The sequence below is a fragment of the Cuculus canorus genome, chromosome 3 (genome assembly GCF_017976375.1).
Source record: "Cuculus canorus isolate bCucCan1 chromosome 3, bCucCan1.pri, whole genome shotgun sequence".
NCBI lineage: Eukaryota > Metazoa > Chordata > Aves > Cuculiformes > Cuculidae > Cuculus > Cuculus canorus.
This window is the reverse complement of record NC_071403.1, coordinates 25,423,611-25,567,789: the sequence shown is the minus strand read 5'-3', so window position 1 is coordinate 25,567,789 and position 144,179 is coordinate 25,423,611. Positions and strand designations below refer to the sequence as shown.

Below are 144,179 nucleotides of genomic sequence, written 5' to 3'. Positions count from 1 at the left end.
AGGCCTGTCTACAGTCCAAGAGGTTTGCCATACTCATGCTTTGACTTTAATAGCTCCTATTTTCCCCAGAGCAATGTTCTTGATTGACTAAACAGTGCTATGACCAAGTACCACTGTCAATCTACATATAAATGAACCAGTAAATACAAACAGTACAGGACATAAAAGCAGTACGATCAGATTTTTGAGTTTCCATACTGAGTTCTGTCATCGGTACATAAGGAAACTCTTTGCATAAGAACATTTAAGGCATGCTATTGTCTTTCTATTTAACTACTTTAAGTAAGCAAATTGGTTTAAAAGATTAGTTTATAAATTTAAGGATAAGACTTATAGTTTAAATGGAAAACTTTAATTCCACCTAAATCCTTCTGTTCTAGTGAAATACTCCATTATGCTGGAGATTAACAGGAAAAATATAGGCCAAACAGAAAACACTCACTAGATCTTTGGTTTGAGATACATGCTAAGTTTGCCATAAAACATTTTTTGGCATATTACTCCCGATACATTCACTTCTTACAAATCTATGATGATGATAATGATAACTAACCACCAATCTTATTATAATATTTTACAACTAACTTCTATTTTCTTATTGCTTCTATGGTTTGTTCTCATCCTAGAAAAGTGCAAAAAAGTAAAAACTTACAAACAAAAAGCCCTGGTAAAGATCCAGTTAGTGTTGTGAGACTATAATACTACTCTGGTAGACAATGCAGGGAGACCAGTAGTTTTCCATGAAAACACAGCATACCTATGAATTTAAAAAATAAGCAATTCAACAGAAATCATACCCTCCATGCAAATTATCCAACTAATAAAACAAACCAGTGTTTGTTGTGGCTGCCTCATGAAATGACAGTCTTTCTATACATTTTTTTGTCTTAGTCTTATGATGCAGCAGAGTTTAAAGCAGCTTTTTTTACTCTCTAAAGAAATCTTGGAGCAGTGTGCCACTCTGCTGCATCCATCATATATTGCTAGGCTATGCTCCTTCTCTAATCCAAGTTAGCAGTGCAGTTCAAGAATTATTTGATCAAAGTTTTTCAAAAAATAGTACTTAACCAAGCAGTCTCCCTTCCCTTAATTTAGTTAATTATGATATTGTTTTGGAAATATTAGACAAAGGAGTTGATTTCCAAAAAGTATTTACTGGCAGGACGCGTGTCTTTCTCAGAGAAGACTCTCATCCATTTAAGTTAGTTCAGTCTTGAGGAACTAATACCACATTCAGAGTTTATACAGAATGCATCTGAGGCATTGAGAGAACTTCTCATAATTTTGCCAGTTTTTTCTTTGTATCATTTAGAATTTCATTGCAGGAAAGCATTTCTGATTAATTCTTGAAACTACATGACAACAAAAATATGAGGGGAATAACCCCTACCCCCTCACAGTTAGTCTACTTTACCATTGAAAATAACTTGAATCTCATAAAATTCATTATTTTTTCCCCAAAGCTATAGGCTTTTATTTTTCCAGCTCACATATCCATTTTTACAGAGACACTTAAGCCATACTCCAGATCATCACAGAACTAATTCTGTGCATAAATAGGCTTTGTATTTTAGATTTGGTGCCTAAGAGAATTTTTTCTCCCCTCTAATCACATCTGCTTTGTCTTGCAAACTAGGAAAAATATATATTCATAATGGAAACCACAGTCTATTGCTGCCTGAAAAAAAATGCAGCTTTTCTGCATAATCGAAGCTTATATAAAATAAATATCACTTCGGAAGCTTCATGAAAGATTTTCACATTTGCTTTATGTAAATAAGAACTGAGTTACAATCAACGTAAATATTAACTCACTTACAGAACATGATATAAGCATTATTTTTGTAAATAATTCAGAAACGATGTGATTTGAAAATCCTGATTTTAAATGTGTTCTTGCTACAAAAATAAAACAGTGCTTGACAAGAAATGACTTGTCCTTCTTTACTAAGGCAGTTACTAAGGCAGTTACAAGCTAGGCAGCAGTTACTGAAGTATCCCCCTCCCCAGATGTTCACTCCTTTCCCATCCCCAGTCTGTGTTTAGGGGGAAGCCAGGGGTCTGTTGCCTATCTGTAAGTTAGAAAACCCCACTTCATACAGATTACATAATCATTTGCTTTAGCAGTTTACAGAGAAGGATTCTCTTCCACCTGGGCTAGGCTGCTCTCTCTATCCATCTGCTGCCTTCTCAGCTGCCTCCACAGTTCTAGGTAACTGGTGGGAGTGGGAGAAGTGAGACTGCCCTTCCCAGAAATCTGGCAAGACTGACAAATTGTAATTTGAGAAAAATCAAAGTGAAACATAGGCAGCTACCACTCCAAAGAGTTCAGCTTAATACAATATTCAAGAGATACTGAAAGATGTTTTTGTAGACAGAAGAGATCCTCACAGCCAGTGTCAGAACTCCTTTAAAAGACAGGTGAGAAAAATTACACAGCAGCTGATGCCTCCCCGACTCCCCCAACAAAAAGAACAGAGTATAACTGTGAAAGGCTGCAGAACAAAATTTGAGCCAAATACTTTTTCAAAGAACTCATGAGATCCACAGATCCATACAGCTATCATACATAAATCTTCAGTGCAACCAGACGAGACATTCCTGCTCTTCTGATAATCCACATTTGGAGCGTGGCTGGAGAGCAGGCTGACGAGAACCCTTGGTGATGTCTTCAAGTAAAATGAAGCAGCTACTGCTTTGCTCTTCACACTGCACCTGCTGCTTCAGATCCGCTCACAGAGTGTCAGAATAACTGGCTTGCCTTTCTGGAAAGATGTATGTTCTTTACCTCCTCATAAAAGATGCAGTGAGGAAATCTGAGAACTGTGGAGTCCTCTAGGCTAATGCCACTTGAGAAGGCTTCACTCAGTTAATCATAAATAAGGTTGCTGATCTTCTCTTTACTAGTACACTTCACAGAATGGCACTGCGTTAATTATTATTCTGCCTAGAAACTCCTCTAGTGTGTGAAAAGTCCTCTAAGTTGTCCTTTAATTTTATACTTTAAACTGGGAAAGCCACTTATTTATCTATTACCACACTATCTAGAACAATAATGACTACCAAAAATCTATTTTAAATAATCAATTTTAACATTAATTCAAACTAGCCAGACAAACCCTGAGGATTTAAGTAAAAATTTTCATCTCATTGCACATATGTAGCTTTTAGTTATCTTCCTAAGCAGACAGCAAGCATTACAATCTGTTGATTTGTACAACTTCTCACTCCATTTGATTATTTTTTCTATGAGTACAGATAATGTGTCTTTCCAATTAGCAATATTTCATTTAGTTAAACTTATTGATATTCTTAATTCTGACTCTTACAAGCTATGTCAGACAATGGTGAATCAACATTAATTTCATTAAATCTGCAGTGGGCCAAACCAGATCCAGAAATCCACATACACAAATAATTCATTAACAAGACTGAAAATACTCAATATATAAAGATTTCAAAAGAGATTTTGCATTTTCAAGTAGTTATCTTCAATTAATTAGCTTCCTTCTCACAAGCCACTCCTTTTCAAAATGTGTATTTCAAGCGTTGAAAGTATTTTATAAGTCTTTATTGTAAAAGAAAATGCAAGTTTTAAAAACTATCAGAAGCACAATACATCCATTTCTCTGCAGAATGACTTCATAGCACATCCTGAAGGAGGCTGTAGCAGATGCAGCATAGGACCATTAAGATTTACCCGTGGCAATTTTCTGTCCTAGTTTAGATCTTTATTTGTAGGATCTTCTGGTTTTGCCTTTAAAGTACTCTGGCGTTAGTAAGTCAGAATAAATCATCTTTTCAAGCTGTATTTCACCTTCTCACAGAATACGAGTCTCTTCAGAAACAGGATTACTTGAGCTTGCTATGCATAGAAAATAAAGGACAGCATTACCTTCTATTTTTATCAGAGCACTGCCAAATTAATTTGTCAAAAGGGAAACACTTGGAAATAGCTAAAAAAAAAAAGTTTGATTGCAGATGTGATCTTCTGAGTATATTAAAACACTTCTGCCACTTCACTGGGAGACACTACTTTTTCTCCTTTTTTTAAGATCTTTGACAATTGAAAGTTTTTCTTATTCTATAGAACTTACTTCTTATTATTACTTTCTTACTTATTACTTATTATTACTTTTCCTTATTGTATAGTCCAGCTGTCAGAGACACCAATACTCAGCACAACCGCAGGTTTCTCACCTAATGGCGCACATCAATACAGCAACTTTCAAGGGAAAGTATTCACAGTACCAAAAAAAGAGAGAATCTTAGATTCAATGAAAAATACAATAGCAAGGGAATAAAAAACTGAAAACCTGGATTTGTTTGGAAAAATAGGAACTGGTCAAAACAACACAAGAAAGGATTCAGCAAAATAAACAAAGTAAAATGACAATAAGAAAAATAAAGCTCTTACACTCTTCTGATTAGTTACAAATTATTTTCTTGTGCTACTGGAAAGGTCATTGCTACCCTCAGGCTATCAGCTACACTCAATTAGAGTCATGAAGCTTATTGTCTGTCACTACCAAATTACCATCTGGCTACACAAATCATTAGGATCTGAAACCACAGAAACATAAAATGAAAGCACAAGGGTAAAGGATGTATGAGCAGAACCGTATCTTATTGTCTATATAACTTCTTTATGGCTTTATATCTTCTATGTATCTGAATATATCAGTATTCAGAACACTTTTTTCTGAAGAGGCATTTAAATAAAAAAAATGCCAGGTTTATGGTCATTCATATAACTTAAGGCATATTTTGCCTATGCTACCAATGAGCAAGAGGTTGCTGCATTCTTCTGATAAAACCATGTGCAATCATATAATTCAACGCAGCAGCATGCTACCCGCAAAGGGAAAATGTCTGCTGTTCTACTGGAAACCACATATTTGGAGTCTGATGACTTTCAACAACATATCTGTTTTCAGGATGTTTGTATACTGTTCAGCATTTTTCATTTGAAAAAAGACCAGGTTTATAAAGGTTATAATAACATATCACTGTGCACCATGAGCTTAACTTTACAGAACCACTTGCCATGGCGATCACTTAAGCCACCCACCTGGAAAAAGGAAAAGGCAATTCCTTAAAGCTGACCCACGTGTCATTGTTAGGGAATGGCTGGGAGAACAATATTACAAATTATTTTCTCATCTTCCTGAAACTTGGGCAACAAATATGCAAAGCACTCTCAAAATGAAGTATCTAAACCATACATTGAAACATAGTTATTATAAAGGGACAGGGTGAAGGCTCTCTGGCACTTTACTGCTGCTGGCACGAACCTAACTCTTCTGTTACTTTGGCAAAAGCATGCTTTCAAGATCTTTTCCTACAGAACTCAAGAAAAAGAAAGACAAGACAGGGTGACTTAAGTTGTTTGTAAATGAACTTTCATGTGGATTGTCATTGGATAAATGCTTTGAACCCAAGCATTTTTCTTCTGGGAAATTTGACATGTTTGTTGCAAAGTGTGAGGAGCTTCTTTTCATCACGTTAGAATGCTTTATAATGGACAGCAACAGGAAATTAACTAGAGATCATAACTATTTCTCCTGATAACTTTAGAAATCAACATTGAAACAGACACACAACAGTGAGGTGTATTCTGGAATGCTGTGAACTTCATCAGAGCCTCACTTGGTTAAGCCTTTGATTTTTAGAATAAAATCACGGAATCATTTAGGTTGGAAAATACCTTTAAGATCATCATGTCTAACCGTAAACCTAACACTGCCAAGTCCTCCACTAAACCACATCCCTAAGTGCCATAGCTACACGTCTTTTTAAATACCTCAAGGGATGTTGACACAGCCATTTCCCTGGGCAACCTGTTCCAATGCTTGACAACTCTTTTGGTGAAGTAGTATTTCCTAATATCCAGTTTAAACCTTCCCTGGCACAACTTGAGGCCATTTCCTCTTGTCCTATCACTTATTACTTGGGAGAAGACACCAACACCCACCTCACATAAATATCACATTTTCTGCTAAAAAACCACATAAAAATACTAAGAAAAGCATAAGTAACTGCTGGGTTGCAGACAGCATTGCATAACTGAGACAACCAGATGAACAGTGATATGTCTACACACTACACCACCGTGAGGTCTATTAACTAATGGTATTTCTAGTGATTGAGTATATTTTCAACAAAATATTGATAGCTTAAACATTTCTATACGACTCACAATAGTCCTTCAACTTTGTCCACGAAACTACATTCATGAAGTTTAAGAGAAAAAGACTGAGAGTACCAAAAAACATGCAGCTTCTAAAAGTGGCGTTCAGGAGCCACAGGGGGGCAGAACTTTACTTCAAGATAATCTGTACCTCCGGGACAGTGCCCAGACTCCTTCAAGGAGTCTTTCCCCTCAGCTCACAGCATAATTACAGTAGCTTGAAATACTTGCTCAGTGTTCAGTGGATGCTTTTCACACCATGTATCAGAAAAGATTTACAAATTCTTATACATAATAGATACCAACTGACAGTTCTCCAAACATCAAAGTATTCCAATAGGACAGTAACAGGCCTCTACGTTTCTATTTAAACAATTTATTCATGTCATGCAGTAACTGATCACAAAACTCTCCATAAATTTTACTTCTTATCATTACAGTAGCAAGAAATTTTTCATATACATTATCAGTCCAAAGGAAACTCTAGACACTCCCTCATAGTAAGTTTTACGTGTAGATGATTTCACCCATACTCATTCACAGAACAGAAGGAAAGTTCATCAGCATTAGCAATTTAACAGTGACCATGCTGATTCCACTGCCCACATAGCCAACTAACCTACAGCTGGTCTCTCGTGGCCTCCAAAAGAGCATGGCCACATCTAAAAAACTAATTAGGAGAAGTCACTAAACTCCTAAGCTATGCCTGGAAACGTTTTGGGAGAGCAATAGACAGCCTGAGTCAAGACTTTGCCAGAGATTGTTGTAATGGTCTATTCACAAGGTTGTTTGATTTTTAAGGTCTGGCCTGGAATGGGCCATGCAAAGTTACTAGTACAAACGAGGCTTTTGAATCCCCACACCAAACACAAGTGCAATGCAAGAACGTTCAAAGTTTCAGCAAACTCCTAATAAAGGAACCATTATAGGCAGTTTTATAAATGTGTTTTTCTCTATTCATTATGTTTTGGCTTTCATAAACATATGGAAACAGGGTGGGAAAGGTGGAAGAGACGTGGAACAGTTATTAATAATCTTTTTCTAAGAAGCAATAAAAATTTCAATTATGTCATCGGAGATCATTTATTAACGTATACGCTGCTGATGGAAAACATACTTTGTACATTGTTAAATTTACCAGCCAGGTCAAGGACAGAAATGAGCATTCAGAATCTTCCTCTATTACAGAGATTCCAGATTTTCTACTTCTTGTGGACAGAAAAAATAACCTGCCATTTAAATCAAACACTAAAGTACAGAATTCTGCTCTGGAAGAACAGCAGTTGCCTTCTAGCCTGTTGTAATGTAACTGGCTTAGCAACTATTTCTCCTCTCATGAATGTAAGGAAACAAAGATACTTGCAAATACCTTTCTGCAGAGAGGTCATTATAAAAGATTTCTGATAGCTTCAAGCAAACTGGGCAGGGAGTCATTCATCTTGATGATGATACAGATTTGGACAACGCCAAGAAGAAGATGAAGAGAGAGAAAGAAGACAGAAAAGGAAATAAAAGTCAATAAGGAGCAAGCTGGTGATGAAGACCAAGTGAGACAGCTGCAGTCAGTTGTTCGCTTTCCTCTTTTGCAAAAGGAGAGTGGAACAGTGTACAATACTAAAATCAGATAACTATCTGGGCTAAATAGAGGAGAAATTATGGATTTTTCTAAAGCTTGATCACAGGAAGAGAAGCTGTAGGCCAACTGGGAATCATTATTCTTGCTGGGTAAGAAGGCTGAATGCTCAGTTCAGGAGTAAAGATCAGGAAGGCACAAAGAAGACAAAGCCAAGGGCAGGGAAGATCCTGGACTAAAACCTGCATGTGATGTAAAAACATCAGATTTGGAAGAAAGCTTCCATCTAGATTTTAGAATAGAAAGCAGAATCACCAAGTTTTACATGTTTTTTGCGGAGAAGTATCTGCAGAACATTTGTCTTCACTTCCTGCTGACTGTGCTGGATTATAATGAATAATACCTGTCAGTTTAATCAGGCAGCAGAGCTCAGTGCTAATGGTTCCAATTATGCTGCCAATACAGCTCTTCCAGATTTTTTTCTTTAGTTTCCCCTTCAAAATGTGTTAAAAAGTTACATGCCCAAGGAGCTAAGAATGCTAGAAAAGACAAAAAAGGTAAGTGCTCCAATGCCCAAACTGAAGTTGCCTATGATCATCTTACTACAAGAAAAAGTACAGATAATTCTAACTCCAACACTACTCAATATGTAAATGTTTGACTTTTAAAAAAAAAAAAGTTAAGTGAAATTCTTCTCAAATTACGTCTGTATTAAAAATAAAGAAAAAGAGGGAAAACAATATTAGGACTAAATGCTCCCATTGAGCCCTTTTTCCATACTTAGATTATACCGAAACTTCTACAAGCCTGGTTAATGGCATTCCAGCATCAGCTCTTGCATTAGCGATGCCTGTATTGTTGAGCTGGAAGCTGCTTCAGGTATAAAAGGAATTTCCACATGTAGCTTTTCAAGTTGTTCACTTCTAATTGACTTACAAGTTTAAATAGGGGTGACAGGACCTGAAGTTAACAATCTTTGAAGTAGATCCATCTAATCTAGATCTTTTCCTCACAACGAACTCAGAGTGATTAAAACATTTCTATACTGAAAAGCCAGATTTGATTAAAACATTAAAAAATTCTAGTTTGAAAGAGAAAATCCAAACTAATTAGATGACTAGAATAAATAAGACTGTTTGTGGGCAAGAAGTAGAGGGGTAGAATGGAGGAGGCTGCCCATCTCCACGTTTTGTTACACACTAAAATCAAGAAAGCCGTAAGCAGTAAAGCCTGCACAGTCATCTTTGCTTTTGGGGAATATCCTCTTTCAAGCCACATAGAGCCCGACAGGTATCTACTCCCTGCTCCTTTCAGTGGTCTCTTACAGTCTCATTCTTTGCACTGAAAGTTCACAGCTCCTTCCTGCACTTCTCTTTCCCTGCCAGAGCCACAAGTGGGACAATGGACTTGGTTGGACTTGCCAAGGCCGATCTTGCAAAAAAAGGCTAACACTAAAGTCACTGTGAATTTACAAAAGGGAATTGGTTTAACTCTAACAACTTTATCTTGAGCCAGATGTATCAAGTGGTGGTCTAACACTCCAATCAGCTGAATCACACTTGGGGTGAGGCAGAGGCCTCACAACCTGACACTGCTTCGGTTAAGAACAGAAAAACCCCTAAAATACATAACAATGAACTGCTGAGTCCCACTTCTGACCAGACAGCAGGGCTTGCCAAAAGCCAGTCAACACATAATAATTGACTTAGTCCCACCTTGCCAAGAGGCACCAAAGAGCTTTCAAAAGTATAGCAGTGACACCCAAAAGCCCTTTCTTTGGGGGAGGACCACATCACCTGACGGTCAATGGGCCTGCACCTCTCTTTACCCTCCAAGGAGGGATGCCTTTTTGGCAAGAGTGGCGCACCTCTGGCTTTGTCAGATGTTACCTGGGAAAATAACTTCTCACTCGAGTTTCAATTGATATATATATAGTCATTGTTAACCAGTTGTAATTTTCTAGCACTAATGCAGCAAGTGAATTCATCATCAGCAATTCTGATCTTGCTTTACCTGTTGCTTTAAATCAACTACTTACTGTTTCAGCCCTGCAAAACTGTCTCAGCAATCCTTGGGAGGGGTCTGACAGACAGAGAAACTGAACTGTCAATAGACTCACTGGCAGCACATACTAATCCTATGGGTGACAGTACTCTCACAGGTACTCTCACTAACTCTGACTGGTAGCTAATTCATATTTCCACATAATCCATTAGTTCATAAACTGTTGACCAAATCTGGGACTAAGGTCAGATCCAGCCACACCTAGGCTTCTCCTCTCAGGAGGAGTTTAGAAAGCAAGGGGGTTCATCCTAAACCTTGTGACTCAACAGGAGGACCTCCCTCAGCCATGCATCAGAGCTTCATCTATTTACATGACACTACCTTCCAGGTGGAAGTTCTCCTTCCAGGATGATTATCTGCCCCAGAGAATGGTTCACCATGTCTACCACCTTCCATCTGCCTCATACAGTAATCATACACCATCTTTTGTGTGATGGGGAGTTATTTAATTGCCCTCCAACAATAAGTGGAAGAAAGGGTTTCCACACAGAATTTTTTCTCCTCCACCTTCTAGTAGACTATCCCAGATATTACTACTTAAATGTCATGACCCAAACTGGACTGTCCAGAAGCGACTCGGGGAGACTTTGGATCACCCAAATTTTGTGGATTTCCCTCAGGCTAAGTTAAGACGAAGAAACACCAAATGATCAGTTTAAAGAAATTTATTTACACAGGCAGAATCTTGAGAATAAAATAAGCCTTGGCTCATTAAACCTGTAGTAAGGGAAAAAAATAAAAAGAAAGGAAAGGAAAAGAGAAGAGAGGGAAAATTGTAAAGTGTCACCAACCTGGGGACTAGTGTTGTCTTCAGGATCCCAGAATGGCAGACATTTGCCATTGCCCTCTCCCCAGTGTAATTTATAGAGTGGGATTCTTCAGTGGAGAGGTTATTGGTGCACTTGTGCAGTGCCCCTTCTGGAAGGCTCTGGAAACAAGTCTGGGGTCTTTAGTGATTGTTCTGCCATTGCTGCCTCTACCAGTATGCAGCATGACCTCTCTCAGAAAGCAAGTGCAGTCATGCTGCTTGCAAGATAAAGAAGTTGGCACAGAAAGAGATAATGCCTCACCTCCACGTGACTCATCTCCTTCCTGCAGTTCAACACCCAGAAGCAACTGCTTTAAGGCATACCATTTCCATTGCACTACTACATTTTTGAAACATGATATATTTCAGAAAGACAGGACATACAGGACAGACAAACACTTCACTTAGTTTCTTTCTAGAAAGAGACAGTTGTGAGATTTTGTAGAGGATTCTTCCAGTACAAGTGATGTATACAGGAAAGTACTGGCACTGTCACAGTAAAGTCACATGTAAAAGTAAAGATGCTTCTGTATGTTGTAAGACTACGCTTGTCTTTAATAAGAAAGCTGTAAGGTCTTATCAGAGGGAAGACAAGACAGAAGAAGCATATATATGCTAATATTGCTTGCTGTGTAGCAGTTACTATCTCACAAAACTGTGATCTCTGGCATGCAAAATCTGAGCTTTATAACTTGCACCACTACATCTGCAGCGGTAATTTCTTTTGACCTCCTTTCTTTATGGCTCTCAGCCTACCTGAACTATATTATTCTTATTCAAAGCTTTCATTAAACCAGCCAAAAGTTTCATTCAGAAACACCGTAAGCACCATGGTTACAGATTAACAAAGCATTAAGCCTATGTCATTCTGGAAGGACACTGGTTTCCCTAGCTACAGTCCCTCATTTGCTGTCCCCAAGATGAACAGTTTCTTCCAGCCCTTCACCCTGTTTTACACTGCCTTCTGCAGATCTGATGTCTAGAAAAAACAGAATTTCCATCTACACTGTTTTATTACTATAGACTACTTTTTTTTCTTTCATTCACTGTGCCTGTACATGTTTACAGAGTCACTACTACCTCTAACCTTAAGTAGTAAACTAGAAAAGAACACAAATAAGCCTGATCTGGGATGGGGAAAGTAGTATGGAAAAAGTCAGAGCGATTTTTTGTACCCCATAACCAAAAACCTGCAGGAGCTTCATGGTATACACAGGGCAGCGTAAAGCTGTAACTCAACAAAGGAAACAAAACCAATTTAAGCAAGGCAGAAAACTCTTAACATACTAACAGAAGGAAAACTACTCTCTTAACTCAAGATGGGTTCAAGGGACAGATTTACTAGATGAACCAACTATGGCCTTCTCTCTGTCCCCTGTGAGTAAAACCTGCTATAGCGCCCGAGCTTCTGAAGCATTCAGATGGGTGGGAATGGTACAGTTCCCACCTCCTGACAGAGGAAGCTGTGGTTCACAGATCTGCTGGGAACACAAAAGAAAACATCAGGACACCTAATGCCTTGTGTCAGGAAAACAGCTAAAAGCCCAAGTTGATGATAGAGTTATTGCTTTCTTTTTCTCCAGGGATTCATTGCACAATACATTTAGACTTCATACCAGCATATTTTATTGAAATACAAGATTTCTTCTTTTCTCTTGTCCTCAACACATGTTCCATTTCTAACACAGATTTTATTCCATGTTCCAGACCAGCTACCTAGAAAATGTTCTGATTCTGACCACTGCCACTAATATCCAGTGTCTATCTAGCAAATAAAAACTCCTCTCAGTGAACAAAGGAACACCAGGTAGGGAGGGGAAGTGAATAGCCTAAAAAAAACCTAATTTTGAGGATGCACGTGATGCATTTTATAGTGAGTCATGTCTTTGACAACATGCTTTAAGAAACTCACTTTAAGATAATACCTTGTACTAAAGTAAATGATCACTCTAATTAAGCTCTATCAATTAGGTTTCTAGAGAGACATTTGAATCCTTGTTTGCAAACATCAAATTTAAATGTGCTCTACTCTTTCAGAGATGAGTCCAGAATTAATAATTAAAATCCTTTGGGTGCATACAGATTTCAAGACAAACTGGATGGAATTTTTGTAAACTTGTATAAATTCACAAGTCAGCTCTGACTAGCATTAGCTGTTGACACACTTAGCAACCAAAAGACAGACCAGTTATGATGACAGCTCTAGAAACTGCATCATCTTCTGTCACTTCTCAGCAATAACCTCACCTCAGTAATGGAAATTTGTAGAAGTACTCAGTGAGTGCAGAACTGAGGAACACTGAACAGTTACGTTTTCTGTCAGTTCTGGTTTATGCTGACCAAAGTACACTCAAATTTCCCATTTCCTTAATACTCATGCACCAGCCTGTACATGAAATTTGTTTTACAGCCCTGTATTCAAAACACCAATTCAACATTTTAATCTCAGCTCCCAGGACAGACCCAGATCCCCCTATCACCAGGACACCACCTTCATCACTAGATTATGGATACCTACTCTTACTCACCATCCTTCTGACTCGAAGTGTGCATTCTTATTGGGACAATAAACCACAACAGCAGGATGGAATCGAGAATAACTCCATCCATGTGTATCTAGTTCTGCACCTCTGGTCTGATAGCTATTTTACACTTTGTAGGAGATGAGAGGAACAGTTTTGAATGCCCGTCAGAGGAAGGACAACTGAATTCAGATTCATTATATAGTGACTGCTGCATCAACAGTTCTTAGATTATTTAAAAACAAACAAAACATAAAACAAGATAAGCTATATTTCAAAAGAAAGAACTGAAACACTTCTTTTGTGGAACAACTTGCTGCTTGAATTCATAAAGGCACTGTGATTATAGGCACCTATGGAAGACTGTAGAGCTACAGTTACGTGCTTACTTCCATAAGAACAAGGAATTTTAGCTATATACAACTCTGATTTTTTACTTTTTTTTTTAGCAGCTATATTTGCATCCTATTCCTCCCTTCAGACTTGTGGCTTGTTAAGAATCCTTGTTCCTAAGCACCTATTACTACCACAACATTAAACTGGAAAGCCCAGCAAGTCTGTAGAGTTTGTGAATATTGCTCCTAGAACCAAAACATAATGATTTGTGGAGACAGTCCTAAATGTCTAACTGAAGTTTGTGCATTGCAAGCAAATCACTAGAAGCCCACTACACATTTGGGAAAGCTAAGCAGTGCCAAGCATAGCTCCTCGTACAAATCTGAGGCTCAGCTTTTGCCAAGACAACATCTGTACACTCAACAAAATGAAGAAAATGTAATTTAAAAGGCTCTAGGAGCACTTGTTCTTCTATAAGTTAGTTAGCACATTGCTTCTTCTATAAGTTAGCAGGCACAAATGCACATACATGAAATCCCATCTGAACACAAGAAAACACTTTTTACTGTGATGATGTTTAGAGAGGCTGTGGAGTTTCCACTCTTGGACATAACACAAATCACCCCTGAACACAGTCCTGGACAATTTGCTCTAGCTGACCCTGCTTAAGTAGGGGCCTGGAATAAACAACCTCAAGAGGTCCCTTCCAACCTAGACAACTCTGTGATTTGGGCGAGTCTATGTGGTACAGCTGAGGAGATGATGAATATACTGTACGCGTGCAAGAATATATTAGCCCCATATGTCATATTTATTCCACATTCCAATCCTCTTGGAGAGATTTTATCTCTTAAAAAGAAACAGGAGTAAAAAAGGGAATTTCTATCATGTGCCTCCAACTCTCTCTTCAAGTATCCTGGTGCAGCACATTTATGAGTTACAGTCATTTATTACAACAGCCTAAAAATCCTTTGAAATCCTGGCTAGAATTAATACCAATCCAAAGCAAATATACTGTAACACTAAAAACCTGCTTTGGCATAAGCAAGCACTTTTTTTTTTTCTTTAAAGGACAGGAAAACTCAGTAGCAATTCTGGTGCAACTGCTGTTTACCTGAAGCTTGATCATTATTTCAGTTGATAAACAAATACAATACTTTGTAAGCAATACATGCATGAACTGTTGTTTGGTTGTTTTTTTCAAGTAAGATCAATTAAGTCGTAAATTCTATTGATAATATACAGACATTTTCTGACATTTCAGATGCTCCTACAGTAACTAAGACATCTCCCTTGGGAGACAAGAGATATGACATAGGACAGAGAAAACATCCAGTCTCTTCTGGGTCAGTATCTCAATTGGCACTAGACCTCCATGTTTAGGCAAGTAAATTAATGCTTGAGTAACTTCTGACAAAAAGCAAAATAATTTATGTAACTTAAGTTTCAGTGAGGATGTTTTCAAGAAGTTCTCCAACAGATGTTCATCACTCAAAGGAACTCCAAACCAATAAACCACCTTGCATAAATGCCCAACATTCACAAAGCTTTCCGCTTTCAAATACAAAGCTTTCAAGAGTCAAAAGTAAAGTGAACAAAAGACTATTTCAGAATCAAGCCACACTAAGAAGCCTTCTTTGAAGAGAGTTCTGCCAAGTACGATGTCTGGGAAGGCCCTAGCTGAAACTGAGTATTCTGAATTTTACAAAATCTGAATATCCATTAACTTCCACAAAATCTATCATATCCTGCCATTTATTTCAGGTCCAATCTTGCTATTTTCAAATTCATCAATAATTTGGTCATGGTCTCCAATAAGAATTAGATTAAATTCATAGCTTAACAGCCTACATTTCTGCGAATCTTTTTTATTGCAATGGTTGATAGCTTGCTACTAGAAATGCTGCTGCATATTTGAAAAATAAACAAAATGAACCCAGTGAAATATCAACACTAGATCACTCCTCCAGACACAGCTAGGCAAATTATGAAATGCCTAGCTATTGGCAAACAGTTCTCCAAGGGTACTTAAGTGTAAAGCATTCCCAGTATTGAAGAAAGAAGAAATTAAATCTTGAAATAATAAACCACTTATATTTTAATTATCTTCTTGCAATAAAAGGAATACTGTTCCTTACACAATGGGAGATACCTTATTAAACCTCCCCCTAATACCCAGGATTTCAGCATGGACCAGGCCTTTGGGTTTGGATGGGAAGAACTGGAAAAGGCAGTCAGCTAAGAAGGAAGCTTCAGCTGGGGAAGGTCAAGACAGTTGCAGTCCCTGCAGAAGATGCACTTCACTCAGCACCAAATCAATGGTGTTGAATGTAAAGCCAGCTTAGCCAGTGGTTCCCCCTTCCCTTCTAGATGGAATTCCTAGAGGCCACGGTGGACACCTCTATCAAAACTACAATGCCAGGCAGAGAAGGAATTAAAAAACAAGGGAAACCATGAGATGCAAACAGGACAACAGTGGCCTATTATTGTTATTATCATCTCTCAGAAAACAATGAAGATCTTACTGGGAATAATAACACCAAAACTACAAGTAGAGAGACTTGAAGAGATTTCTTCCCCCAAATCTTTTCTCTGTGTACACATTTAAGGACAAAACAGTTCTTTCATCCCTAAAAATTTAATCATAGTCCTCATAGAAGTCAAAGCTCTGACTAAACTTGGAAGACCCACAATCTTTTTAGCAGTTCAGAGCATACAGTTGGCAGATCAGCATTACACAGGTTGGTTTCATTTAGACAATGGTTGGGGGAGAGGGGTGTTTGGTAGTAGAAAAGAATTTACACCAAACAACTCATTTGACTAGATCTTCTGTTAATTTGCCTTAGCTGTGCACTTTATCCACAAGACCTCACATTAGCATTTTTAATTATTTAAAACACATTAAACATTTCTGGTATCAGCATGATCAGAGATTATCTTCTTAATAATCATTCTTGTCTGAGTGTAAGGCATTTGATTCCAGCTGCTATGAACTTTTAAACAAGCAAAAGCAACATTTACTGACATAAAAGGGACAATACACTTCATAAAGGAATGATGTCCAAATGAACTGCACATTCCCAACAAAACAATACTATTTTACATAGCTTTTTTTAATATGCTAGACACTTCATAAGCTTCAATAAAGTTAACATGTTTGGGAGGAGACTGAATTAGTGTATTTTACTGTATTATTCTGACTTCTACACTGTATCACACCACTTCAAGATTTTCTTTTACTTCAGTTTCTTTTTCATTAGTTTAGATTCCCAGCCTCTAGTCCACATGGAACGTACCTATTTTACCTCTACATTTCGTCCACAGCAAATAATAAAATTTAAAATATATCAGTGCTAACACATTTCTAGAAGAACCAATGGGACAGCATCACCATTAAAAGCCACCAATGTTCTAAATCAAAATTTGATGCAGACTGCTTTAGGAAGGAAAATGCTAGTTCAGTCTCTACCACTAGAGAAAAGTTTTTGTTGCAATCAAAGGCAAGCAGTGATTAGAAAATAAACACCTTTTCAAGTAAGCAAGAGCCAAAATAAAGTAGTTACAGTGGTTTCCTTCCCTGCCACAAAATGTAATCAAACTGCACCTGAAGCTTTCATTTCAAACAATGAATAAAGTTTCTAGGTTTGAAGATTACTGAGGAAAGCCTGAAAACGACTGAAACACCAGAGTTACAACTTCTAACAGAAAAAGTCTGAATTTATTTAATACCTGATGTCTGGGAACTGACTTTCAGTGTTTGAATGCTTGAGGCTGGCAATGCTAAAATTAAAAGCCACTGAACGATATAACAAATTGATGCTATTCATCAATATCTTGAGCTGGGAACAGAGACACACTGGCCCAAAAGGTGCTGACTGGCATAAAGACAGCCTGAATCACCCATCCATCCCTTCCAATGACTAAGCCCAAGGATACTCCAGATGGATCCAAGGACTAAGAGGATAATTAAATGGCGTTTGAATTTTCTCTTTACAAAATGGCACACACAAAACCCTGGTTTTGAATCAGAGGATTTGCAGGGGACAGAATGCTCCTCACCTTGCCAATGAACTGAGCAGCTGTATTGTACATGATCTAGTACTCTAAGCACAGGCTTACTGTTTCTTTTCCATCTTTGGACAGTAACGTACTGAAGGCAGCCAAGAAGTACAGGACTGCATCCAGATGACCTGAGTCACTATAACCAAACAAAGGGTTGACTTCTGGCTTTGGCCAGCTCCATTCATTTACCTGGCAACACTACAGTCATCCCTACCCAATCAAGAGACACTTGTTCTCTGAAAAATAAATAAATAAATAAAGCAAAAATAAGTTTGAAAGATCTCTCTCTACCTTGCAGCACTTAACTCTTATATTAGACAATGTTGCCACTCAGTGAACAGAGGGAAGCTGTTGCATCACCACTATAACTGCCCTTGCAGCTTGCTCTGGTGCAATTGCTACTTTTGAAAAACAAGTGCAAGGTTTTACCTCTGTATTTACACTGTTTCTAAGATAACCAACCAAAGGCTCTTCCCACCCACTTCCAGAAGAGAAACAGCACAAACTACAGACTAAGTAAAAGCTATTTGATCTTATGTATTTATGAAATTCCTTCAGTAAGCACTATTGGCAACATAAACCTCCTCAGAGATGACTCAAAATCAGATGCAGCAATACTGCTGGGACCCAAGTATTTCTCCAGTTTACCATTACATTAAGTGTGGTCTTTGAAGTCTATTTCTCAGAGAATAAAATTTCTGAATCTGGATTGGAATTTACTAATCTGCAGTTCCTAAAGGAACATCATCTCACCTGCATTCAACACAGACCAATGCAGAGGCATCCAAGTACTTTCTCAATATGTTAAACTCACAAAATACTGTATTAAAAATACTTCTCCTATAGGTTTTGCTACTTTGTTCAGAAGTAAGTGTACATTTCTACACAGTACAGTCAACTTATATTTCCTAATGATAAGTTTATATGGAAAGTTTCATCCTCCCTATAAAATAGATTAAAAGTTCTTTCCTACTTCCACAGCCACAAAAGCATCTGATCTATGGTTCCAATTTACCAGCCTACTTAGTTCCAGTGGAACCATACAACCAAGAGATTCTCTGTGAAGATCTTAAGATTGCTTAAGACAGGTTTCTGCTCCACATGGGTAATAAATAAGAAAAAGATGCAGTTTCGGGCATGATTTCTATTACCAGTTCATCAACTCCCTTTCTAACTCGAGTCTACCCTTACCTTTTAAGGCTAAAAACTTTCTGTGGGGCACAGATGTGGTTGCATGAAAATCACCCGTGTGAGTTATCAGCTGTTAAGATACTTGGACATCACTCAGTCACAAAAACGAAGCATCAGTATAAAGTAAACATGGAAAATTGTTATTAAACAACTCCTCCTTAAAAAAAATACCCTCACAAATCCATCCATCCATCCTTCAGCTGCACAACGGGAAATACTCTGCTTATCTGAGTGTTGCCAACCTATTACTTTGTACAGTAATGTTGGACTGAAAAACCTCAAGAACACAAAATAATAAGGGAAATAATTTCAATGTAGGAGGTAATAATCTAATTTAAGTACTAAAAGAAGAGTTTGCCTTGTATGACAAGTTTTGTTACAGGAAAAGATTCTTTACATTAGCTATAAATGCAACATTGTAAGTGACTGCAAGACTGTAACACTCAGAAACAGGTAGGAAACGTTCTTGGAAATACCTTGGCAAGATTCAAGACTTCTAGCAGTGCTGAATGCAGTATACTGTTGGAGAAGATTTGCACCCTTCTCTGAGGGCAGAGTTGGTTAATATCATTGCCTTTGGTTTCCTCACATCTTCAAAAGACTGAAAACATGAAAACGTGAAATGTTACTGAAGCTTGTCCCAATTTTGGAAACAATGATTTTCAGTATTTGAAAATTACTTGCTTCTTTTGTGCGCTATCTCTTCTGCTTTTGTAAACCAAGAATAACAGCTCATCTTTTATTTGTTTTCAGTTTCTCACAGAACCAGTTTGTTAGGATTGCTCTCTCCTACACAAAAGCTGGTCAGGAATTCCAAACACCCTTCTGTTTATTTATGGCGAGCAGCAGTAAAAACATTTGCTTACTCCAATGGAGTGAAAGACTCCAGTAAATCAAAATGCTAGTGTAACACATTTACCCGCTACTATATGAAAGAAAACTAAGCATTTACAGTCAACACATCTTTCTCTAGTCTGCATTTATGCATTACAGGGCAAACAACTGGTTGCTCTTCTTTCGAGATACAAGCTCAGCAGCAATGCTGGCTCCTGTACTTTCTTTACTTGTCTGACCAGGCTTAAGGGTGTACAAAGACTTCTGTGGAGGTTGATTTTAATTTTTAAAAGGATTTTTTTTTTTACTTTTTCCTTAAAGCTTTAAGAGGCACGCTGGTGATTCAGTCCACAGTATAGTTCCATAAACAGTGATGCCAGCAAAACACAAGAGCAATAAGCCACAGCAGACAGGCAGAGGGATCATGTGTACCTCAAGTCAGTATCGCCGCAGAACATCTTGTATCAAACCGTGACAGAAAGGAAAGGAGAGACTGAACCACAAATTCTACTCAGTTGTCATCAATCTACCCAGACAAGGTGCTTAAGGGATCGTAAATCCATTAGATTGAATGATGTGATAAAGTCTGATTTTACTTACACTGTTTGAACGTGTATATTGTACATCCAAACAGACGGAAAATAATCTTAACTGAGAACGGATAGAGGGGCTTTTTTTCTTATTCCTTTAAACAAGAGGTTCTAAATTTACAGCTCAAATTTTTTTCAACTTTTCCCCACTCTCTTTAATCTGAGACACAACTTCTCCTTATCTGGAGAAAAGTCTCTGTTTTCAAGGAAAAGCACTTAAAAAGATGCTCTGAAGTAAGTTTTAATCTTTGATTAGGATGAGAAATAGAATTAGAAAATAGACAGACAAGTATTTAGACTTCCATGCCCTCTTCAGCTCTAAGCAAAAGAGACACTTCTGCTGGTAAGCCCTGTTCTTTTTTCTTCCCTTCCACAGACTATATCAACTGGCTCAGGAAAAAAAAAAAAAAAAAAAAAAAAAACACAACAAAAAAACCAAACCAAACAACTAAACAACAAAAAACCCCAAACAAGAAACCAACAAAACCCCACTCTTCACTCCACCTTCATATCTTTAGATTGTCATGGCTATACTACTACTTCCCACACACACACACTTCTTTTAAGCATTCTGGTGTTGGTCTGGTTTGCTATGGACAACTTCACAATCACCAGTAATCTCTCTCTCACTACCTGGGCCGAAGACTAAATAAGCCAGAAACTAAAGATGCAGACTATGAAAAGTCATTCCTTGGGTTTCCAACAACAATTTTCAATATTCATAGAACTGAGTAACAGGATAAAATGTAGAAACAATGTGTAATTCACTGAAGCACTCTATGCCACTGAAGACGTTTCCTTTCCCTGCATGCTCCACGCTCTGCCACAAATGACTGCTCCAGTGTACAGGTAACACCTCTGTTGACATCATCCCGTTGGCATTATGGCACAAATGCATACCAGAATCCCATGGTAGTACCTACAACTAGTCAAGATACAAGTACATCTTCTGCTCCACCAGTTTTGCCATATGAGCAGAGGGAGGTGAAGAGCTGGATGTACTTTAGTCTTAAAACTGCCCCAAATTACAACTGACAAGGCTCAGCTATTAGAGAATTATTTCTCTTCACTTATCCACTTTATAGCACTAAAAATCAGTGCCAGTCTACAGTGCAAGAGCTACATCTAATTAGTAAAGACAATAAACTCAAATGGTCTGTCTAGCAGCTTTCTTTACTTTAAGGCAGTTTAGAGTTGCACTATGCCAGATTTGAAATACTGTGGAGATATGAACAGCTGCAAGAAGTTCTGTGCATGACTTGTTCTCATCTTCAATAAGCCTCTTCTGTCATGTGCATCCAAATATCTAAAGCACGGAATCTGACTTCAGAAAGCATCTTCCATGATTGACCTGATTAAAAGGTCTTAAAGAAAGTGAAAAATCATAAAAAAAAATAATCAAATGTCACGCTTCATACTGTGTATATGCTTGAGGGTCCAGTCATATCAGCACAAGTGAACTTCATGTATTAGAAGGCCAGAAACATCTAGCAACAGAAACATTTTGGAGCTGGACTTGCTTTCTGTCAAGCTGAATCCCTATTTCTGGTCTGCCTCCACTCAGAGTCATCCTCTCTAAGTAAGCAGGCAAAGCACATCCAGTCCTCTTACTTACATTTCAGCAACTCCTATGTTTTTGTGCTTCTGTGATTCTCTTTGCAGTATGGAGAACATACATGAAAATTAAAGGCACGAGATCTTATATTTGTATTGCATCATCCAATTTCCTATGCACCTTCCCAACAAGAAAATACAGCAGTTGCATTTGTATGCAAAAGTCACCACCGACTGCAAGAGATGCAAAGTGTATTTTAATGGCACCTCACCGAGGATGAGAAGCTCAGCACTGCAGGGGGATGGCTCACTCTCCCAAGTGCTCTGCAATTCTGATTCACTAAGACCCTGCCAAAAAGTAGTTCTGCTCCTTTCCTGTTTGTTTGCCTAGGTTTTATACTAAATGAGAAAAAGAAAAGGAAAATTAAAAAAAAAAAAAGGCAGTTCAGCTAAGAAATAACTCAAACCCACAAAACAGATGCTGTTATCCTCACTAAAGTTCCACGCTTCACTTCAGCCTTTAGCTCTCAAGATCTCCGTTTTGATCTCCACAGTTCACTGAAGTCTAAGTCCCAGTTCTGCTCTGTAAACATCACCTCAGTTCTCATTTTTGTTTGTTTTATGCAACTAAAATAAAGGTTATTTTGACTGAAATGGAATTTCCAAAACTACATATAACACAGAAAAGAGAAAAAAAACAGATGTGAAAGATGTATTCTCTCAAAGGGAGGACCTTTTGACGGTCTATTATTTCTTTGAAGACATATTTAAAATCTGTATTAGGTCAAGAAAGAATATTATTCAAAGCCACTCTCTACTTACAAATTTAGCTACTGGAAAAATGTTAATACCAATTTCAAAGAATTTAAATAATAAGCCTGGAAAATGTTTTTATCTGTTCTGTCTTGATAAGCCAGGTAGAGTCTCAGCTTAGCTTACAAAGGGCAATAGCCCTTTTACTTTATTCAACCTGAAGTGAAAGCTGATGGAAAATGTTTCAGACATAATAAGGCCATAAGCATACTCATGTCCACTTCAAAATTCGTTATTTATCTAAGCAATGTTGCTTTCAGTTAACCAATCTTTTTTTTAAAAAAAAAAAAAAAAAGAAAACAAACATACAGGACATAAATCAAGCTATATCCACGCTGCAGAAATGGATCTCAACCACTCTTAGATACAATGCCTTCAAAACAAAAGCCCACTGTTATCCAAACTAGCGATGCTGAGTACCTTTTTCAAGCATATTCTGGCCAAAGAGTGGAACAAAAGGCTATTCTGAAGGCACAAGAGCTTAGAAAACTCAGCAATATTAAAATGTAGACTAACAGGGAAAAAATACACATAGGCATTTTCAAAATACGTCCTAAGTAATCACAGCATTCAGAAAAAGCACAACAGTAAATTAGGCTGCAACATCTTGTCTGCTAAACTGTCAAAAACCTCTGCTATACATATCATTCCTGTCAGGAAAAATAAAGACAGATGGTCGCAGAAAATGACACTCTTCAGAACAACCACAACCTTTAAGTGTTGATGAATCAAAATATTTACAATATTTATCCCCCTACAAAGCTCATTCTCTACAATTAAAGTCCTTCTAAATTACTACAGCATATTGCTACAGAAATTTTGGCAGAACACACTCTCAATTTGCATAATTGTTCAGAGTAGTCACCTAACTTGGAGAAAAATCATACATTTTCAAGTATTATCGATGTTCTGAAGCCTCCAATGTATTTTACTCATAACTGTTTACATATTTTGTTGCTTTCTTATCACAGAAAATTCTCTGCTGATATCAAAGTCAATAGCTTCACATTGGCGCGACTGTGAATAGAACTGGTATGGCATTCGCTACTGGGACTTTTTTTGGTGATATCTTCCATTACTCAAGCTAACCATGAGGTATGTTTTGAAGTTAGCAGTGTATGTAAGTGTATAAAAATTTATCACTACTAGCCCAGTTCTCACACAGTATCTGCCCTTATGGAGTGCTCTGACAGTATGGAGCCCCAAAGGTATTTCAGTTCAGCTACCTTGTGTGTGCAAAACTTCTTCACAAGAATGGAAGCCAAACACTGCTGGTCCACAGAAAGTCTGGTAAGGTATTTTAGTGTCAAAACTTAGCTATGTCCAAATTTTACCATAGCTAAAAAGGCAACTAAAATCCCAATCTGATAAAATCTTGACAAACCATTTTCCCAATTCCGCTCTTGGTCAGGTAACTCAGCAGTCAGTAGCGCAAATTTCCTCCATGTGTGCTGGAAATCACAAAGACTGTGGCCTAGGACACAGGCTAGCACCTGCCCAGAACATGCTGCATTCTGGCCAACATTAGGTATTGCCCGCCTTACAAAGGTCAGGCAGAGTCAGGATGGTCAGTCCATGTGGGAACACCCAGAATCAGGAGTTTCAAAGTTCTCTTGGTCTTCCAGTTTAAATTGCCAAGCATCATCATCATTGCTTCATTTTCTTCTCCTGAAACTTCTTCCTAGTGTTGCTTCTTGTCCCTGGAATATCTTCACGGACTCAGCAGGAACATCCCTCAATAAATTCTGTTAAGCATGCTTCTTCTCAAATTCCAGAGTAACTGTTTAAAGCCCAAATTGAACTAGATGCAAATCCCATCCGCAAGCCAACACACACAAAAAAATTGTTAAAACCAAAAAATGTGAAGAGTATCCATTCCCTACCCTTCTTCAGAGATCAGAATTTGATAGTTAAACTTTAAAAATCCCTCTGAAATCAAGTTGGTAAAAGCGTGTAAAACAAAAGTATCCCAGCTACCCTTTCAAACACACAAGCGTATACAATGACAGAAGTAACATCAGGCCTGAACTGGTCTTGCAAGTTGTCAGAAGGCCACCAGAGTCAGAATACAAAGAAGTAAAGATTTAAAAACTGCTTTGTCAAGGATCCTACAAGTCATTGGCTAATAAATACAGTTCCTAGATAATTCAAGAAACAGGGGGGATACACCATCACAACAGTTTAGTAGTTTTTATGGGAAATAAAACAGATTGTTTAAAAATCAGGCTTCTAAAAATACAATAGGAAAAACCTACGTAATTTTCAGTCTTTTGTCACTCTCTCTTAAACATCTCCAAAGAAGTAAGACACAAAAATTGAAACATGAGATTTTTATTTTTCTTTCTTCTCCAAGCAGTTCTGGAGTAATTGAAGTCCTCAGAGCACAGAACACACTGACAAGTGCCACACAGAAGTCCTAGATGGATGAGAAATACAAAGGATAGTTTCTTACACTGAAAAGAATTAAAATGAGATAATTATGTGGTCACTGTACGTAAGCATAATTACAGTGCATGAAATTTAAGTTTGGCCAGTTTCTCCTCATAACACTGTCTACTGTTCTCACCCAAGTGTTTCGATTAATTTCATTTTTCACTTAATCCAATCCCCATTTCTAATCCAATTTATAATCATCATTTCCCCATAACAGCATGGCATTAAATTACTGTCATTCTTGGCCATTAAGTCAATCATATTCTAGTCAGCATAGCTTATCAAAAACACCACAGCAATGCCATAAATTTCATATTGAATACATTCCTTTTTGCTAAGTTGTAGAAGCTGATCATCAGCGTCAGAAGCTATGTTACATCAATTTCTGATTTTTCAGGCAGAAGCAACACATTCTGAATAAAAAAATGGAGATAACAAAAACCTTTTTTTTTTTTAAATCTCTGATCAAATCCAACTCACTTTACTCTGCAAGGACTCACTGAAGAAAAGGCTCACACAAGCCTAAATTTCCATTTGCAACCAATGTTTCAACCATACTACTCCTTACCATAAACTGCAAATTTATTGCTCGCCTTAATACAAAGCAAATGATCAGAGAGGAGAAAAAGGAAAAAACACCTGCCCTGATGTTACTAGAATTTCTTTGTGTGTTCAAATTCATATCCTGAGCCAAATTCACTTACACATTTAGCAATACACAGACCTTTAACAGGAGCTGCCATCTCAAAGAGCTGTTCATGTCCTTCTTATGGAGAAGACTGACTCAAATAAGATTACAGCTCAACTAGAAGATCCCAGGGAATCTTGATTCTACACTTTTTGTTCCGGGCCAACTTGAAGTTCAGTCACTTCCAATCTTGCTTTCAAAAAAAAGATCTCCATAAAATTAAAATCTGCATAGTCATCTGTACTTTTAGAATATCACTTGGTTTTCTAACAGTAAAGACAATGCTTAATTTCATATTCTGCATGGTTCATATAACATGCTAATCTATAAAGTCTTAAATAGACAACACTTCAATTTCCATACTAGAATTCCCTAAAAGAAATTGCTCTCACTTGGAATTGAATGCAAGAAATACCTGCAAATCTAACTGGGTCATTGTTTAAGAAACTCTGACGTGACTTCTACCCCCCTTTTAAATATCAAATATTGTTTTCCCCACATCTGCCAATTCAATAGCTGCCTAATTGGACATTCGTCTCCATGCATGATCATAGAGGAAGAAGCAGGGACTTTTGTTGCTCATACGCACAATAAATCACAATGATATTTTTTGTAAACACAGTAAGCGCCTAAAAAAACCCTTATGCTTAAGAGGCATTAACTGGTATAATTGCATTATTTTAGTGTCCTACTAAAGCAAGAGCTTATTATTCCCTAGCAGCTTCTCAGAGTACCCATACCCAGCTTAATATTTCATATGTAACTATAAAGTGCTCTATAGATACTGTCAAATTATTCACAATCTGAAAAGCAGACAAAAGATGAGAGGTTTTCTGAAATACTTTCAAAATTAAGTATAATTTTTTCCATAATCACTTGTAAACTTGAAGAGAGGAAAGAGATTGGTCTAAGTAGCTATATATTGACAGATTTTTAAGCATCTGTGGTAACTATATTATCCGTTCAGCACATCACTGCATTTCTCTAGACTCTGGTTAAGTAGTAAATTTGGGTTTAGAATAAGATAAGAACTCTTAACAATTGCTGAACACCCCTCAGAGGCCTCCCACTGCCAAATGCTTCATGCAAGCAGATCCCAGAATCAAGGGGAATCAGCAAGGCTACAATAATTCTTAACCCTATGTGCTACAGTTAACAGGAATGTGGCCTCTATGTCTACTCCTCATCTCTGTTATTAGCATTTACAAAAGTAGAACTGGCCCAAATTTGCTTCCAAAACATTTAAGATATCCTCCTATCCCTACAGAACTAGACAGGCTTATAGCAAGCTTAAAAAAAAAATAATATATTTCCGCTATTTCCCAAGATGAACATCTGTAGTTTATCTCACCATGCTGAGCTCTAAACTGTAGGTTCATTTCTTTTGCATTTCATTATAGCATATGGTTCCAAGTATACTGCTTTCCAATGTTTGTGCGTGAAACTTATGGATATCAACTATATTGGACTCTGACGGGGGCCATACAGACAAGACAGCTTTGCTCCGCAGGCAGAATTCCCCCTCTATGGATGCTGAGGCAGACTGGCAGCAACGAGTCATCTGCAACCTGCAGCATCGCAGGAACCCCTGATGTTTTTAGTAGAAGTGCTCCAGATCAACAAAATAGGAAATTTGGTACCGAGAATCAAACCTCTTCCCACCCTGAGCTATGTACTGAACCACCCAAGCAGGACCTTTTAAATCCCTTGAGCTGCAGACTTGCCGATTTTTTAGTCGAATTGCTCCAGATCAAAGAAACAGGAAATGTGGTGCTGAGAATCGCATCTTTCTCCACCCTGTGCTACGTATCGAACCACCTGAGCAGGACCTTTTAAATCCCTAGGGCTGCAGACCTGCCCATTTGGGGGTCTAATTGCTCCAGAGGAACGAAACAGTAAATTTAGTGCCGAGAATCTTCTCTTTCTCCACCCTGCGCCGCGTATCAAACCACCTGAGCAGGACCTTTAAAATCCCTACAGATATAGACTTGATGATTTTTTGGTCAAATTGCTCCAGATCAAGGAAACAGGAAATGCAGTGCTGAGAATCGACTCTTTCTCCACTCTGCGCTGTGCACCGAACCACCCGAGCAGGACCTTTTAAACGCCTGGGGCTGCGGATTTCATCTTTCCAGCAACCGAGGTGCCTCGCTCCTTCCCAGCTGGGAGCTCCGGCACATTTAAAGCCCCAGAGAGAAGCAAAAGCTTGCTTTTCGCCACTCCAACGAGTGGCTCCAAGTCTGGATGCGCGAAAAGAAGAGGGGGCACTAAGTAAGGAGCCCCTTCGCCCCCCGTGTCGAGGCGGCGGAGCCCCGTTCTGAGAAGCCGAGCACCTGTCTCCGTGGCAACGCGGCCACTCGCGGGGATGCGCTGCTCGGGGCGCCCCCGCCGCCCCGCTCCAGCCTCACCTCGCAGCAGGTGCCGCGGTCGCCTTTCCAGCCCGTTCGAACGGCGAAGCGGCAGCAGCTCCCGCGCCGCAGAGTGTCCGTCCCGGCTGCGCGGCTCCCGGTGCCGGAGCGTGAGGAGCCTCCGGCCCCGCCCCGTGCGCAGCGGCGGCACCTGCCGGGGGAGGAGCCGGGGGAGGAGCCAGGGCCGCGGCGGGGCGGGCACCCCCCGGCGGTGTCCCCACCGAGCCCTCGGGGGGCGCCTCCTGCCCGCCGGGGCCGCAGCCCTGCGGCAGGGGTGGAGGGAGAAGCCGGGAGGCACGGAGCCCGAGCCTTTAAGTAGCATAGAGGACCCCACAGCGGCTTGCTGCGTCCTCACAAGGGAGGGAGAAGGCGGTGGCGTCTTCTCCCTGTTGAACATTGATAGGGAATGGCAGGACTATGTGCCAGGGAAGGCTTAGGTGGGGTATTAGGAAAAGGTTCTTCCCTCAGAGGGAAACTCCTAAGCAGTTTGCTGCGTCCTCACAAGGGAGAGAGAAGGCGGTGGTCTCTCCTCTCTGGTGACCAGTCGTAGAATCATAGAATCACCAGGTTGGAAAAGACTTCTTGGATCATCAAGTCCAACCATTCCTATCTGCCACTAAACCATGTCCCTGAGCACCTCATCTACCTGTCTTTTAAATACCTCCAGGGATGGTGACTCCACCCCCTCCTGGGCAGCCTCTGCCAGTGCCGATGACCCTTTCTGTGAAAATTTTTTTTTCTCATATCCAGCCTGAACCTCCCCTGGTGGAATTTGAGGCCATTCTCCCTTGTCCTGTCCCCTGTCACCTGGGAGAAGAGGCCAGCTCCCTCCTCTCTACAACCTCCTATCAACCAATGATAGGGAATGGCAGGACAATGTGCCAGGGGAGGGTTAAGTTGGATATTAGGAAAAGGCTCTTCACTCAAAGGGTGGCGGAGCACTGGAACAGCTCCCCAGGGAAGTACAGCTCCAAACCTAACAATATTCAAGAAGCATTTGGACAACGGCCTCAAGACATACGGTGTAAATTTTGGGGTTGTCCTATGCAGGGATAGGAGTTGGACTCGATGATGTCTGTGGGTCCCTTCCAACTTGGGTCATGCTGTGAAGTTTGTAGGCAGAGCACCTGAGAGACAGGATCACAGACAGAGCACTCAGGAGGGCTGTCAGCCAGCTGGGAATGAAGATTTTTTAGGATGAGAAGTATGGCTGGAAAGGGAGAGGTCTCCAGAAAGACAGGCCCACAACAGGGTCAGCCTGAGTGCCGCATCTCAGATATTAGAGCATCAATGTTTTGTTGGCCTATTATGGATTTTGATGTGGCTCTTAAAAAACCTTTTTGCTAGGGTGAGGAGGGACACCCCTCTGTGATAAAACTGCAGCATCCAGGCACGTTGCAGGCGTTTATTTTTCCAGATCCAGTCTTTGCAGCACAGTACCCAACTCTGCAATAAGGCTTAGTAACAACACTTTCCTATCAGTCTCACCTCATGTAACTGTGAGGTGGTGGGAGATTTTCTTCCCTCACCCTCTAACTGATCCCATGATTGTGAAGAACGTTCAGGAGAACTAAAAAAGAAATCTAATCTAAAAAAGAAATCTAATGACTAGTGAGCAACTCATATAATTTAGCGAGACTGGATACTGCTTTAATATATAGGAGGAAGTACTGTTTTTAAGAATTGCTCTAGTTTTGAGCAGAGTCTGCATCTTGCTACTGGATTTTCTTAGGAGTCGGTTCTTGTTTTCTGATCTGTACAGTTAAGACAAAAACAGTAGATCACCCAAATCTCTGCCTCCATCTCAGCTATACCTCCATATTAAATTTTACACACGTGTCACGTCAGAGTTCAAGCCTTTTTTAGATGACAGTCCCTTAAAACAATTTTCAGAGTGTGGGCCTCAGAGAGTTAAGCCTGCTGATAGATGAGATGTTCTGCTTTAAGGCATCCATGAAAGCCATCTAGAAATACTACAATTCCTCATCTGCAGAGCAGAGAGTGCACAGGAGCGGATGCAGTATATGGTGCATTTTGTGAAGTAACGCAAGGCTTCTCTAAGTCAAGTTTCAAGCAGATTTGTACTGATGAAATGCAATACTTGGCAGAGGCCTATTTCTGCTTCAAAATGCAGGCAGAAGGACATGGCCACCACTTCCTATCAGGGCTGGTTAACTCATGTACAACACAAAACTGTTGTGGCCACATTACCTTTTATTCCAGGGCTATTTTGATCAGTATTAGCTTAAACTTTTCCAAACCTTGCTGCACTGCACACTGTAGACATGACAAGGTAAGCCATGAGCAGAATGTCACTATACTTAAACACTTCTGAGCCACTGTATCTAGGAACTTGGCTGGAACCAGAGTGTGGAGTTGTAGGAGACACAGCACTGGTGGCTGAGGTGAGCAGCATATGAGCACTGCACAGTTGGCTGGAGCTCAATGGTCCACAGAAGCATTACGGGACAGTCATTTCTTTGCCTCTTTACCTAGCAGAATGGCCCTGAGGCCCAGCATGGCTCCCTTGAACTTCCAGAGAAGTTGCTTTGAGAAGAACATGAAGGGCAAGAACGTCCAGGTGGTGATGTGGTGCAGGACTTTCCATACCCCAGGATGTAAAGCATGTGCCTATGCTTTTGTAGACTGTGATCAAGTGAGAGAAGTTAAGGTAAGGTTTGCGCTGGAGATATCACAGATAACTGTTATGGGACAACAGAAGTGTTGTCACATTTTCATTGGATGAAGTTATTATGGGTACAACTGTATACTGATAATTTATGGCCAAACTGATATTAGAAATACTTTCACAGTTTAAGGGAAGCCCCAATGAAGAACATACTTGAGAAGCAGATTTGCTACCCGCTATAATACCTTGTATCAAATACTAGAAAAGCTCAGCAATTGTTACTGATATATATTTTTGCCTGTTTGTTTTGTAAAAGCCTCTCTTCTGGATATCTATAGTGAAGAGCTTTTTGACCTGAATCCTATTCCCGATGTTGGAGAAAGACTGCAGATGTTTGATGATTCCATAAAGAAGAGAGGTGTAACTGTGAAAGGCTTGGAGGAAATGCCTGTACACAATAAAAATGAAGCTACCAAATCTTGGAAAGAGGTGCAGCAAAAAGGAACTACAGCAGCTACTTAGACGACTGCATATTCCAGTTGATCCTGCTCTGTTTTCATTTACTACCGTTATGAAAGAAACCAGAGCAGATGGACAAGAGCTTGTTAGAACTGGAAGGTAAACTTGGTTGATGTTGCAAGAAGTGAAAATGCTTCAGTTTGGGGCAGTTGATAAAAGAGTTTGTGAAGCTGGTAATACCAAGCAGTCTGTTCTGACGGGAGAAAAAGTTGTAACTAATCTTGCAGAAGGAGACACAGAGAACCTTAACTTAAAAGAATACTTCAAAATTCTCTTGGAGAATAACAAAGAACATCAATAATTGCCACAGTTTCTCTCATATCTATAAATCCTGAGGAAATATTGAGTACACTGGAGTATGCTCAGAGAGCAAAGAACATAATGAAGCTTGAAGTTAACCAGCAGCTGCCAAAACGAGCTATTATTAAGGAAGATGCTGAAGAGACTGAATATCTAAAAGGAGACCTTGATGCTGCATGAGAGTAAATGGAGTTTATATTTTCATTGAAAATTCATGAAGCCCTTAAAGGAAAGCTGACAGTTCGGAAACAACAAGCTGCAGAGCATATTGACATAATCAGTGCCATGGGGGAAGCGGTGAAAACAATCACTAAAACATTCGCAATTAGTAAAAGAGAACCTTAACGATGAAAACAGATCTGCAATCAAGGAGAGAGAACTCAAAAGAAGTACAGACAGATCTGCAAGAAACCAGGGTTCCTGTGGCTGAGAAAGACTATGTGATTTCATTCTTGGAAAACACCAAAGAATGGTGGATGAGAAGCTCAACATGAGCTGGCAATGTGTGCTTGCAGCCCACAAAGCCAAACATATCCTGGGCTGCATAAAAAAAAAAGTGTGACCAGCAGGTTGAGGGAGGCCATTCTCCCCCACTACTGCTCTCATGAGACCTCAGCTGGAGTACTTCAATTCTGGGGTCCGCAGCACAGGAAAGACATGGATATGTCACAGGAGGTCCACGAAGATGATCACAGAGTCAGAGCAGCTCCTATAAGAGGACAAGCTGAAAGAGTTGAATTTGTTTAGTCTAGAGAAGAGAAGTGCCCAGGGAGACCTTATAGCAGCCTTCAAGTACTTAAAGGGGAACTACAGAAAAGCTGTGGAAGGGCTCTTTATCAGGGAGGATAGTGATAGAATGGGAGGTAATAGGTTTAAGCTGAAAGAGGGGAGATTTAGATTAGATATTGGGAAGAAATTTTTTACTGTGAGGGTGGTGAGGCACTGGCACATGTTGCCCAGAGAAGTCGTGGATGCCCGATCCCTGGTAGTGTTCAAGGACAGATTGAATGAGGCTCTGAGCAACCTGACCTAGTGGAAGGTGTCCCTGCCCATGGCAGGGGGGTAGAACTAGATGATCTTCAGTGTCCCTTTCAACTTAATCCATTCTACTATCTAGAAACTTCATGCCACAGCAACCACTTGGTTACTGCTGTTAATACAAAAAGTGTATCTACAGAAAACTTGATCATAATAAGGCTGTTGATCAACACAGCGCTGTCAGCCAAATATATTTGTGAGAGAATGAATGTTCTGTTCAACAAAATACAAGATTCAGTTAATGAGAACAGTCTGAAGCAGCAACAGATGTTGACACCCTATGCATATTTTATAGGTGGCCTCCTATCTACCACTTGTTCAGCAGATAATAATTTGCATTAGTTGTGTCAGCATCTTTTGCCTGTTAAAAAAATTGGTGCTCGCTGAACTGTCATATGTCTGAAAAAACATTACAAAACAAGACTAAGCTATTTGCTAGTAAAGCTGAGCTGTTGAGGTTGAACGAGGAGCATGTATGTGGATTAGAAAGAGCATTAAATATCTTGACTCCAGTGGTGGAAATTGTCCTGGAACTAAATGGTCAGTTTCAGAATAACACTGGGAAATATTCTGGTGTGGTTGAAGAGATGGAGTGCCATAAAAAGAAATTAATATCTTCTTAAGAGATCTCTAAAAAATTACAGGAAGAAACAGATAGTGTTTTTTTTTCTCAGCTGCAGTATACTGTGAGAATTTAAGAAGTGGAAATGGAAAGACTTGTGTATATAAAGAACGCAAATTCATTAGTGTCCTCACTGCAAAGTCAGCTGGCTCTGTTGGCATGGGAGACACTGAAGAATTTAGCTGGTATACAGTCCAAAAAATGGAAGTTTGAAGACCACTGCTGGACAAGAAAATGTTTACCTGGAAACTATGGACCTAGTCAGCAGTAAAACTTCTGCTTCAAAATAAATTTATTCTATCTCTGGATAATTTCTTCAAGAGCTCAAGGACATAAATGATGGAAACAAGAAGACAGTGGTGCAATCCATTGTCTGTTCTCAGCAACTTCTTAGCAATCTCAAAAAATGTGCCTGGTAAATGGATTGACTTTAAAACTGCTAAGATAGTCAGCTTTATGGATCAGTATCAGTCCTCCTCCAGCAATAAGAAACAGCAGCTTCAAGTGTTTACAATAGAAAACAGTTTTTTTGATAGAGATTTTGGTATTTTGTATTGGATATTTTGTCTACATTAAGTTGCAGTAGGTGTGGTTTGAAACTACCACATTGTACAAATAGATCCCACAAGAGATTTTATTATATGCATATCAAGAATACAAATAGTCTTTTGGGTTGGAAGATCCTTGACATACTGCTAGCAGCAAAACAATCTAATTGACAATTTTAAAAGCACTGGAAGTCACCAATGAGAGCTACAAACCCAATCGCATATATTGGCCTTAATAAAAGAAAGACTATGTCATGTCGTTGCCAGCCACGTTCAGGATATCAACATCCGTGCTCTCATTTAGAGGGCTGACTGAATTACTGCTAAAAAAAGAATCTCCTTATCGATTTCCAGTATGTGCTCACTAAAAGCCAGTCAATAAGGAAGAACTTAGTCAAAGAATGTAATTGTCCTATGGCTATTGGAAGCTGATAGCTAGATAACAAGCAGTTCTGTGTAACGGAGAAATGCAATGGATTTATGTATTATATACAGCTTCTCTCGAGAACAACAGTGAATTGTGGCTTGCAGCATTTACAAAGTGTGTGGCTGCTAAAAGAGACAGAAAATTTATCTTTAAATATAGACTTGCCAGTTCCTTTATTATATATACATGTATATATATGTGTGTATATATATATATAAGTTTATATTGCTACAAATATACTCCCTTTGATATTTTTTATATGTCTGACTTTAGAGATTGGCATCAGCATAATTTCTTTATCACTGCAACATTTGGTAGTGTTCCCTGCTGCCAAAACGTGGTGATGTTTCAGCCTCAGGGTACAGCTGCGTTGAACTTAAAAAACTGAGACTGTTTTCAAACATAGATACAGAGTTTAATTTTACTCCTTCCGATGCCATCAAGAAAAAGTAAATTCAAAATTCCTGTTGCCAGGACCGCTATGAACACTACAGTTCCTAGTGGTTCCAGCTATGCTAGGAAGTGTTTTTCCTTTCTATTTTTTTGATAACATATAAAATGTCACTACTATCTAATAATCACTGCTATCTCACTATCTCAGGTTCACGTGTCACTTAGCTATGCACACTGAAAACTTTCTCAGTTCAGATCCCAGCATAGATTTTCAAAATTTTGAATCTTATGGTTATTTATGGTGAGTTTCCCACATAACCAGCAAGTTATAGCAAAGCAAGTTATAGCAATCTCTGTGTGCAATCAATGCTTCTGAAAACTTTTTGTTTTCAGAGGTTCTTTACAACTCATCCATACTTAATCCATCATCTCCTCTTACAGTACTCTTCCTGATTTGCTAAACTGAATGTAAGCCTGCTGGTGAGTGTTATCTCAGGGTTCTGAAAATTAGCCAGATAAACAAAATTAAATGCTAATTCCGTTTCAAAGTATACCAAGCACCACTATTTTGATTAAAACCATAAAAATATAAACCACTACACTAAGTTCTAAGCAGTTTGCTTAGCTGAGTGTTTTCCAGAACACATGGCAGTACCACAAGCATATAAAACAAAAAAAAAAAATAGAAGAAAAGTCCAACATTTAGAAAAAAAAAATTATATCTGCAATCCTATTCTCTAACCTTGCAACTAGAGCTAGAAGAAAACCCATAAATGCCTTAAGGTTTTCTGGTCATTGGGTGGAGCTGACAAACACCAATTGCGTGACAATACCTGCCTAAAAGGAGCCCAGTGACCAAAAGATAAGTAAAAGAGTTAAAGGAGTAACTATTCCCTTCTCAGTAGTGGATATATAAATAGTAGTGTTAGCTGTAACATTGGAGTTGTCTAGGTTACTGCTTTGACCTCATTCTTTCATTTGGAACATGTTTAGTCAGATGAGGTGACATTCCCTAAAGGAGGAAGGAAGCTCCCTGACAGGTAGCAGGGTGTGTAAAGTCCTGTTATTAACCTTGCAATATCTCCTCTGCTTTGCGTGTTCTTCTGAACAACTCTGGATACAGCACTTAACATTACAGAATGGAAGAAAGGAAGAGGAGGTTAGACAAGACACTATCAAAACAGTTCTCTAAGCAACCTGTATAATACTGTTGGCAGTTATTTGCTGGACACTGGAAGTTAACAGTTTTTTAATTCCACTATCGCCCTTTTCTCAGTCCCCCTCATTCCCAAAGAACAGTTGAGCCTAGCTCAGCCTGAGGCTGCTTTGAACAAAATCATTCTCCACTTGTGAACAGTTGAAATCAAAATAGTCTGGCACGTTAGATGTGACAATCCACAGCTTTTATTTCTGTGAAGTAGGAGGCGTATTTCTAACATCAAGCAAGCATAATTTACTGCCAGTACTCTGAAAATGTAGTTGCTCCACTTAGCATGTGGCTGCTGCAGAAAAGGCTGGAGGCTCCAATGTATGAGAGGTTCCATGACCAGAGGAAGAGATCATGGAGATAGCATAGAGATAGTGAAGATCTGAAAGAATGACTGAATGTTTGCTGCACTTTTATTTCTGGGGCAATTAGACAACCAGCCCTCTCCTTGTTAAGAATAAGAGGGAGGATGCAGGTGTTAGAAACCAAGGAAGAGAGCTCATATACTTACTGAGCTTACTCTGTCTGCAGAACCAAAGTACTGTCTATTAGAAGGTCCCCTTCTCTTCCGCAATTAAAGCTCTCAGAGCTGACCTCACTGTTCTGCCTTCAAAAGTCTGAATGATGAGCAACATGAAGTTTTATTTGAGGTACTTGCTGCTGATCGCCTCTCATGAGGAAAGAAGGAGCAGCTACACAAAGGACCTTACTGCAGGCAAGCTCTGAAGCCTGGAATGGCATCCAAATGACCTGAAGCTAAATATCTAATTCAGCAGAAAATTTACCATAGTCCAGAATGTTCATTAAGAACAAAATAACCATGCACACCAGCTATTCCTTCCTCAAAGAGTTTTTAAAAAATAATATTTTACTTCTATAATCATAAAGCTCTGTAACTTAGAACAACTTCTGAAGATGAGCGGAATAAAAAGAGCTAGCAGGTACACATTAGAAATACAGCATGTGACAGAAATATGAGATGTGTAGCATATTGTCTTTAGTCTTCCTCAGCACTTCCCAGGCACCACTTTGAGAACAGTTGATTCCATGACTGATCAGGGGGTTCCAGTCTTTTGCCATGCAAAAGCACTTGCAGACATCAGTTATTGTAGGCTAGCGCACCCTGCACTTAGAGTTTTGAGTTTACTAAGTTATAAGTTCTTTCTGCAAATACCTTCTCAGTGTGTGTTCTAACAGTTCTCTGTGTTTTTTAGAGCTTTATTGAAGGTCTTGTATGGTTTCATGTTGTCAGGATATGAACTCGTAAACCATGGCAGGAAGAGCTAGGTAGATTCTCAAAATAATGATGTTCTACTGGTGATAGAAGGTCTCAGAGTATTCAGGCCCCTCAGTGTCTCATCTGAGACCACTGCACCTTGCCAGGTTTTCCTACAGTTGTGCACTGCAAACAGAAGATACTCTGGTTAACACAGTCATTGAAACACTCACAGTGGCACTTGTGATATTTTTGTGCATTTTGTACAATGATACCTGTACTTACGGCACTTAAACCTCAAATATAGAGCACTCCAAATGAATTCTCTTGAAGTCAACAAATAGTGACATATGAAAAAGTAGTATCTGGTATCAGCTAGTTTAACATAGTCGAACGGACTATATTAAAAAAGCAGAAAAGCTTTTGGAGACACAGCCCTGCCACTGCTCATCTAGGGTGCATAAAATCAGCCTAGAGTTTTAGTAGAAAACACTGACTGCAAGAGCTTATAGGAGACACTTCCCTTTTTCAGAGCTATCACACTTCCATTTTTTAAGATTCCTAGTTTATGATCTTCTCTTCAGGAGAGAGAATTAGTATCTTTTAAGGATTCAGGCTCAACATGTGCCCTCTAAGACCATACCCGAAAGACCGGAATACAGCTTATTTTAGAGGGATCAGAGGATATGGAAATCCAAGTAGAATCATAGAATCATTTAGTTTGGAAAAGACCTTTAAGAGCATCATGTCCAACTGTAAACCTAACACTGCCAAGTACACCACTGAACCAGGTTCCTAATTGCCACATCTACACACCTTTTAAATACTTTCAGGGATGGTGACTCAACGGCTTCCCTGGACAGCCTGTTCCAATACTTGACAACCCTGTTGGTGAAATAATTTTTCCTAATATCCAATCTAAATCTCTCCTGGTGTAACTTGAGGCCATTTCCTCTTGTCCTATTGCTAGTTTCTTGGGAGACGAGACCAACACCCGCCTCATTATAACCTCCTTTCAGGCAGCTGCAGAGTCAAAGCTTTACAGTTCAGCCAGGCTGGTCTTTTTCCCTGCTAGCTTGCCTTTCAGTGCATGGGGATGGCCTACTCCTGCACCTTTAAGATTTCCTTCTTGAAGATTTTCCATCCTTCATGGACTACATTGCACATCAGGACTGACTCCCAAGGGACTCTGTCAACCAGGCTCGTAAACAGGCTGAAGTCTGCCACTGGAAGTCCAAGACAGCAGTTCTGCTGACTCTGCTCCTCACTTCTCCAAGAATAAAAAACTATAATTTCATGATCACTATGTTCCAACCATCATATCACCGACAAGTCCTCTGTTTGTAAAGAACAGGTCCAGTGGGCATCTTCCCTGGTTGGCTCCCTCACTAGCTGTGTCAGGAAGGCCTCTGCCACACATTCCAGACCGTTCCCTCTCTGCTGTATTTTATTTCCAGCAGACATATGGTAGGTCAAAGTCCCTCACAAGAACAAGGGTTAGCAGTTGTGGGACTTCTTCCAGATACTTAGAGAATAATTCATCTGTCTCTTCATCCTGGTTGGGTGATCTGTAACAGACTCCCACCAAAATCATTCTTGTTGGCCTTCCCCTTGGTTCTCACCCATAAACACTCAACAGCTCTAGACAATCCAAACACCCCCTAACATACAGGGCTACCAACCGCCTCCTGTTCTTTGCCTATCCCTTCTGAAAAGTTTGTAGCCATCCATTGCAGCACTCCAGTTGTGCAAGTCATCTACCCATGATGGCTACCATATCAGAGTTTTCCTGCTGCACAATGGCTTCCAGCTCTTCCTGTTTGTAGCCCATGTTGTGTTCATTGGTGTAGAGGTACTTTAGTTGGACTATTGATCCTGTCACCTTTTTAGGGGGAGAAGCCCTAATTCTTACGTGACCATTCTCAGACAATTCCACGATTTTGAACACATCAACAAGTCTTGCATCTTTGCTGCTGCATGGATCTCCATACCCTTCCTTCACTGAGGCTGCAGACCAAAAGACCTTGCTAGCACGCTGTTCCTCAAACACCGGTGTGCTGCCTCCAAGCTTAACTCTAGTGAGCCTAGTTTTATCCCTTTTCCCCCTTCAAATCTAGTTTAAAGCTCTTTCAGTGACCCCTGCTAACTCCTGCGCAAAGATTCTTTCCCCTCTTTGAGACAGGTGTGTCTCATTTGTTGCCATCAGGCCTGGTGTTATGTAAATCAACCTATGATCAAAAAAAAGCAGAATCCTGCTGGTTACACCAGGCTTGGAGCTAGGTATTGATCTGCTGGCACTTCCTCTTTCTTCCCTCATTATTCCCTGCAGCTGGAAGGATAGAGGAGAACAGTACTTGTGCTCCGGATCCCTTCACCAGTCATCCCAAGGCCCTGAAGAATGTCTTGATTGCCCTCAGATTTCTTGTAGTAAATTCATTGCTGCCTACCTGAAGAATCAATAATGGATAATAACCTGAGGATTGTACCAGAGTAGGAAGCTTACCCTTCACATCTTTAACCCAGGCCCCAGGGAGGCATCAGACTTCTTGAAAAAGTGGGTCCAATCTGCATGTTGGGCCTTCAGTTTAGTTCAGAAGGGAGTCTCCTGTGGCAGTGACACTTTTTTTTTTTTTTTTATGGAAGCAGTTTTAACACAAGGCATAGGTTGGCACATAAAAGATGAATGAATGACAATGACATGATGAAGCTCAGTCACCTAGCTATAAGAAAGAGGAATCTGGCATTTCTGATGCATGATGCACACCCTTCAGTTTTAGTCCCCAAAACTAAGAGATTGTTCAGTCTGTTTAATGTAGACATTTCATATGGCCAGTAAGAGGAAGATTATCCTTAGCACATCAGCTACAAGTCCTCCACTCTTCCCTGACAAATAGGTGACATAACACCCCTACCTTAGATAGCAAAGTCTTGAAAACCCTCAGCCACTTACTGGATTACAGTTCCATAATACCTGAGGATGACATACGTGGTATGCTACTTACTTGCCCTCTTAAAGCTCAACATGAGCCGGTAATGTGCGCTCGCAGGCCAGGAAGACCAACCATATCCTGGGCTGCATCAAAAGAAGTGTGGCCAGCAGGTCCAGGGAGGTGATTCTGCCCCTCTATCCCTCTCTTGTGAGACCTCACCTGGAGTATTGTGTCCACTTCTGGAATCCTCAACATAAGAAGGATATGGAGCTGTTGGAACAGGTCCAGCGGAGGGCTACAAGGATGATCAGAGGGATGGAGCACCTCTGCTGTGAGGACAGGCTGAGAGAGTTGGGGTTGTTCAGCCTGGAGAAAAGAAGACTCCAAGGAGACCTTATAGCGACTTTCCAGTACCTGAAGGGGGCCTACAGGAAAGCTGAGGAGAGACTTTTTATAAAGGCTTGTAGTGATAGGACTACGGACAATGGCTATAAATGGGAGAGAGGCAGATTTAGGCTTAGACATAAGGAAGAATTTCTTCACAATGACGTGGTGAGGCACTGGCACACGTTGCCCAGGGAAGTTGCAGCTGCCCCATCCCTGGAGGTGTTCAAGGCCAGTTTGGATGGGGCCTTGGGCAGCCTGATCTAGTGGGAGGTGTCCCTGCCCATGGCAGAGGGGGATGGAATTACATGATGTTTAAGGTCCCTTCCATCTCAAACCATTCTATTATTTTATGATTAATCAAAAGTGTATCTAAAAAAATAATAGAATGAAATATTAAGCAGCATAGTGGCTTTCAGGGTCATCATTCTGGACTTACGTAGATTTCCTCTGAGTCCCACTTAGGCCCTTAAATCTTTTTTTGTAGGTGGGTTTTCATCTTTCACAGCTGTGTCTGCATTTGTCACCATGTAAAAAGTGTATAAAAATACAGAATCACAGAATCACAAGGTTGGAAAGGACCCATTGGATCATCGAGTCCAACCATTCCTAACACTCCCTAAACCATGTCCCTCATACCTCTAAGATTTCATAAAGTTGAACACACAGAAATTGCAAGGACTGTACTAACAGAGCTTCCTAAGTGTCTACGAAGTAGAAAGGCAGGATGGCTTTTGAGTAACAACCTGAAGTGGAAAATACAGCTTGTACATTTGTGATTCTGCTTTTTAAGATTAATGCCTTTCTGTTATTAAAAAAAGAATTGAAAATGTGACCTGAGTAGGATGCATCTGAGTCCTCATTTAAATTTAAAACCTTTTGCTGACACAGATATCTTGTTTGGGATTTAAAAAAAAAAAATTAGCATAGCTGTTACAAAAAAAAAATGGTACTGCAATTGAAATTATACCAAATATCAGCATTCTTTGCTTTGCTGAGTACTGATAAATGGCGAGGATAGTATCACAGCATATAGCTATGTTGTTATATCTTCAGCAGTTCTCAGGCTAACATGGCCAGACTTGTACTGAAACAGAGGAGTGCTTACATGAGTACTAACAGCATCTGAATGTGACTGCAGGAACTATCAGCTGTGGGACAGCTATGAACAAAAAGGGATAATAAAGATTTACACATATTGATGTGCACTTCATGTACTGACTGTCAGGGCCTGCTCCCAACATCACTAGTGTTCGTGCCGTCCCTGACCTGTACAGTCAAAGAGGGAGAGTCTTTTGGCATCTGCATGGCAAATCGGAGACTGACACATCTCCCAGGGTAAAATCAAATGCAGTATTTATTTTGGACACAGCCAAAATAACAAACCAGATACTCCTGTGCGCTGTGGGTCACAGCTTCTCAAAGTTGAAAAAAACAGAAACCATTCTGGTCAGATCCCAATCTGATACCCTGAACACAGCCAAGGTCACTAAACAAACTACAACACAACTTGGATTCAATCTGATACACCATAGTGCCAAGATAAAAAAATAAAAAAGGTACAGTAAGATAAGTAAGAAACACAGAGGGAAAATGTAGCAGAGTGGGGAGAGAAAAAAGAATAGTCACCACTCCAATGGGGCACAGCAATTCCTCTGGAAAATGTGGTCCATCCGGTAGCAACTCCAGCCTCTATTCTCCAGGAACACATGGTCAGGTAGTTCTTCAGCAGCACTTCTGCGGGCTGGTTCTGTTGGGGTGGTGGGCACACGTGCCATGCCTTCTTGGCAAGTTCTAATTGTAGGGCAAGCCCATGCCCCATTAGCATAGAATCATCAAATCACAGAATAACAGAATCATAGAATAGTTTGGGTTGGAAGGGACCTTAAAGATCATCTTGTTCCAACCCCCCTGCCATGGGCAGGGACATCCCACTAGATCAGGCTGCCCAAGGCCCCATCCAGCCTGGCCTTGAACACCTCCAGGGATGGGGCATGTGAGGGGTGGTCTTGCTGTGAAAGTTCTCAAATCGGGGCTTGCACAGACGCTCCTTCAGAAAGGTTCTCACACTGTGTCTGGGGTCTCCAGGACAGTCAGGGGCAGGGGACACCTGCTGCTCCCCTCTGCAGCAGCCACCCTATCGCAGGTTAAGGGGGAGGGAAGGGGTGAGCAGTGCCCACTCCTACACCTCCCCTTCTCATTTTCAGTCAGGAGCCACAGAATAGCCCCTCAGGTGCAGGCAGACCTGCATTCAGACTATGTTTAAGATACAAACATGAGTAAAGAAGTCAGTCTTTGCACTGCCTTGAAGGCTAAAGAATGCTCCTTGACCTATTTTATTTGGAAGCATATATAACTGATTTATTTTATTGTGTGTTTCAGATATAAAACTTTGATTTAAAAAAAAAAGTGAATGGTTTTCTGCACAAGCAGTGAGTTGAGCTGGCTTATCATGCAGGCAGAGAAGCCCTTCTTGCAAGGGGGTTGAGGACTGGCTACTAGCAGAAGATTCTCTTTTAGAGACAATGCACTATTAGATTGCAGCCTGAAATTGCTCCTGTTAAGCACACAAAAAGATACTTGGTAGTAATTTCAGGATGATGGATTCCACTCTGGGAACCACCTTCTGCACATTGTCTGCTTAGATAGATAACAAGTTGTAAAGGTGCAAGTCATTGCTCAAATCATTCACCAGTCTTGACGAGCCTGGAGTGGAAGTTGAACAGTCTGGTCTGAAGCCAGGAGGTCTGGGAATTGTCTGAGGGCAGCTCCATACATCAGAGAGGAAGAGACAAAAAGCAGCAGGGAAGGAGACAGATTATGGAAGTTATTGAATGAAACATTTGGCTTGTGACAGCAGGGGCTATTGATGACAACAGGCCCTCCTGTGCATAAAAGCAACAAAAGCATACAATTGTGTGTGTGTGAATGTTGTCTGTTGGGGGCCTGAAACTCTGACCATGGAAGCTATCGCCTATTTCCTGCTGCGTTCAGAAAAGAGGGGGTTTTATGTATATTGCTTGAAAGCAATAGGACTCAAATGAGCAAGATTCTCTCAGAAAAGTCATTTAAGTCATCATCTGGTTCCCTCAGTGGAAAAAAACTGCAATATCAGAAACACTAGCATTAAAATAAATATTATTGACATTCAACTCCCAATCCACAGAAGCAATAAAGAAAACATATGTATGATACTCTCTGGCAAATACAAGTATTTCATTAATTAAATGCAAAGTTGTAAAAAGTATTAATGTTTAAACATGTCAGAGTTTAACTGTTATTAGGAAACAAGGAACACACTTTCATCATTTTTCATATTTGTCATAACAGCTTTTACGTACACCTTTGCTTAGTATACTTCAGGTTTTTAAAATGTATTTTCAGTTTATACACTGCACTACAGAAAAGGCACCTAATTAATTTATGCCTCAGCAAGACAAAACACATTTGGAAAAAAAGATTTAAGTTTAGCAAAAGGTGTAACTACTGTTTTAAAAATGGCAGTGTTACTTGCCACTTCATTTTCTAACCTGTATTAGGAAATAATGGAAGAACTCAAAACATATGTTAACATGAATAGGAAAAAAGGCAATGGTTGACACCAACCATTCGTTAAAAAGAGAAAAATATATCTTGATTTCTTACTGATCTCTGCCAATAGTCTGAACTGTAAAAACTTTGTTTTATGAGACTATCCATGCAGAGTACGCTGCAGTCTGCTAGTAGAGATTGCTGGTATGCCATATTTCAGCACTGGGAGAGAAGAACAGATTCTAAGAGCGATGTTCTTTTGTCTCCTGTGTGAACAGGCTGCAGCTCTGCTTCTCTGCCCCGTGCGCAAATATAGAGTATGTTACATCCACAGGAGTCTAAGAAAAAGAAAACACCACATCATCACAGCAATTCATCATTACAAGATCACCCGCATTTTCCGAACAGATTAAGGTATCAAAGAATAACTGATAACTTCTAATGCTTCCTCTAATGTCAAAACGGAGGGTAAAAGAGTGCAGGGCAGCCTGCAGAAATCTAAAAATCTCAGTTCTTGATGGGGTGAGAAGCGAATTTCCCCATGCAGCAAAGAGAGGTGCCCTATAGGGATTCTTCCTACAGTCTTATGAGAGATTTCATGCCAGGGTGAAGTGGGCCCATGTCACAAACAGTTGAAAAGAGGTCTGGCAGTACTTCTGGCAAGAGAAGCGTGGCTGCCGTAATACAGAAAGACCATCAACAGACATTGCCTCTGGAGTAACTCAGTGTGTGGGGTTATTCAAAGTCTCTCATCCACAGGCTGAGCCCTGCTACTCATAATTACAGCTGAGAACCACATCTCAAGGCAGCACTTAGATGCTGAGGCCTGGTCCAGCAGAAAAGTGCTCAGAGGGATTTTAGTCAGTAATTTTAGTGGAAACAGGTTCTAGCAGTTCTGTGCATATGAAATTCATCATTTATTACTCATCATTACAGCCTTCTGTGGAGAACTGAATTCTTTAATCCATATTAGAAAACCATAAGTCATCCTGATAAACCATTTATCAATTAAAGAAATCTTGACCATTTTCAGCATTAATTTCTAGCATAAAAAGTTTGTTAAGCCCTATAGAGTACCTGAACTGCTGTTCAAAAACACTGGGTTTGGATTAAATTACATATATAGGAAAGTGTGGTAGCTTCATCTTGATCCCAAAGACATCTTACATAAAGAAAGAACTCTGCCTTCAAGGACACTCAGTAAGTCTGTTATAATGCTGGAGCTTTGAAGCTTAATTATGTCCTTATTATACAAACTAAAAATGAACCTCCAGTACACAGAGGTAGCACTACTTTAAATATTTTGAGACCTCTTTAATGGTCTATTTTATTAACCCCCAGAGCCACCTCACACTTATATATTCAGAAACTATATCTCTCTATATAATTAGTAAATGTAATTTTCAAAATTCACCTGTGTCCCACGTGCTGCTCCCAGATGTTTGATGCTGTGGAAAGAAGAGACACGCAAAAGGGCTCACTAATTTCAGTAAAACAGTAATGATTTCCAGGTGAACCCTCATACTGGTAGTCACATGTTCGTATCTCTGAAACCTTTCCTTGTTTCTCTAATGCATTCTCTACCAACACAATTTCTATATGTAAGTTCTCAGATAAATGGTGAAACATACAAAGGAAAAAGAAAATGTTCAGAAGACTTGCATTAAGAATGCAATGAATTTTGTGTATTACTGTACGTAAAGTATACAATTCGAATAACGCAAAATTAACAATATAGCATTGTTTGTCCTAACTATATCCTCCTCTGTGAACTAATTCAATCCTAGACGTTATTTACATACATCAATTGGTACTACTGCCTTAGGTGTAGACCAAGTCCTTTGTAGCAGCTACTACTCCTGTTATAAAAGGCATTTTTCAGCAGTGTTTTGCAATAATCCATACTGCTTCATTCCTAAATCAAATAAAACATCATCTTTTTTGGTAAATGAAGCAAGCAGAGAATAAGCCTGTTTTCCCCTGAGCAGCAATATGAATATGTGTTGTCAACAACAGTGTCTCTAATAAGGTCTTTAACAAGATATCTCAGAGTAATGTAGAGAGAAAAAAAAAAAAAAACCCAAACAAACCCAAACCCCGTGTAGTAGATAGCAGTAGATAGTTATGAAATCAACTCTTCCCTTAGATTTCCTTCCTGACTCTCAGCAGATCACACCTCAAGCTTGAGAATTTTTGAGCCATCTCAAATGTAGATTTTTGTCTAGAGCCTTGAATTCTTTTCTATTATTTTCATTCCTGTTTATCCTGTTCCATATAAACGTTACTGAAGTCAATGGGACTTTATATGGTTTATATGTTTTAAGGTCAACCCCTAAAGAGTTACTATTTAAAATACAGAAAAAAAATGAATGCAGTCACAAATTTAAGAAAAGTTTTGGTTTGAATCAGCAAGACGTAACTATTGTAGCACTACTGATGACTGCATGGCTTAGAAAACTTAAATGATGGTTTGTCACTTGTTTCTTGGATTAAATGCTAGATTAATATGATGTATTTCTTGAATCATGGTCTGTAGTTTACCTGCTGGTAAGACGGTGTTAAATGTTCTGCTTTACTTAAAGTCTTTTACAGAAAGGTTGCAATGCTATGGTAACATTTTATTTGCTCTGCAGTCTGGTAGCTTCCGCTAATAGAAGTCTCTTCTACCAGTAGTGTAGATGCATTTGCTTATTGGAAAGGGGAGGACTCAAAACTGGTAGAAATGTCTTATGGAAGCAGCCAGGAAAGATATGTGATCTCATACAGTATTCCTTCAAGCTTTGCAAAACACTCTTTGTGTGTGCCAGGCAGATTTTTAGCTATTGTAGATCTAGAAAAATAAAAGTATAGGACAGAGACTCAAATGCTACTTGTCCAGCATAACACTGATTAAGCCACTGAGCTATCAAATTGTGCTGCAACTTCTCCAGCTTCTTAACATTTTGCTCGTATATATAAGCAAATATATAAGGTTTTAGAAGTGTCCATTGAGATTATTTTGGCTTTCTTGTTCTGCCCAAAATTTGACTTCAGATAGGTTACTAAAACAGACTTCAATTTTTCATGTAAACTATGCTCACAAATACACAATTTGCAAATTGTAGAAGGATGCAATTAAAGTGTAAATGGAATAAATAAAACTGGTTCTGCAACCGCTTAAAGAAGCATGAAAATTCAATCTCATGATACATCATCACAGATAATAGAAGAAAGTTAGAAAGATCTCTACACAAAATGCATCCCACCCATGTAAATAATTATGCATGTCCACAAATTAAAAACATGTAGAGAAAATATAAATATGCTTTTGGGAGGGAAAAATATTACATTACAATAGAAGAGCATCTTACCAACACGCATAGGTTATATATTTCTCTGTTAGATTTCATGAAAGAAACAGATAATGACTATTCCAGTGGATAGTTGGTGACTGGATTCAGAATATTAACTATCTTTTGTACCATCAGATTGCTCTTACAGTGGCAGCGCAGTAAAAGCATAGCTACTGTTACTGCCTAGAGTCAGCCCCTCCTAAACTGCAGCTGTGCTCCCATGGCCATTCTTTGCAGTACAGCAAATTGCATGACACCATTTTTAGTCCTCTTGGGTTTTATACGCTATGCTTACAAAAACAAAAATAAAACTCTCTTTTCCAGAGAAGCTTTGTCTCCCTTAAATAATGAATGTAATAGAATTTCATATAATTCACCAGATACAGCTATTCATACTATAAAAACACGAAAGTTTTTTCTTAAGGTTTGTTCAAGTTTGTACCAAAGTTTTCCTAAAATCTGGACTTATCTGAAAATAATTACAGTAGTGATTTTAAACAGTAATTTTTTAGCTAAGAAGCATTTGTCACAACAGGGCATCACTTTGTTTTGTGCTGACTTCTTTTTTCTTTGAATGAGCTTATAGTTTAAGACAGTTCTATATGCTTCATTTTCATTTGTTACTTTCACAGTAGATCTTTACACGTATAACACAGACTTAGTAAAAAATATATTGATTGATACAGAGTAAATGTGACAAACAATGCAAAGAAACATGCTGACATAGAGTAAAAAAAAAAATTAGAGGAAGAACAGGATGCCTACAAACTTCTATCTCTGGTCTAATTTCACGTTAATAATTGGTAGACTGTTTGGGCTCGAGGAGAAGCAGGGAATTCAGACAGAAAAAGGTAATACCACATGCAGCCTTACGCCACAAAACGAATGAGTCTTATGTTTGTTGTTTATGGATAAAACTTCCTGAAAGAGTTGAAGTAGGATTATTATGTTGACTCTTGTTCACATACAGGTGCATTAAACTAATTTCCTATTTGCTGCCAATGTTTCTGCCTACAGAGATTAAATCAGACCTTTACTGCAGACTAGATTATGCATCATATTGAGAATCATCTTCAAAGATTTGTTTGAGAAATCCCTGTTAGGAGCAATAAGTAGAGGGATTCTATTTTTATATGCTGCTTTAGATGATGTCAGGCATACCAAGCCACAGTCAATCAGAATTTAAATGTAATTTCTTTGAAATGTACATGATCCAACAAGGATCTGGTGACCAGTCTGGGTTAGCGTGCAAGTCTGTAAATGCAAGCTTGCTGCATTCTCCATAAACTTCATCCATTTAAGGACTTGACAAAAACTCCTTTTAAATAAAACACTGCAGCCACCTAGCCTTGAAAAGATGTAAGTGTTCAGTAACACTCATCAGTCTGGAATTAAGCAAAAGCTTTCCATGTATTTGTAGATACTTCAGGAGCCCATAAAAGGTGGATCACTTGAAGCCAACAGCACAGAAACAAACTAAATTAAGTAACAGAACAATCAGAAATCACTAAAAGGCAAGAGTGATCTAAATGTCCATTTCTTGAGTTTGTCTTTACAATGTTGCAGGACAGTCATTTTTGCTTGGCTCATAATCAATTCTTGCTAATGCTATGTTCTGTGGTTCTGCCTAACACTGATGAGATAAGGAACAAATGGATCAATGCTCTCATTGTATTTACTGGGAAACCAGCAATCAGGACAGAGGACTGAATTCCCTGAATCCTAATTATATGTGAATTTGCTAGAGTATCCCTTTAGACTGCCATAAATTATGAACAAATAGCAACAAAAATATAGAGAAAAATAGTGTCGGTGGTAGAAAATGTGGACAGAAATGAACGTAAACCTATGCTACTGCTGTGTAAGAGCACTTAGAATCATAGAATCACTAGGTTGGAAAGGACCTACTTAATCATCGAGTCCAACCATAACGTTCCTCTGTTGTCGACTTCTTGGTCATTCCCAGACCGTAAATCATGTACTCAACTTCACCTGCCTCCTCTCAAAAATTCTCAAGCTGGGCACCCATTACTAATAAAAAAACTCTTACTTCACTGAGATTACCAGCCCACCTGGACTAATAGTCTGATTCCTGCTCTTCTGAGTAGTAAAGACAGCAGAGAAACCTTAGTAGCACTTCACAGAAAAACAAGTTAATGCCAGACACTCCTGTTCTTCCTTCTCTAAAGGGAATTTGCCATAGATTAACCAGACTTTTGATGCTAATTAAAAACCAAAACTAATTTTTGTTTTTTCATTCAGCTGCAGAAATAGCTGAGAATGAAAAATGAAGAACACACAGAATCAAATAGCTGGCGTGAAAAATGGAAACAAAAGATTGGTCACAAACGTACTTTTTATTTTGCAGGTGAACTTTTAGAAGTTTGTCTCTTAGAGGTGTGAAAGGATTAAAAGGAGATCTAGTGTGGCAGCCTATGGCACATACATACTATACAAGTTACATTATTTTTCTCTGATACGTTTGATGCTGTCTGCTGTTGAGAACAGGCTGCTGGTATGCATGAGCTCAGATGGACAGTCAGTGTTCTTCTCACAGACTGTTTTGTTGAAGAGCTACTTCAGAACTGATTTATTTCTTCTATTATTTTTAAATTCCCTTCAAAAATTCAGGCTCCTGGTTCAAGAAAAAACACATCTCGTTTGTAACACTGTATAGGCTGAATACAGTTTTCATGCTTTGAAGAACTACAAATTCATTTTTAATAATCACACTTGCAGATACTTTGCGGGTGGGGAACAATCAAGCTCTTGATTACTGATATTTAATATCAACATGGTCACACTGGTAAAATACCAAATTATTTTTTTAAAAAGACTTTTGATCTCCATTTTTCTGCTTGCTACCACCTAAGAAAGATTATTCAGAATAAATATCCTGTACAGATGCTGCCTTATACGCAAAAAGAACAGCCTTGTGCCATCCTCAGTGATAGGAAGTGACAGGCAGAGAATGACATCACTCTTTATTTTTAACTGACTCCCTTCTGGTGAATTTATTTTGCTGTCAGTAAATATTACAGCAGTGTTAGTCACATTCAGGCTTTACAGAGACAGAAACCCTGTTTTTGACCCCAGGAGCCATCAATTCTTAGCTTCTGAAGGGGAGACTCTTTATTTCCAACGTTGGCACAATGGCTTGCATTCACAGCCAGCTTAATAAGAATATGTCTCAGAGAAATGATAAAATACACATTTAAGGTCTACAACCCCCCAAAGGCATCTATGTGAATTTTACCATTACAGCTGTACCAGATGGGCTAACCGCTTATAAAAATAGCAGTACCACTTATCTTGTTAGTATCACCACACATGCAGTACCTCAAATAAGAGAGGATCAGTAAGTTTATTGCTAGAAAACATAAATTAAAGGTGTTTCCATACTTCTACAGACAGCAAGAGTCTTTAAAACAAAAAGTCCTTAGTATTGCTCTTTTTCCTCTCCTTTCTCTGATTTTTAGATCTTTCCAAGCATATGTTTTACATATCCATTATTTTTTGAGTTATCCTTAACATATCTCTACACCTCATTCGCAGGCACAGTTGGTCCTTTGAGTGGTCGTGCAGACCCCTCCTGGGGGTCAAAAGATGAAGGCTTGAAGTCTTACTCATTGGTAAACCTTCTCCTTTAGGGGGAGATGCAGGCCAAACTTCTAAAAAATGGTCCTTTTCTGCCAGCGCAGCCATGTCGCTTCCCTACTTTCTTATCCTATCTTACAGGATGTCTATTCCTTGCACAACTGGTCCTTCTTTAGATAAACATTTACCTTAGCTCAAAGCATGTATCACTGTAAGATATACAAGCTTAGGCAATTGCCATTTATCAGACAGATGAGGTGCTCAGGATTATGGTTTAGTAGTGGAGAGGCAGGGTTGGACTCGATGATATTAAAGGTCTTCTCCAACCAAACAATTCCGTAATTCCATGACTGCAACCCCGCTGATGCATCAGGCAGCGACAGCTGCACTGTGACCTCTCTGGGCACCCCTGCGCCCAACGGCAAGCCCAGGGCCAGCCCGCAGACCTGAGGGCATTCCCCGGCAGGATCCTCCTGGCTCCCCATGGGCTCCGGTCACCCATGTGTGTACAACAGCCATGGCAAAACCCAGCTGCCATGCACAGGCCAAGGGCGAGGAGAAAACACCTTTGGTGTGCTGTAAAATAATAATAAAAAAGGAATAGTCTCATCTGTGGTTTTCCTTGGTTTGTTATTTTTGGTAGTTTGTTTTTTACAACACTTGCAGTTCAATGGATGGTGGCTTTACAGAATTCAGAGCGGTGTTGACATCAGATGTTGAACATCTGTGGAACAACTGACAATTTTTGTAATTTTTTTTTTAAATTCTTTTTAATGCCATAAAATTAGGAAAAGCTAACAGGAAATGCTGTATTTGGGGAAGCAGATTGGCTGCTCAGTATGTGTAGTAAACAGAACTGCCTTTAAGCTCTGTTTTCCTTCCCACATTTAGGTAGAAGATGGAGGTGGCGAACATCTTCCATGTAAACAGGAGGAAAAGAGACTTACAAAACTGGGCCACTTGGGAGATCTAGATGTTAAGAAAGTTCCCAAAGGCAGGATTGCCATTGTGGAGGCTCTAATGCTTCTTAATCCTCAAATACGGACTGCTGAAAAAATAGCAGTGGAATACAGTCTGGAACTGAAGGATGTCAAAGTCTCTTCTGGAGTTCTTCATTCCTTTTGCTGTGAAGGAGTTTCCTAAAGAAACCAGAAAAGCTATAAAACCAACATAAAAGTAATTACTAAAGCCTTGCGTGATCTCACTCGTGTCTTAATTTTACTTTTGGGTTTATACAGTGTCTGCAAAGAGTTGGCAACGTGCCACAGAGCTGCTTTCTTATCGCACCGCGACTCCCCTGAGCGCTCCTCCGCTGCGTTGGGCGGTGCGCCCGCTCCGGGTGGCGGCTCGCTGTGTCCCCGCCCCTCGCCATGCGCAGGCGCCGCCGGGGCGCGCAGCCGCGGGGGCAGCGGGGCGATGGGCGGGCGGATCAGCCGCGTGTTCCGTACTTTCAATCTGGAGAGCCGGGCCCGCCGCGAGATCAGCAAGGAGAAGCCCACGCCCGCCCCGCGGCACTCGGGCGAGCGGCTCGACCCGCTGGCCGGTGCGTGCGGGGGGCGCCTCCTGCTGCTGGCGGTGGTGCTCGGTGCTGAGTGGTGCTGGTGGGGGAGCTGCGGCTGGCGGTGGGGGTGCTGCTGGGGCTGGGGGTTCTGCTGCTGGGGTGGGGGTGATGCTGAGTGATGCTGGTGGTGGGGGTGCGGCTGGGGGTGCTGCTGCCGATGATGATGATGATGAGTGATGCTGGTGCTGGGGGTGCTGCTGGTGGTACTGATACTGGTGTCGGTGCTGGATGCTGGTGGTGCCTGGAGGGGGGTGGTGGTACTGGTGCTGCGAGAGGGATGGTGATGCTGGTGGTACTGTTACCGGTGGTGGTGCTGAGTGGCGGGAGAGTGTTACTGATACTGGTGATGCTGGTGGTACTGGTAGTGTTGGTACTGCGTGCTGGTGGTGCTGGGTGAGGATGTGGTGGTGGTACTGGTGGTGCTGGGAGGGGGGGTGGTGATAGCGGTGGTGCTGGTGGTACTGGTATTGCTGGGTGCGAATGGCACTGATACCGGTGGCGGTGCTGGGTACTGGCGGTGCTGGGTGCGGGCGGTGCTGGGTGCGGGCGTGCTGAGTGCCGGGGTGCTGGTGGCGGTGCTGGTGGCACCGGCGGTGCTGGGTGCGGGGGTGCTGGTGGCGGTGGTGGGGCCGAGCCGAGCCGCGGGCGCAGCGTCCCCCGGTGACATTGAGGCGGGCGCGCGGCACGCCGGGAGCCGCGGGGCGGGGCGGCGGGAAAGGAAACCTTCCCGGGAAGGAAATGCCGGCGTTTCCCCGGTGAGTCGGGCAGAACTGACGGAAAGGAAACGGCTGGACTCAGATCCGCCTCTTCTCTTTTTTTGTTTTTCCTCCCTGCCTCTCCCCCTGCCCTTAGACCGCCCGGAGATCCAAGAAGAAATCTCCAGGAAGGACGATCGGCTCCTCTCGCTCCTCAAAGAGGTTTATGTCGAGTCCAGAGATCCCCCCGGGCGGGTGAGTGTGTCTGTAGGAGGCAGCCAGCACCGGCTGCCGGCGCTTGAAGCGGCACGCCTTCTGCGTAAAGGAAAACGTGGTGTTGATGCCTGAAAACCACCCTTTTTTATAGATAAAAGTAATGTTTTCATCACTCACGTATATCAATAGCAGTGGCTGTGTTTGCCCTTGGCTCTTGAATGTGTGACGGGTTGTGATTATACGACCTTTAAAATGCTTACACAGCCCTCATTTGTAACATGGCATTGATCTTCCTGTGGTTTTCGCTTTAGTTCCCACTTCAGCTCCCTCAAAGGCAGGAGGACAGTTGGCAGCCTATCGCACAGATGCAGGAGTTTGCCAGAGATCTTTTATAGAGTTATTAAAAGAGGAGAGACCAGGACTATGATGGGATGTGGTAGAGGACAAAAGCATTTAGAGTCTTTTAACTACTGATGTTAATGTCGTACTGTGCAGAGGCTTTTCCTTATGCAGCTGAGGAAGCGCCTTACTTTTTTATTGCTAGATTATAAAACTTTTACTAGCTAATTAACCAGCTAGAATAAAATGGTCCAATAATGCAACTGATAGAAAGCACAAACCATAACGTAACAAGGTGGAATAAAGGAGACTGAACCCCGTTCTGCGTAACAGTGGAAGAGGTATGCCTTGCTTTCCAAGTCAAAGACCACAGCCACAGGCCATGAGGAAACTGATCACCAAACAATCCAGAAGGTTACGCAGAGAAAATTCTAAGTCTCTCTTGATTTTCCACTACCATAGCACTTTCTACTCAAGATTAAAAATGTCTTAAAATGCAAGCAGGTTTCTGCAGTCTCTCCCTGAAGTTTCCAAGTAATCTCTATCAGTGATTTTTGTAAGAGAGGTTAGGATACTAATCTTGAACTGCTGAAGGTCTAATTTAAATTTTTTTAAACACCTCCGTTTGTCATCATGTCAGGATTGATTTGAGGAAAAGCCAAAAGTGGAACACATTTTAGCGCTTGATTTTTGAAGCTACTCTGAGGTTGCTGCCACATAAGACTTACTTTTTTGTGGCTACCTCCATTTGTTAGGAAGAGTGTGATTAATGTGTTAGCATTGAGGCTTGTAGGCAAAACATGAAAAGCTTCTTTCCTTTCCTGATGTTATTCTGAGTGCTTTGTGCATTGTAAGTGGAAAGGTACCAACTAATTCCTGAAGTAGCAGGTGTGCAGAGACAGATAATTTTAAGACTTGAAAAGTTGTTCATTATCTGAGCACAATTTTAGCACAAAGTGAAAGGAAGAAATGGAGTACTGGTAGCAAGATCAGACATTTTCTGTACTTTAGAAACAGACACAAAGTTATAGATGCCATAGCATCCACATTAGTTTTCTCAGGTTACAAGTTAATACAGAGTGTAGGCTAATGGATAGCTATGGACTCTGATAACTCTAAAAGTACTTTTTCTTGAACTTAAGAAAGGTTTTCATTGTTTATCTTTTGCAGTATCATTCACTTGTTAAATCTTAGTAAAAGGCAATACGGGGAAAGCAAGGCTGGGTTGGAAATGACTTGGAAATATGAAGGCACTTGGGAGAAGAGATTTCACGTCTGAGTATTGCAGTAGTCAAGGGCATTAAACTCCATATGATGCTGCAAAGTAGTTTCTTTTTGTCCAGCAAAGCTTGTTCTCTAGATGGAAAGAAAGAACATCTTTTAGCTGCAGAACTAAAATCTGAAAATGAAGGAGAGAGAGCCTATATGAAAAGGATTTCCGGTGGTTTCAGAAGAAGGATAGCAATTTGTATTGTGATTTTTGTTATTTTTGTTCCCCTGTGCCATAAATCTGTACCAAATATTAGGTTATCTACGTTTACATTTGGCTACCAAAATCTGTAGTTTGCCTTGTATGAAGGGCTGCCGAGCCTGTACAACACTCAAAGTTCAGTGGATGGTAGCTTTATGGAATTTGGAGGAGTGTTGATGTTACATGTTAAACATCTGTGGAACAACTGACAATTTTTGTGTTGTGGGTTTTTTTTTTAAAAAAAAAAAAAATTAATGCCGTGAAAATAGGAAAAAATAACAGGAAATGCTGTATTTGGGGAAACAGATTGGCTGCTCCAGTATGTGTAGTAAACAGAACTGCCTTTAAGCTCTTTTTGTTTTCCTTCCCACACTTAGGTAAAAGATGGAGGTGGTGAACATCTTGCATGTAAACAGGAGGAAAAGAGACTTACAAAACTAGGCCACTTGGGAGATCTAGACGTTAAGAAAGTTCCCAAAGGCAAAATTTCTACTGTGGAGGCTCTGACGCTTCTTAATAATCATAAACTTAATCCTCAAATATGGACTGCCGAGAAAATAGCAGTGGAATACAGTCTAGAACTGAAGGATGTCAAGTCTCTTCTGGAATTCTTCATTCCTTTTGCTGTGAAGGAGTTTCCTAAAGAAACCAGAAAAGCTATAAAACCAACATAAAAGTAATTACCAAAACCTTGTGTGATCTCACTCGTGTCTTAATTTTACTTTTGTGTATATACAGTGCTTGAAAAGAGTTGGTAACATGTCACCCAACAAGGCTGTTTTCTTATCCCAGTAAGGTGTATTCAAGCAATTCCATTCTATATTTGGTGGCTTCAGTTAAATGCAGCTATCATGGGACACAGTTTGTAAATCAGACTGTAAGTACTAAATTCAGCATGTCGCACAATTCTGATTATCACATTCATATGTTACGGGTTCAGTTAAAATATGCAAGTTCTAGTCAGAACTTTACCTTAACAGGTTGCCTTTCTTAGGAGAGACATCCTGGCCTTCAGCGAAGTCAGTGCTCGGTGTATTAACTCTATTGTTTCATGTTAGACTGTTCTTTCAATGTCAAGGTGCATTTCTTTTGTGTAAGAACAGAATATTATATATATAAAACAGTATTTGTGTTCTGTGAAAAGGTTTAACCACAAGATCACTTGGTAAATTCAGCCGTGTCAAAATAAAAAGAACATGAATATCAAGAAGGCTGCTTTCTGATGCTGGAACAATAATGGATGATGTGCAGTTCCTTTTTCTCTCTTCTCATTCAGCTTAAATATCTGTACCTCCCTAGGGTACCATCAAGGAATTTGTAAAGAGTGATGATCTTCTAGCAGCAGTCTCTGGCTCCTACTGTAGGAGAAATAATGGCTCATATAATTAATAGGTAGCTCTCAAATGCAACTGGATCTACTAATTGGACCCTCTAGGAGGTCTTCTGTCAATGTCTGTCCTGTTACAGTAGCCATTTTTTCCCCAGGAAGGCCTATATCAGGTCATGTTCATTGACAGTAAGGTGTCCACCTGCTACCACACTGAAAATGAACAGCATCCTTTCCAATTGTCAGTAAAGAGTGTGACAGACTCTGGGGAGGTAACTGGATTGTACATTCCTGATGCTGTGACTGTTCAGATCTGTGTGGGGAAGGAAGACATTTGCACTGTCGACTAATAAGATAGTGAAAACTGGTCCATGTTTTCCAGATAAGCTGTGGGTGTGTGCATAATCAGAATTGATATTTTAAATTGTGTTATGGTCGACTTTATTTAAAAAAAAATGACAAAAAAACCCCAAACCGCAATTAAAAAAAATGTTAATTCAGTGTGGTACTAACATTCCTAGTGCCCATCACCAAAGAAGCTGAATTTGTTAAACAGCTGTAAGTCAGTACCAGGCCTACAGTGTAACTTCTGTTTTAAGAACTTTTCTTATGGGTCTTAGATAGCAGACTCTGGTAAATACCTTACCAAGAAGATCATCAGCTTTACCGTTTCATAGCAAGATTCTTTAAGCTTTCGTCTCTCAGATGGAACAAGGTAGTTAACACTTCAGTTTGCTGCAATGTATTCAAGGTTCTGCTTGTTTAATTTCTGATGCACATGATGATGTACCTTAGTGGAAGATGACACCTAAGTGCATTGTATAAATGTTTGGAATCATTAGTCTTTGGATGTTTAGATTGTGGATAGGCTTGTCATTCTTCCTGGAATGGAATGGGGATGGAGCTGCACTGTGAAACTAGCATGCCTGAGTTATGTACTGCATTAAGATTGTTTGTTTTCCACAAAATACTGTTTTATAGAATGTTATAACAGAAGTATTGTTTGAGTACTGTTCATCCTAATGTAATACTTAAGGTAATATTCAGCAAAAGCCATGGAATGCATTTGGTACCCGTAATGTTAATGGAGATGCTGTGATTCTTAAAAAAGGAAACAAATTAGGTATTAAGAGTTGATTAAAACTCACTTTATAATTGGCACCAGACAACAGCTTAACCATGTCCCTTGACTAACTTGTGATGTATTTTGGCTCCTTTTGTGAACTGCCTTCTGATGTGTCTACACCATGAGAGTACCTTGTTTCATGCAGAAAGTCTCTAGAGGCACTGTGGTGTACTACTGCTTTGCTTATGCTCTTCAACATGCACATGCTATGTGATTTTTGGTGCTCATCAACATGTTCAACATTCAGGCCATGCTTTCAAGACAAAATCCTTGCTGTGAATGTGATTATTGCAAAGCTATCCCTGGTTTCTCTGGAGCCAGGATCTTGTCCTTAGAACATACTGTTCACAGTGGGGAAGCAGACAGGTCCCATAGCACAGAGGTGGGCCAGGAATCTATGTCCCTGCAAGCAGATGAAATCCTGGCAGTGCAGAAAGCTCCTCTGTAACAAAGAACTTGGCACAGTGTTGACTTCAGGAAAATCAGACACAAGGCAGTTCACTGTTGGCACAGAGGTTCTTCTGCTGGTTACCCGCCCCACATGCTCTCAAACTGGTATTATGAAGGCATTGCTGATGGCATGGGATCATGTAAAATCTGTACCCTTATCTATCCAAACTAACTAGTCTGATTGTTTACCTTTCACTGTCTCTGAGTGTTTCACTTGACCAAGGTTCACAAGAGGATCCAGGAGTATGGGTCTTCCCTCTTTGGTCAGGTGGGAAAGCCTGTCCCTGATGAAGCACTCTCAACACTACCATCTTGTCCTCTGTAGAGTGACAGCCACAGCTAGCACAAGGTCCTTGGCAGGTGTGTTCAAGTGAGTACGTGTTTGAAGATGACACTGCCTTTACAGCTGATGTCTGAGACAAGATTACTCTCACTGTTACATCCTTTCTAGACTTGTTTTAGCTCAGATTTTTGTGGCCACTACGTAGAATTATTACATTTAGTAGGGAATAACCTGTTTTACTCAAACTGCTTTGCTCTTGCTGAATTAATGTAGAATGTGTAGCAAGTACAAGCTTTGTTAGTCTGAAAGGGAATTGTTTAATTTCTAGTGTAAATGACACATGGTTATCTAACTTCTTTATACATGGCATTATACCATTTTTCCAAATGTCGCTGAATAAAGCCAGGGCCACCTTGGGCACTGAGTCTGTGAGTACACAGCGCAGGCTCAGCCTCATCTGGAAATGAGGCTTACATTACTGGTAAGGCATAAAATTGAATTTCCTCAAGGGAGTTCCAGCAGGTATTCTGGAAGTCCTGGCTTGAATTTTTCCAAAAAAACATGTCTTTAGTGGGCGTCTAGTCGCTCACTTACCCATGTTTTCTGGCATAGAGTCCCATCCCTGTAGCCTTGTTCTATTGTGGAGTCTGTTCTCAGCCTTCTCCAGCCACTCCTCTGCTAGGAAAACTTTACGTAGCTGCAGTCTTTGCTCTTTACGGGGTCACATGTAAATGCTGGTTGTATTCTGCCCTTTCAGTAACAACAACCTGTTTTATTTCTGCAGAGTTCTCTTGCCTTCTAGGGGTAGCACATCTGCTGAGGTAAAGATGAGAGGACTGAGCACGTTTTGTTCTGTAGAACTTATGAATAGGAGAAATTTTCAAAAGGGATGTAGCTTTTCACACATCTTCAAAAGCTGCTCTTTTGGGATGTGTGAAACTAAGTAATCTGCTGTCTCACTATGTATTAATCGTAGCTAGGTTCTTGCAGTCTGATGCCGAGACAGCTAGATCAGAGCTCTAAGGCAGGGAAGAGGTTTGACTTTGCTTTCTGTGCAGGTTAGTCAGAGGGAACTTCAGTATAAAAAGTGATCTTTCTTTAGGCTCCCCATATGGGGAAATTGTCTTTCAAGCTACCTCTTTTTACTCGAGTAGAGAAAATGATGTTTATATACGAGAGGAGTGTACTAAACTTAAAAAATGGAATATCTTATTTCTGTATCGAAAAATAGAGTCAAACCTCATGCAGTCATAAAACAGAATCAAAATGCAAAATTTTAAAAAGGTGGCTGTCTCACCTTGTTTCATGTAAGTATTGTGCTTTCATGTTTGAGATTGCATGAAGCTTCACATTTCACAACTCTGTTGTGGAGTCCCTTTCTAAAAAGGACTTTTCTGTTCTTAATCACATGGTGCCAGCGTCAAACTGACAGCTGGGGAGTATTGACCAGTCAGGTGTGCTTCAGCTGCAAACAGATTGTGGCACTTGAGACTGTGGAAGCTCTATGCTGACTGACATGCTATTAACAATCAAAACACTGTGTTAGTGTCTGTCGTTATTAAATATATTTCCAGCAATCTACAAGTGTAATGAATTCTGTTACCTTTCATGATAACAACATGGCTGTGTTGTTATCAGAGTGAAGTGTTTTCTGCTAAAAAAGCCCAAGAAACATGGATTCATTTCTTTTAGAAATATAATGTAAGTTTTCTTATGAAACACACAGATTTACACAAGTCAGCAGCAGTGGTAGGTAACAGAAGCATATCTTTAGTATGCTGGGGGAGCATGTTGTGGGAGCTCCAGTGCCTCTGTGGAGTGGAGTCAGGTTTGATGTGCCTGCTGCCAAAAAGAGAATCAAAAAATCAAATCTGCCAAGGTGGTTCTTCTATGACAGCTGTGCAAGATCCCCTTTGGGTGTGGATTAGTTCCCTTGCTGGAGCTCTAAGTGAGATGTTTTTGCCTTCCGATGGAAGTAGTATTACCTAGGAGAGAAGCAACTGGGGACACAATAGACCCCATAACCTATAAGGACTCCTTGCGTGGGAATGGAAGATGGATGGTATCTTGTAGGACTGAGGCTCTCAGGCCACTACTTTTTAGAAAGTTGAAGGAGGTGATGGGGTAGCTGGAGGAATCCCTGTCTTTGAAATAGTTGCGCAGTGGCAGCCTCACAGCTGGGTCCACTGAGGGAATAAGGGATCCTGCTGCTGATGAGCTGCAAATGGTGCTGGTGAAAGCTAGGCTCACTCCTGTCAAGGGTTGCTGTAACGGGAAGCATGAAAGGAAGTCACAGCTGGGAGCTCTGTTTATGTGGGAGAGGTTAGGGCTCTGGAGAAAGGACAGTTAGTGCTGGCAGTTTGGGTACAGCTGGGAGTACAGAGCTGGTTGTAATTGCCTGTGTTGGCAGAAGGAAAAAGAAGTAGAGGTGTGGTCTTCGGAGCATTTTCTCTAAACTTAAGTATGCCCTGTTATTAATTGCACGTGGCTTTGTTCCCAAGAAAATCAACATGGTGCAGTTTATGATTCAAGCAGTTTTGACTACTCAAGCGGTGTGTTGGGTATGAAGTAGGGGCTGAGTGCTCTAATCCTGGATGGATAGAACCGTGTTCTAGAGCTGAGCTGCTCTACAGATAGGTCTGTTGGCAGTCACACATTGCATGTGTGTAGCGCTTGCCTACCTTCTGTCTCCATCTCTTATGTCTGCAGCACAGCACTGTAGCCTAAAGGATGCCATAGCCTTGGTGGTTAGGTCTCTCGTTTTAAAGCAGGGATATGGGTTTGTGTCCCCTTAAGTTGAAACAGAAATTGAATGTTAGGTAGGAGTCTAGCTTAGCTATCTCCATGCCCTCAAAAGCTGGAAACTATGCATCTTATTTTAGTTTCATAATTACTCCCATTCAATGCAATGGAAATTCAGCTGCTCCAGCATCATGAATTTCCTCTGTGAGCACCAAGCATAGCAGAACTTGAGTCCTTGTTGGTGGGGCTGAAGTGGGGAAGTGGCTGGGGCTGCAGCATGGTGGGTACAGGAAGGGCTCACTGTTGATCGGAGGGAATGCTTGCTGGTTCCTTACTGCTCTTACCCCTGTTATTAGTGCTACAGCCCATCTCCTCTGTTTTTGCTAGCCTGGGTGATTGGCAGATCACTTTATGAAGTGCTTTAATTCACTAATGTGGCAGAGAACAAATCAAAACAGATATATTTAAAACTGAGAAAGAGCAATAGTCTTTACTCGTGTCAGTACCAGTGGCTCTTCTGTGGTTGGAACCAGCATATATTCAGCTTACTTCTATTACCAGTCATGTCCACTTAGGGAAAAATTATTAAAATTTGGTATGGCTTTTGCACACAATTTAGGGGTAAGAAGCTGAACATGCAGAGGTACCAAAGTGCCTCTGTGAATTTTTGAAATACATTGTCCCCAAGTTACTTTATTTGAGATGGGAAAAGTGTATTCTAAAACCTACTTTTTCTATTCTAATAAAGTATTTTGGCATAGTGGTATGAGTTGACGTTTATTTCTAAGAACAGTTCAAACTAAATGCAAAATATTTTGTTCAGATACCAAATATACTCCTTGTTTTGCCAAATAATGGGAAGTTTTTAGCCTTTGTCAATCTCAGAGTTAGTCCCACCTTAGTTACCACCATTACCATCCTTACCTATATCCAGTCTGTTCACCCTCCTCACTACTTTGTTGCTAAGTATCATCTGTTGAGTTTCTAGTCCTGTTTCACATACAGGCAATTAACTGTTGATGATGAGAGAGGCTGATTTACTCTGTACCTAAAGCTACATTGAAACTGGAATAAATCAGAAGTAAGTGCATTCAATAGCAGTGAATCAAAGCAAAGCAGGCTACTAAAGACATCTTTAGGAAGAAATAGTACCACTCTATTGGCTTTGCTTCTCCACAGAGGAAGAAAGTGGGAATAAATTTCATGTTGTGTTCTGCCTTTCTCAATTAGCTGTCACCAGTTAAAGATTTCCTGTATGGGAATGAATTCACAATTGTCATCACTTAACAAAGATAAATTCTATTGGCTCAGTTCTGCACATGAAATACTTCAGTATTAAACTTTTTTTTAATATTGCAAAGTTCTCATTAATGTAGGAATTTGAGAAATGGAGCAGTTTTTCTTGTGACTCTTAATAGGTTGACATTTAATCATGGTTTTTTAGCCATTTTGTAAGAAAGAAATGTACTATATTGTACATTTGGAATAAAAATTATTTTATTTTATCGTGGGCATATAGCTATGATTAAAAGATGAGAAGATAATACTAAAAGCAAGTCTGTTCTGTCCACAAATAACATAAATAACATAGTATCTATTTGTGAAATATAGGCTGCACGATGTAAATAATTCTCTAGTCTTCAGGAAGTAGTGAAACTGTGATGTTTTGGAGACACCCTAAGGAAAAAATATAGTTTTACTGTCAGAGCACTATAGAAAAGCCTTGTTGGGTTTTTATACTCAAAATTTTGTGTTTTATGTAATTCTGCTGCTGTGAAACTTGTTACAGGGTTCACCCCTTGCTACAGCATCATATTCTAGCATATAACATTTAATTTTGCCAAGAATCTGTAATCAGTTCTCAGCCAAGAACAAAAGTTTGAACTGAGTGTGAACCCCTTGAGTTTGCTGCAAGCTAAACTAATATTTCTAAGAAATATGAACTGCTCCATCTTAGCTGCTAGATACTTCTGAAAATGAAAGAGGAAAATCTAAATGCAGTCAAAATGCAGCATATATTAATATAAATTACATAAGGCCCTTGCTGTGCTACTGTTCCTTTCTATCTTGAATTTAACTCAGACCTATGTGACAATCTCTCTTATTTATCTTTTTTTAGCAATACAAAAGGCCTTTGCTAAAATAATCCTTTGTCCTTGATGAAGAGATAGCACCCCCTTTGCCTTCTGCTGCAGAGATCATCTCAGCTTCCCAAATGAGGGAGGAAAACAACAGACAAATAGATTCAAATGTCAGGGTAAGGAATGTCTCATAAAGGATCTTCAAATGCTCCATCCTTTCTACACCAGCCACTAGACACAGATACGTTGCACTTGTGCAGTCTTGATCAAAGGTTTGTTTCAAGTGGAAGATGACTCTGAACTAACTTCACAGGCTGCTGGTTTCAAGTTATTTCCATGATAAGGAAAAGTGATAACTTAAGAGATAAAAATCCAGTGTGCATTCCAATTGATCAAACTGTTTCTATGGTTGCAGAGCGGTGTCTAAAGATTCAGCTGAAAAAATGTGGCTTCAAGATGAGAAAACATCTTATCATCTGTTGCATCCCTTCACTAGATACACAGACAAAAATGGAGTTCCAGGCTGTGATGGGAGATATAGGCAGATGGTATTGTTGCTGAGTCCTTGCAAATAATCCCTCTCTCCAAATAAAACCTTTTTTCCTGAAAAACCTGCCAAATCTGTATATGTTGCAGGTGTCCTGTTTTCTTATATTGTTAGTTAGCAAAGCTTTTAAGTGTCCTCAGAGATTTATTAGCGTGTCATGAGATTTATGTAGCTGAGGGCTCAGGGGACCCAATTACATCATTTGGAAAGGTGACTTACTAGTATGCACCTAAATGTAAACTATGAAAACAAGAATAATATTTGTTTTGTCTGTGTTCTGCAAGGACACTTCAATTCACAGCTTTTAGAGAAGTTATCACACAAAGTATTATTTAATTTACTGCTATGTTTTTGTCTGGTTTACCATAAACAATAAGATTGTGTCATTTTTTTTTCTGAGGTGTGCTAGCAGCAGACTAGGAATAAAAAAATTATAATTATAATATGAGAAATTAATATTGACTCTTCCTAGGCATGCTTTTTTACATGTGTATTTTCTGCTACAGTAATATTTCTATTTATACTTTTTAATTTTACTATAAAATTGCAGACCATTAGCAGCATCTATAATTTCTGTAATACTTTCAGAGCTTGTCCTTAGTCCATTAAGGTTATACAAAGTGACTGCACTGGAATAATGAGCACTGGAATCTTACTGACCTGCAGGAGCTGGTTGACAGTTTAACAGGGGCTTGGCAACCTCCATGGGAAGTCAAGTGTAGTTAGTCATCGAGGCATTTGAGAGCTGATGGTTATAGGGATAAAGAATTATCTTAGTGGAAGTAGAAGAACTGAGCATTTCATCTGGGAAGGAGGTAGACCACTTGCTACAGCAAAACATTAGGCACCATGAATTCATAGAATCTCAGAATAATTTAGATTGTAAACGGATAATCTTAGCATATTGTGCAGTCGAACTTTGAATACTTCCAAGGCTGGAGATTCCACAACTTGGGCAACCCATTCCAATGCTTAACTATCTTCATGGGAAAAGTAATTTCTTTCTTTATGAGTAGGAAAAATTTCCCGCTGCAACATGTGACTGTTACCTGTTGTTCTGCTGCATGCCTCTGTGAAGAGTCACTCCATATTGCTTACACCTGGCCAAATGTCTCTTAACGTCACAAGGATATTAAAAATTATGGAGAGAGAAACTTGATTCCATCCATCTAAGCTTTATGCATTTGCTTGGAATGTCACCTTTCCGAGTCTTGTTCCTACTGGGAGCTAACTATGCCACCTCATCTCATAAGACATGAGAGAGAAAAGGTACTAAAATATATGTTAAAAGACAATTGAATTGTTTAACAAAGTACAAATATACAATTCAAGCATTATTCCTGCAAGAGTAACACCATCATTCTTCCTGCCAGCTTATGTGTTTTCTCGATGCAGAACGCAGGACTCTGGGTGGGAGAACGGTGAAACAAGTGCAAAAATCCAAGCAAAACTTATCCCTGTTTTTTCCTCAGTGGTTTACCAGTAGAAATAATATTGCCTTATGTTATTTAATGAACAGTAATGTAGAAAAATTCTATGTGAGTTCACAACTGCTCCTCTTCCCTTAGCAATTCCTCTGTAGTAACATTTTCTGCTAATAAGGCTACAGGATCCACATTACAGTCAGAGCACTTTAAAAAAAGGAATTGTTTCCATTGTTTCCGCTTTAAAGATCTGTAGCTGTTACTCATTTTCTAAGGCCCCAAACTTTATGAAATAGTTGGAAACAAGTCCATAGGTACATAGGCACAACTGAGTTAACCTTTTATTTCCAAGTCTCCTACATTTTCACAGAGATACCACACAAAAATAATGCACAGTTTCTTAATGCCTCAAGTCTACATCAGAAGTATGAAGAAATATAGATGCAGTTACCAACACCTTTAATTTTTTGATCATTGTCTTAGCAACATACATCAAATTGTTGTCATTATATCACTTAAATCACTCCAGGAGGACTCTCTGATGGTTCTATGTCATGTAGATGTTTGTCTAAGTGTTCATCTTAAGTTCAAGTCAGTGATAAAAGAGAGCTAAAATACTCTGACCTGCTGCAAGAGGACTGTGGAAGAACCAGTGAATTGAAGCCTGTGCCAGTGCAGGGGGCACTGTTATCCTCATCAAGGGAATGGAACAAGAAGATCCTTAAGTCTTGATCCTGCAGCTTAGATATATGAATATTTATTTAGATAAATGGTCGGGTTTCCACCAAGAGAAATGATGCATGTGATCAAAACTATGCACAATTAGATCTTAAGCTTATCTCTGAGGCTTCTGTAAATTTCTCAGAAATACGGCTAGTTCAGTTAAGATTCTGTTGTTCACTTTATTTTGTATGAGGGACGCAAAACATTGAAATGTACTCTTATATGAAAGTGTGAAGTGGCACCCTGTGAAGATTTCCGAGTAGTAAAAGTATAATTCTCTAATCATGTGGTATTGATCTGACCATGTGAGAACACTCTTTAAGTGTAGATGATCTTAATAAAGTCTATTAGTCCAGTGCCCCAGAGGCTTACTTTTAACACAGTGATATAGTATTATGCTACATTAGACTACAACCTCAGTCAGTAGATGCCAGTGAACTTTAAAAAGAGAAAAAGATACGTTGCTTACAGACAAATATGATTTATTTCCGAGAAAGACGTGCACACACAAGTGATATTATCATTTTACTAGTAGTGTTATAGCTTAGATTTTGGGAGCAATCTAAGCTTGCTCGGGGTGATAAGCTACATTTGGAAAGACATGATCTTCCTGTTCTTTTTACAATCTCCCAAAAGATATTGTAAAATCTCTGGATCATCAACCTTTGCTGTGTCAGATGCTGGTTCTGTAGTGTGAGTCAGTTGAATCCCAGGTAAGTACAACAACATTTCACCTGCCTGTACTGAGGAATGCATTTGCATGTGAGATGAAATTCAGCCTGCTTAATATGTATATCAGTAACTAGAAAGCAGTAATACTTTATCTATTTTCACTCTTATTATAAATAAATAAGATCCTTGTCCAGATTTGCCACATAGAGTAGATATAAAATATTTTTATAATATTCTTTAGTGTTTAGAAAATATTTAATCATCATTGTAGAGTATAATTTGCATTATTTCCATTTTTCATGCCAACATGATTTGTATGGCAGCCAATATATGCTAATTAGAGAATTTCCCTAATTTATTTTTGTCTATGTGTTGCCCTAACATGACTTAAAATGTACAGTTTAATGTATTAAATGTATTGAAATTGCTTCTACTTCCCACTGTATATCAGGGAGTAATTTGCTATTTAACAGCAAGCGTTTACAAGAATGTTTAAATGCACAGATTCTAATTAAAATGAATATCCAACATGTTGGCCAAGGATGAGTCATGCTTCACAAAACATCTCTACAGGGAAGGAGATTTGAATTGTGTATTCTTCTAAAGCAATGGTCAACAAGAATAAATCATTTTCTTTCATGTGAAATATATTTTGTGCTGCTTATTGTATGCCTAAAGGATTGATTAGTGAACATGAAAGTATGAAGACTGGGCATACGTACTGCATGGGACAAGGATGGCAGCTGCAGTTGAGGGCTGGAGGGAGGAAAACTTAGTTGATTAGATTTTGTTGCTAAGCACAAGCCTACTCTATGTGCATTTTTATCACTCAGGAACAAGGTACCAGCATATGCCATCCTAGTTACCATGGTTTCCATTCAGCCACAGTGCCCTCTCAGAAAAGAAACAACTTTAGTTTTATATTTATTACATATATTCCTTAGGTATCTTAACAGCAACTTAAATTATCTATGGCTAGATCAGCATGATTTTATTCTTGAACACAGTATATATTTTCCCAGACCTAAAAGCATCTTGTCTCACCCCAGAGAGGTTTGAAAATAAACAACCTCACAGAGATGCCTTTTGTCAAAGAGCGCTGAACCTTTCGAACATCATAGGTTATGACGCACCCTGACAGTAAATGGATTGTACAATCCCAACGCAGCACCAGACAGTACCATCACATCACTACCAAGTGGTGACAGACTGGGGCCCGGAGGAGGCTGCCAGCAACCTTCAGCATTCTGCCCCACTTGCCAGGAGGGCATGGTCTGCTGCTGTGATTGCTGAGGTGAAGAAAAAAGAAAGATCCACTGTGTGAGGGCAATCCCCTCTCAAAAGGAGTCATTGCTTATATTCTCATAAGAAAATAGTGAAGGTGTTTTGAACATAGAGTTTCTTCTGAAGGTCTCAGGCTAGATCAACAGCTTTTGATGTCTGCACCTTTCAACAGCTCCTGAAAGCTCAGTGCACTGTGACCTGCTCTTTGGCAGGGCCCCTTGCGGTCTCTAGCTATATGGAAATCACACAAAACTCATTGTGATACCTTCCTAGGAGACTCTACAGTAATTCAGTTTAGGCAATACAGAATACATGCAAAGAAGCAAAATAAGAAAGGGTTTAATGCTATCAGGACTATAGCAAATGTTCTCAATTTTTTCCAGATTTTCACCTTTTTCATGTAGCTGTGATATTCTCAGCATATGATGAACAGATCACAATTAGTAAAGGAACTTCTTCATGATTTTCTGACCCATTACTGTTTCTGACTTCCTATGTATCCCAAAATACTTGTGAAATGAAGCTCCAGTTACACTTGTCACTAGAAAACTGCAAAGAAAGACACTTCCTATCCTAACCATCCTTTTTCCAGCTCTATAGCTGATTAGAGCGGTGGTAAATCTATAGTAAATAACTGTTGGAAAATGTTGACAAGTTAATTGAGCTCATAACTGTGAAGGCAATGAGACATTTCTGCAACTGTTTAGATCAGCTTTGTCAGAAGTAAGTCAGTTACAATGGTGACATATTTAATTCTACAAAGAACACATAGAGAATAAGACAACTTTCAGGCTTGAATTACAGTGCAGGAGGGACAATTATCGTAGCAGAACATGTACTTAGAAACAAAACCCTTTTGTAGTGCAAAAACACCTGGAACAGAACTACACTGAAAATTAATGTTGAGCGTCCAGAAAATATAAAATAGGAATACGGAATAACACAGCTATACCATTTTGAGCAATGACAATTTGCATTCTCAGTGGGGATGGACAATGGTGGCATTTGACCAGACTTCCAAAGCAAATTGAGGTGATGCTGATGGTTCACTATGCATCCATTTGCTTCCCAAAGCCAATAAACAATAGTGGAGCTGCTTCCGTCTATTTGTTCCACAATGCCCATATGCCCGGGAGGTGGATTACATGCATATGCAGTCTAGAAGGCCTTCAGTGGTTAGAACTATATATAAATCAGAGCTACTTATAATGATTATACGAGAGACCTAAGGTGAGCGTTCAGATCTGGATTGATAGAACTGAGGTCTTTTACATAACTGCCTTGCACTAGATTTTGCCAATTTGCTGTTCAGCTAAGTACAAATTGGTATTTTTTTTCTTCTTACATTCTCAAATGCTATAAACCTGTACCTCATTTAAAACCTAGCAGCAGTATATAGTGTGCTAATTAAAATGTATATGACATTTCAAGTCTATATTGATAGGATAAACTTGGGCAAGTGATGTGATGAATTACTGAGTTTTACAAAATTTTAACTGATATAAAAGCTTTGTTTCCCAGCTGAGCATGCCACTGACTGTTCCCATTAACTGAGGGCACTTCGGAACAAGGGACATACACTTGAAAAAAATTAACATCCTCACTTTGGAAACACCTAATCTGTATGAGTTTGTTGGAGTTTTCTAGGAACACAAAGCTGAAGCTATAACACAAGCTAAGCTATGTCTCATCTACTACAAACAGCTGTAAAGAAGTAGGAATTAGAATATTATCAGTCCCAAGCACAAAAAAGTCTGATGTCCCGTTTGCCAAGAATTGTATCACTACCCTCAAGCATCAGGGAATTTTAAAAGAAATATGGAGTTCATGGGGTCTATTTGATTTACAATTATTGAACCTTCACTGCAGACTTTTAATCTTTTCCATGCAATCATAAAGCTTAGAAATTTCAATTAAAAATAAAGGAAATAAAGCTTTTAATCTACCGGCAGGACTGAAGGAATTAAAATTTCTTGAGAGAAAAGAAGATAATGTCTTTTTTCCCTCTGAGAAAAAATAGGCAAGTTAACATAAAACGCATTGTATATTAATCAGACACTTAGGATTGGTTTGGAGGAAGATTTTCCAGCATACAGTTAGACGTTTTCTTCGACATTTGTTTCTTATCATTGTCTTAAAAAAGGAAAACAGACAGCTCATATATTCTGGCTATAGATGAAATTATACCCCAGATACCCAGAAACTGCACTTCTGATACAGCATACACTGTATTTTATTGTTGACAGAGAATAATTACAACTTTTCTGCTCAAGAAGAGATTGCTTTTTAGAGATGTATTAAATAATCCAATATAACACTTGTATATCACTTTGGATTGCCACTAAATAAAAGCAATACATAAATCTGCAGTGTTGAGGTTTTTGTTAGGAAAAGCCTTCAGTAGATTTCCAAAGGAGTTTTTGTTTAAAATAAATGATCTTTGTTTAATCTGAGTTATCCCAGAGCAAATGATGTCTTTCAACAGTTTACGAATAATCTGAGTTCTTCCTTTATCCTTGCTTTCATGGTTTGTATTATCTTAGACATGACCACTGTCATGACCTAACATGATCTAAAATACAGTGATGTAATCTACCAGCAGTCCTGGCTGACTGGGGAAGTTCCATTGGAATGAAGGTTTGCAGATGTTACACCCTTTTACAAGAAGGGCCAAAGAGAGGATGCAGGAAACAACAAACCTGTCAGTCTGACCTGAGTGCTGGGCAAGGTCATGGAGCAAGTCACCTTGGGTGCCATCTCACAGCACATACAGGACAACCAGGTTATCAGGCCCAGTCAGCATGGGTTTATGAAAGGCAGGGCCTGCCAAATTAACCTGATCACCTTCTATGACCAGATGACCCACTTGATGGATGACGGAAAGTCTGTGGATATAGTGTACCTGTAGTAAAGCTTTTGACATAGTATCTCAGTATTCTGCTAGAGAAACTGGCCTCCACCAGTCTGGACAGGCGCACCCTCTGCTGGGTAAAAAACTGGTTGGATGGCCCAGGCCCAAAGAGTGAATGGAGTTAAATCCAGCTGGTGGCAAGTCAGAAGTGGTGTTTCCCCGGGCTCAGTGCTGGGTCCAGTTCTGTTCAATATCTTTGTCAATGACCAGGATGAGGGGATCAAATGCACCCTTAGCAAGTTTGCGGATTACACTAAACTGGGAGGAAGTGTCAATCTTCTGGAGGGTAGGGAGGCTCTACAGAGGGATCTGAACAGGCTGGATCAATGGGCTAAGGCCAATGGGATGAGGTTTAACAAGGCCAAGTGCAGAGTCCTGCATTTGGGACACGACAACTCTGTCCAGAGCTACAGGCTTGGGGAAAAGTGGCTGGAAAGTTGCCCGGTAGAAAGGGACCTGGAGCTGTTTGTCAACGGTCAACTGAACATGAGCCACCAGTGTGCCCAGGTGGCCAAGAAGGCCAATGGCATCTTGGCTTGTATCAGAAACAGCGTGACCAGCAGGTCCAGGGAGGTTATTCTCCCTCTGTACTGAGCACTAGTGAGTACTGTGTTTGGTTTTGTGCCCTTCACCACAAGGATGTTGATGTTTTGGAGTGTGTCCAGAGAAGAGCAATGAAGCCGGTGAGGGGGCTGGAGAACAAGTCTTATGAGGAGCGGCTGAGGGAACTGGGGCTGTTTAGCCTGGAGAAGAGGAGGCTAAGGAGAGACCTTCTTGCTCTCTATAACTACCTGAAAGGAGGTTGCAGAGAGGTGGGTGTTGATCTCTTCTCCCAAGTGATAGGTGACAGGACAAAACAGAATGGCATCAAGCTGCATCAGGGGAAGTTTGTATTGGACATTAGGAAACAATTCTTCACAGAAATAGTTATCAAGCACTGGAACAGGCTGCCCAGGGTGGTGGTTGAGTCACCATCCCTGAAGGTGCTTAAAAAGCAGGTAGATGAGGTGCTTGGTGACATGATTTAGTAGTAGACAGATATGGTTTGAGTTGAAGATCTCTAAGGTCTTTTCCAGCCTAATGATTCTATGATTCTATGAATACCTCCTTAAATTCCTACTTCTTTGAAATGGAAAACAAGCTTTAGGGAGAAAAAACCAAAAACACTATTGATAAAACAATTTCAAATGAGACACAATCCTGCATAATCCTCAGAAAATTAAGAGTGATTTACTACCTTCATGGTTCAAGACAGACCTCTACTTCTAAACTGACCATTTGTGGCAGGCTTTCAGCTATTAATTGCCTCTTATCTGACTAATGCTTATGGTACTGAAACCAACTGTATTTGCCCTGAAGATATTTACAAACTGTCATTTACTAATATAACAATGCCATCTCTGAAATGCATATACAAACAAATGCACACAGTATTAGTCTAGCAACTGTTGAAGAAAGATAGGAAATACCTCTAGAACTGCAATTGTCAGGAAAATGACAGGCCTGCTCACAATATCAACTATTGCAAAGGATATGCTTACAGCAGCTCTAACTTGAAACTTGCCCCATTTGTTCTGTTGAGGAAAAATACCCTGGAGGCTGCAGAAGTCATTTTGTTTTCACACCCTGCAGACTGTTCTGAGACTTGTGGGAATCTCTTAAGTACACTGATGTTATCATGTCAAGCTGTGACTGAAACATTTTCTATTAAGGCTGGAGCTAATACTATGATATAATGGATCTTTTCAATTTCTAGCTTGTCTATGTATCCCTGTAGGCTGGAACATTGCAATGAGGGCACTAAAACAGCAGATGGGCTTTGAGGAACATGTAGCTTCTGTGCGTTGTCAATCTTGCAAGCCAGTTCTTCTTTTACTGTATAATTAAATTGTGCAACTCATTGCTGCGAGGTGTTATGTAGGTCAAAAGTATAAGTGGGCTAAAAAGACGTAAAACCAACCCCAACAACAATGAAGTGAAAGTCCATGTGTAGTTAAACACAGAAGTCAAGATGGAACATCTAGAAATCACAGAATTGTTTAGGTTGGAAAAGACCTCTAAGATCAAGTCCAACCATAAGCCTAACACTGCCAAATCCACCACTAAACCATGTCCCTGAGTGGCACATGTACACATCTTTTAAATGCCTCCAGGGATGGCGACTCAACCGCTTCCCTGGGCAACTTGTTCCAACCTGCTTGATAATCTTTTTGGTGAAGTAGTATTTCCTAATATCTATTCTAAGCCTCCCCTGGTGCAATTTGAAGCCATTTCTTCTCATCCTATCACTTTTTACTTGGGAGAAGAGACCAACACCACTTCACTACAACCTCCTTTCAGGTGGTTGTAGAGAGTGATAAGATCTCCCCTCAGCCTCCTTTTCTCCAGACTAAACAAATCCAGTTTCTTCAGCTGTTCCTCAGAAGACCAGTGCTCCACACACTTCACCAGCCTTTCTCTGGACATGCTCCAGCAGCTCAGTGTAGTGAGGGGCCCAAACCCAAACACAGTATTTGAGGTGTGACTTCACCAGCACTCAGTACAGCAGAACAATTGCTTCCCTACTCCTGCTGGCCACACTATTTCTGATACAAGCCAGGATGATATTCGCCTTCTTGGCCACCTGGGCACACTGCTGGCTGAAATTCAGCCAGCTTTCAACCAATACTCCAAGTCCTTTTCCGCTGGGTAACTTTCCAGCCATTTGTCCCCAAGCATGTAGCACTGCATGGCGTTGTTGTGACCCAAGTACAGGATCAAACTCTTAGCCTTGCTGAGTACAAGAACATTTTCAGGAAGCCCATAAGACACTGACTACTGGAAACCAGATGTAGTCATTTGGTACATGGCCTGTTTCTTGCGATGTTCCTCTAAGCATCTACTTATCAACCTTAAGAAGAACATATTGGGAGAAACACGCCAGCACGAGTGCTATGCTAAAGCTGTGTGGTAACTTCATGGTTGACTCGCCAGCCTTGAGACATTCATTGTTCAAGGTGTCGAACACCCTTTCAGCACTTGCAAGGACCAGCAGCATGGTAAGTAGGCAAAACAGGCCAAGAAGAAACGGGCCTCAGGGCAATGTGAAAGGATGCACAGGAGGTTTTGAATTAGACCTACAAGTCTGTATTGTCCATTGATTTTTCCTGTTATCTATCATGCATTTCTCAGTGTGACACAGGAATACATCCAAGAATGCATAAATCTGGAAGCAAAGTGTTTCTACTTCTTTCTAGAAATGTTGCAAATTTAGTACTTCAAATGTCCTCGCTGCATGGGGACTGTCATTCAGATTGCAGCTGAAATAACTGGTTGCATAGATACAGCTATTGAGCTGTGTCAGATAGTCACCAAAGAAACTGCAGAAGCTGTTGCTGTCTTTTCTTTCAGAGTTCACTTGCCCCTGGAGCTCAACTTGTGGAACGGCTTCTGTGGGCACTCCTAATCTACTCCTGCACAAAGTCAGCTGGCATAGTTTAACCTATCGCTTAATGAATTTTGACCTAATCTTAGCTGACCTTTTGCTGAAGCAAGTAAGAAATGCTTGCACGATCCTTTCTGCCAGCTCAGCTCTGATGACAGTGCCCTCCAGCAGAAAAGCAGTCATGTCTAAAACTTCCACAATGCTTTCACAAAAGTTATTTAACTCCACAGTTCAGTAAGAGCTCACTCCCTGCACAGGCAAGATGTAGCAGAGCGGAGCATGTTTTCTCCTCCCTTTAATCCCTAAGACAGAGCTGTAGTTATGTCCCCACATAGACAGAAGAATGCTCAGACTGTAGAATTCAGCGTTTATTTTGGTTGTTCTGCACAAGAAAGACAGACTCCAAGCTGTGTTACTGCAAAGCTGGAAATTACAGATGTCATCTTTGTACTGAAAAGAGTTCATCTCATCGTGACTTCAGCTGAAAATCTGCTCCAGAACCTGATTCTTCTGATGATCAGAAGCATTCTAAATTTCAACCCTAAATTTATTCACTGCTCTTCTCTTCCCTTGCTGATTGCCATCACACTGCCTGTATATTTATAGGCATCACTCATAACAATAGAAAGGACTTTACATGGAACAATCAGGAGGAATATGACACATTAAACATGATCTGAAATTTTAAAAAAGGATAGTTTTATTTTCCCAAGTTTGTGGGTTAAAATATGTATTTGCTGTAACGACATCCTCCCTGCATTAAAAAAAAAAATCAGAGCTGACATCAGCTGGTCTGTTGGAAGACCAAAAGGGAAAGGAGTATGTTAATCATTAGCAAAAGGTTGATTCTTCAAACATTTACTTTTAATAACACAGAGTTGCTTTAAAAGGACATGGAGCTTTCACATTAACAATTCTTTTCGCCCCAGTAATCAACATTCATAAGAATAGAATAGTGCAAAGGAATTAATTTTTAAATGCTATTTTTACTTATTCTTTGACTACTTTACAACCCTTCCCCCTAAAAGGCCAACAGGTAGCAACTTCATTTATTCACTAGCAAACTGATTTTAAATGTCTGAATTTTTAAAACAGAAAATTAAAACAGCAAAGAGCCTTATAAAAGAATAGCCTGCTGTTTGTGCAATTGCTTTAACAGGTGCCCTACTTAACAGGTGCCTTATTGTTTCATGTGGCTACTGAATAGACAAGAACTAATGTGCCAACTAACATATAATATGCAAAATGATTGATTGCTAGAAAGCTATTACTTCTCAAAGTAAAATGGATAAGAAAAAATGTATTTATTCAGCCTGTGTCTTGGTTGTTTGAGCCCTTGGCTGTCAAGTCAAAGGGTGCATCATATAAAGGGGTATATGCACATATACCACACAAACAACTCACTGTTATAAAGTCTCTAATAACAACCTCCTAATTGTTCCTTTTGTCATTTGTGCATCTAAAAATGAGACATGAAATTAAGAAAAGAAATAAAAACCTATGAAGATCATAATGATGTTTAAGGAGCACCCACTCCCTTCCTCCTTATCTACTCAGCATGGAGATCACCAGCCACAAAGGAAGAAGCTGACTTTTCTATCGCAGGACTCAGGTACTGCTCCAAAGGTAACTCTAGTTTGCCTTCTCTGCTGTCTTCCCATCTATAACCGGATCTACATCCACAGTGTTTTCACCTCATCTACCTCATACCAAATATAAGTCTGAGCTTATTTAAAAAAGAATTCCACTTTACTCAAAGTACAGCGGTGCCTTTGGAATACCTACAACACTGGGACCAACAGATATATTAATACATTATAAAAAAAAAAGTTGTAGAAGTAATAATTCATGGGATTCAGAGTGAAATTCTGAACATGCATAGGTTAACATTACCACTAAAAATTAACACCATTCTTTAATTGCCTAAATTAATTGGCTCTCTCTGAAGCATACATTTTGTCACACAGCACTGGCAGATCTAACCAATAGATATAATTCAGAAAAGAAATAAAATTAGAGTTATTGAGACTGAAGTTCTCGGAAATCACTGACTGAATTTGTAGTAGCATTCAAAAAAAAACACAAAAAAGGTGTTGGGCAACATCTGAAATGGTAGTGAGAGAGCATCATTTTGACACAAATCTAGTGTAACTCTATTGTACTCACATTTTGAATGTTTTAAACATTCATGTTTATGCATCTAGTCTTGGACATGATAGAGTTCAGGAAGGTATGGAGTAGACAACTGAAACTATTATAGGGATTAAAGGGCGTGGCTGCCTTATGAGATCAGACTAGAGAAGTTGTGACTTTTCAACAGTGAGAGTGCTTTGGTGAGAGTTGCCCAAGGTTTATGAAATCTTGAGGGTGGCTGAAATGATAAATGGAACCGTTTCTCATCAAGCCTCAGTTTGGCTCATTTGGTGGAACTAGTTTAAAACAGATGAACACATTACTTTACAAAATGGCTAGTGAATTTCTGGACTTGCTACCAAAAGAAGTTGTGGAAGCAGATCCCAATAGCAGGCTCAAAATAGGAATTGGACAAGTTCATGTACAGCAGGACAAAAAATGGATAGTAAAAGGACTAGACAAGGATTATCTTCCTAACAGCCATAGAAAGCAGAAGAGTACAAGGAAAAAGGCCTGAAGATGGTGGCTAAGCTTGTGTGCACTCTATAAACAGTTCTCCTACTGCTGTTTCTATTTGCTTTTCTGTTTGGGTATGTATTAACAAAACCTTGAAGCCTCTCTAGTGAGGGAAACGAATATAGGTAATGAAAAAAAGGAGAAAAAACGAAGTGCAATGAACAACAATTTAAAGAAAGGGAAGAATTATAAGATTGAAAATACAGAGATAGGGAAGTTGAGGAGGGCAGACAACCCTGACATCACCTGCCACTTCTTGAAGGTTAACTGACCACAAGGGGAGGCTGGCTGGTTCTCTTATAAAAGAGTCTAAATGAACAGAAGTGTTGAGAGTCTCATGCCTTTCTTAAAACTGAGATATAGGATGAAGATAAATAGAGCCACAGAATGGTTTGGGTTGAAGGGACTTTTAAAGGTCATCTAGTGCAACCCCCCTGCAGTGAGTGGAGACTTCTTCAACTGGATCAGATTGTTCAGAGCCCCATCCAACCTTACGTCAAATGTTTCCAGGGATGGGACATTTACAGCCTCTCGGGGAAACTTGTTCCAATGTGTCACCACTGTCATTGACCTACTAAAAAGCTTATACCCATCATTCTTGCAAGCCCCCTTTAAGTACTGAAAGACTGTGGTAAGGTCTTCCCAGAGCCTTCTCTTCACCAAGCTGGAACAACCCCAACTCTCTCAGCCTGTCCTCATAGCAGAGATGTTCCATCCCACTGGTTGTATTTGTGCCCCTCCTCTGGACTTGCTCTAACAGGTCCATGTCTTTTCTGTGCTGAGGACTCCAGAGCTGGATGCAGTACTCCAGGAGAGATCTCACAAGAGTGGAGTAGAGGAACAGAATCAACTCCTTTGACCTGCTGCCCACGCTTCTTTTGATGCAGCCCAGGCTACAGTTCGCCTTCTGGGCTGCAAGGACACATTGCTGGCTTACGTTCAGCTTCTCATCCACAAGAACCTCCAGGTCCTTCTCAACAGGGCTGCTCTCAATCCATTTATTGTCCAGCCTGTATTGATACCAATGGTGTCCTGGCCCAGGTGCAGGAACTTGTGCTTGCCTTGTTGAACCTCATGAGGTTCAGACAGGCCCACTTCTCGAGCTTGTCCAGGCCCCTCAGGGGCAAAATATCACTTTGAAGACTATCCGGTGCCTCTACTTCCACAAGTTTCTGACATGACTATTATTACTGAAGGATTTAAATTACAGACCACACACTCCAGGGTTCTACAGATGAGAAGTCAAATGCTGAATTTTCCCAAAACATTTTTTTCATGGTGACGTAGATGGTGTACAGATGCAACAGAGCTTTGGTTTGTCTTGCTTCAAAGACAAACAGTAACAACTGAAGCAGCAAACAGCCTTTGAGAGGAGGTTGAATTTATAAGGTTTGTTGACCATCTTTTCATTTTGTTATCAGAAATAAGAGGAGTGACTTCAATAGCAGTCAGATGGCCAAAAGAGAAGAAGAGACAGTTAATGTATGGTGACACCTAAAATGACAAAATAAATGATCTCATATTTGCACAGCAATGACAAATTTTGCTCAAATGCTTTCTCTTTCTTTCCTTTCCAATAGAAAACAAACTACTGAAACTGCGACAAAATAACTAGTTGACACTTGCTCCTCTGCAAAAGCAGCTCTAGAGGACCTCATTTTTCTAGGGAAAAGTGTGAAAACATTTTCATGCTGCATTTCAAACTCAGCTCCTTCTGCATTAATTCTAAGATAAATGTCATAAATTTCCATTTCAAAATAGCAGTTTGGGTTTTTTTCACTATAGTCCTTACTTACCCAGTCTTTTGTCACTCATTCCAGCTACTGTGGTGAGTGTGCTCACACTCCATGTACAGGCAGAAAAAAATAATAGCGTAACTTCAAGCACATGAATAAGCCCATCAAAGTCAGGCCTTGAAGAGGGTGAAAAGATGATACTTTTTTTTTTTTAAATGTTAGATATACCAGAAACCACATTTTGAAGTCTTCCTTTTCTTCAGGGCACAGAGTTCAGAGACAGGCTTGAAACTCAAGATTCTTTTGGTGTTGCATCCAACAAACTGCTTAATAAAGTAACTGCAAACTTAAAACTCTTAATATCTGATTTTTCATAGAATCATAGAATCACTAGTTTGGAAAGGACGCACTGGGTCATCGAGTCCAGCCATTCCTAACAGTCCCTAAACCATGCCCCTCAGCACCTTATCCACCCATCCTTTAAACACCTCCAGGGAAGTCAACTCAACCACCTCCCTGGGCAGCCTGTTCCAGTACCCAATGACCCTTTACATGAAAAATTTTTTTCCTGATGTCCAGCCTGAACCTCCCCTGGCAGAGCTTCAGGCCATTACCTCTTGTCCTGTCACTTGGAAGAAGAGGCGAGCTCCCTCCTCTCCACACCTCCTTTCAGGTAGTTGTAGAGAGCAATAAGGTCTCCCTTCAGCTTCCTCTTCTCCAGGCTAAACAACACCAGTTCCCTCAGCCACTCCTCATAAGACTTGTTCTCCAGCCTTTCACCAGCTTTGTTGCTCTTCTCTGAACACGCTCCAGAGCCTCAACATCCTTCTTGTGGTGAGGGGCCCAGAACTGAACACAGTACTCAAGGTGCGGTCTCACCAGTGCCAAGTACAGAGGGAGAATAACCTCCCTGGACCTGCTGGTCACACCGTTTCTGATACAAGCCAAGATGCCATTGGCCTTCTTGGCCACCTGGGCACACTGCTGGCTCATGTTCAGTCAGCTGTCAACCAACACCCCCAGGTCCTTCTCCTCCAGGCAGTTTTCTAGCCAGACTAGCCAGTCTGTAGCACTGCATAGGGTTGTTTTGTTCTGCTCATCTGCATGTTTTCTTGCTACTGTTAGAAAAACAAAATCTAACTGCGGCATTTTATCATCCATGTTCATTGTTTTGAAAAAGCAGACTTTTCCTTTTGGAAGAGTCTGCCCCATTACCCCAGCTCCAACATTATTCTTTGGCCCATTCTCTGAGAAGAAAAATCTGTGAGGCTGAATTTTACTAAAAACCGAAGAGCAGTCATGTTACGTCCTGATTTCCCTTCAAACAATACTAGTGGTTTGACAAAAAAGTCTGGCCATTTGCTCTGAGTTTTCACCTATTATATTGAAAATGATCATTGAACGGAATTAAATATCGTAACTATGAATAGAATAATCAGAAAAGTATAAATAATGTTGAAATGCTCATGTAGGATGCTCTCAATTGATAACCGTTTCAGTAATTCTGACAGTTGCGCACAAAGTGAATTAACATAACCACTGTTACTTATATTGTAATAATAATAATAACAATTTAATGTAATCAGTGCAGTGATGAAGGATGAGTCATTGCTCTAGGAAAATGACCAAGGAGTCTGGAAAAGGCTAACAAATACTGTATTCAACAAATATTCTTTGCTTTTAGTATCATCTCAGGAATTAATGAGACCTGTCCCCACTTTTGTAACAGTAGACAGAAAGAGACACTCCATCTTCAAGGCCTTGTTTGCACTGAGGTATTACTTAAAATAGATCAATTCTACCGTACCTGGCTTTGCACAGTTTGGAGCAGTAAAGCATACCAATAACCAGCACACTGACTACTGTGTTATCCAATACCCTCCATGGTAAATGAAATAAAAAAGGTCATTGCTTTCTTTGGCATTGCTATTCCATGCCACATCACAGAGAGAGGCATGCACATTACTGCTGCTGCAAGAGAAGGGGTAGTTCTGGACAAAAAAAAGAGCACAGTTCATGTCTGCTAATTAAACATAGCCTCCTCATGGAACCCACTTCTGGAGTGAGGCAATTCAGAGGATTCTCATTTGTACCACAGAATTTTCACCTAATTTCTTCCTGTGCAAGACCTTATTTCCCCTGGGTTTTTTTTGGGGTCTGAATGACTAAGCTTTTCTGCAAGTCTTTTCTCAAGAAAACCTTTTTTCTTCTGTCCAAGAAACACTTGGAATAACTAGCCCTTTGTATTTTAAGTTATTCATTAAAGTTAAATGGCTTTTCTTCAAGCTTGTCCTAGGGCAACTATTATAAGGTTAACCTTTCTATACCTGTGAAACCAGATGAGTTTCCCAATTTTCTCTGTACTCAGCCAGACACAAATATGTATGACTATGCCTTTGCTATGGTTCATAGCTGTCACCTCAGTACCTATTCTGATTTCCCAAAGCAGCACTGAACATCCAGGGGAAAAACATCACAAGCCACAAAAGGCAGTTTCAGAAAGGCATAGAGAACCTCATCATTTGCAGTTGTTTTGGTAAGACAGGTAGACATCCTCAATACGGTGTCCTAAATACAGCTAGATTATTGTTCTTAATACAGGGGTAACAAATAAAACGAAAACAACAAACAAACCCAAACAAACCAAATTATTGTACTTAACATAGGGGTAACAAATAAAACCCAAACAACCAACAATCCAGCACCACCAAATAAACCAGTCAGTTCCCCTCAGAGCAATCCCGCTCAGTAGAGTCTTTACCCCAGCCACACACCCCTGCAGACCACCATCCATGCTCAGATTGGCTGCTTCTTTATTCTTCTGATGCCTCTCAAATCTGGGGTGCTCCTTAGCAACCTCACCTAGAAAGCAGGTTCCTTTCTGCTTTAGTTTCTCTTTCCAAATTAGACTCTTCGAATGCTTTCCTAAAGCTCCTTTCCAAAACAGAGGGCCTAAACCCAAGGGACATTTACACAAATCCGTTGGGTATAACTAGGCAGATGGAGAATTAAACAAGTTATTATGTCCACTGCTAGATGTAGGTCCTTGCTTTGGCAGCAAAAATCAGATATTATTAGGTTTAACTACTCAAGAAACTCCACCCAAACACTACAGGATCATTTTAAAATGTGTTTTGCCTCTTCCACAAGATGGAGTGCAGTGATAATATCTGAGCATTTTCAAATTGAATCAATGCATCTTGTCTCCTGATGCTAGAAAAAGCCTTTAAAGACTTTAGCAAAACAAAACCCCACCAAACAACCAAAAACAAATCACAGGCCCCAGTGGGGCACTTTCTCACTGGTTAGTTATGCTTACTTCAGATGAGATGAGCTCAGAGCCCACCTCAGAAAACAAAAGAGCTCACAGTGTTTTTTTTCTTTCTATGCCCAAAATGAGCAGAACTTTGTGATTTTTCTCTGATGGGAAAATACAACAAAAAATGCTCATACCCACCTGTTAAAGAAGATGCAAGAATATAGAAATAATTTCACTTGGTCTATACCATCTTAAAGCAGCCAGAAAGAATTGCTTCCTGTCTGGATTTGCCTTGTGGTTCTCGACCATAGCCTTGTGGGTGAAGGCAGCAGAACTCAGCTGAGAGTTATACTTCTCAAATCTCGAAGAAACATCAGTGGATGTAGCTGCTAACATTCTGCTGGCATCCCATCAGCTTCATGCTTAGGAGAACAATTTGGGAGAACGATAAGCTTTCTTATTCTCTTCTCTCATATTCTGACTTCACTGCAATCAGTTATGATTTGTTAGCTGGCAATCAGGTAGGTGCAGTTTGAATAGGAAAAGGGATTGTGAATGATTCTTCCTGGTTCAGACATCAAATTCTGTAACATAATTTAGAGTTTTCATATCAATTTACATCCTTTTACACCCACTTAATATGATACAGCGAATCTTGCCAACAATACGTATATTAATTATGAAAATAAAATGACTGATTAAATCTGCAATAAGCTGTGCTGAACCACGCAGACTTTGACCTGAAATAACAACTTATTGCCTTGCACTTCTCAGCACCAGCAGTCACACTGTGCCAGTTTGGAGGTGATGTGGCTACCAGCACCATGTACTGTGTGACCTCAGCGTTGTAACTATAGCCCCTTCGGCAAATCTGCCTCTTTATGGAGTCATCTGTGTGGGCATGTAGTGATAGGACGAGGGGGAATGGCTATGAATTGGGGAGGGGAAGATTTAGATTCCACATTAGGATGAAATTCTTCACCATGACAGTGGTGAGGCACTGGCACAGGCTGCCCAGGGAAGCTGCGAATTCCCCATCGCTGGAGGTGTTCAAGGCCAGGTTGGATGGCCCTCCGGCAGCCCGATCTGGTGGGAGGTGTCCCTGCCCATGGCAGGGGGGTTGGAACTGGATGATCTTTAAGGTCCCTTCCAACTCGAATCATTCTATGATTCTGTGATTCTATGAACTTTACAGGACCAGCCTGCTCGACGCTCGGCAGTGAGACACGACAGCGGCCGTGCAGAGCACACAACCAGCGACAGCTCTGAGGGCTGTGGCAGCGGAGCGCCCCCCGCGGGCGGGGGCGGCAGGGCCGGAGCGTGCGCGCGCCCTGGGGGCGGGGCCGCAGGGCGGGGCTGCGGCGAGCGGGACGGGCGGAGGGGAGGCGCCGACTCGCGCGCCCGAGCCTCGGTCCGGCCGCGCCGCGGAGCCGCCGCCGAAGCCAATGGGGAGGCGGCGCTGAGAGGGCTGCGCTCCTCTGGGAAGGAGGAGTGGGGAGGCAGAGCGATGCCCCTCGTGTTCTCACTTGCGCTGCCCTTCCTCCTTCTCGCGCTCCCGGCTCGGAAGCTTTTGTTTCGCCCGGCCGCTGCGATGGCAGGAAACTTCGCGGAGGGATGGGCTCAGGCCGGGCTTGTGCTGCGCCGGGCGCCGAGGGGCTCCGGCCGCGCCGCGAGGTGAGGCGAAGGGGCTGCAGCCTGACCCGAGGGGGGCGGCGGTCCGGGAGGCGAGAAGAGGGGGCAGCGCTGCAGCCGGGACGGAGAACTCCGCGCGGTGACGCCGGCTGCTCTCCCGCGGCCGGGAGGGCGCTCCAGTTCCGGAGGGGACCCGCGGGCTGCGCCGGTTCGGGGATGGGCGCTCCGAGGGAGGCTGCGGGTGGGCCCGGGGCGGCCGCGCGGAGCCGGGCGCGGAGGCAGCGGCGCGGCCGTGGGCGGGCGGCACTGCCGGCCCCGGGCGGGCGCTGCGGATCGGGCAGGCGGGGGGGGGCGGGTCGCTGCGGCGGGTCTGGGCGCGGGGGCGATATGGGGGTGTGCGGGTTTGTGTGTGGGGGTGCGCTTCCGGCTTGGGTTTCGTCCCCCAGAGTTGGAGGCGCGCTCGGAAGCCGCCCCTTCGCCCCCAAGGCTGGCACCTGCTCCTCGGGCTGCGCGGAGTTCCCGGGCAGGGGGAACCGCCGGGGTCTGGCGCGGTGCCGCGGGTGTGGGCAGCGGCTCCTGGAGAAAAAGAAGCTCCTCAGTGAAGAAAATGAAAAGCAATGGCTGTTTTGGTTTTTTTTTTTTTTTAAAACGAATGTGTAGTTTTTATTTGTTCGGCATGGTTGTCTGCATACTTGAGTTTTAAAAGTCAGATCATAGAATGGTTTGGGTTGGAAGGGACCTTAAGATTACCCAGTTCCAGCCCCTTGCCATGGGCAGGGACACCTCCTACCCGACCAGGCTGTCCATCCAACCTGGCTTTGAACACCTTCAAAGACTGGGGAGCCACAGCTTCCCTGGGCAACCTGTGCCAGTCCCTCACCACTCCCATTGTGAAGAAATTCTTCCTTATGTCTAGTCTAAACCTGCCCCTGTCCAGTTTATTCCCATTGTCCCTCATCCTATTACTACAAGCCTTTGTGAATAGTCCCTCCCCAGCTTTCTTGTAGCCCTTTCAGGTACTGGAAGGAGACCTTATGGTCTCCTCGGAGCCTTCTCTTCTCCAGGCTGTACAAGACCAAGTCTCTCAGCCTGTCCTCTACGGGAGGTGCTCCAGCTCTCCGATGATCTTTGTAGCCCTCGATGATCTTTGTAGCCCTCGATGATCTTTGTAGCCCTCGATGATCTTTGTAGCCCCCTCTGGACCTGTTCCAACAGCTTCACATTTTTCGTATGTGGAGGATTCCTGTACTGGACATAGTACTCCAATGAGGTCTCACAAGCAAGGAATAGAGGGACGGAATCGGCTCCCTCCACCTGCTGGCCACGCTTCTTTTGATCATACAATATGTGCTAATACATCTGTAACAATGTATTGTAACACAGTGTAACATAGAGTAAAGAACATACGTAGTTCATAAAGTAGGGTAGCATAGAAACACTTTCTAAGAACACGGTGGATTTGCATAAAGATGCAGTCAGAGCTAGATATAGCTGGCAAGTTAAATCCATGCCCAAGTGGGTTGTTAAACTGGATTGATATTCTTAACTAAAACATAACTGCTTAAATAGTGGCAAATGGGTTTTACAAAATGCATTTTCTGTGGGACGTCTTACATGTTTCAGACATTAAAGCAAAGGGAGCAGAGGCATCAGATTATGAAAGGGACAGTTTTAAATAGACAACTTCTAGGTATCTGGGATTTTAAAGACATTTCAAAGAGTATTGATAACACAGAATAGCCATGTATTGTTAGTTCTCAAATGTATTTTTACTGTTGTTTTTGCACAGTTATCAGTTATGAAAATGTATTTGCCAACGTTGCTGTAGCTCCATTTCCAGGATAACATAATAGATTCACTAGTTATTATATTTTTAGTTTACAGAAGTAGATATGGTAATGACTAGTAATTAGAAGAATAATAATTTCTAAATAACTTTCATTTGGAATACTTATTGTGAAATGATCAGCCCTCAGAAACCTGTCTTCTTAGGCTCTTTTGCATGACTCATTTATTAGAGAATGGCCTTACTGTAACAGCAAATGTTAAATGTATGGGATATTTTTTAACTGAAAGAAGAAATGTGAGTGTAGGTATTAGCAGATAGTATGTAAGGTCTGCCTGCTGAGAGAAAATGGGAAAAAAACACAGTGAGCTCTACTGATTTCTAATTCTCTTCCTGTATACTCCAAATGTGTAGATGACTTTTGTCAGGTGGTGCTCATCAGGCTCTGCTCATATACTTCATTGCATGTGACACTTTTAAAGTCTTCCCCTAAGAATAGTAGCAGACAAGGACTAGAGAGGTTATGGCCACTTCTCTATCAGTTAGTTAAATGTACCCAAGACCATTCTCTCTTGTCCTGAATCTAACTGGCATGGATTGCACCCTTGTCAATGCTACTAAACTCTCCTGCCTTCTACAATGGGATAGCTGAATACAAGCTACTGGTTGTGACTGGCTCCTGTCCTGCGTCAAATCTGAAATCCTGCCCAAGAATAGCATAGGAGAGTTGTAGCAAGCCTAGGTTAGCCAGTCTGTAGCAGTCCTGCGATCTGTGTGACTAAATGAGTTCTGTTTCCTGGGAATTTGTTTCTGGCGTTGTTTGATTTACTAGTGTGGACATGGTCTATCAGTAACACTAAGTAGCTTCTCCTGACTCTGCACTCAATGATAGTGATTTAATTTCCCTGTATTAAGGATCTTGAGCACTATAAATGCTGCTGTTCATAGTTAACTGCTTAGATCTGTCAGGGCTGCTTTTTTCTCCATTTGTGCAGGTGACTGAAGAGGGAGTAGGTGGAGGCTTGGTAGCTTTCCCACTTGCCCATAAGGGAGGAATAACCAAGATCAGGGAAAGGCTTATGTCACTTATTCTGCTTATTTATTTCCAGAGCAAGTGCATGTCCGTTGGCTAGACGTGAACACATCCATAGCCTGTGTTCTCATGCTGATTTGCTACTTTCCTAATTATTTTTCTGTAAGTAACAAGTTGGGCAGAACAGGTTTTGATTTTTTTTTTTTCTTTTTGAATGCTCTGAAGATTATTTACTTCTAGATGCCTGGAGAGATTACTAGCCTGTTAAAATTATGGGACTAGATGTTTAAATTAACTCATTGTGCACTCTCTCTGTGCTTGCTCTCGTTATTGTCACTGAAATTATGAACAAAGCCTGTGTACTTCCTACCATTTTGTAAGCATGTGTATTGGTTCACGTTTTTGCAGTATTTCACTATTTGTTTCAATAGTGAAATTGTGCATGTACATTGTGTTTTACTCTGTGCTTGTTTTATAGATATCGATACATGTAGTTAATCTCACATAATAGTCTCATACATAAATTTCAAAGCAATTCTAAAGGTTGTCAGAGTTAACGGTTACAAATGAAGAAAATGAGGCCAGAGGAAGTGTAACTATTCATCTAAGGAATCCTAGTCACAGAATCCACAAACGATATCTCAGATTGAAAATTGATCTGTCAGGTCACACTGTCTCTCATAGTCATAAATACTTTAATGGAACAATGTATTTTTTTTTCTCTGTATTTCATAGAATCATAGAATTGTTTGGGTTGGAAGGGAACTTAAAAGATAATCCACTTCCAAGCCCACTGCTATGGGCAGGGACACCTCCCACTAGATCAGGCTGCCCAAGGCCCCATCCAACCTGGCCTTGAACACCTCCAGGGATGGGGCAGCCACAGCTTCCACAGGCAACCTGTGCCAGTGCGTCACCACTCTCATGGTGAAAAGGTTTTTCCTTATGTCTACTTTAAATCTTCCCCTCTCCAGTTTATACCCATTGCCCTATTTGCTTGTAGCTGTTTTTTTTGCTAACTTAGCTAGCAGAGCAGTTTGAACTTTGTAGGAAAATTGTTTAGTCACTTCCTTTCCGGCTGAGGATGCATCTAGATACTTACCAAAACCTGACCTATGTGATGGGACTTGGTAAATGCTTTAAAATACTTTCCTGAACAGACAGCTTGTCTCAGTGAAATGCCAGTCCATTTCATTTCAGTGAAACCTTATAAAATACTAATCTCAACATTGAAATATTTCAACACATACTTTGGGAGAAAGGTGAGCTATCCTCTTGTAATCCTGCTGCCTTTATGTAAAAGCACTGATTCAGTAAGGTATTTACACTTGTTGAAGTGTCTGAGGAGTCCCACTGGTTTGAATGGCACTTAGAGAAATCTCTTGCATTACTGTAACCTAATTTACCTCAATCTACATGTATATTATACACAAGCTGTGCTTAAAAGAATATTGTTAAGACCACAAAAGCACAGAATTGTTTGGAAATTTAAAGCTGTGAAATGGTGATGATATGGCCTCTGGGAGCTGTGCTTTATACTACCCAGGATCTGATTTTTTTTTTTTTTTTCTTTTTCGGAGCATTTAGCATCTCTAATTGGACAACCAAGATTAGTGGATGGTTATGATTTTTACATCTCTTTCTTTTATCCTCCTTGGAGATACTAAAGCAAGGTTTGAATTGTGTTGATGAAATGTGACATGATGACACACAATGATTGTGGAGAATGCAAAGTTTTGAAAGTTGTTCATCTTGCTGAGCACTGGGCCTTCTAAAGGAAGCTGATTCTGTGCAGATAAGTAGTATTTTAGTCATGTAGTTAAAGCCCATGTTGTAGTGTTTGATTACAGTTCCGTAACGGCTATTTCTCAAGTCTTCAGAGCTTGACTTTCAAACTCCTAGTGGCATTCATTTTTTGGCATAGTTTTGGGATGTGTAATTTTCCCGGTGCTTCTTTTAATCGCTGAAAGCGCAAATGAGGTATTTTTTTTCCAGGTTCTCCTAAATGCCAGTTCAGACTGTAACTCTAGGTCATGATCGATAAGTGAATTGGCAGTGAAGGAAATGGCATGCTTTATACATGAATTATTAAATGATTCACGTTGCCTTGTAATTTTTATGTAATATAATGTAACTGACTTAAAGAGAATGTTGAAACTTTGGGGCTTAGTTTCCCCTCTGTTGTCCACAGGGCAATGCTGTCTGCTTACTTTACTGTTTTCCTTGAATTTTACTCCTACTGACCTGTTGCTTCTGGGCCATCTTGTTGCCCAGCTGCTTCCTGCATTTTTGTACCAGATCCTTCTCTTTGTTGATTTTCTATGTACTTTTTAGTTGCCAATCACTTTAGTTGGCCAGTTAGACTATTTTATCCTTAGTTTGTAGTTTGTAGCCCTCTGGTTGCATGGGTCAGGTCAGCTGGCCATGCGAGTCAAGCTGAGAAAGCAAAGGTGAAATGGGCTTTCAGATCCAACACTCAGATTTAACAGGCTGTGGTGAAAGAACAGTTTCTGTTATAGCCTCAGTGGACTGAGGCTGGAGCAGAGAACTGCCGAATAATTGAGATTGGAAGAGACCTCAGGAGGTCCTGCAGGCCAATACTCTGCTCAGCAGTGAGACAGACTGAATGTTAGGTGAGGTTGCTCAGGAGCACGTTCACTTGAGTTCTGAATATCCCCAAGGATGGAGATTCTGCAATCTCTCGAAGTGACCTCTTCCAGTATTTGACCATTCACTGATTTTTTTTTTTTCCTAAGGCCTAGTTGAAAAGTTACCCATACCCTAGCTTGTGTGCATTGTCCCTTGTCCTTTGCCGTCAACCTCCAAGTAGTATCTGGTCCTTGTGCTCATTAAAAACATTTTTTTGTTTATTTTTTTTTGTTTGTTTTCAGATGCTTAATGACACTAGTTCTGTCAGGAATATATATATATATTTATAACTTTTGCCAAACATGTAAAAAAATAATCTTCTCCAGCCAGTCTTGCAGGCCTTATTCAATAGCATGCTAACCAGATCAGTTGAATTACTTTTTTTTTTTTTTATGTGGATACAATAAGAATCTTTTGCTAGCCTTGCTTTTCTCCTTTCTTTCTACCGCATGATCACGCATTGTATTTTTCAGCAGGTGCCTGCCTTATTATGTGCAGTGAACGGTTGCTCATGGTTTATAAGTAAATCTGAGTCTTCAACCTCAGTTTCTGAAAGCTAGCTATCTAGTCCTGTGTTTTTTTTTTCCGACGTCATTTGGTGTATGGACCGCTGTGTAGCAAATTCAAACCCATTGACAATAGGCTACCTTTTAGAGATCCTTTAGAAATAATCTGCGGAGGACTGTGATAACACTGAGGTAGTCTCATCTAGCCTTCCAGGCACTTGTACATTCCATGGAGAAAAAAGTGCAGAAAGTGGTTTATTTCACCTGTGATAGAATTTCTTGCTCAGTGTCTCTCTGCTTTGTATCCTGAGAGTCTGAGTGGCTCTCCTAGTCTTGCTATCCAGCTATTAGGACAGTTACGTATAGGCAAGTTTGATACCTAATGAACACCATTGAAGTCCTTTATTTTCTCGTCATTATTCAATATATGCTCATGTGCCTTATTTACAACCTATTCTGAGTGTTTAATAATAAACTTTAATGTGTGTTACTTCTGTGGTGGTGTTCATCCCTGTAAAATCCGAGTTCTTTGGGAAAGTAAAATTATGCAGTCTAACACAAAAAAAACCCCTGAGACTAATGTTATAGTGTTGGAATCAAGAGTAGGAGGGGAGAGCCAAAGAGATGGTGATAGAACATGTTCTACCACAGCAAGACAAGGCTCATCTCATTTGCTTCACTCAGTACAAGTTGGATGCGTGTTCAAATATAGATATTTTCTTACCCTTGGTTGCAAAATGTTGGTGTGCATCAACCCACAACTCTTTATCTGTGAAGCAGTTTTTAGCTAATAACATCGCTGTGCTTGAGCACCCACCCTGTTCACCAGACTTGGCTCTCTGTGATTTCTGCCTCTTTCCAAAGATCAAGATGGTGCTCAAAGGAACCCGTTTTTTGTCAGTAGATGATGTGAAAGCAAAAACGATAGAGATTCTCACTAGTCGTTCAGAAAATGATCTTTGTGTTGAACATTGGTAGCATCGTATGTCAACTCAGAAGGGATCTCTTTTGAAGGTGATTGTAGTTGATTTTCTTAATTTGTTGAATAAAAAGAGCTATAGGCACAGTCTTGGGTTTTTTTTGTGTTGGACCTCGTATCTTTATTACCCCACTATATTGTGCAAGCTAACTCCTCATTTTAAAAACAGGAAAAGGAGAAAAAAGCAATAGAAAAAAGTTGACAAACGAGCTGTTCAGTTTATATTGCTTTGAGCACAAGGGGAAAACTGCAACAAAGGGGGAGAAAAAGCATGTGTTTTTGATCCAAATTGCAAAATAATAATGCTGTCTTAGCTAGAACTTCAAGACCTGATACTGCTTAGAAACGGTTATTGCTACGAGTTTTCTGCATCAGTACTGTAATTCAGAAAATTATCCCTTTCAAAGGATTGTACAAGGTTCATTGTGTATAATCGTTGGAAAGAGAGTGTGATATCTAGAGATGACTTTTTGTCAAAGACTTGAAAAGTAATTTGAAAACATATGATATTATATGTTGATTAAATTATTATCTTCAGTAGATAATATTCCAACAAGCCTTTATTACTTGATCGTTTTGATTTAGACTCTTCTGTAAGTTGTCAATTCTGAATTTTCTTTAGGCGTTTTTTCTGGAGTCTTAAATTGTGAATGCATTTAGAAATAGGTGCACATAATGTATTTGTGATTCTTGGATTCCTGTATCATTAACTGTGTGTGTATATGCTTGTGCATGTATAAACTCCAAAGTGCAGATAGTGCTTTCAAACCGTGTTTGTATCCAAATTTCCTGTGCTTCCTCTTCTTATCAAAATGATTTTAAGAAACAAAGTAAAAAAATCTCCAAACCAAAATCCAGACTTCCCACGTCTAGCCAAACACATGCCATGAAGCATTGAAGGAATGTATGTGTTCTGTTTGTGCTTCCATTCTCTTGAAAATGCGCACATGCACACTGGTATCCCAGACCTTTCTTTGTATGCTTGTATTGAATACGCTAGAAAAAATTGTGTATAGCCTGGAGAGGAACTATCTGTTTATTTTTGGAGCAAAATCAACTGAGTGGCAGTGGAGCCTCCCAACTTTTGCCTTATTTCTTTCTGATTTGAAGGTAGAGCTGAGCAGATAGTTCCATCCTTAACACTACTGAATTCATTCAGCATGTCTGCTCAGGCTCCAAGTGTGTCAGTTATGATAAGGAGGTAACATTTGAAAGAAATTTGGCAATATCAGTACTTAACTCATAAAGGCACATTCATTTATAACAGGGAGAGGTTGTACTATGCCTTACTGGTATTGGGACGTCTGTATCTGCTGTAAGAAAATTCTGTTGCATTTATTGTGAGGATAGAGATGGGGCTGAATGCATTTGCTGACTGAAGAACCTTTTTCCTCCCCACTCCCTTTGTTTTGATCAGATAAGAAGGCAAGTTCCAACTGCTTTCATCTGCTCTGGAAATACCAAATCAAAAAATGAAATCTCAGGTAACAGCACTTCTACTGTTAAACTACTAGATTCATATGAACTGGATTAAATGTATGTTTTAAAGGTCACCACAAATGATAGACTTGAAAAAATGTCTCCACGGTACACTGCAATATAGTGATACACTTTGGGCTGTTATCAGCAGGTCTGAAAATGTAATAGCCCCTGTGTATTTCTGTGGTTTCCCCACTGTTTTCAAAGCCTAGCGCTGTTCTTGAGTGTGCAGCTATTTGAATAATTGATCAGATTCTTCATTTCTTGATGGCAATATAAATGAATATGAATTAGGTATCGCTTCAGGGACTGATCAGTCACTTTGGTCTTTCAAGATTTTGCACCTATAAAATGACGAGAAAGATGGATGATCTCAATTCCGTTATGGTGCTTTGTGTCTCCTGGGAAGCTCCAGAGCACACTGAGCATCCTAACTCCAGTGAGTGGAGGTTAGTTTCTGTAGACTTCCGAAGATACAGAGTGTGGAATGCACCTATTAAGCATTATGCAGCTCTTGTGTAGAATCATAGAATCACCAGGTTGGAAAGGACCCACTGGATCATCAAGTCCAACCATACCTAACACTCCCTTAAACCATGTCCCCAAGCACTTCATCAACCCATTCCTTAAACACCTCCAGGGAAGGTGACTCGACCACCTCCCTGGGCAGCCTGTTCCAGTGCCCAATGACTCTTTCCGTGAAGAATTTTTTTCCTGATATCCAGCCGGAACCTCCCCTGGCGGAGCTTCAGGCCATTCCCCCTTGTCCTGTCCTCAGTCACTTGGGAGAAGAGGCCAGCTCCCTCCTCTCCACAACCTCCTTTCAGGTAGTTGTAGAAAGCAATAAGGTCTCCCCTCAGCCTCCTCTTCTAAGCATACATCTGAATTGGTTCTTCAGGCAGTACAGATATATGCGGACCAATGTAGGTACATTGAAGTATGGAGTTCATATAGAGTATTAACTGAAATGATTTAGGTGAATTTGCTTTCCAGAAATGCATGTTCTATGTGGCTGCTGACTAAGCTGATGTGATTACATCCAAGCTGTGTTGAAATTAGATGAAATTGGTCTCAGCCTTAGTAGAAAGAAAATGTGTGTGGAAAACCAGATGCTAATAAGGAAACACTCTCCTTCGGGTCTTAATGTGGGGGTTCGTATTCATGAACACTTCATTAAAATTGCCAGACATTGGCGAAAGGCCTGCCCAGTTCACTACTCCGCTAGTCTGAGGACTGTGACAGTACTGTGTTCTAAATATTTCAAAGAGCAGTTGTTTACATTATGAAGATTAAACTGATTATTTGAAAATGTTTTCCAAAATGTATATAGTCAACTGTTTGTATCAGTTGATAAACAGTCTGTTTCCTGAGAACTTGCTGTGCTCCCTCATATAACATATATATGATAAAACTTAAAAGTGATTTTAGACTAGTATTTGTGAATTTGACCCATTTCTTCCCTCACCTGGGAGAAAAGACGTGAAGAACTGTCATTGCTTTTCTCTTATATAGTAAGCCTGCTTCTTTCGTGGAACCAGCCCACACCACAGCATCTAAGAAACGTTGGTTATAGTCAGCAGTCAGTTGGGACTTGTTTGAGGGAAGTATTAGGTGTCTAGAGTAAGTGCTACTGTACTTAGTACCACCTAGAGGGATGTTAGACAATGAATAGCGGTGAGAAACACCACTTGGTTGCTTGTCTGAGGAGATCCCTGAGTTATGAAAGCTTAAATCTCTTTTCAGCTGCTATCAGCAGGTCAGAAAGTATGGACTTGTATGCCACTGGTGACTGGCACAGCTTTGCCTGACTTATCACTGAAATGGTTGACTGCAAGGCAAAATCATTCTGGCTTGCTGATCTTTGTGGGATGTAGGCAATGAGGAGGTTGTTCTGTTCTACATAAATGATTCATTTGCCTGTTAGGTAAGAAATTAATTTCCTTTGCCAGACTGCAGCTGCCAAATTCAGGTAAACTGGTATATGATTAAGATTCATTCTGCCATTTTCAGTTCTGTCCGTTTGAACTGGTGATGGAAGGCCTGGTGGTATCAACTTTCATCTTAGCTTAGCTATGGCATTGGGGAGTTGCTAGTTACCTTCCAGTCTTTGAATTTGCTTTTCTGAATATTTTAGATTTGCAATTTTTATGCTCTTAATGTTTAGAAGTTGGTGTCGGAGGCTGGATTTTTACTTTAATTTTAGAGGTGATGTTTATAATTTTAGATGCAAAAACCTGAATAGTCAGTATTTTTAAGACATATGGCTCTACTTAACTTTCATCTTTTTTTTTTTTTTTCTGCCATTAATAATGTTGTATCCTAGGTCTTTCCATCTACTTCTGTTTGAAGAGTCTTAAGAGAACAAATTGACCTCATGCAGTTCTGAAGATTTCTTCAGCTGAACATGGCAGAACAAAGATGAGAAAAATGTTTTTGTTTCTGAAACTCTTGGTGGAAGGTGATATACGAGGTCTCTCCCTTGAAGAGCCTGGGCTTAGGTCTTCAGCAGCTTTGCCCAGGACTGTAGTGTCAGAAAGGAGATGCTATTGCAACACCTAGAAGTTGCAAAGGCTCTGTGCTCTTATCAGTATGTGAATCACTTATTCAAGCTAGAGCAGGGAGAGTTTGCGTATGTGTTGAGAGCATTACTGCCTTTCCAGATTAATTTATACAGTCAGTAATCATGATGACTGTATGCTGTTTAAAATATAAATGTTTTTGAGCCTATTTCCGGTGTACAGGAGGATATGGTTTGGGAATTTAGCTTTCTGCAGCCAGATGGATTATGGTGTTGCTAAGGAAACAGACTATAAATGAAGTAGCAGCTGAGTGTCCCTAGAACATCAGACTGCTTGAAGCTGGTATTTTAAACTCATTTAGGTAGGTAGATAAATTGATGATGCCATGAGAAGTTAATTTCCTGTATTTTACGGTTCGTTAGTTTTCATTGCTTTGTTAGTATTTACAAAAGGTACCTAAACTTCCCACTCAGACTGCCTGGTGTGTGGGTCACCGAACAGAAATTTGCTATTAAAATTAGAAAATGGACAAAATTTGTACAGTAAAATAGATCCTAAAATAATCATTAAATTAATGATTAAAAGTACTTCTTAGTGGATACGTAACGGTGTAGCAAAGACATGGCAGCAGTATGGTCCTACTGAAAAACTGGGACTAGGGAGTAATCTGAGATTATTCAGAGTCTGTGGGAAAGAGTAAAGCTGCTACAGACCTGGTGAATTTACACATTTTGAACTACATCTATAAGATGTTTAACATCTGTATTATACCTATTTGATTAACTTATATACAGTTACTCAGAGCAAATGAAATGAGTTTTAATTTTAATGGTTCCTCTGCCCAAGATGAGACCTTGGCTCTTTTTTTCTCTAATGCTTTCACTGAAAATGTGTCACGTTTCCAAACCAGGGTTATTGACTGATACAACAGAATTTTTTCTTGCCACAGAGAGGAGGAGCAAGCATAGCTGAGCTATTCTAGGTAAGCATGTTGCTCTAGGTGTAAAGTCTTAAGTATACTGAGCCCAGAGGACAGACAGCAACCACTGCCATTGGTAAGATGGACTGCCTGGACAAGGAAAAAGCAGGAATAAGTCTGAATAGCCTGAAATACCTGTGAACCTCAGGTTTTTAAAAGCTTATAGACAGGATGTGAATGCTTCCACTTCCCAAGGTCTCTCCAACCTTAGAGATAAAGTAGTATGCTTATTTCATGTTGCTTGCTTTACTTTTAAGTGCCTTATGTTCCTGCAGTTGAAGTCCCTTCTTTGCAGCTTGATGGGCTTGAAAACTCTGAAATACTAGAGCTGGTGATGGTGTCCATGTTCTCAGCATTGTGTGAGTTGTGTTTTAAGGAAAAGAAAATGACTAGACTGTATCTAGACAGAATATAGATAGAATTGCACCTACTTCCAAAAAATGTGGTGGTAACAGATAGATAGTGAATGGCAAAGCAAGAACCGAATGCAAGAGTCACCTACTTCCAAAAGAGGTGGTGATAGCAGGTAGATAGCGAATGATAACGCAAGAACCAAATTCAAGAGTCTGCTCTGCTGTTTTCAAGTTGTATCCCATGCCCCTGAGGATGTAAACTCAAGTGTATGAGCAGGTGGTTATAGCTTTGTTCAGATATACTCTTTATGGAGTGTATCTACTCAAAATGAGACTGACATGAACCGGTTGTGCATGAGTTTCTCAGGCTATGTTTGCTTAAGAAGAAGAGGAATGAAAGTGAGATGGGAGGAGAACAGGCTGCAGAATTGAGTCTATAGAGCTTCAGAAACTTGCCTTAGCTACGTATGTAACAAAAAGGACATCTGGAAGGGTCTTCATAAGACTGAAAACGATAAGAACTTGCCAAGTGAAGGTAGTTCATGGGGTATATATGAAATGGAAGGCTGAAGAAGGATTTAAAGTATGTACCGGTGGTTGGTAGAATAACCATTCTGTGTTTTCTGAATTGAAATAAAAGTCTTTTCAATAAAACGCATTCTGGAAAAATGAGTCAGTGTTCCAGCATCAGCACTTAAACTGTTACTTAGAGTATATTAGAGAGAACTGTTTCTGACCTTTCCAACCAGGTAGGCAAGCAGAGGTCTTTGTCGAGTTGGCATTAAGTGTGCTGTAGCCTTGCACTCCATGTTTGTCATATGATGGGATTTATTGCGTTGATGTGAGTACTGTCTGTCTACATAGGCATCAGGATCTGCCACTTGAAACAGTAGCCAGGAGCAGACTACAGCTGTCACAGTATGCAACTCAAGACTTTTCTTCTTCATTTGCCCCTTTGCTGACAGGCTTTAGGATTGAGCTTGTTTAATTGTTGTAGTGGATATTTGCTCCCTGAAAGATGCCTAATATCTTTCTCAAAATTTTTTTCTCATCTTCTGAAAAACAGTGTGCCTGTTTTGTGATGGAAAGAGCTGTGGCACCCATAAGAAAGCTGACAACAAAGAGCTCACTGTGGGTCAGATTTAACTGTTGCGGCGAAGTGCCCTAAGGAAACAGGATTGTAAGAAGACAGTGAGCCAGCTAAAATGTTCTGAAGGATTAATTGTGTCTCTCAGACTGTTGGTTGAACCTGGATGAGAAATATTTTGAGGGAACTAACGTAAATTTTGTGTACTGTAGGCAGGTGTGCTGGAACAAATCTTGTTAAAGTGAATAATTTTTCTGTAAACAAAATAATGATGTATAAACAGTTTTGTCTTTTATTGGAGAGATTTTGTAGAAATACGTAAAATTCAACAAGATTTAATTGGGGAAAAAACCAGTAACGATTTGATAGGCAAAAATTCTATAGAAGTTATTTTCAGCCAGCTTTGTGAGCGCAAAGGAGCTGTGAACAGAAGCTTGACTATTACATTTAGAGTAGAAAAGAGATTTTTATAGAAATAAAGAGAAAACAGTTGGAGGATTAGACAAAAAACTTTAAATCAATTCCAGAGAAGTCAGAAAAAAATATACTTTTATTGCCAATCATGACATCCTAACACATAATCATTTAAAATGTCCTACAAAGCTTCCCCAGTACTTCATTTTTTTATTTTTTTTTCCCCTTCCCCCCTTCTGTTTTGGAAACACAGGAGGAACACAACTTCCGATTCTGTATTTGTTCTTTTTGATGTCTTGTACTGAGTAATGTTAATGTTAAAATTAACATTATTTCAGGATTTGTAAAGACATTAATAGAGACCATAGGGACAAGGGTTTCATTTTCTAATCTCTTATGATGGATATTATTACAAGTTATTTTCCTATAAGTCTTGCCCATGATTTTCAGTTGTTACTGATTTTGTGTGTTTTGATGTTTTAAAAAAAAATCTATGCAAGTCTCTTGGTCTGAAAATTCAGTGGTTGCTGAGTAGTTACCACCAAATTGGAAATTGTGTCACACTTATTATTTTATTTAGACTTATCCTGCATGCAAGATGATAAATTGCATGCGGTATTTTCTCACTATAAATTTCATATTGAAATTGAGACCAAATAAACTTCTCTGTAGCTGAAGAAGCACTTTGGTATTATTTGCAAAATGAGTTAAATGAGCAGCTTTTGCTTAAGTATGGAAAAATTATTTTGAGCTACCGAAGTGGAAGATGACAGGAATTGATGCATGGCTGCTTCTTGGTTAAGTAATAATTCTCTTTCTAGATTCAGGGTTTTCTTTGGGTTTGGGTAAGGTTTTTTTGGTTGCTTTCTTGTTGGTGTTGGCTTTTTGTGTGTTGTGTGTGGGCTTTTTTTGTTTTGTGATTTTTTTTTTCTAAGTAATAATTATTTTCTTTTAAATAGTGTGAAAATCCTTCACTTCTACTGAAGGAACTTTTCCATGGAAACAAGCCTTTCTTAAACGTGAGGTTTGTGAACTAGGAACTGCTGTAACTCTATCCATGTGAGATTTTAATTTGGCTTACTTACTTTTTAATAGTTCCCAAGCAGCACAAAACCATGAAGTATTGCAAAATCGCTTCAATTAACTTTAGGTTGTTTGTAGCAGGGAATTATAAGGTACTTAAATCCTTGCAGGGCCAATCTTTTTGAATGCTTCAGTTGGTATCCAAATTTGTTTGCTTTGTATTGTTACAAAAAATCCATAAAAAATAGAAGTAGCAGTCACTTGTATTGCACTAAAACAAAACAGTGTGCTTTAAAAATGCCAGATTGACTAATTAAAATATTTTTTTGCTATGAATTTAATAAAATTTTTTTAGCTATTAGTGATGTGTCTTCCCAGCCCTGCATGTCATGTGTGTACAGAATTCGCTAGTGCTTGTATTGCATAAGCTCTGAATGTTGGTAGTATGTCATCTCACCCTGAGAGTTGTTGAAATGGGGATACTCAATTTAACTGTCTTTTTTAAATTTCTAGTATGAACAGATTTCTAGCTCGGATTTTTTCTCAGAAACATTTGCTATCTTGAAAGTCTTATTCCAGTTGATTGTTATGAGACAAAAATAGTTCTGAAGCTGTTAAAATATCTAGGCGACATGGAAAACTACTAAGAAGTAGTTCCTTCATTTAATGTGTGTCAGGTATACTGGAGCAATACAGAGGAGGTTAGTGTGATGTAATAGAAGGAGCCGTTAGATCTTTACTCTATGGTATATGAAATATCTTCACAAAACTCAATTACCCATTCAGAGAATAGTCTGGAGAAGTTGCTCTAGTTGAAAAGCCAAAGTAACATTAGTTACCACTCTGTTAAAGCTTTCTGACTTAAAGCAGACTTTTTTTACTTGCCTGTTATTATCTGATAGGCTGACTTTTTGGTGAAGAAGGGAAGCTTTCAGTATTGTTCATTTTTGCCCGTGGTTTGACTTACTGTCCCAAGAAAACGTTAAGAAAACTTGTCTTTGACATAATCTAAATGCTTGTGGGAAACATTTTAAAGTTTAATGGTGTTTAACATCTCTGTGATTTTATTTCCACTATTTCATTGCTTTGGAAATGACAGTTCCTGGTTTGGGAGATGGAAATGGACCTAGTAAGATGGAAATTCCTCCAAGATTATGAGTAATTACAGTTTTTTTGCTGTTCTTGCTTATGACTCAGCACTGTCTTGGATGTAAATACCTCTTAGTGTATGAAAGCCAAATCTAAATCTTATGATATTTTATCCTTGATCTCTGTGCCCCAACATCTCACATCTTCAGGCCAGAAATTTGCTTTCCAGGGCCTATTTTAGTCCAGGTCAATCCTTGTGCTTCAGGATTGAGGACCTGGGTTCAGGAATAGTGGGTGAGTGAGGAAGATGTCAGGACTATCAGTAGCTCTACCAGCTCTAAATGCCCATATCATCGAGGTTGCAATTCCATCAGTAGAACTCCTTGCAGGTAGAGGAATCCTTGCATTCAAATTTCATTGCAGGATGCTGTAGGGTTGCAAAAAAGGCTTGTAGAAATATATATTAATAATTTACATATGGGGGGGAAAGGAACATTTTTTTGGAAACAGTGTTAACCCCTAATTGCCAACAGAAAAGTGTCCGGAGCATCCTATCCAGTTAAGAGCAAAGTCTTCGAGGTACTCGAATTTAGTACAATTTTTCAGATTTAGTTAGAAAATATGCTTTTATTTTTTTCCTTTCTCGGAGGCTTGAAGTGGAAGAACTTTATGGTGATGTTTGGAATGCTTTTCTGAATTGATTTAAAAGGTACTTTTAATGAGAGTTGGGAACACCTTTTATAAACTTAGAAGTAGAGAGAAGAAATGGTTCTTATGTCAGAGAATGTGCCTGTCTGGTGGGAAGATCTGACATTTATTTAATCTATCCAAGTTCCTGGCAGTGTCTTCTGCCTGCTGGCAAACCTATTTGCTTCTGTGACGCTTCTGAAAGCCAAAGAAGGAAGATCATAGTACCCCAGAAAAGAGGGAGCAAACCAAGTGCTTATAGTCTATAATAATCTAATTGGTATATTTAGTCTCTTTTCTACAAAACTAAATCTGGAACTTGTATTTTTAGTTCCCACCTTGTTGAGTGGCGTATATTTTTGTGCTAAAGGAAAATAATTTATATTAATAGATTGTCAGAAAAATCTTGCCGACACTGAGTTTCACTGTGGCTAAATAATGGGTTTGTTCTGCAGAAGGGACATTTCTCAGCAGGTGCCAGTTTGACAAATCAGGCTTTACATTTTGGGTGGTTGGAGTCCATGTAAAGTTGGTTGCGGATACAGAAACTCAACACCCCACTGGTTGGAGGAACTGGGAGATTGTGCATGGTTTTAAAGTACAGTTTGTTCTTGCCTCCCAGTTGGAGGTCATTGTACACTCATTGGCTGGTTTGGCCTCCAGCCTGTGTGTACAGCATTTATTCAGAAACTTGTTCCTGAAGGATATTTACACCTTATGCCTCAGTGAGGTGACTTAGAGCGTGTGAAAGTGTCTGTGTCCCATGCCTTTGTTCTTTTGATTTTTCCATATAAACAATATTTAGAAATAAATCGGGTTACTGGGATCTTTTAGTGTGACAAACAGCTTTCAGGGCTCACTGAAATTCTCTATAGCTTCCTTCTGAGATTATATGGAAAAGCTACATCGAAAATTAATGCTTTCAGTTAACAACAGGTATGTAATGATGGAATATGAACTTTTTAGCTAGGTTAGGCCCAGTTTGCAGAAATCATTTTAACTACTTGAGTATTATGCTGAGAGCTGACTGATACAAGAGCATGTAAAGGAAGTGCTGAAGATCCTCCACTGAAGCTTTTGTGGTTTATTCTTCCTCTTCAGACCTGTTTTCTTGCCCTTTGTTTGTTTGATACTTTTATGCTAATATCTTTGCCATTTGGGGCAGATTTATTCAACTTCTTTATGATGTTCAGTAGCATCCAGTGGATTTAAATGACGTTTTTACTGAGAGGCTTTAGGGGTCTCAAGATCAGGGTCTTGATGTTTAAGGCTAGGCATGTATTGTCATAGATCCAGTAAGACTTATGGCAGCCAACTACTGCGTATTTGACTACAAATCAGATGAACAGATCTCAATAAGATGTAAACCAAGTCCTGGCAAATGCTAGTATTAAATGGGGAGGTTCTTGTGCTGCACGGGTGAGATAGGTGAGGATCACTTTGGCTTGACGAAAGTTAGATGTGTTAGTCCTGTCTAAGGGCTAGACCTTCTGCCAGAACGGGCATGTGATCTGCCTTTTGTTGGGAGACAGTGTATTCTACATATCTCTTTAAAAGTGAGGGTTTATTACAGAAAAAACTTGCTTTTCTGATCTTGCCCAGCCTTAAGTGTAAATATGGCACCCACTTTTTTTTTTTTTTTTTTTCGGACAGGTTATCTGGAAACAGAATGCTTTGCTGAACAGAACAGCACAAGATGACTTCTAATTCCTGCTCTTCATGGAAGCCTATCTGTATCGGTATGCTCTTCTTTTTTTAATTTGTCAAATGACATGTAGCGATTGCATGTATAATCCAAGGGTCCACTTAAAATTTAGGAATCAAAATATTTAGAGAGCTTCCACCTTGTTAGTTGAATGTTAATAACTAAACAGAGACTATGAATTGAGAGTGTTTTCAATAATATTTTCAGTGATGACTGTTCTAGGTATTATAGTGTTGAATTAGATCTTCAATGTGTATATGGTTAATATAACCATTGAGCTAGTGAGAAAGTAAGAAGTCAGAGGGACTATTGTGGCAGTACTAGAAATGAACGTAGAACTACAGAAGTCCTTTGACATCATCTACAAATTGAGAATACGATTTTTCCCAAGAGCTGAGAAAATAGAATTATTCTTTACTTTGTGCATATTTGTAGTTTAGAATAGTGATAATGACTCCCTTGGCTGGCATTTCTTGACAGTTAATGGCTTTGTGAATTAAGGACAGAAAGAAATATCCTCAAGAGGGCAATTAATTTTACTTAATGACCCAAGGCAGAGGTGGCTGTTTCCCACCATACTTTCCTATGAAAATTGCCAGAGGAGTGTTTATAGAATGGAAAAAAGGAAAAAATTCCTAAATTAAAGTAATGCCTCTTGTGAATAGTTTTGTGGGTCATCTACTCAAGCAGTGCAGTTGATTAGTTTCAATTTAGGATATGTAAGTAGGTATTAAAACTGAAAACTGGTAGTTCCTTTTAGGAGGAACAGTTGGATAAGAACATTGTCCCTGCCGATCTGTCCTCCGACTCATTCTTTGCATTGGCTCTAGCTGAAAGGATTCCATTGCAATATGTTCCTGCTCTTGCTTAATGGCATAGGAAGCAATGCTCTGTTTTTAACGAGAGGGGAGTATGTCCTGGGTTGCTTTGTACAGTGACAGGGTGTCAGAGAGTGCATACTAGAATATTTTCTATCAACGCAAATTTATTTGAAAACAAAGTGAGCCCATGGCCTTCGTGTTTGTTGTTGACTCTATCCTTTTTCCCCTAAGAATATTTTCCTTTAAAAGTGTTTTTTTTATGTTGTGTAAATAATTTTTGCCAAAGTTTACCTTCAAAATAAAACCACTGAAAGTAGCTATAAAGCATGCGGAAGCTTCCAATTTGTGACCATTGGAAACATCCCCAAGAAAGAGGTTCACTGTACCACACATTGCTAGCTTCAGGTTTCTGAAGAATGATTTCTGTGTGCTGAACCAAATCTTGGTGCTGGGCAGTGCTGAAAATGTGTACTTTTAGCAGATAACTTTTAATAAATTAACGTTTTAGCAGCTGTTCATAGTATCTGCTGATCAGCATTAAACATAACTCTTATTATGGTACTATTACGTTCCCAAATTTGTCTATGTTGGTGTTACTGGTTTTTGACTGAAGTTGGCTTTACATAGGAAATATAATCTTTTATTTCTGATTGAGCATGTTGTCCAAATTTTGAATGGAAATCTTTTTACCTTCAAAGGCTGTTGAAAACAGACTCTATAGTTCTAGCAGTTATTATATTTGATGAATGAAATTTTTGTCATATTTAGCTTTAAGTGTGTACTTCATTGAGATAATTGTGTATATTATGTTCCATAATAGGGAAGTTGCATATGGGTGAGAACCTTGCTTAATAGAAAATATGCATACCCAGTAATTTTCAGTACTGAAATGGAAAAAAGTGATTGTGTGAAGCTTTTTTACATCTGAAAAGAATCAGTGAGAGTACATGTACAACAGTGAGAGAATGCTGTAATGAAAAAGATGTCTGCCTCTTGAGTGTTTTGACCATTGATAAGCTTACCTGTTTAAACTCTCAAAGCGCGTTTGTCTTTAACAGGCTACGTGATTACCATTCAGCAAGAGCTCTGGCTTTGAAATGACAGGATCTGTCTTTCTCAAAGAGTGAGGACTGAAATGGAAATTGCTTGAAGTTATCTTATTGGTTCCCTTTTTTTCAGTTTGAATTATTACCCTTACATAATTGTGGAGAAGTTGGAAGTGTGGAAAGAGATATGGAGGTGGATGTTTAGTAATTGTGTGGATGTTTATGGTAGGAGCCTTCCAAGTAGCAAAAAAAAAAACCAAAAAAAAACCCCAAACCAAAAACCCAAAAGAAAGAACTTCTATATGACTGCTAAAGAAAGGATCCTCTTGAATTTATTGCCTGAAGTGGCAGTCACTGTTACGGAGGATGACAGCCAAGAAACAATGCAACTAACTTTCCAGCAGATTAGGTAAGCGCAGCCCCAAAACCCATTTAAGTATGCAGATTCAGTGTGGAGTACAACAGAGATTTCATTCCTCAGAGTGATAAACATAGTATAGATAAGGGTGCTGCCTGGAAACCGTGAGGAAGCAACAAGCACAGGTGAAACACTCAAGAGTTTCTTTCTACCTAGAATCCAAAGCCTATAGTCCTCTTAGTAGATCAGGTGTCTTCTTTGCAACGGCTGATCACCACTCTTTTGTCCTTTTTGAAACGAGGATATGGCTGATGACTTATGCAACAGCAAAAGGATTAACACTGTCTCTCCCCATTAAGCTCTTTGCTAGGTCTAGGCAGCAGCTTGCGTGAGGTCATTCTCCTCATCTTCTCTTAACAATTTACTTAGAGAGCTGGGATCGTGAGTAAGCATACATGAGATTACTTTTCTTAATCTCTTTTTCTGGGTTTGTTAGGAATAGTCTGTGACATCTGTGCGTCCTTTGTCCTTTGCTGCTGGATGCTACTGGTTTGAGAAATGCAGGGTAGCACAATCTTTTTGATTTAGTTAAGGGTTCAGAACACTATTGTTCTTACTCCCCTTATCTTGTTCCTGCTGTTTAGAAGGACAATTTAAGATAAAGCAGTATTTTCTAAAATTTTAATTCTGTACCTTGAACATTGGCAGTTGTTTTTCTTTCTCTTTAGAGCTTCTATGATACTTGTTATCCTCTAAGCCTCTGCTGAACTTCATATTTTAGAGGTTTTGTGGGATGAGTATGTTCAAAGACCTGAAAACTAAACCTATATGAGCAAAGTCTTTTGTATATATTTAAAATTAGTTAGGTAACTGCATGTACGCTCAAAATATCTGTATTTGAATTGGATAGCCGTGTCCCCTTTGCAGTCAGCAGAAGGAGATCAGTGCTTCATGAGGGTGATTCACCTTTTCCTAACGTGGATATCTATATTAAGACCATGTGAAATGTGTCCCTAAATAGAGCTTCTTTTGATTTAGAAGTCAATGGCATCCACAGCATCCTGTGGCAAGTATTTTCACAATTAATTGTGAAATTGTAATTCTGGGCTTCTTAGTTTGAGAGACGTGGGTATACTAGAGAGAGTCTAGTGAAGGGCTACAAAGATGATGAAGAGACTGGAGCATCACTTCTGTAAGGAAAGGCTGAGAGAGCCAAGACTGTTCAGCGTGGAGCAGAGAAGGCCCAAGGGGATCTTATCAATGTATAGAAATATCTGTAGGGAGGGCACAAAGAGGGCAGAGCCAGATTCTTTTCAGTGGTGCCCAATGACAGGACTAGAGGCAGTGGGCACAAACTGAAACACAAGGAGGTTCCCCTGAACATCAGGAAATAGGTTTTTCCAGTGTGAGAGCGCTCGAGCACTAACATAGGTTTCCCAGAGAGGTTGTGGAGTCTCCGTCCTTGGAGATAATTGCAAAGCCATCTAGACATGGTCCTGGCTCTAGGTGGCCCTGGTTGAACAGGGGGTTGGACAAGATGATGTCCAGAAGTCTCTTCCAACCTCAACCATTCTGGGATTTTGTGATTACTTTGGCTTTTCCTGTTCTTGTATTATGAGACATAGCAATCATGCACTTTCCCTGCACCACTAATAATTCTGTAGACCTCTGTCATGCCTTTTTTCAGTCACTTTTGAATGGAGATCAGGTGGAGGAGAACCGAACCATAGTACTGAAGACAAGAGGTGCCATGGGTGTGTATTGTAGCAGGTAGTGTATACAACTATACAGTAAATGTAGATAGCTTCTGCTTTTCTCTGTTTCTTTGCTAATGATTCAGAACACTTGGCTGACGTTTTCCTAGAGCAGACTATCAAAACTTGAACTTCTGGTTTTTTTCTGGGTGATAATTATTGATTTAGCTGCACAGTAACAGATGCTTTTTTCTTTTTTTCTATACATGCACAGCTTCATCTCAGGCAATACTGAATGTTATCTTCCAGTTTATCAGCTTGTCACTAATCGTCATGGGATCCCTCTGTACCTCTTTGTAGTTGATTTTTGTTTTTATTAAATTGCTCTAAAGAACAGTTTATGTTCAACAGCAGCAGCAAATGTCATGGTTTCACATTTCCCTCTCCTACCCTACGGGTGGAACAACTTGAACCCTAGTGTAGATCTTCTTTGTAGGATCATTCTGATGACCTTTTTTCACTGCAAAACTAACTACTGTTCCTTTTGTTTCTTATTTTAAAGTGATTATTGTCTGTAAGAGGGCTTTACATTTATCTAATGGCTTGTTAGTTTCTTTTAGAGCCTTTGTGGAGAGACCTTGTCAGAATCAGGAGTGGAAGTTACTTTTGCTGGTTTATTGCTTACAGAGCTCTAAAAGATACTGCCCTTAGGACCTACTTTTCTGTACTCCGTGATTTTAAATCCAGAATTATTTGTTGAATTTATACTCTTTTTGCAGTCCCTGCAGAATGCTACAGCTTCCTTCCCTCTTCAGTGTTCTTGGCTTGTGGAATCATAAACCGTGGTGGAACTTTGGGTGAGATTTTCATGTTTGTTGCTAAAAACCTTGTGTATTCATCCTGACTTTGTTAACCTTTCTGCTGTTCGTAACACAGATTTTATTTTAACGATTTTATGTTAAAGAAGGCTAGTAAAGGATAGCTTTATAAAGACCAAAGAATGAAAACTTTTGGCTACTATATATGCTTTAGCCTGTAATTAACATTGAGGCTTTCTCTGGAAGAGTTACTATTAAAAAAAAAAGAGAGAGGAAGGAAAATGTAGACTAAAGTTAACAGAATTTGGCATTTTTGCAGAAATATCAGTGTACATGTGTTAGTATGCTCTTAACAATCTCTTCTATATAATGAGCTAAAATAGAAAAAATATGACATTCTCTACCATTCAAGCAGGAAAACCTCTAGGAAATGGAATTCGTATGACTTGGTGAAAGTAGGATGTTTATAATAATTTCCCTTCATGATACCACAGAAGGTGAAAGACAACAGAGAAGTTAATAATTTGTCCTAGGAAAAATGCTGAAGGTGGTCTGTCCTGGAAATCATCAAGCAATATTGAGCTTGCAGATAGAAAGAGAATAGCTTTTCTGTGGAACAAGAGGAGAAGGTCACAGTGCTGGTGTTCTGTGATGAATCCTTGGCAGTAGCCTGAGCAGTCTTGCATTCAGCTCACTAGAAGTCCGTCCTGGGAACATAGCTTAGACTTTGTTGTCTTATTTCTTTGTTGGTGAAGTATTGTCTGGGGAAGAATAAACTTTTGATCCTCCACAAGGTGTGTGGTTGTTGTGTAAATTGGTAAAAGCATTTCTTCCTTCCTTCACTTTTGCCTGATGTTGATACCAGACAGAACCTTTATAAATTCTGCAAGCAGGTTTGTGTTATCAGACGTAGGCTCCTTGAGTTAATAACACAAGCTTGTCTCCATATGCAGAGATGGAGAGATAGAGTGCCCACTGAGGATGCCTATATTTGCCTATATTCTTCTTCTGACTAAAACATAAAAACAGCCTGAAGTGACTATTATAGTAATGCAGAAGGAGTAAAGTGAATCCCACTTTCCGTTTCTGGCTATGGTGATCTGTTTTTTATAAGGGCATTGAGTCCTTCTGGTTTCCAGGTTGATCAGGTGCCAGAGTACTCTTGGAATGTTTAACTTAATAGTCCAAGATAAAGATGAGTTCTATGAAAAGCTAGCACTGAAATGGGTAGACAACTCTCAACTACTTTGCTTTTTTATTTGTCTGTAAGAACAGCACACGTAACAATACAGGTAATAGTAGAACAAGACAGTACGTATAAACTATAAAAGGAAATGTTGCATTTTGTCAGCATAATAATAATGAGGAAGGAGGCTCAGCAGAATGTCTAGACTTACAGGGAAAAAAGAGGGCACACAGTTAAATTATGTGGGATACCAAGATGAATTAACAAAGAAATGTGGCCAGTGAAAGAGTAAAAGCAGGCAAGCTTGCTGCAGGAGGAAGGGTTGTAGTGATTGAAGAAGAGTTAGTTTCCTATACCTTGATATGAGTCAGTGACTAAGTGAAACAAATTGAGAGATACTTTAATCCTGTGGACCAGTTATTTAATATTTAATAGCAAGTTAGGCAAATTTTACGTGTTTTTCCTCAGGCATCTGTTGCTGCTGGCTGATGTGAACCCAAAGATTCTGTATTATGTAGGAAAGCTCAGACAGATAGATAGGCCTTTGAGTGCTCACCAAACAGGCAGATAGGCGATACTGATACTATTTAAGCTATTTGGAAATTTTATGAAAGTTTCCAGCTGTAAGCAATTTCAAGACAAAATCATGAAGTCAGTTTAAAAATTATGAGATTTAGATAAAGATACTGATTTGATTTATTCACTTTTAATCAGTAAAGTTTGTTTTCAAGCTGAAAAGTTTTTCAGTCCTGGTTATAGTAGAAAGAAGCTTTGCTAAATGAGAGTATTGTACAGTACTAGCAAGACTACAGGAGCAGGATCCATAAGAAAAGGACCAAATACTACAAGATTACTGTGGCTGGTGCTCAAGTTAGTTGTGTTGACCTGGAATGTAAATATGTATCAAGGAAAGCAGAGCAGTCATTTGGTTCCCATTTGTTTCAAAGAGTCTTATTTTGTTTGTTTAAATTTCTGTTTTCTTTTTCAGATGGAAGTACTGACATGAATTTAAGAACTTTGACACTTTCAGATAGTGAATTTTGATTTGTAAAATGACCAGGAATAAGATACTGCCTGAATAAGATGAAATGCCTTGAAGACTTTTGGTTTCACTTTCATTTCTCCTGAAGCAATGGTTTTCTCTGCAATGTTGACGGTGGCCCACTCTGGGACCTCAAATGCTACTTTTATTGTTTATGAGAATGCCTATATGAATTTTACCACTCCCCAGTTCTTGCTTCGTAGTGGCACCACACAGCCATTGAGATATAGTACAGGTGCCGTGCTCACTACTGAGAGAAGTAATTTTCTGGTAAACACTACAGCTATCCTGCCATCACAAGAAGTTTTCAGGAGCTTGAGTTTGCCACTCCAGATCATTCTTTCTGCTGCTATGATATTTATCCTGTTGGTTTCTTTCTTTGGAAACTTTGTTGTCTGCCTCATGGTGTACCAGAAGGCAGCTATGCGATCTGCAATTAACATCCTCTTAGCAAGCCTGGCTTTCGCAGACATGCTGCTGGCAGTGCTGAACATGCCTTTTGCTCTGATAACAATCATTACCACCCAGTGGATTTTTGGGGATATATTCTGCAGAGTCTCTGCCATGTTCTTTTGGCTTTTTGTCATAGAGGGGGTAGTCATTCTTCTTATTATTAGTATTGATCGATTTCTTATCATAGTTCAGAGGCAAGATAAACTGAACCCCTACCGAACAAAGATTCTCATTGTGATTTCCTGGGCAGCATCCTTTGTTGTTGCTTTTCCATTATCAATAGGAAACCCTGATCTGCAGATACCCTCAAGAGCACCTCAGTGTGTTTTTGGCTACTCTACAAGCCCAGGTTACCGAGCCTACGTGATAGTTATCTTGCTAATTTCTTTTTTTATTCCATTCCTGGTAATGCTATATTCTTTTATGGGCATACTCAACACTGTCCGCCACAATGCAGTTCGTATCCATAGCCACCCTGATAGCATATGCCTCAGCCAGGCCAGCAAGCTTGGTCTCATGAGCTTACAGAGACCTTTTCAGATGAATATTGATATGAGCTTTAAAACACGTGCCTTCACAACCATCTTGATTTTGTTCCTTGTCTTCATAGTCTGTTGGGCGCCCTTCACCACTTACAGCCTTATTGCCACATTCAACAGCCACTTCTACTACAAGCACAACTTTTTTGAGATAAGCACTTGGCTTCTTTGGCTCTGCTACCTCAAGTCTGCACTGAACCCACTGATTTACTACTGGAGGATTAAGAAGTTTCATGATGCATGCTTGGACTTGATGCCCAAATACTTCAAGTTCTTGCCACAGCTACCTGGCCATACAAGGCGGCGCATTCGACCCAGTGCCATCTATGTGTGTGGGGAGCATCGATCGGTTGTGTGAAGCTGCAGTTGTTTAACAGTGATTGTTATTTTCTGGGATTACTTGTTTTTAGGCTTTAGGTTGAATTTTGTTTAGTTTAATATGGCTTCTTCAGTGTGGCCATACCTTATAACTTGATTAAATTTTCCAGTACTCTGTGCAATTTTGGGAGAAAAGATAGAGGGAGGGAAAGTGATTGGTTATTGTTGGGTTTATTACCAGAATACAATAAACAAAATAACAAATGTTACCTCCAGGATTCCATGAAATCCATTCTTTTAAATTAAAACTACATTTGTAACATTTTGTCAGGTTTATGCTTACTAGGCCTGCAATTGCATCTAATTGCGGGGACACTTTATGCTGCTAAGATACCATATATTTAGTTGATGTAATTTTTATGAAAAATGTTGCTGCTGTCTGCCAATATATTAGAGCCAAAAAGTCTCATTAGATGACTTCTATTTAATTTTAACAATATTTCAAAAGTTTTCATGGTGACACTAGAAAATATTTGTTTGGTTTTTTTATATTTCCATTAATATTTTTGTGCACTTTACAAAATTTACTATAGAATTTGTTCATTGGAATATTTTGTTCTGTATTGAAGAGGTATTATTATTATTTTTTGTTTTATCAGTGAATTTCAATGAAAGACTCATGTAAGCTCTAGGAGGGCAATTTATGTTGGTATAGCTACACAGTCATGTATTTTCTGTTTTTCTAACAATTGATCAAAAGTCACAGAAACTGCTTAGTTATCAGGGGAGTTGGAAAGAGAAACTGGAGGAATGAAAGGGAAAGAGAGCAATGAAAATACCATGTCCTAAGGTGCAGGTTAACACAAGGTTTAGAAAAATTGTTTAGGTGAAGATTGTCACAGGGGAAAGGGGTGGCTGTCACTGTTGCTTTAGGTTGTTACAAGCAATCCAAACCTAGTGGTATTCTTGAGAACCTATCTGAAATCGTGAGTTTGGGCCTGCAATTTACACTGTGTTGGTATAATGCTGTTTCTGCTTTGAGCTTGTACAAGGCTAGGTGTGCTCTGCACTGCTGAAACCGTGCTGTCAAGTGTTTGTTGGGCTAGGATTAGGAATAGTAAGGTAAACTAGAAAACAAATAGGTCACGAGCCATAGTTGAGGCTAGGACTTAGTCTGCCTAGTAATGACTGGGAATAAAATCCTCATCTTGCTTGTTTTCCATTTTAAGTATTAGACTGAAACCATAAACTGATAATAGTGAGTAACAGTCAGCCAGTACTTTGCTAGGGATGCAAGTTAAATTCCCATGTTCTCTCCAGTGCTACTTTATGTTGATTTTTTGGTTGCCCCTTTCCTCTAGTGCCTGTTGCCTCAAAGATTTACAATGCTGTTCCTCATCTATTAGGCATCAGCTTCTCTCCCCGAAATGGCAAACTACCTTTCTGATTAATGTGAGGACTATCTTAATACTTGTCTGAGAAGCAGGAAGACAGGTGTTTTTTTTTTTTTTTGATGATAGCAATCTAGACTCAGCTGTTTTATTTTATTCTTTTTATCAGCTAATAAATATTTAATGGTGAGGTAAGTAAAAGTAAGGCTTAGTTTTGGGCTTTGAAATGAGACCCCCATTTTACTCTGAGGCTGGGAAAGAATGCTTGCAGAATGTGTGCATCCTTGCAGTGGGCTTTTTGGGACTGCCTGTGACCAAGTATGAGAGGATTCCTGTCCGGAAAACATATCAACTGGGGCTAGAGTTTGGGCTTATCTGGCTTCCACCTCTCTTTCAGTACCCCAAAACGTGAGGAAGTAGTCATCATTCCTATAACTGATAAGCAAATAATAGCAATTTTATCTATTTCTGTGTAAATATTGAAGTGAAGGAGGTGCCCTGTATATTGTGTGTGTCCAGGGACTGCTTACTTCCTGAGGCCGACTAAACATTTACATTCCAGACTTTATTTAGGTCTTCAGTGAAGAACTGTTTTAACCGTTCTCTCTCTGTTCCTCTCATCAGCAGCTATCGATAAAGTTGTTGGCAATATTGAAATCTTAGGAGTAGAAACAGAACAGTTTTGAATTTAATAATTTAATTTTTTTTAAAAAGCTGCTAGCTGAGGGTTCAGGTTACAGGTAAAGGTACCCAGGCAGTGGCAATGTTATTGGTGTCCATGCTTTTCATTCCTTGTCGAATTCATTAATGATGGTATGGATTTTTCTGATCAAAATGACAGGCAGTAAAGGAGTTCTGCTGTAAAACAGAGTGTTTTAGTGTGTCTTTGCAGTATGGCTTTTATTTCTTAATTACATTTACACTCATGGCAGGAGTTTGTGACCTGGTTAGTATGGATTTTCTGTTTCAGAGCTCTCATGCCTGTTTATCTCTGGAAGCAGCAAAGTTGTGCTTAGAGCCAATGTAATAGAGTAAGAGTATACGCATCTAAGATGGCAGGAACAGGTATTTTTGTTGTCTTGCAGAGCTATAATGTAAGAGGTTTCAATAAATGTTGTAAACCATCATTCATGAAGAAAAGAAGATGAATAATACAGTTAGTGAAATTGCTTTCTTGAAGGAGGAGGGGAAAACATTTTGTGGGTATTTCATAATCTCTGGTAAGTACTGGTGGTGAAGTGGAAATTAAAAACTTCAAAGAATGTTAATTTATCTTAATAATTTAGTGTTTGTTTGCAATGACTGTAACAGAGTTTCTGCTTAGAGCTGTCTCCTGATACTTAAGGAAAAAAACCCAAAACTGGGTGGCCCATATTCAGAGGTGACTTCCATGGCGATCCAGTATTCACACTTAGCAGGTTTTAAAGGTGATCTGAGCATACAGTGAATCAGGATGCTCAAAAAGAGAAACAAGGTGGCATAGAAATATCCCCAGGGTAATTATGTGTTTACAGTACCATTTGGCCTATTGTGTCTAATATACTGTCTTAAGAGCAGTGCCTTGATAATTATAGCTAAAGTCCTTGGACCAAGTTGAAGACCGTTAAATTGCTCAGTTTTGCTGTCTGTGATCCAGCTGAGATTAGTATAACCTTGCTAACATATTAAAAGACGTATATGTTGGCAGGATTGGGACTACTGAGGCATTTTAGTGGTCTTGTCCTTCACCAAGACGAAGGATTTTGAAAACTGAAATTGATCCTTTTTCATTCTACTGGGGAATTAAAATCTTATTCCTCTCCAGAAATGATAATTGTTACTAAACTGTATTCCCTCATGTCTCATTTTCAGAAATCCTTGGTATGGAGGATTGAAATGAATGTATTTTCAATTATGTTGCAGTTCAGTTCATTCTGTCAAAGCATGCTGCTTACACAAATCTAATTTGTACAACTCTATTACTAAAATGATTCTTTTGTGCTCAGTTGTGTATTTTTGACATTTCTTATCATTCATGTAAAAATATTTATGTACATAGAGAAGAAAATTCTTTTGCCTTGTACTGATTTCTGTTACTGGGTTTTTTCCACTTGTATGCTCAATACTTCCATATTTTCTTTTCTTTGAGCATATGCATAAACAACTGCCAGATTTCAGTGGTCTTTCTCCAACCATTTAAGATTTTTCGTTCTCAAATCATTTAACAATGCTCTCCTTGAAGAAGATTTTGCTTTATTTTTATGTAAAAAATAAAAATACAGAGCACAAGTTCGTTGCTGTTGGAATGGTGAGTCTTAAGTCCAATTTTCCAGGAGCCACTACTTTGCCATTATGAACTAGTTTGATCGTTTTTTGAGGAATAATAATTTTCTGATGTGAAGAAACCTGGAATTACTGTTTTTAAACAAGCTGTTAAGTAGAATGGCATTGACTCCTCTGTACATATACACTTGTGAAAATATCTGAGAAACAAAAGAAAAAGAGAGAAAATAAACATGAACATTCTCCAGAAATGTGGTGAAAGTCCATAGAATCGCTCTTTGTGCATTCGCAGGTTTCTTGGATTTAATGCCCACCTTCGTGGTTTCAAACACTTTATGTATTTCATCTGTGTATTAAGTAACAAGAATTGTTTGCCTCATTTACATGGGTTGTTTTTTAAGCCAGAAATGTTTATTCTGTAAAGAATGTACAGGGTGCTCTCTTCTGAGACATTGGGATAGAGATGTGTTAATATTATGCAGCAAAACAGAGAGAAAGCCTAAAAAGAAAGTAACCTTCCTAAAAATACTATCTGAGCTGGGTGTACTACCTTTGGTCTAGGACTGAGTAATTAAGATCACCTTCTTGTGGAAAAAATAAAGCAGGCAGTGGTATTGCATGGCATGATTCATTTCAACACAAGACAGTGACCTTTATGATTCAAGTGCTGCATGCTGGTATGTGATGGATTATTCCGCATACTAGTAGGATGAAAAATGTTCACCATCTTTGCTGTTTTGGGGAAAAATTTCCATTTGCTAATGGTTTAGCAGAAATTCTGCTGGAATAATTTCTCTGATTGATAGTCTCAAGGCACATCCCTAAAGAATGCCTGAGAGGGAAATGGATATTTCCTGTTGCTTGGGTTGGGCGTTGTTCAACTGCTCACACACCTGATTTTGATACTTCTTCCTCATACTTCCTCAACAACCACCTCTTCCTTCTCCTCTGCTGGTGTCCTTCCACCTCCACAAGGTAGCACCTTCTGCACTGCCGTGTTGTGGCAGGAGGTGATGGTCGTGCCTGCAGAAGCTGTGGAGCCAGCAAGCACCCTTCCCGTCTTGAGTACAGTTTGGACCATCTGTGATGGGCTGAGAGTCAGTTTTACCACATTTGCTTATAAGGTTAGAGCTGTTGCAGAAATGCTGTTACAGGAGCACGTTATTTGCCACTAGTGCAAGGATTCTGGGTTTAATCCCAGTAGTGTTACAGATTTTATTCCATCCCTGTCTTTTGGCGACTGAGCTACAACAGTCAATAGCCGATTCATGGCTGACTAAGGATCCCTTAGATGACTTGTGTCCCTGTGAGTGCCCTGGGTACAGGACCTGCCAGTGAGCATCCACCAGAACAAAAGTTGCTACAGCTTACTCTCAAACGGAAATGGCATTCAGGATAATGGTTGCAACTCTGCTGAGGTATGATGGGGGAAAGAGGCATGAGTTAGTGACTGCACTGTGTTTTGGAGGAAGATGTGAGTTGTAGTGGATGATACTTCTTAAATGCCCCTTAAAGAACTGATGGTTTTTTTGAACTGGGATTATGCACCAAATGTTGGGTTGTGTTGTTCTATTTTATTGCGTGACAGCGAATACAGCTTGATATCAAATCACTAACAGTACTGCCGATAAGTGACAATGTTTATAAATATAACAGTAGAACTTGTTCATGTTTCATTTTTTAATCCTGTCTAGGTAACCAGCTTTGCTGGTGTGTGTGGGTGCAGAAAATAGCAATGATGATACGTACTCCTTGTTTGATTGGTGTTCTGCCTTAAATAAATCCCTGCAATTCAGGCCTCTGTGGTTGATTTGAAATAAAATTAAGCCTTTTCACCAACAAGAGAAGGAATTCCACTAACACTGCCCTGTCTGTTGAAAGAGAAGATCTAGTCAGATAAATGACAATAATTCTACCAAGAGTTAATTAATCTCGTCTCCACAGGGGATGTAATCACTGCTATGATAAATTTAAGTGTCTCCATTTCATTTAGCGGGCCTAGGCTCTGCGTTAAAGATTGGGGAGACTTTGGTGGCTGAGAGCAGTTCCTAAACAGCTGGGATGGCAAAAGGAAGCCAGGTTTACAGGAAAATCTTGGATTTAATTTCCTTCTTTTCCTCGCTGGTGGAGATTTGAAACAGTGTGTATCAGCCTGTATACTGTTGTGTGTACTAGAGGAGATGGGCAATACCTCATTCCACCTCCTGTGGACTCTTTTATACGAGCTAACTTAATACTCCTTGGGAGGGAGAGGAAGAGCGAGTGCACTCACAAGAAAGTGGGAGGCTGTGTTGCTTCAGCAACCATTTGATACAAAGTGGTGTGAAATTTCACAGTTAGGAAACTTGTTGCTCCACCATCACCACTGTCTGCAGTAACTACCCAAGCCCAGGTGTGTGTCTCTTCCAGTGAATGTTTAATTATTTTGTTCAAAGTGGAATGGCTTTTACAGGAGGCAGCAAGAGTGCTCTTAGCTCGGAATAGGTAATAATCCACCGATTAAAAGAATTCAGGAAAGATAAGAGCTGTGGTTTAAAATCCTCAGGGATCCTGAGAAGAACTGAAATTAGATTTCCTTCCTGAATATATTCACCACTGAATTATTAGATTACAGGAGTGGTCCATCGAGGCTTTGGGTTTTGTTTTCAGCCTTAGCTGTTAGTTGACCTCTGAAAATGCCCGTGGGTGGACTTTCTCTTGTGAAGTAGATAATGTAAATTCTGGGTTGAGATGGGCATTGCACTGTTCACTGCTCTCAGTGGTGCACGCATGCAGAAGCAGATGTATATGATGGGATACATCTGTGGTTTTTAGATATCTGTAGCACAGAAAACTCCACTGATCACTTGAGGCTCCTCAGTCAGTGGAGATCAGTGAATGTTGTCAGGTATGGAAGTTCACCTGCCAAAAGAGTGAGAGAAACACGCCAGAGGAGTTAGTTTCCCTTCACTGATTAAGAAGGAAACCTGGAGTGTTGAGAGATACATGATCTCAGTTGGTTAGATTAATCTCACCCTAAATAATTTAAGGAATTTTAATGTTGGAAGCTTAGGCACCTATGAATGTTTGAGTCAAATGTGGATAAACAGGGTTTTAAGGCTCTAACTTTTGACTTTCTAAAGTGTCTGAATCTGCCTGTAATTTTTTTGTTGTTGTTGTTGTGTGATTTCTGGTGATAACCACACTGGGAAAATGATCATGCATTTTAGAAATTTATTCACTTCCTCCAGTGCTGCTTTGTAGACAAGAGACCTGAGAAACCTGCACTTTTAACCACAGTGTGGATTTTCTCCTGCAAAAGTAAATTGGCATCAGTTTGGTCCAATTTTTGGAAGGAAGAAGACCGCTTCTGTGTGAGAGCTTCTAAACAGGTTTTTAGCATTGCTTGACTAGAATGCATTACCTTTGTACCTTTAGTTACTTAGTCTTTGATTTCTCCTGTTCAGATGTAGACAAGTCTTTATAAAGTCACTCCTAAAATTACTCAGCCTTCTAGCATGATTTTTTAAGTAGTGGTAGTTATTCCATTTTTGTTATTTCAAATTTAGAAATCAAAAAGGCATCATTTCACAGATGGAGCTTCTCTCCTATCTATTTTGTTAGACTAGATAGAGGAAGCAATGTGAGATTTATAAGACTAAATGGAAAGTAAGGAAGAATCCTAAGGGCACACTTGAGAGGGGCTGACTTTACAGCTGGCTAATTCAGGCAAGTCAGAAACCTCAAAGATGGTCCTAATTGCCTTGCTGATTTCAGGTCTTGTTCAGTCATTGTATTATGTGAAATGTATCAGCAATCTTGTAAATGGAGGTGGGAGCTAAGGCTTCAAGTTTCTTGGTCTCCAGGCACTATAGTCTTGCTCATTCTGGTGCCCTCCTCTTCTGGCCCCGCAGAGCTTTCACAGCTTGCACTGTGCTATGGCTACCACGTAAACGGTGGAAGAGGCAATCAGACCTCACTGCCTCTTCAGCAACACGCTCTAATCATCAAGCTGAGAGATTAGTCCTTTTTTAATATAGCCATGTTTCAAAGGATATGAGTTCTTTTTAGCTAGGTAGCTTTCATCCTCCAAATGAAATGGAGATGTGGGTTTTCAGGTGGGTGCAGTGGGGGATGGAAGCCAGGACTTCAGCAGGAAGACGTCAGTCCTGCCAAGCATTTCTATGGAGCAGCTCTGTGCAGCTGCTTTCCTGTTGTGTGGGTGAACTGAGACAGGCTGTGAAGATGGGTGACTTTCTCCACTCAGTACAGAGGATATAGGTCCCTATCTCTGGGATAGAGAATCCCACTCATTGGGAGCCTGCAGCTCTTTTGGTGCTTCTTTGGTCCTTAACCTGTCTTCCTTACCATTCAACAAGAGTTCTTTTAACTAAAGCAGGCCTCTAAGGAAAAAAGAGAAATTCAAAAGGCATTTTATATTTATATAGGACAGTAATTAATTTGTGTGACTTACATTACACTGGAGGCCAGACTATATGATCACAGTAATTCTTTCTGGTTTTATTCTGCATGAGAGGCTGATTTTACTTACATAAAGCTTCACTATATTAGTGCCATTGTGAAGGTGAGCCTGGGCATTGGTAGAAAGAATCTTCAACATAATTTATGGGGTATGAAGAAATGACCCTTTCAAGAACATTTCTAATCTTTGTAATTCATCTTAGGTCAACGTTGATTGTACTTAATTCTGGAAAGCTGGCTCTTCTAATCAACTTTCTTAGGAATTCATTACCTGATAACCTGTGACTAGTGAAAGATGTTTTGTTCTTTTGAAGTTCAAGTGAATTTCCATGAAGGTTACTATTACTAAGCAACCAATTCTGTGGAGTGTCTCTTGAGGAACTGACACTACAGCACATACAAAAATAAAGCAAAACACAGTGAGAAAATGATGAAATATTGTCCCCAGACAGAGAGGCCATGAATAGTAGCATGTACATGGCCTGTTTTGGAGTCTCCTTCCTTGAAAGCTGATGTTTGACCAATGAAAAAACTCCCACAAGAGCTAAAGATCGGCATAAACCATATCACTGTCTACTATGAATGTAAGGAGAGATTCAGCCTCTGCTAGAATTTAGAGGTGCACTATAGCATGACTGAGGATCCTATAGGAAAGGTGGAGAGAAACTCTTTATCAGGCAGTGTGGTGATAGGATAAGGAGTAATGGTTTAAAGCTGAAAGAGGGGAGGTTTAGATTAGATATTAGGAAGCAATTTTTTACTGTGAGGTTGGTGAGGCACTGGAACAGGTTATCCAGAGAAGCTGAAGGAGCCCCAACTCTGGAGGTGTTCAAACCCAGGTTATATTACAGAATCATAGAATGGTTTGGGTTGGAAGGGACCTTAAAGATCATCTAGTTCCAATTCCTCTGCCATGGGCAGGGACACCTCCCATTAAACCAGGCTGCTCAAGGCCCCATCCAACCTGGCCTTGAACACTTCCATCCACAAATTCCCTGAATCTTAATATTTGTTCAGAACTCTACTGTATTAAAAATACCAGTATTATACAACTTAATTCGCTAATCATGGTGTGTGTAGGATACACACAATCTGGAAATAAGTAAAATGTTTTAAATATGTGAGTTAAATTATTAATAAATATCTGTGGTCATGAATGTCAGACTCCCAAAGGTAAGGATATAGCATCCAAAATCATTGTTGGCATAGAAATCTTCTGAACTCCCCAAATATTTTTTTTTTATTTTATTCTTATAATTCCAGTCATGATTTCTTTTTAACACAGTTTGAGGAGGGAGGATGTCCCAAATAAATACATCTTCTGACACTGCCAAAGAAAGATGTAGTATTATACAAACTTCTATAAATTGAGAAATTAAGCACAAAGCCCATTAATTATTATTATTTTTTTTTTAATAAAGGATAAATAAACAATCTCTAGTCAGCTGCTTCTCTGTCCCCTGGAGGTACTTAGAGTCAGCAGGCGTCTATTCTTCCTAAGCTACATGAGGTCTATACTTCAAGCATGCCTAGGATCAGCCATGTCCTGACCTTACTGTGCAGTAGGTGCCTCAGTCACATCAAAGCCCTGTCAATGTCCAGGCATTTCATTAAATCTTTTGCCTGCAGGGCCAATAAGGTAATCTCATGCCCACCCTTTTATTAAAGTCCTGTGTTCTTGAGGAAAACACGTGTTCATTAAGCAGGGACCTGAATCCAGACCTCTCTTCTGCTAGAGAAAGCCTCCATAGTCATTGCACTCTGTAGCAATAACTGTTTTGGGACTAGCAAGTATTTTGGTGCTATGTAGTGAATATATTAGCACTGCTCCAGAAATACTCTGCAGCTTGTGGTTGGGAGATTTTTCTGGGCAATGCTCTATCGTGTGAGAATCATGATGCCACCGTGGTGCACTGTCTTAGTATTCCAACAGAATTTGAAAATAGAATTGGACTGACCTCAAACTGCAGATAAGGATTGTGTTCAATTTAGGGTCTATGCATAGTTCAGACCTAAAGTGGCTGAGACCTTTTCCTGTGCACACTATACATTGAATGGCAATTTTGTATGATGGATTTTTTTCCAGGTAACTGATTCTGAGTGTTAAACCTTATGCAATTTAAAGGGATCTAGCTTTTAGAAAGGCCAAAGACCCATTTTTTTTCCGAATCCATTTCCCCATGACTTCTCAGCCAGGGTCAATGGAGTAAAAATAGTGGAAAAAAATTGCTTTGGAATCTGAGCCCTTCATAATTCTCTATCCAGAGCAGGGCAAGAACTTTGCAGCTCTCTTAAGATCAGCAGTGTCTCTGTTGGATTTGCTTACATCACACGTATCAAGTGTCTTTTAAAAATTAATGTACCTTTTAGAAATCCCCCTAAATTATATCCTCATTTTAAGTTGCAAGCTCTAAATAATTTTAAGCAGGAATTTCAAATATATGTTACGGGATGTCTGATTAATTGATTACAGAATGTATTGCTTTCAGTCTTGCAAAAATTAAGATTTTTAGAGTGTTGACATAAGTCAATTACACATCTGGATCATTGCTTTTATTTCAGGGGTTTGAGTCATACACCTTCAGGAAATTACTTTTTTTAAAAAAATATGTTCTGACTACATTTTTTGTCTTCAAAGATACATATATCTAATAGTAGCACTAGGTTAAAAATTTGGGTTAGATTATGACAGGGCAATTATTGTTTGTAACAGCTTCAGTACGTTTTGTTACATCCTAGGCTGTAAGGAACCAAGACATGTTGAACAAAGTAATGATGTTGCCATTGTGGGAGAATGTGTATAAATATATGTTGTCTGCAAACTGGGAAACCAGGATTCCTTATTTCTGCTACTAGTGGAGTAATTAATATTATCTTCAAGAATAATTCAACATGGAAAATTTCAGGTTATGTTTCTGCATTAGATCTGAGCAGGCAGAGGTCCAAATTTGGGTGCCACAAAGTGAATATGCCAGAAAAATCTAGAGAAAACTAAGTCATAAAGTTCAAATCCCATATGTGAAACTCTTGTATCGGTTTGAGATGGATTGAAATTGTTGAAAGCTCGAGCTTGTCAAAGCCTACATTTCCTTTCTGTGAGAAATGCTGACAGTTTGAGAGTGTTTTAATGTTGATTCGAAAGGCAAGTTAGAGGTTTCAAAATTCTCTTCACAAACAAAGAAACGATTCCTTTAGAAAAGCGGAAGGCTTTTGTTTTAATATTTCTTCAACAAAAAAAGACCCTGGCTAACTAGCATCTCAGGGATCCTTTGGACCAGAGTCAGACTAGGGTGTGGAGATGTCTCCATGTGAGAAGGAGCATCAGGAGGCTCAAACTTAAACTACTGACTCCCTAAATTCTTTTAGGGTCTCTGCTGCAAAGCCCTATACAAACTGTCAAATCCCAGGTATGCTGGGACTCCACAGAATTAAAGCCCTTTATCTGTTTATTGGGGAACCTGGAAACCCAATACCCTTAGCCGAGCATCAGTCCCACCTAAAGCTGCAGACCCAGGACACCTTAGATCGCCTAGCCCTGGGCATAGGGAGGGACCTCTGAGACGGTGTATGTGCTGCTAAATGGGCTATGGCATAGTTGAAAGAACATGGTTGTATACAAGCCTTGCTGTTAAATATTTAACATGCTTAATTTATCATGGGCCAATAAGCCTTCTCTCAGGTTAGTACAGGACAGGATCCACGGCATTTAACAATTCAGGTATAGAGATTATGTTTTAAAGGGAGACCTCAACTGGATGAATAGGTGCTGAGCCATGCCATTTAACGTGAGGGATAAAGCCCTGCCTTGTTTCATTTGCTTGTTTCATTCCTGATATAAGCAGAGATTTAGGAATTCCTACTAATTCAAAGCAAGCAGGGTGAGTTCTCACCTGCCAGTCCTTGAAACAAAGGGAAGCATTCCAATTTTTCATCCACTTATTTATTTGCAGCTTATGCATTAACATAAGAGGCCATGATATGCAAAAATTATTTTGAAAAAATAACATGTACATAACATGATAATTTTCTCCTTTTAGCCTCAGCACTTAACATATATATTATCTAATCTGTTATTGATATTTTGTATTAGTAATTTTTATTTAGATTTTCCTCCATTACCCGTCAGTCTAAGCTGATCCATGAACATTTTATTTTAAGAATACTAATTACTGATTTTTCTCTCTTCAACCCTGGCCACTAAATAACATTAATGTCTACAATAATTGCACAGAATATGTCAATATAAAGTGCAATCCCAAATATGTAAAAGAACCAAAATTCAGAAGTTGCACTAGATGCTTATAGTGGTCATGTCCAGTGTTGTTATTGCAAAGAGCTAGTATGAAAAATACTGGTTTGTTTGCTCAAGTTAATGTTTAATAATAAAGATTTATAATTAGAATAGACCTAAATGTCAGAGGAAGTAATTTAACAATAACTGTATTGTCTAGGTTGGAGAGTATTAGAATGAACTTTAGGTGAAAAGTCTTGTCAAGACATAGGCACTCTTAGGGGAAATCCACTTGAGTGACAGTCCCCTTCTGAATTCCAGGTTTATTTTAAAACTACCTGTGGTGGGTTGGCCTGGCTGGGTACCAACTGTCCACCAAAGCTTCTCTAGCATTCCCCTCCTCAACTGGACAGGGGTGAGAAAGCATAACAAAAGGCTTATGGGTCAAGATAAGGACAAGGAGAGATCACTTAGTGTTGTGGGTCCCTTCCATGGGATGCAGTCCTCCTAGAAACAGACTGCTCCAGCATGTGTCTCCCCATCACCACTCCTGCCAGCAAACCTGCTCCAGTGTGGGCTCTTCTCTCTACAGGTCCTGCCAGTGCAGGGTCTCCAAGAGGTCACAGCTTCCTTTGGGCATCTGCCTGCTCTGGCACAGGGTCCTCCATGAGCTACAGATGGATGTCTGCTGCGCCATTAACCTCCTCGGGCTGCAGCCTGCCTCACTGTGGTCTTCACCACAGGCTGCAGGAGAATCTGTGCTCTGGCACCTGGAGGTAACCTTAAATATGTTACGACAGAAGCGCTACTGCTGTCGCTGGTTGGGTGGGCCTTGGCCAGTGGTGGGTCCATCTTGGAGCTTGCTGGCACTGGCTTTATCAGATAGAGGGGAAGGTTCTAGCAGCTTCTTATAGGAACCTCCCCCCAGCTCTTGCCACACAAAACAAATATTGCAGCCTGAAGGAGCTACATCCAGTTCTACCTGCTGAAATATCTGTTTAACAAGGCAGTGAACTGAGCCTAGTAGGGTTTTTCTTTGTCTCCAGTTATAGGATGGGTTTTAAAGGAAACAGGCTGCATGTTTCTTTACGTTCTCGGTGTTAGTGTTGTGGATCAGCATGATTTTGTGTGGGTTTCTTATGTCTTATAGTGAAATGCACACTGCTTTAACAAGTTTGTATTTGAGAGGTAGTAATGGGATCCAGTATGTTTGCCTGAACATAACTACTCTTCAAGATCACTTTGTGTCTCTTTTCTGTAATAACAGTGTGAGAAACAGAAGAAACAGTAAAATGGTTATTTTGTTACTGCACTTGTTTGCTTGGTGTGTGTCTTTTAATGGCATTTGCTTTGAATTCTGTCAAGAGTAAGCTGTATCTATTTGTCAGCTCTTGAAAAGTGAGGTAAATCTAGGAGAGTGAGGCAAATTTATCCATCCTCAGATGTATTTTTTTTTGTGGATTTTAAGAAATATGAGATAGTTGTTGTATTAGAGATGAATTTCACTTAACGTGCAGCATGGATAAGTTAGGCATCTAATCTAAAGTACTCCCATGTGCTTTCTAGATACCTTCAGGTGGTGAATCATCCCTTCTGTCCAAGAAACTTATTTTAGGAGGATGAGTCATTCTCCAGAAATGCCCACCTGCTTTCAGTGACTCTAGAGGAGGACAAGGTTAGACTGGGGGCCTAACTTTTGAATCTCTAAAGTGAGTTAAGATGAAACTAATTTTTTCTTCCCTTTCCAGCTGTGCCTTGTTTATTACCACTGTCATGTTTGTTTTAAAAAGAAAGAAGCACAGAATTACATTATGATTATTCCATGACACTTCTTTTCTGTAGATCTGCTGAATTAAATCCTATGAGGACAGGGAAATGAGGTGTCTCATAGGGCATTCCTGCTGAGTTTTGACTATGTGCAACAACCCTCTCTACTTGGAGGCAGAGACAGTAAATTTCTTTAGTTCAGATTTTGACTGCCCAGTGTTGTCTCATTTTGCTTCCTTCTTGCTGCTAGTTCAGTGTGTGAACAACAGAAAGAATGAGCACCCTGTTCCTTTCCTATATGACATTACTTAAAACTCATAGATGGCCCCCAAGTTTTTTGGTGACAATTGTCAGACTCTCCAGCAGGATTCTTATGACAGGTCTTGTCAAATTCTGACAAGTTGTTAGTGATATTTAGTTAATATTAGACTGTTTTATAACATTGTCTATCGTGGCATGGGTATATGATGTTGTAGCTAATTATTGTTCTTAAATGAGTAATAGAAAATATAGCACAGAGAAAAGCCTATCTAAAGGTTTTTCTCTTAGCTCCAAGCTGCTCCCAGCAGCATTTCTCTCTTTTATACATCCTCTCCAAGGATATTTTTAATACCTGCAGCCAATCAGCCTTTCAATTCCACCTACAGAGAATTGTCCTCACAGTCTGGGACCTAAATATAGGTACAATGCCGCTTGCAGTGTGCTATAGTACGTGATTACTGTAACTGTGAAGTACTATGGGGCGGTGGTGCACAGTCCAGGCTACTTTAACCTAGCGTTGTGTTAAATACGCAGAAGAAATGCTGTCAAATGTCGCAGCATATCATGTTATTCCCAGCAAGTCTGGGGTAGAGCAAAGGAATTTTGAAGAGCTCTTCCCAGGATTTAACAAGCTGCCATCCACACTGGCACTAATCAGCTTTCGTTTCTGCAGTCTCATCAAGAAAGGTTTTCTGCAAGGTCTGTCTGGGGCACTGAACTAGTTCTTTATCTCTTGATTATAGGTTGGAATAGGAGTCGCTCTCTGGGCAGGAGTAAGGACTCAGAATGCTAGAGATGCTAAAGGGCTAACCCTTTTTTAGCCCTTGCACCAACTGGTGAATTTGTTTGAAAACTTTTGAAGCTGATTCTTTTTAAAACCACTTGTGCATAAAGGGGTGGTTTCTGATCTGTCAAAGTAGCTTTATTTTTTCAGCAAAAGTGAAGGTGAAAATGGACAGAAATAGAGAAAAAAATGTTATGTTAACCTGTATTATGGAAGAATCACGGTAGAAATGATTGCTGTGTTTCTGTGGACACAATCCTATTAATGAACGTCAGCCATGGGAAAGTGTAGAAGAACTCGTTTGTGCTCAGATATTGCTACATTCCTCCCACTAAAGCTAACAAAGTGATGCAGTTAAATTTGTACTCCCACTGCAAAAATGCAGTGAGGAAAATTTTGCTAAATTCCTGAGCAAGCTGTTACATCTGAACAAAATCCTTACCAGTGCCACATCCGGGGTCTGCTGTACATTCAAGAGGAGAGAAAAAAATAAGAGCATCTGTGGTAAGGCAATATACTGAGTCAGTGAAATAGTCCTGACCTGTGGCAGGCCCTGGGAGCCAGGGACGATGCTGCAGCATGATCTGGGCAGGTAGCCCCAGAAACAGCAAAACAGAAAGCAAAGGAGAGACAGCACTCTCAGCTTTCTTTCCATACATTCAATTTCTTCATAAGGCCATCTTGCTGTTTTTCATAAGGTAGTGCCGGTGGGTTGTATGCAAACTCCTTCAACAGCTGTTTCTGTATCCTAGCTAACCGAAACAACTGGTGCTGGAAACCTACAGATAGAGGAGAAATGTTTTATTTGTCATTTATTTTGCTTCTAGGTATGAGGAAACAAAGCACCTTGTTAGCCAATCGCACTGACATTTTATTACACTGGGTCACGGCATACATTTCCATTGGTTCTAGTTTCATCAATAAATGGTGGCTTGTAGTAGTCAGGCTTCAGAGACTTTAATAATTTTGAAATTAATTGTAGTCATTATGTTTCATCATTTCAGAGCAGATTTCTGAAGTTATCTGGTAAAAGGTGGTTCTTCAAAACTTAACATCGATAATTTTTGATGTTCCTTTCATCTATTGTTTCTATTAGGCCAAGTAGAAAATACAGCAGTTAACTAGAGACACACTCCTTTATTACAAATGCAGCAATTTTATTGTGAACATTTAAAAATGCCATAGGATTTTAGAAATCCTGAGAGTTGCAGAAGTGATTCAAAACTAATTAAGATCATAGATTTGAACCCATACTGATAATTTAGATTAGAGATGTTAAAGTCCAGGATTAGGATGGCCTTCAGCAACCGCTGAAGTTCTCAGAAGCTGATAGTAAGATCCAACTAATCTTTACGGGACAGTTCTCAAGTGGAGTTTCCATAGTTTTTTTTCTCAGAACTTCATATGAATTCATGCTATTGCCATTATTTAATATGTTTCTAATAAGCAACACACATATCACAGGCCTTGCCTGGTGAGTGTTAATGACCACAGTTTCTTCGCTGTATCATAATCTCGCAGCACTGTTGCACTCATAGTCTTTATGGAATGTAAGAAGTGTGGAGCTTTCCATACCCTGCCACTTAGGCAGGGCATCATCATTTGACATCTTGCCTTTTGAATTCCTGTGGAAAAGTGATGGAAGAGTTTAGACTAATATTTTTTTTTTGTTATCTTTCACTGTGTCAGAATGTTGTTCTTTGACTTTAATTAACATAGTGTGTTCATATTGAGAACATAGCTGTATGTTACCTTACTAGTAATGTACTAGGCCGTCTTTGAGATGAGAATAAAGGGACTTTACAGCAGTTTGGAAAAGGAGTAGAGGTGGGCAGGCAAAATTTTCTCCTTAGGCTTTGTGCAGAAATAGACCTCCAGTCTTTCAAAATGTCCAGACAAATTTTAACTAATGTCAGTATTTGATGGCAAATCTGTGAATCAAAGCACTAGTTACCAGTACAGAGGAATGTAGCAAGAAAGCTCCAGACGTTCTTAGAAGATGGGTGAAAACAAGTTTTCTTAAGCATTTCTTGATAAAGTCTGATAGGTAGTGCAAGTCTGATGTAGGGCTTCATGTGCTTATGAAGCCAATTGAGACACAAGATAAATTGATTTTAAGTGAAAAAGAAGGACTTTTAGGACAGGTATGGTTGGAGCTGATGATCTCAAGGTCTTTTCAAACCTAATGATTCTATGATTCTATGAAAATATGCCAAGGTTTACACTTCAGGGAAAATAGTCAAGTGCCATGAGAACTCCGGTTTACAAGATTGCTATAACCTTAGCCCTGTGTAGCCTGTCTTCATGTAGGATGAAACAGTGTTTGAAAAAAAAAAAAAAATTCAAAACTTCCTATAATATTCCACAGAAGTTATAATTTTCTAATTAAAGAAGCAGATATTAAAGAAAGTTCGTAGTTTTTTCCCTACATATTCAATAGACTGTGGCATTGTATGATGCTTTTCTGAATTATGATACCTTAAATCTTTCTGCCCAGCAGTTAAACAGTGGACAGAGTGTTTGCACGTATCTGTCAAACAATGACTTAAATACCAATGTAGATAAGGAGCACTATTTTTTTTCAGAAGTATTAGGGAGATTTTTTTTCCGAAGAAGTGTTGGGTGGGACTACAGGGAGATTTTCTAGTCTTTCTGAGAATTACTGAACAGGAAACGAATTTTATTCTATATTAAACCTGGAATGAATACATTACTGTCAAAGTAGTTATTACTGGTTTCCTCAGTGTACTTCTGAGCAGAAATTGGCACTATAGATTCTGTCTGGGTGGGTGCTAAAGATAAGCAGATGGATGCTTTTTGCCACATTCTATCTTAAGCATTGAATAAAATGGTTATGACGTATTTGATTATGATGATTTCTGGAAATCTCAGAGACAAAAAATGTTAAATCAGTGCATATTGTTTCCTAATTTACAAGGTATTCTGTTTTGCCTCTTGCTGACTGAACTTTTCTGCTTTACATGCAACTCTAAATTTACTTGTTATTAATATCACTACCCTGCCTAGGCTTGAAAGGGCTAATTACTCTTGTGCTTGAAACCGCAGGCAGTATTTGGCATTATGTTGGAGTGATTTATCTCCCTCAGATTAAACTGTGCACTTTTGGTGAACACTGGGTTGTCACCAGCATCCCAATCAAATAAGAAGCAGTCATGCTGTCCTGGAAGTTGATGCGTGTGTTTTTGTTGTAGTTGTTGTTTTTAATAGCAAGTGAGAGTGCAGAACTTCCTAATGCAGCAATGAGAAAATCAAATGCTGCTTTGACAGGGAAACATTAAGCAAAATTTGCAGGAAGGCTGAGCAACTTTTGAAGTGGACGAAACTTTTCTTCGTTAAGGTTGTCATGCATAAAAGGTATTTCAATGCCTCATTTGCTTATTTTGTTATAGAGTTGTCTTTTAATAAAGCAAATTAATGATAAAATTAAACAATACAAATTCTCAAATTGTTATAGTTTTCCCTTAAAACTGACATAGTTTCGAGTGTGGCTGCCATTGATCTTTAATGGTTTTCTATTAACCTAGTCTTTTGTGATAGTATAAATGAGATAGCCTTTAATGGTTGGTTTGCTGCATTGCCAATACAGTCTCTGTATACACTGTGTGTGTTGAAGTGTCAGACAGATGATACAGTTGATGCAAATTGTGCAAAAACTGTGAAGCTACACAATTTGCCAACCTCTGCTCTTGATATTTTTATCTTCCATGTGTCACATTTTTTAAAGAGGTTACTAGTCTTGTTAGAATTGGCAATGACGGAAGGTGACACCATCACTGAAAGAGAGGCAATGAAAAATATCTGCTTATTTTAGCTATCCGACTGTGTGTTTTTTCTCTTGAGGTACATCTGCTAGCACTGGCTCAGAAATCTGATTTAGATGCACTACAATGCCTTTCTATCACAGAAACTGCATAAATGCAGTACTGAATCACAATCTTAAATCTAAGTAGGTGGAAAACATATTTCATTACACTGCAGCTTGAATTCTTCAACTTCCTTTCCTTTGCTTCTGGGAAGCTTGAGTGTTTTGCTATTCTAGCAGTGGGATTAGATATAAACCTTAAAAAAACCTTTTTTTCATTGAAGGAGCCACGATGGGTTGCCTGGCTTTTTACTCTGATCTCAACTCACATTAGACACGGTCATTCATCTCCAGCCTGCTTCAGTGCAAAAGCACTGAAAGTACTTGAGTGCAAAAGTTGGCAGAAGTAAATTCCATCTTGCTGTTTCACTGCCTTTTCATGTCTCATCAATGATGGTTGCTCTGCCCACATTTCTCCCCCAGCTTTATCACTTCTCTGACATCTCTTCTATCAACTCTGCCTCTTCTTGCTGGCAAGGTTTGCAAAATCCTCTCATCTTTGACGCACAGTCAAGGGGGCTGGTACCCAGGCTACAACGCAGAAAGGCTGTGGCCAACTTTGGGGCACGTATTCAAACTTCCAGGAGCCCACCCTCATCATCTTTACCTTAGTATCTGTCCCTTCAGACCAGTCTCCTTGAGTGAGTGCGTGCCTCATTATGCAAGCAGAAAGAGCTGCTGTGACAATGCTCACACAGGAGCTGAGGGAACATCAGGATCACCTTGCTTATAAGCCCTTACAGCCCTTGGCCAAACATGATAGTTCCATCTTCACAGATTCAGTGCCAGACTAACAACCTCTTCTCACCAGCGAAGAAACACTGATGATGCAAAGCTTGTGATATGGCAGGTGCCACATACTTCCCCATCCTTTTCTCCTAGTGTCCTATTGCGATAACAAGATGCCCTGAATATTATGTGCTCTTCTACAGCCTTTGTGAAGCCTTGTGTTGAAGAGAGCAGGGCAGTCAGATCTGTCCTGGACCCTGGAGCTGCCACTGAGCCAGCCCATGGGCACAGGTGCCCAGTATGCCGTGAGGGTCATTTATGTCTATATTGCTCAGAAGCAAGGTTACTCTCTTGTCCTGCTTCCACAATCAATACTGGCTGTTGTCACAGACAGTGGTACCGCAAGGCAGAACCAGCCTCTTCATCTTTTTGTTTATTGCCTTCCATGTGTTATGCCCACAGAAACATCCTTTCAGGACCTACATTCTGGGCCACAGCAGAAATCCATGAAAGAGGGCTGATGGAAACAGGCACCTAAATATCTCCTTTCTGGTTGTCTTTTCTGAATTTCAGGTCTGGCTGGGGAAAGGGAGCTTCGCTGGCATCCAGAGGGGCTGCAGGGACCAAAAGGTAGCCTTCTAAAACTAAGAGTTTTAAAGGGATCTTGTAACTGAGAGAAGTGGATTTCCTGTCAGAGAACTTGTAATGATTCCTCTGGGAACACAGATATGGTGTGCAGCCTCAGCATGGGAGATGTAATCCTAGCCCTTGATATAGGGCTATTGATTCTTTTGAAGGTATTGATTCTTTTAAATATAAATCTCCTTTGTCACTCTGTCCTGGTGTGCTCTACCTGGATTTGTCCCTGGTGTGACCTCATACTGCCTTCCAGATACTTTCTGAGCAGCAAAAAAAATGCTGGTATAGTACTGAAAAATAGATTACTGTTATACTGTGGCTGTCCTCAAGTAGCAGGGAGTTGTGACCAAGCATGTGTGCAACCACGAAGCTTGCTGGAGCCAGCCCAAGCCATTTGGGTGCTGAAGCTTCCCCTTTGTTTGAAGTGTTGGGTCTAAATGCCAGCCAGAACATAACCTAGCTAAGCCAGCGCTGTGCATAGGCTTGTTGGGCTACTGCCACCCCATAAAACATAGCACATCTGAGCTCTCCTGACCTGTTTTTCAGTGGTGTCTTTTTTTCCTGGATTTCTCTCTAACATATCTCAATACTTATAAGTCTAATTTTGAGTGCTTCTTCCTTCCTCGTCATTAACGAGGTTTACCCCAAACAAATGGTGCTTGCCCAGTTGCTCTTTCAGGTCAGGTAGCTAACTGGTTTCAGTAGAAAACAAAAGACAGCAGTAACAAAAGAAGACTGGCAACTTAAAGGCTGTAACCTCCCACAAATGTTTGAAACAACACCTTTGTGGCTGGAAATGAAAGTAAACACTGCTTCTTCATGGAAGAAGTCCACTAGAGGAACAACCTTTCTAAAGGATTAGTCAACTGGAGTTTGAAAGCACTTGGGAAAATGTTTTAAATATATACCCCAGGTTTGTCCAGCCTGTCTGAGACCTCAGAGACAATGACTGTGGTGAAAGGCCACAGTTACAGTTATTTACATTTTCCCTGAGCTCTTCTGAAAGTCAGTGCCATGTGCCCATGTCCCCCTTCAACTCATCTCCAATCCAGTCTTTCATACCTTTTTCTACTCCTCACCTTCCTTCTTAATGAGAACAGGTGAAATTACAGATGCTGTACAGTAAGTCTGAAGACAAAATGTGAATCACTTTCTGTCATAAGTCTAATTCTGCCTGCTTCATCTCCATGTAATCAACTTTCTTTTTTTTTTGAAGTCTTTTACATCAGAAATTGGCAGGTAGAGCAGGGTTGTAGCCAGATGTACATTTTTCTGGGAAATTTTCAACATAATTGGACAATGTCTATTTTGCAGACAGATTATATTAAAAAGCCCTAAGTGTTTTATTTTTTTAAATGCCTGGTGGTATTTCTTTAAAAAATCTTATCTCAGAACCAGCTTGACTTAGAAATGTCAGCATACTGGAGATCCTTGCAAGTGTGGATTTTGGCAGTCCAGAATATCTCTGCAAGCTGTAACAGCAGTACCAAAAGTCCTGTGGAGAAAATTAATCTCTAGCAGCACCAAGTTGCTTCAGAAAATAAACCAGGGCTTAGATGATTTGCCATGGTGAAGCATCTTCAGCAATTATAACCAAACAGCCTTGCTCCCTTCCTTATGCCTTTCTGGCTGTGCACTTTACTCAAACTTCTTTCCAATGTCTGGAAACCCATGCCACCACCAGGTCTCTTGTATGGTGTGTGAGGGTGGTGGGAAGTAAGACCATGAAGATTTTTCTTTAAGATAGGACAAATTTCACTACAGAAAGGTTACAAAACTGGACAAACAGCTTTTAACATTCTGTTGATCCGCTACAATAAAACTGAAAAGAAGAAATCTGGGTACTATTTGGCATCGCTGAGCTTAGGGATAAAGGTTGAGTGAATCAGTAGTAAATAAATGGGGTATATGGCAAGACAACAGGTGGCTGTATCAGCAAGAATATACATGACCTTCTGTTTTTCCTCTGAGCTTCTGTTTCACAGAAAACTCTAATCATTTTGAGTAAATAGAGCTAGAAGCTACAGATAGGCAAAAAAGGCATAAGCAGGAAATGATTCAATAGGCAGAGAAAGCAAGCCTGCTCTGTTCAGCTTTTCTCCATCTGTTGGTGTCCACTGAGAAACTGAAAAGGCAGCCGCTGGGGAGTCCTGATCTGCTGGCAATCCAAACTGATTATTTGATTTGCTTTCACACAGTTACTGTGCTAAATGTCTGTGTTCCAGTAGGAGCAGGATTTATTATTTCAAGATTGTTTTAACCTTCATAGTCACTGGTTTTCTCCTGAGGCTTTAGATATCAAAGCATACTATAATCTAAAATAGTGTAAATCTAAAGATTATCTAAATTTAGATAATGTTGAGCTTTGGTGGGGGATGAGAATGATACAGCAGTTTCCAGTTTCCTGGGTTTTTTTGTAGCTTTGAGTTGCAGAAATAATAACAGTGTTTAAAGGAGTCAGCAAGGGACTGTTTTGAGAACACCTTTTGTGGTCATGAACATGCTGTCCTAGCAGTGTTGTGTGTGATTCATTCGGATTCACTATGTGAGGCTTTTTTTTTCTTATTATACTTGTTACAGTCTGCAACTGTTCTTTCTTTATGTCAAAGAAATCCACATATTTAGTTCCTCTGAGGGTCTAATTTCTGTGGACCTCCAATATTGAGTTGAAGTAGACCAGGCAGATCTGAATGATGTTAATTTGAACTTTCTCTGCACATTTCTTACACTGTGATAGTTACAGCATAACCCCATCACACATGGCAAACAATGACATATTAAAGAGAGTCACTTATAAGGAAAATATTGCCTTTATCTCCAAAGGACATCTTATTTCCTGGATTCATGCCCTTAAAATCAGAACAGAAGCAAATATTGGCCTCATTTTCACTTGTAATACGCACAAGTCCCCAGAATTCATAAGAGAGGTTACAGATGTCTTGGGGGTTCTCCCCATTCAAATCGATGCAAAAATCTAAGCCTCACTATTTTCTAATGTCTTTTCAAAGTACGAGAGTACCATGGCATCTACCGGATCCTGCTTCTGACTGTTCTCCCAATGCCTGAACTTGAAGTCAATATGCAGAGTGTGCAACACATGGGATGGGCTGCATCACTTTGAATAGATCATCATGCCATTAAGGCAATGACTGATCAGCACAATCTAGGGTAACAGGCAATGACTATAAAGCTAGGCCATTGTTCATATAGATCTTTTGGAGATGAGCAAAGAGGAGAATAGAAACTTGAGAAGTATGTGAAAAAGGGAAAAAAAAAGCTAAGGAAGTTGTTGTAGCAAATACATGCGGTAGAAGACTTCTAAGCCAGTAGAGCTTTCCTCTTAGAACCCAGAGACTCTGCCAAACAAGCTGTAAAAAGAAAAATGGAGGAGTCACCCCGACAGATGTTTAGCAATTGCAACAGCATGTATAGTATAAATATTTGAATAGCACAAAATACAGTGGGTATATCTCTTATGGTCTAAAGAATCTTCTACTTATGTATTTTCCTCATGGCTGGGTTGCAGAAACAGTGCTTCAGCTAACTATGTTGTCCTTTTTTTAGACAGATATGAGAAGAAAGCAATGAGGAAATATGTCAGGCTTTTCCTCTGAAAGTGAAAATGTGGGGTTTTTAACGTGCATTGGCATATCGTGAAAAGAATCAGTTGTTAAGAAGCAAGGGGTCAGAAATATTTCTCTTGTCATGTTTTAAACAGAAAAAGATTAAAAATTCTTCATCCCTCTCTCAGTTGTAAGGTGCAGCAATATTGGACAATAATCTAGGAAATGTGAGATGAAAATCTGTGACAAATATCACAGTTATAAGGAATAAACTGAGAAAACTAATGAATGCCTCTTCTATTAAGATCTGGGATAAAAGAAGTGAAGAACACTTAATAGCTCCTGACAGTAGTGACAATAATATACTCTTGGTTCATAATGCCCGAAGGGGCCCCTTGTGTTATGTAGTGGGCTTTGTACAGGTTCACTCTTCACATATGCAGAGCCTTATCGACTGAACTCAAGCTGTGAGTGGAGATAGCAACTGGGAACTTAGAAAGTCACAGGCAGCCAATTTGAGATGTCCACTCAAAGTGACCAAGGTCTTCCCATGAACAGCATGCAATGCTGGATTTTGCTGTCTCCTGGCTAAGGACAATTCAACTTGTCACTTTTTGACCATTGCTGGAGGTGAAGAGTTTTGGCAAGAAGGAATGGCAAGAAGGAAGGTGCTTTTCTTAATGATGCCAGATGTGCAGGTAACTTGGCCAGGACCCTAGAGAACTGCCTGTGCCTAAAACCAGCCTTGAGATGCCTGAATTAGAAGCTTAGTCACACAGCGTGACAATTTAATTCAACATAGAAAGATGGACGCCTCCAGAGAATGGCATAAATCTTAGTGCAAGCATATCCTAATAATAGCTGCAAGGAATCCACAGCTGAGACTGCTGTATATAAGAGTGGCTTTTCTGAACTGGACAAAGTTCAAACTGGAAATCTACTAAGGAATTTAAAAACGTGACAAGAAATTACTGCGTATGCTGGGAACAAGCTAGCAGTATATTCAGACACTCCACCTCTCATATTTCATGCCTCAAGTAAATGCACAGGTCCATATAAATAAGAAATTGAAATAAAATAATAAATAATAATAATGCAGAACAATACATTCATATGAAATAAACGTAAACATATATGAGGAACAGAGGAATGGAATAATAATTTATTTTATTTTGAATTTAAAGAAGTAATGAAGTATGACAGCTGCACCAGGAATTGTTGAACGCCAGAAAATAGCAAGGATGTGTACACACCAGTGAGAAGTGTGTGTATAGGTATATGTATGTGTGTTAATTTAAAATTAGTTTTCCCTACTTCCTCTCAAGATAACAAGCAATGAGATAACTTCACATAGGAAAACATACCTAGAGGCAGGTGAATTATAATTGTATGTGGCTGGAGAACCTTGTAATCTTAGGGTCGTATTTCAGATACCATTTCTATTGGAAGAGATTCTTTGTAATCATGAGTTTCAAGATAAGGTTTGCATGTGCTTTTTTTATAAAAAGCACTCAGACTTCAGCACTTCTTCTATTAAATATACATGAATAATATTATGTGCTGCATAATATTATGCAGCACCTGCTGTGGTGGCTGCAGGCATGCCAAGGCAAATAAAAGGGAATGACAGCGAGGAGCCCCTGGAAATCAGTGGTTTCATGTACACAATTTTTCTGTTCTTGCAGCATTTTCATCTTATTTCCAGTTTCTAGCCTTGAATTTCTTTTGCATTAGGCCGACTAATAAGGTGCTGTCAATCTATTACCTCTCTGCACCCTTCAAAAGTAATGTTTTAAATTAGGATAGGGAAGCAGGGAAGGTTTAAATGGCAAATGGTAATGTAAACCCGGTGATATGAAAGTCCTGCTAATACAGAAAATCTACATCAGAAAACCAGGGGTGAGGCAGAACAGATACCATTGCTCTGGAAAAGCACTTTCAGGAGTTATAAAATGAGCATGACCTAAAGGCAGGTGGAGCTCTGGAGGAGCATAGTGGAGGAAATCCACCTATATTTGGGGGAAATAGTGAGCCTGACCAGCCTCCTGTAAATTTCTGCCCACTGGCGCACAGTCTAGCACCTTGCTTTTGCCCAAAGTCCCTCCTGTGAAAGTTTCATCCTGTTGTCATGAGCATTAACTATTTTTGTGTAGTCTTTACAAGGAGAACTCACTCAGCAGATTCCTTGGGCAGGCATGTATGATCCCTAAGACCCATGAAGCCTTTCTGCTTCCTCAAATCACAAGAAAAGGCTAAGCTTTGATGATCACAAAGAGCATTTCTATTTTCTATTAGCACTCTGTTGGGCTTGTGCCTATCCTCAATTCCCAGCCCTAACCTTTATAATATTGCTCTCAAAAGCCTTGGAGCTTTCTTTGCACTTTTACACAGGAACCAGCTTTAGCAATCTGCTTGCCTGCCAGCCACCATGGGGGAAGACCCCAAGATGAGAAGGTTGCTAGTGGTTAATGGAAACCCACTCACTTCAAGAACAAAGATATTGACCCCAAAGTCTGATCTTCTTTCAATCATTTTTACCATCAACGATCCACATTATTGAACTCTTCTGCCCCTAGAGTAGGGGCAGTACTGCTGTCCTTCATCCCATAAATCATCTCCTCTTCATTCCCCCTTCTGCCCTAGGGGCATACACTTTTTTAAAGTAACGCTTTCTGGAGACATTTTTCTTTGACTGAGTTTGTAAGTTTGAACCCTTTCTGATGTTTAGCAGGTAGGAAAGAGTAGATGAGAGCTCTCTATCTCCAAACTGAAAGGATATTCATCATGTCTGGATTAGTTCCTCTGTCTGCAAAGTAAACAAATGATATTAATGTTGAATTATACCTAGATTTGATCTTCCAGGTCTGTTTCCCATTTGTGGTAGAGATTATTCGATGCGCGTGATGCTGGTGTGTTTGTCATTTGATTCCTCTGGCAGGAGCAGTATCACAAATGGAGGACATCGTCTCTTGTTAAAATCTGAGAAGACTCAGACTTAACCTCTTCTCTGTCAAACCATTAGGGTTCTCTGTTTCTGCACAGATCAGCCTGTTTTCCTACTTCAGGCCAGGAGGAAAGCCAGGGAGCTTTTCTTCATGAAAAGTATAAAGCAGAGAGCATACATAAAGTGATTCTTCCTGTTTATATTCTCCCAGCTGTTGATTCCAGCAACTGAAAGACCACCCACCCAGACCATGGCTGAAACATGGTCTTCAGTAGGACTAGACAAACACAATTTAATCACATGATGTCAACAAGCATCCCCTTCAGAGCATTTGCTTAAATAATTTCAGGAAGCACTACCTGTATTTGGGTTACAGGATGCAATGAATAATTGTTTCTAATTTACCCACTCTATCTTTAAGGATACTAATTTGTATCCTCTCTCATCTGTGTTCTTTCAACCAGAGTGTCCTAATTTAGTCAGTATTTCCTTGTCAGGAATCTATTCCAAAGCTCTTAGGCAAACATTTCTTCCCTTCCCTTCCCTTCCCTTCCCTTCCCTTCCCTTCCCTTCCCTTCCCTTCCCTTCCCTTCCCTTCCCTTCCCTTCCCTTCCCTTCCCTTCCCTTCCCTTCCCTTCCCTTCCCTTCCCTTCCCTTCCCTTCCCTTCCCTTCCCTTCCCTTCCCTTCCCTTCCCTTCCCTTCCCTTCCCTTCCCTTCCCTTCCCTTCCCTTCCCTTCCCTTCCCTTCCCTTCCCTTCCCTTCCCTTCCCTTCCCTTCCCTTCCCTTCCCTTCCCCTCCCTTCCCTTCCCTTCCCTTCCCTTCCCTTCCCTTCCCTTCCCTTCCCTTCCCTTCCCTTCCCTTCCCTTCCCTTCCCTTCCCTTCCCTTCCCTTCCCATAATAATGTCTAATATCCTCCTTTCCAGATGCTGCACTGTTTTAGGAACATATCTGAAATGATTCCTAGATTCATCTGTTTAGCAACAGTAACTTATTAGAGTTCATCACTGTTTATTTGCAATTACGACTGTAGAGAAACCACTGCAGCCCACAAGCGTTTTTGTCAGCTCCTCTAACATTCATCTATATCCCTCCCAGCCATGATCTTCTTTATTGTTTGAACCAATCTCCCCCGCATATCAGACGTACATTGTCTTTGGACAGATCCATTCACTCTGCAGTAAAGTTATAAGGTAGAATCATCAGAATGCCAATACGTCTCCAGTATCCTCAAGTATTTCCACAGAAAAAAGGGAAGATAAAAACTCCCAGTCCTTGAAAAAAACCCAGTCTGTAGCAGCTTAATACACAGAAGATTAGACCAAGGTCTAATCCCTCAAACTCTCTGCTAATGCAGAAAATGGCGACACAGTTATTAGGCAGGATTTTGCAATTAGCATCCAAGTGGGGTAAGCTGAGTGCTTAGATTTGTGTGCCAAATACAGATTCGACAATTTAACAGCTTAGCCTGCTAAAGCATATTTTAAATTGCCTCAGTAGCTTTCTAGATGTAGTTCAATGAATGCCTGGTGTCATTAATTTTTTTTTTTTAGAGAGTTTCAGTCTGTTTGTACATATCTCAGCCGTCTGTAATTTGTAAGTCACCAACGGTGTTGAAACATGTGGGCTTTTTTTTTCTTTTTTTTTTTGAGGAAAGAGTTGTTTTTCTAGGACTAACCTGGGGCTTTCTTTGGCTTTATCCAGAGCTCTCATGTTAGCCTAGAAACACGACCTTTAAACTGAGAGCTGAGCATTGCTTTGAACACGGGCTTGCCTCTTGTCATCGATTTTATGATAACCTCCAAAACTTTTAAAGTGCAGTAAGGTTTGGGCTATTGAATCAAATTAATAGCCTCCAAGGCAGCCTTGGGATTGGTGTAGGAATTTAGATCTCTGTTTTTAGGTTTTCCAATCTCTAATGTATCTTTCCCAAACCACTGGAAGGTTTTGAGTATGTCATTCAACTTCTTACTGTCTGTGAACCACTTGGCTCTACACAAATCAGTCCTCTTCATGAGTAGGTACTGAACTGCAATAGGTGGCCCTGAAAACTCACTGGAGCAATGTTATCAGTAATGGTCTGATATTGCCAGACCTACAGTAGCTACTCGCCTTAGAAGGCTTTTTTTGCAGCATGTAGGTGAACAACACAAGCCTTGTGAAGAATTATATGACAAAACACTGTGAACATAAATTTGATTCAGTCAAAGTTTCATAACCTTTGAAAATCAAAGACCCAGTTAACCACTCTAAAAATAAAATTGGAGGACCTTTTAATATTTAAACCCTCTTGCTGGCCCAAATCTATTACCATACTGTACACTGTTACTGTTCTCAATCCTCTCTCTCCTGTTGTATGCTTTTTTGCTTGTCTGGAAATATGAGGATATAAATTTCTTTCCTTATTAAGTTTTTGCAGTTTGATTTTCTCACAGCCACTCACAATATATCATTTGTAGGAAACTATATGGTCAAACAGAATTGGGAAACAAGAGTTAATTTTTTAAATAAAAACCCATCTAATGCCATGAAAACAGCCTCTGTGCTTGTGTGCAAATTTGGGCTTTGAAAAGCAGAAGCAGATTTATATCAATGTAAGTGCTTTACATTCTTTCACAAACCTCTTTTGAAAATGTCATATGGTTTTCTTAAGTACTTCTTAAGCAAATTACTTGCTGAAGACATTTTCTGTCATAATAGTTATAGGCAATAGCTATGTCTCTTCAAAAATATTCCTTATCTTTTGGTGGTCTGTGACCTGCAAACACTGAGGCGGGCTATTGCAAAGATTTTGCTTTAGCTTGAAGAAGTTGTTTTTATAGTATAACATCTCACTGAAATAATCCAAATGCCTGAATCTGGAAATAACAGCTGAAAAAATTTTCAAACTAATGCTTTTAGGGCATCAGAGAAAACTGGGCATTCAGATGCCTTTGGTGGCTTCGTCCTTTTTGTAGAAAGATGGCAGAAATTTTTGCAGAGATCTCAAGAAGGCTGCTCGGGGGGTTTCCTTGATGCAAGGCCCTGAGGGAATACTGAACAGTAAATATTGCATGTTCATCAATGAGCAGATACTATTTTGACAGCTCTGTCACCCTCCAGATGGGAAGAAGAGCAAAGTATGAGTCTGGCACAACAGGACAAGTTTTATAGTCCTTTATGTGGCAATAGATGCAGACATGCATCTGACATGATGTTTAGGAGGAGTCAGCCACTTGACTTAAAACAATGATTTAAGTGTATCTGAAAAACTCAGTGAATGCCTGTCTCTACACATTTAAACCTTTAAAATCCAGCCCTTGGTGTGTCTATTTCTTCCTTACCTGTGTGATGGAAGTGATAACACTCCTGCACTTCTGAAGAAGCCTTTAGACTGGCCTTTCCAGTCTTTAAGCTGGATAATCAGTGGAGTACGGCATTGCAATACAGTAGTCTGACTACAGCAGGATTTTCTCAAGGTCTGCTTCCTTTACAGAGATTTATAAGCAATCACTGACGTTTAATTGAAACTGAGATATGAATTTCGTGAAGTTTTTCACAATATAAAATAATATTTTCCTTTGTATTTCATGTAAATATATCTACATCTCTTCTGGCAGCTAAGCACAATTCCTCTCATGAAACATGGAAACAAGAACTATGCTGGTTTTATGCCCCAGAAACATGCACTATTCTTCTTCTCACTAGATGGAGGTCCAGTGCCATGAAAACTGTAGCTTTCTTGATTCTTCCTGTTAGTGGTGAGATTGAAACGATTTCCACACTGATCTAGTCAAAGCTTTAGAATGTTTCTGTGTTCTCAATAGAGGACGCAGATAAAGGAGTGCATATTTATGAATCTGTTAAATCCTATAATACCCTCTGGTAATAAAACATTTAGAACAGAGAACGCATTAAATGGCAAAATCATAAAGATTTAGATGCAGATGTTCAGAAGCAATGAAGATTTTATAAATTCCAGTTGTAGTGAATAAATTCCTTTTGGCAAAAGGAGAGCTATTTAATAGATCACATCTGCCTGGATGATGCTGCATTAATCCTGAGAGTAAATTGCTGTAACTAATCTGTTTTAATTAGGAAGACTAAAAACTGCCATTTATTTTATTTTTCAATTTTTTTTACTAATCATCCTGGAGGGCCAGTACATTTAACCCTTATTAGTCCTGGTACCAGAACCAAAATATGTAAGATCTGTCTGGAGTGTTATCTTCCAGCTGCACAATTAAATCCTGTTTAACCCTCCTCTAATCTTCCAGTAGCTTTGCCTTTCACTTCCGAGAAAGTTTGTATCTCCTTTGTCCTCTTTAAACATACCTCTTTAATGTTAGGTTACTTTTCTCTAAGAATCATTTCTAGGACAAACAATATAAAACCAGAATAAAGAATCAAGTGGATAGGGACTGAGTTGGGATTGTTGTGTTATTAGTCTACAAGATGATGTCCTGTAAGAGTGGATGGGCCAGTGCTTTAATTGGTGGAAGAAAAAAGTCTAATTTCTCCCTCTACCCCAGACTTTCTTTATGGTAGATCAAATAATTTCAGTTCAAGAGTATGAAGAATGTTAAGGTCTAAAATATCATTTAGGTTAGGTATTCAAGCAGCCAAGTTCAAAATCTAGATCCTGAAGATCAGGTATTTTTTAGCCTGTCAGTGACTGTACTGTCTTACAAAATTCTTCGTGTCTATGACTCTACGTGCAGGCAGTAACTTCCTGGTGAATGTTGGGTAGTACACATCCACTTCATGCCCAGATTTCACAGTTTCGGGTCTTTCAGTACTTTTAAATAATGCTTCTGTCTATTCCTAGTCTACTGGTTATTGTGAATTCCCCATCTATAGTTGGACTTAGATATATAAACTTAGGTCCGAAGTGTGGCGGAAGATGCCCTTGGTTACCGGGTTGGCAATGGGGAGCAGACAGATACAACACAGTATGTTTGGAGATGTGTCTTCCTGAAATGGCATCTGGAAGCAAGATGGGATACCCTAAGGCACCTAAATACGCACTGTCTGCCTAGGTTTAGACACCTAAATTGCTCTTCTTTGTACAATAAAGGAAATCAAGGACCTGAGTAAGAATCATGCTTAGGAGCCTAGCATCTGAAAATTTACTGCAACAGTGCTAAATGCCTTTTTAGTCATCTCCCTTGGTGGAGGTAACTTTAGGTACCATATGTGTAAATTAGTGGGCTTTGTACTTCACAGAGATGAAAATAAATAAATTGCAGTTTATGAGGTGTTGGGCTACCAAATAAATATTGGCTGAGTAAATCTAGTCATTAAAACAACCTAGTTAATCAGCTCCACATCCCTATCCAGGATGTTTCAGCCCTACTGAATCCCATGGGGCTTGCAGCAGACTCGGCACTCACTGCAAGATTGGGGCTCGAGTTATGAGCTGTAAGAAATTTGTTCACTTCAGAAATTGATGAACATTTCATTTTGCTAAATTTGGAATGAATAAAAAAAGCATTTAACATTAAAAAACAGCATGGATGCTTCAACTTTTAATTCATTTAGACCTAAATTCTTAAAAAAAAAAGGTTGTTACATAATTTTCACATTCATCTCTCTGCTAAGTCCTTCCTACTCTTATTTTCATGCTGGCTAATTTTAACCGCGTTTGAAAAAGGATGGAGTGTTCAAAAATATTTTCCTACTACTCTAATGGAAATAAATACCAGGAGAAAGGAGAAACGTATGACTTCTCCAAGGAAGGCAGGGCTCAATCATTGTTATCCTCTATCATAGCAACCTCCTGGCTAATAAGGAATGTGCATAACAGGTCGGCCTACCCACACGGACCCAGCTCCAGATGAGTCAGTCACCGATTTCTTTTTCGGAGTGGGTGTATTATAAGTGCATGTAGATAAGCTGGGGGAGAAGTAGGACAGGGTAGTAAGAGACACAATATAGATTTATGTTTCCAGGTCTCTTCTGTTTCTCTGCTCATCTAACATTTTATTTTGTTATTATTTTGGCCAATTACTCTCACATTTACTTATAAATTTTCTCTCTGGGTGATTGTAAATTATTTACTTATAAACAGTGGCTATTTTCCACGGTTTAAAATGCAAGTATGCACTCAGAAGTGCAGGTAATGCAAGAGCTACTTGACTATGGAGGCAGGCTTAGAGGTTTTCTAGGTAATAACATTGTTATTCTTAGTGCTATATGAATTATCTTTGGCCTGACATACGACATGTGCCTATAAAATAGAAAAATTTGAAGTTTTTCAGAGTGTCAAGGTGTATTTTAATAGTTTTTATGACCCATTTCCAGTTGCTAAAATTATATTTTTCAAGATTTTCCTGGACCCATTATGTCTTTTTTCCAGATTAAAATTTTAGCCAAAGAATATTAATTATAACATTGTCTTTATTAAATAAATTATTCATACCTTGACAGCTACTAATTTCAAAAAAATAAAAATTTATGAAAATCGAATTCTTCATTGTTTTTTACTCTGCTTGACAAATCACTTACTCGAATATGAGAACTATTAAGTGGGGTAGCACAGTAATTGGATTTATATTAAAAGAATCACTTTAAACAAAAAAAATAAAAATATCAGCTCAGTGGCGCAAATGTTATTGACTCCAAACATGAATTACAGGGTTATTAATTTTAAAGATAAATTTTAAAATCCTTTTAGGATATGCACCTAGTCTGAGCTGTCTGAAAATTGTTAGAAGCACCCCAAAACTCAGATAAAATGTATGATAAAAATGGGAATTACTTCATCAGAGGCCATCTGAGATAAATAAACCCATTTCCACAAAACATTCTCTATAGAGAGTGTTAATAACCTTAAAAGGGTGATTTTTACACAAGAGGGAGTCATTGTACAGGACCCATGTGGAGTTCACATCATCATCATCTGCTGAGATATGAAGTCCAACACAAAAACTCAAGCAGCAACTCATATTACTGGAAGGAAGCTAGACTTTATTGCTTTTTTTTTTATAACGTGGTTCACCAGAGTATTATGAAGGTAGAGGGAATTGCCAGGACTGTGAGTAGAATATGGTGCTGAAACCCATAGAACAATAATGGAGAAAATGAAGATATTTTTCTTCAGATAGATAGTGTAATTTTTTTGCCATACTCTCTGTTACATAAGGGGCAAATCTGAGGTCTCGTCCTTAGTCTCAGCCAGTTTTTGGAGTCCTCGGTACTGGAGTACCCCTTAGCATGGTCTTTGACAGACCAAATTATTTTCAGCGAACAAAGTATTTGTAGGTGCATAAAAGAATGAAAGAACAAAAAAAAAATAGTGGGAATTTAACATGTAAAAATTGTTATGTGATCAAGTAGCACTCCATATAAGTGCTTCTTTGAACACCTACCATGAAAATGTTAAAGCTGGAAAACTGGATCAATTCAGTGTTCAAGTCTCCCTCATGCCTCTT

The 144,179-nt window shown here is 39.8% G+C and overlaps 3 protein-coding genes and 1 pseudogene across 28 annotated transcripts in view; 3 read left to right on the top strand and 1 right to left on the bottom strand.

Moving 5' to 3' along the window:
• Positions 1 to 28,198, bottom strand: part of KLHL32 (kelch like family member 32) — a 117,510-nt gene extending 89,312 nt beyond the window's left edge. For 3 of the 18 annotated variants that reach the window (XR_008448933.1, XR_008448934.1, XM_054060954.1), the window contains exons 1-2: positions 2,523 to 2,850; positions 653 to 757 (exon numbers count right to left, since the gene is read on the bottom strand). The gene's annotated coding sequence lies outside the window, so the exon portion shown is untranslated. Of the gene's footprint in view, positions 1 to 652; positions 758 to 2,522; positions 2,851 to 19,222; positions 19,348 to 28,066 lie in introns of those variants that run through there. The other 15 variants (XM_054060949.1, XM_054060946.1, XM_054060933.1 and 12 more) reach the window with 12 other exon arrangements.
• Positions 28,199 to 31,001: 2,803 nt separating this feature from the next.
• Positions 31,002 to 31,694, top strand: LOC104062438 (kinesin-like protein KIF11; annotated as a pseudogene).
• A 20,418-nt stretch (positions 31,695 to 52,112) lies between these two features.
• NDUFAF4 (NADH:ubiquinone oxidoreductase complex assembly factor 4) lies at positions 52,113 to 56,093 on the top strand. The gene is made up of 3 exons (XM_054062519.1): positions 52,113 to 52,282; positions 53,153 to 53,250; positions 55,399 to 56,093. The coding sequence occupies exons 1-3, from the start codon at positions 52,156 to 52,158 to the stop codon at positions 55,693 to 55,695; spliced, it is 522 nt and encodes a 173-aa protein (XP_053918494.1). The 5' UTR covers positions 52,113 to 52,155; the 3' UTR covers positions 55,696 to 56,093.
• Positions 56,094 to 83,027: 26,934 nt separating this feature from the next.
• GPR63 (G protein-coupled receptor 63) lies at positions 83,028 to 123,469 on the top strand. 9 transcript variants are annotated; one of them, XM_054062527.1, is made up of 6 exons: positions 83,028 to 83,333; positions 91,662 to 91,728; positions 101,528 to 101,613; positions 105,492 to 105,574; positions 106,278 to 106,355; positions 108,491 to 123,469. In XM_054062527.1, the coding sequence occupies exon 6, from the start codon at positions 108,635 to 108,637 to the stop codon at positions 109,892 to 109,894; it is 1,260 nt and encodes a 419-aa protein (XP_053918502.1). In that variant the 5' UTR covers positions 83,028 to 83,333; positions 91,662 to 91,728; positions 101,528 to 101,613; positions 105,492 to 105,574; positions 106,278 to 106,355; positions 108,491 to 108,634; the 3' UTR covers positions 109,895 to 123,469. The 9 variants fall into 9 exon arrangements, with proteins under 9 accessions (XP_053918502.1, XP_053918501.1, XP_053918505.1 ...); XM_054062526.1 differs by having other exon boundaries at positions 105,469 to 105,574; XM_054062530.1 differs by lacking the exon at positions 91,662 to 91,728 and having other exon boundaries at positions 105,492 to 105,558.
• The last annotated feature ends 20,710 nt before the right edge of the window (positions 123,470 to 144,179 follow it).

Coding starts and splice junctions, on each gene's coding strand:
- NDUFAF4 (XM_054062519.1), top strand. CDS start 52,156: ATGGGCGGGCGGATCAGCCGCGTGTTCCGTACTTTCAATCTGGAGAGC. Junction 52,283..53,152: donor GCGGCTCGACCCGCTGGCCG/GTGCGTGCGGGG, acceptor CCCTGCCCTTAG/ACCGCCCGGAGATCCAAGAA. Junction 53,251..55,398: donor CCAGAGATCCCCCCGGGCGG/GTGAGTGTGTCT, acceptor TCCCACACTTAG/GTAAAAGATGGAGGTGGTGA.
- GPR63 (XM_054062528.1), top strand. CDS start 108,635: ATGGTTTTCTCTGCAATGTTGACGGTGGCCCACTCTGGGACCTCAAAT.